Source organism: Oryx dammah, unplaced genomic scaffold (genome assembly GCF_014754425.2).
Source record: "Oryx dammah isolate SB20612 unplaced genomic scaffold, SCBI_Odam_1.1 HiC_scaffold_21, whole genome shotgun sequence".
NCBI classification, from domain to species: Eukaryota; Metazoa; Chordata; class Mammalia; order Artiodactyla; family Bovidae; genus Oryx; species Oryx dammah.
In genome coordinates this window covers 36326805-36448632 of record NW_024070205.1, presented here as the reverse complement: position 1 = coordinate 36448632, position 121828 = coordinate 36326805, and the positions used below count along the sequence as shown (strand labels likewise).

Genomic DNA, 121828 nt, shown 5'->3' with positions numbered 1-121828 from the left:
TTCAAATCCTGAAAGATGATGCTGTGAAAGTGCTACACTCAATATGCCAGCAAATTTGGAAAACTCAGCAGTGGCCACAGGACTGGAAAAGGTCAGTTTTCATTCCAATCCCAAAGAAAGGCAATGCCAAAGAATGCTCAAACTACCGCACAATCGCACTCATCTCACATGCTGGCAAAGTAATGCTCAAAATTCTCCAAGTCAGGCTTCAGCAATACATGAACCGTGAACTTCCAGATGTTCAAGCTGGTTTTAGAAAAGGCAGAGGTACCAGAGATCAAATTGCCAACATCCGCTGGATCATCAAAAAAGCAAGAGAGTCCCAGAAAAACATCTATTTCTGCTTTATTGACTATGCCAAAGCCTTTGACTTTGTGGATCACAATAAACTGTGGGAAATTCTGAAAGAGATGGGAATACCAGACCATCTGACCTGCCTCTTGAGAAACCTGTATGCAGGTCAGGAAGCAACAGTTAGAACTGGACATGGAACAACAGACTGGTTCCAAATAGGAAAAGGAGTACGTCAAGGCTGTATATTGTCACCCTGCTTATTTAACTTCTATGCAGAATACATCATGAGAAACACTGGGCTGGAAGGAGCACAAGCTGGAATCAAGATTGCCGGGAGAAATATCAATAACCTCAGATATGCAGATGACACTACCCTTATGGCAGAAAGTGAAGAGGAACTAAAAAGCCTCTTGATGAAAGTGAAAGAGGAGAGTGAAAAAGCTGGCTTAAAGCTCAACATTCAGAAAACTAATCATGGCACCTGGTCTCATCACTTCATGGGAAATAGATGGGGAAACAGTGGAAACAGTGTCAGACTTTATTTTTTGGGGCTCCAAAATCACTGCAGATGGTGACTGCAGCCATGAAATTAAAAGACATTTACTCCTTGGAAGAAAAGTTATGACCAACCTAGATAGCATATTCAAAAGCAGAGACATTACTTTGCCGACTAATGTCCGTCTAGTCAAGGCTATGGTTTTTCCAGTGGTCATGTATGGATGTGAGAGTTGGACTGTGAAGAAAGCTGAGCGCTGAAGAATTGATGCTTTTGAACTGTGTCTGAGAAGACTCTTGAGAGTCCCTTGGACTGCAAGGAGATCCAACCAGTCCATCCTTAATGATATGTTAACTCAGATGACCTGAGTGTTCATTGGAAGGACTGATGCTGAAGCTGAAACTCCAATACTTTGGCCACCTCATGCGAAGAGTTGACTCATTGGAAAAGACCCTGATGCTGGGAGGGATTGGGGGCAGGAGGAGAAGGGGACGACAGAGGATGAGATGGCTGGATGGCATCACCGACTCAATGGACATGAGTTTGGGTGATCTCCAGGAGTTGGTGATGGACAGGGAGGCCTGGCGTGCTGTGATTCATGGGGTTGCAAAGAGTCAGACACAACTGAGCGACTAAACGGAACTGAACTAAACTAAGGTTCAAGGTCTAATGAAAGTCAACTTGTCCACCACCTTGGGCCTATTTGGTACTAATCAGTTTATGTTTTGTCTTAGGCGATGTCATTCTTTTTAAAAATTTATTTATTAATATCTTATCTTTGGCTGTGCTGGGTCTTCATTGTTGCAGGCTTTTACTACTTGAGGTGAGTCAGGGCTAGTCTCTAGTTGCAGTGAGTGGGTTTCTCATTGCAGTGGCTTCTCTTGTTGCAGAATATGGGCTTTAGAGTGTGGACTCAGTACTTGTGGTGCATGGGTTTGTTGTTCCACTGCATGTGGCATCTTCCCAGAGCAAGGATCAAACCTATGTCCCCTGCATTGGCAGGTAGATTCTCAACCACTGGACCACCAGGGAGATCCTGTGCCATTCTTTTAAAGGTTGTGCCCTGCCCCCTTCCCTTCTGTTTCAGAACTACTAGGCCCCTGTTTGGCTTAACCCGGCTCGAGGTGAGATTCTGTCATTTGCAACTCAGAGTCTTATAATGATGTCATCTCCTGCTCATTGTTCTGAGGTTGGTTTCCTCAGGTGGGAGAGAAAGGGCTGGAGTCACAGCCACAGGGAGAGATGCACCGCCTGCCCACATGCTGCCTCATCCTTACTGCAGCCACTTCAGTACTTGTTGGGGGTGATCACGACAGATTGCACTATACTGCTTGGTCAGTTGACTCTGGAGCTTCTGTGATGACCAGAATGCTCCCCGCTCAGATGTCTCCACCCATCACTGGGAGGAAACAGAGAACACCCCTCCCCATCTCAGTCCTCCTGGACACCCTACTGCAGAGGAAGATCCTCTTTGCTGATGCTTTATTCCATGATGACCTGCAACCACAGACTCGGGCCTGAGGCATGGGGAAGAAAGCATGTGGTGGCTCGCTGGAAAATCTCACAGTTGCCCAGGTGATGACAGAAAAAGAGTAATGTGCCCAGATGCCAATGTCATCATCATCAGCACAGACATGGGCGGCAGGACTCCCTGCACCCCCAGGCAAGCTGGGGTCCACTGAGGTCCCCGGGGCTTCTGTCTCCATGTCCCTGAGCCACAGCTCTCCTTTTGGGATCAGGTGGGATGTCCTATAATATTAATAATAACTCCCTGGTAGCTCAGACGATGAAGAATCTGCCTGAAATGTGGGAGACCTGTGTCTGGGGAAGATCAATCCAGGTCAATCCCTGGGATGGGAAAGATCCCCTGCAGAAGGGAATGGCAACCCACTTCAGTATTCTTGCCTGGAGAATTCCATGGACAGAAGAGCCTGGCGGGTTACAGTCCATGGGGTTGTAAGAGTTGGGCATGACTGAGCGACTAACACTATGACTTTTCATTTTCCACTTGAATGATGAAACAAGTTCCATGAGGCTGTTACTCATGCAAAGCCTTGAGACTGAGAGGTGGGGCTGTAGGGCTTCTCTGGGCTTCACAGCCATAAGCAATATCCTCCTTCCCTCAGGATCCCAGTTCAGTTCAGTCGCTCAGTCGTGTCCGACTCTTTGCAACCCCATGGACTGCAGCATGCCAGGCTTCCCTGTCCATCACCAACCCCCAGAGCTTGCTCAAACTCAAGTCCATTGAGTCGGTGATGCTATCCAACCATCTCATCCTCTGTCATCCCCTTCTCTTTCTGTCTTCAATCTTTCCCAGCATCAGGGTGTTTTCCAATGAGTCGGCTCTTTGCATCAGGTGGCCAAAGTATTGGAGTTTCAGCTTCAGCATTGGTCCTTCCAATGAATATACAGGACTGATTTCCTTCAGGATGAACTGGCTGAATCTTCTTGCAGTCCTAGGAAAAGCCAATTCTGCCTCCAGGAGGCATCCTTCAGGGTGTGAAGATGTAGAGGGGTTAGGGTCTGAGCACCTGGACTGCTCTAATGCTTATCGTTGCCATGATAGAAACCCAGCTTTTGCTGGCTTCAGCAAAAAGAGTATTTATGGACTCATGTGCCTGACACGCCCTTGAGAGTGGCCTGGCCTGAGATGCCTCTGATGTGCAAATGATGGTGCAGAATCTAAGAGTTGCCGCATTTCTGTCTCTTGGCTCTGCATCCCCTGGTGCTAGCTCTGTCCTCAGCGATTCTGTCTGAGAAGGGCCAAGCTGGCTTTCATCCTCCCAGCTTCAGGTCCTCAGCAGGGAGAGAGCTTTCTTCCTGACAGAGCCTGCAGGAGCCCCAAGGGAGACATTGGTGGATTGGGTCTCATGCCGGGTAGGCACTTCCTCCCAAAGGGAAGTCAGGGTACCATAGAGACTTCTGGAAAGGGCAGTTGCAATGACCTCCAGCTTGGAGAGCTCAGTGGGCCAACCTGTCATCCACAGCAGTGAGGGCAAGGCGGGCAGATGAGGGGCTGGGCTCCTTCATCCTTAGCTCAAGGGTCCTTCCATCCAGAGATCTAGGGAGCAGGGGGTGGGCAGTCTGCCGAGGGCAGGGGGTGCAGACGGACAGGACTTCAACACCATAAACCCTGCTGAGGGATGGAGCTGCTTCTTCAAAATCGGTCCCTATGGCTCCAGAGCCCCTAGCTGCGCCCCACAAAGGCTCTAATGTGGGAAGAGAAGGCCGGCACTCCATCTGCCTCATCCTGGCTGTGTGATCTTGGGCTGGCCCTTTGCCCTCTGGGCCTCAATTTCCTTTGCTGTAAAAAGGTGGCCCACTCCCTTTGTTGAGAGAACCAAGTGGAACTTTGGACCAGAGAAGTTTGCCCAGGGCCTCAGCTGACAATGAGCACCCTGTCCCCATTGGAGCCGGAGTCCCATCTCCAGGCCTGTGATGGGCTGTCATGCTGCTCACGGGGCCTGTGTCTCTTGTCCCCTCTGTGTCCCTTCTGTTTACTCTGTGCCCAGCCAGGTGGGAGGCCCGTAGAGCCTGGGCTGATGGTCCTCTGTAGTCCCTGCTACCCCTGGCACCTTCATTGTGGGGAGGCTGAAGTGTGAGGGGCTGGGCAGACACAGCTCTGCTTTTTTCCAAGAGGGGCATGGAATAAACATATCTCTGCTGACCCAGTGCCAGGCAGTGAGTGACACGGGAAGCAGGGGACGGGGAGGCGGAGGGGCCAGGCGGCCTGGAATCAGAGCTGCCGTTGTTGCTGTTCAGTCACCCAGTCCTGTCTGACTCTTTGTGACCCCATGGATGGCAGCACTCCAGGCTTCCCTGTCTTTCACCATCTCAGGGAGTTTGCTCAAACTCAGGTCCATTGAATCGGTGATGCCATCCAACCATCTCATCCTCTGTTGCCCCCTTCTCCTGTCCTCAATCTTTCCCAGCATCAGGGTCTTTTCCAATGAGTTGGTTCTTCACATCAGGTGGACAAAGTATTGGAGCTTCAGCCTTTCTCCAAACCCAGACCCTGCCTCCTCCTAGCTGTGCATCTTGCTTTGGGCCAACCTCCCCCCCTGCCCCACTCCCTTCTGGGCCTCACTTTCCCTCTCTGTAAAATGATCACAGACATCTTGAAAGTGCTTCCGATGCTGAAGTAGAATGTTTGAGGGCCTTGCAAGGGTCGGGTGCCCAAGCCATAGGCTTCCAGGCTGGCTCATTGAACAGCCTGCCGTGGTTTGACTTTGCTCTAGTTGCTTGCCTCCCAGCTGTGCACTGTCAAACCGCTCCTTCCTGGCCCTTGACTCAGATTTTCAATCACTTTCAGTTTTACAAAGTGGCAGCCTGTGCACTCAGACTCTGATCTCTCCCTTTGCTCTTCGCCTCCTGCTTACCCAGCCTCAACGAGCTGGAAGCGTGAGAACCATCCGATGAGGTGGACGAGCAGCCAGTCTCCCCTTCTTTGTCCCTCCCTACAAGTTCCCCGGACCTGTCCTTCCATGCAGCTGGGGAAGGAAGATGCCTGGGGGTGGGGTGGCCTCCCAGTTAGGTGAGGGGACTCTGGCCCCAGTGGTTGGAGTCTGTCTGCATGACCAGAGGCCGGTGTGATTTGGGGCCACAGGAAGCATCTCACTCTCCCTTATAATGTGGTGTTACTACCAAATGCTCGGGCCAGAAGTCCCCTTGTTCTGTGCCCACTGTTGGTGTGAGGGGAGAGAGAAGGGGAGGAGGGAGAAAGCTCTCAGGAGTATGCATCTCTTTGCCGAAGGTCTTCAGGGCCACCTTGGTCTGACGGGGTCCAGGCAGAGAGGCCTGTCTGCAGCCAGAGGAACGAGGAAGGTGGTCCCTCCTCATTGTGGAGCTGCTCGGCATGCTCTGGGAAATCACCCACCAAACATTCTGGTCTAAAGATGTCATTTAGATCTGATACGTCGGGTCCAATAGATGCAGGAAAGACCCTCACACTCCCCTGGCTGCGGCTCTGGGGGTTGGGGGTGGCTCAGGTGCATGAAGCTCATGGCAAGGGCCCCTCCCATTTTACCTCTGACCCTCAGGTTCCCTACCTGGTGTGGATGCAGAGGAGGCGTTGGAGAAGCCAGTGAGCATGGGTGTGCTGAATCCCGTCTGGGGAAACCCTGGCTTCCAGGATGGAAGGTCTGAAGGGCGAGGTCTAATTCCTAGGTCCCCCATAATGGAAGCAGAAGCCCTACTCCATTCACAGGAAGAGTGCTCTGGGTGTGCCAGGCACTTGGACACATGTCCTTGGTGAATCCAGCCCACAGCTCTCTGAGGCCGGGGTCCATCCCAAAGCTTCTGCCTCGTGTTTATTTATTTGTTGTTTAGTCGCTAAGTTGTGTCTGACTCTCTGTGATGCCATGGACTGCAGCACACCAGACTTCCCTGTCCTTCACCATCTCCCAGAGATTGTTCAAATTCATGTTCATTGAGTCAATGATGCTATCTAACCATCTCATTCTATGCCACCCCCTTCTCATTTTGCCTTCAATCTTTCCCAGGGTCAGGGTCTTTTCCAATTTCTGACTCTGTGTGACCCCATGGACTGTAGCCCTCTGGGCACCTCTGTCCACGTGTTTCTCCAGGCAAGAATACTGGAGTGGGTAGCCATTCTCTTCTCCAAGGATCTTCCACCCAGGGGCAAACCTGGATGTCTTGCGTTGCAGGCGGATGCTTTACTGCCTGAGCCACCAGGGAAGCCACGTTTATTTATTTATTATTTTTGGCTGCACTGGATCCTGGTTGTGGTGTTCAGGTTTTCTCTAACTGTGGCAAGCAGGGGCTTCTCTTTAGCTGTGGCGCACAAGATTGCTATGGCTTTTCTTGCTGCAGAGCATGGGCCCTAGAGCACATGGGCTTCAGTGGTTGCCGTTCATGGACTCAGTTACTGTGCAGTATGTGGGATCTTCCTGGGCTAGAGACCGAGCCCGTGTTCCCCTGCATTGGCAGGCAGACTCCCAACCACTGGACCACCAGAGAAGTTCCTGCCTCTTAGTTCTGTGTAAATCTTTCTTCTGCTCACCCACTGACCCCCAGGGCTCCTCAAGTGCGAACCAGAGGCCCAAATAAAGACTCCACTGACCATGGAGGAGCTAGGTTTTCTGTGACAGAGACTCAGTCTGGCTAGGAAGAGAGGGAGGTGACACAGGCCTGCCTTGTCTAGATGATGAGGTTGTGGAGTGCACAAGGGTGCCTGGCCTGTGAGGACCATTGGCAGTGCAGACATAAACTGACCTGTATGAGACCATGTGGGCAAGTGTGAGAATCCAGGCCTGTGACTCTGGGGGCCCAGATGAGCCCTCCTTTATGAGGCCTCTACACTGGCCACCAGGGAACATTTTGCCCAAAGATGGGCACAATAAAGGACATAAACAGTAGAGACCTATAAACGCTGAAGAGATCAAGAAGAGATGGAAAGAATACACTGAAAAACCTCATGAAAAAAGATCCAAGTGAACTGGATGCCTACAATGGTGTGGCCAGTCACCCAGAGCCAGACATTCTGGACAGCGAAGTCAAGTGGGCCTTAGGAAGCACTGCTGTTAATAAAGCTAGTGGATGTGACAGAGTTCCAGAACGATGATGCCATCGAGGTGTTGCATTCAATATGTCAGCAAATCTGGAAGACCCAGCAGTGGCCACAGGCCTGGAAAATGTCAATCCCCATCCCAATTCCCAAGAAGGGTAGTACCAAAGAATGTGCTAATCATTGGACAGTTGCACTCATCTCCCATGCTAGTAAGATCATGCTTAAAATCTTGCATGCTAGGCTTCAGCATTATGTGAACCAAGAACTTCCAGAAGTCCAAGTTGGATTTAGAAAAGGAAGAGGAACCAGAGATCAAATTGCCAACATCGCTGGATCATAAAGAAAGCTAGGGAATTCCAGAAAAACACCTACCTCCGTTTCATTGACTGAGAAGGCGATGGCACCCCACTCCAGTACTCTTGCCTGGAAAATCTCATGGATGGAGGAGCCTGGTAGGCTGCAGTCCATGGGGTCGCTAGGAGTCGGACATGACTGAGCGACTTCACTTTCACTTTTCACTTTCATGTATTGGAGAAGGAAATGGGTACCCACTCCAGTGTTCTTGCCTGGAGAATCCTAGGGACGGGGGAGCCTGGTGGGCTGCCATCTATGGGGTCGCACAGAGTCGGACACAACTGAAGCGACTTAGCAGAATGCCTTTGACTGTGTGGATCATAACAAATTGTGGAAAGCTCTTAAAGAGATGGGAACACCAGACCATCTTACCTGTCTCCTCAGAAACCTGTGTGCGGGTCAAGAAGCAACAGTTAGAACCCTGTATGGAACAACTGATTGGTTCAAGATTGAGAAAGGAGTATGACAGGGCTGTCTGCATGTCACCCTGTTTGTTTAATTGATATGCTGAGCACATCATGAGAAATGCCAGGCTGGATGAGTTACAAGCTGGAATCAAGACAGGTGGGAGAAACATCAACAACCTCAGATATGTGGATGATACCACTCTAATGGGAGAAAGAGAAGAGAAACTAAAAATCCTCTTGATGAGGGTGAAGGAGGAGAGTGAATGAGCTGGCTTAAAACTAATACTAAAAAAAATAAGACCGTGGTATCTGGCCCATTACTTGATGGCAAATAAAAGGGGGAAATGTGGAAGGAGTGACAGCTTTTCTCTTCTTGGGCTCTAAAGTCACTGAGGATGGTAACCACAGCCATGAAACGTCTTGGTAGCCCCAAGATGTTTGCTTCTTGGCAGGAAAGCTGTGACAAACCTAGACAGTGTGTTGAAAAGCAGAGACATTACTCTGCTGACAAAGGTCCATATAGTCAAGGCTATGACTTTCCCACTGGTCACATACAAGTTGTGAGCTGGACCGTAAAGAAGGCAGAACACCAAAGAATTGATGCCTTCAAAATATGGTGCTGGAGAAGACTCCTGAGAGTCCCTTGGACTGCAAGGAGATTAAACCAGTCAATCTTAAGGAAAATCAACCCTGAATACTCATTGTAAGGACTGATGCTGAAGCTGAAACTTCAGTATTTTGGCCACCTGATGCGAATAGCTGACTCATTAGAAAAGTCCCTGATGCTGGGAAAGATTGAGGGTGGAAGGAGCAAGGGGTGTTAGAGGATGAGATGGCTGGACAACATCAATGATGCAATGGACATGAACTTGGGCAAACTTTGGGAAATGGTGTGGGACAGGGAGGCCTGGCGTGCCACAGCCCCTGAGGTCGCAAAGAGTTGGACATGACTGGGTGACTGAGCAACAACACTGGAGTGGACACCCACCCTGCACATTCTTACACACACACAACACACACACATGCAGCTGGGCCAGCCCCACTGAGCTTGGGGGTGTCCCCAAGGCCCCTCCACCTACCTGCTGCTCTCAAGGGTCGCTTAGGGCAGACCTCAGTCAGAGTTTGAGGAACAAGCAGAGACCAAATACGTGAACAAATGCCGGAAGGGACAGTGACATGTGGGACAAGTGATGACAAAGGAGCGGGGGAGTGGCTGAAAATTCTGACCTTGTACCGTGACTTTCATGCTGAGCAGAGCTCAGGACCCTGGCTGATTTCAGGGTCCCTGCTGGGTGGACCTTTCTCTCAGTTTAACACCAAGTGGTTCTGGGTTTGGGCCTGTAGCCTCTACCCGCCCAGACTCAGGTCCACTGACCTTGGGGTCCAAGGTTAAAACCCCCAGTGGCCACCTGGGTGTCTGTTACTCCGGTAGCCACCACAGCCGACAGAGAGGGGAGAGTCCCCGGGTCCCAGGGGGCCCCTCCAAGAGTGCCTGGCTGCCTTCCCCCCTCCCACAGGCAGTGGGGGCTTCTCAGCCCGCCAGGTGTGGGCCTGGGGTCTGGAGGCAGGGGCAGAGGCTGGCAGGGTGACGGGAACTGCGTCCCAGCCAACCCGCAGGGAGTCTGCTCAGCCCTCCCCAGGCTCCAGAGAGAGGCTGGAAGACAAAGCTATTTTTATTTATGACAGTGTCAGCGGGCTGGCCTCCGTCTAGACAGCTGGTGTTATCATTCGAGGCCATCCTGGAATGCGCAGCCCCATTTATTGAGAACAGAAGACAGTGTGCAGATTAAACAGCTCATAAAAATAAGCTGGGAACAGCTCTGGGCCAGGAAGACCAAGGTAACCCAGCGAGGTCAATGGTCCTTGTTTGTGTTGGACCTGGGGGTGCTTTCAGAGAAAACAAGGGGAAGCCCGCAGTTCTGCTGGTGCCCCTTAGCAGAGATCACCGTCGGCGGGGGGGAGGTGGGGGCTACAGAGTCTCTCCCTCGGGGGCAAGAGGGGACAGAGGACCACCACTGGGCTCAGGACCGGCCTCTGAAGCAGCTGCGGAAAACCTCGGCCTCCCCAGGGCTGCCAAGCACCCAGCTGCCATGTCCTGGGGCTCCTGCCCCCAGCACAGAGGCCACTGCTGGTCACCCCAGCTCTCTGGACTTGAAGAGTGATTGATTAAGGAGACACGTGTCCGGAGTTCACCTCACAGTCCATTCGTTCATTCACTGAATTAATTCACAAATACATTCTGAGCATTTCCAACACCCCAGGCAGCAATCCTGGGCTTTCCTGGCAACTCTGGGGTGAAGAATTCACCTGCCAGTGCAGGAGACATGGGTTTGATCCCCAGGTTGGGCTGATCCCCTGGAAAAGGAACTGGCAACCCACTCCAGTATTGTTGCCTGGGAAATCCCATGGACAGAGGGGCCTGGTGGGCTACAGTCCATGGGGTTGCAAACGAGCTGGAGATGACTGATTGACTAAACTACAGCAAGGCAGTAACTCTGGTCTTGTCTTCAAGATGCTTCCGAGGGACATGATCCAAAACAGATGTGAAAACACAGGTGAGTGTCCTGGAGCAAACTGCTGGAGGCCCCGTGGAAATTCATTGGAAGGGCTGACATTGAAGCCGAAGCTCCAATACTTTCGCCACATGATTCGAAGAGCTGACTCATTTGGAAAAGACCCTGATGCTGGGAAAGATTGAGGGCAAGAGGAGAAGGGGGCGACAGATGATGAGATGGTTGGATGGCATCACCGACTCAATGGACATGGGTTTGAGCCAATTCTGGGAGATGGTGAAGGATAAGGAAGCCTGGCGTGCTGCAGTCCATGGAGTTGCAGAGTTAGACACGACTTAGGGAATGAACAACAACAAGCCCAGTGATCTGACCTTACCACTTCCTTAGTGGCAAAGCTACCTGGCACCCATGAGCGAGAGGTGGGCACCCCGCCCAATCTTCCTCACCACCAACCTCATCTCTCCCCAGTTCCCTGCCCTCTGGCTGTCCACACCCTTCAGCCCTAGCTGGTGCCCCGCCCTCCCCAGGACCCCCTTCTCCTTTTTTGGAACCACTCACAGGCTGCTCACTCTGTTCTGGATGGTGTTTCCCCAGGTCCCACCTGAGGCACCCATCTCAGTCATGCCCACCTCAGACACCAGCAGCCCCCACCCCAGGCAAGAGTCCTCCATGTCCCCTTTACCCCTGAGGTCCTGGGAGTAGAGGGTGGGAGCTGAGCACATGTGCATGGGAGCCCGACTGATCCTGCCAGCCCTGTGTGGGCAGTGTGGCCAGCCACTCTGTGCCTCAGTGTCCTCATCTGTAAAATGGGGGTGAGCTCAGACCCTGCACCTCAGGGAGAGGACTGCATGGTAAGAGAGCGCTGGCATGACACAAAGGCGTTCCGATGTTCATGCGTGCTATTGCTCTGTGCTGTCCCTTAATGCTTTTTCTACGTCCCCAGCCTACCCCAAGCCTGTTACAGCGAGCCTGCTCATTAGACACACGGTACAGAGCTGGGGGCCCCAACTGGGCAGGAGGGAGCTTCCGTGGAGTGAAGCGAGGCAGGACCCTGCTCTGCCCCCAGCAGACCATCCCAGCTCCCTTCTGAGCCTTGGCTTCGGAGGGATATGGATGCGAGTGACTCCCTTGCAAGCCTGCCGGGGACAGACAGCCCAGGGCTTATGGAGCACAGGACGCTGTGTGAACTGCCTGGGTCCCGGCCTCCCCTATGAACAGAAGGCCAGGGTGTGACAGGGCACAACAGATAAACCCTTGAGCAGATGGGGCCCAGGGGTCTGCTTGGCTGGGAGAAAGGAATTCGACCTCTCCTGATGTTTCCTGTTGCCCCAGTAATGTCTGGCCCTCCCACCCAGACCCCCACCCAGTGTCAGCTGAATGGACAAGTTCCCTCTTCCTCTTCTTTTTAAAAGTTATTTGGTTGCTTTAGGTCTTTGTTGCAGCATTCACAGTCTTCCATCTTCCTCGTGGCGTGCGGGATCTTCAGTGTGCACTCTCAGTTGCAGCCTGTAGGACTTAATTTCCTGATCAGGGATAGAAACCGGGGCCCCTTGCATTGGGAGCATGGATTCTTAGCCACTGGACCACCAGGAAAGTCCCAAGTTCCCTTCATTGCCTTAAATGCTGCCTTGACCTCTCGATGTCAAGTCCTCATCTTAACATGGCCCCCTGCCTGGTCCCCAGGCAGAAAAGACTTGGCTGCCTCTCTTTCACCTACAGAAAGAGCCTGAGGGTTTCTCCTGCTGGCCCTCTAAATCATGAGCTGAGCCCATCATCCTAACCTCTTTTCTTGTTCACCCCATGTGCATTTGCTGAAATGTACCATGTGCTAAGATCAAGTAGCAAGCCAAACAGACACAATGCCCAGTCTCTCATCTCTGTGGCAGGAAGAGTCCACTCTGTGCCCAGGAACCACACTTAGGGCCCGACACAGCATCCAGCACGGTGTCTTTGCTGGACACATGCTGAATGAATGGAGTGTGGCTGCAGGGTGGCAGAAAGCTCTCGGCTGCCCGAGGAAGGTGGCACAGCCTGAGGTCAAGAGTCCAGGGTTTGGTGCCAGGGAGGTCTGGTTTTGAATTCTGCCCTCACCACTTCAGCTGTGTGACCTTGGGTAATTGAATGAGCTTCTCTGAGCATCCAGGATCGTGGCAACACTGCCACAGAGGGCTGTTGGTAGGACTACATGCTTTAATGTGTGCAAAGAGCACCTACTGGTGCACAGTGAGTTCCTGGGATTGTGTTTTTGGTCACTTGCAGACATTGTGATCAGGCTTCCCAGGTGGCGCTAATGGTAATGAAGGAGACTTAGGAGATGTGAGTTTGATCCCTGGGTCTGGAAGATCCCCTAGAGAAGGAAATGGCAACCCACTCCAGTATTCTTGCTGGAGGATCCCATGGACAGAGGAGCCTAGTAGGCCACAGTCCACAGGGTCACAGAGTTGTACATGGTTGAAGCAACTTAGTACACACTCAGTCTTTAAATGGCACTCTGTTTGTGCCCAGACACTATACTTTAAAAAGAGCCTGTTCCCTGTACCTTTAAAATAGCCACTCAACAAGGCAGGTCCTATCACCATCCCTATGTTACAGAGGAACCTAAACAAATAGACTCACTTTTCTTCCCTCTGGAAAACTCCTATTCATCCTTCAAAACCCTGCTAGGGCGTCCATGGCCTGATCCCCTGGTAAAGTCTGTCGCTCCTCAATCTGTATCACTTGGATGCAGAGCCCCATCTCCCACTTGTGCTAGTCTGTGTCTTCCCACTGAACTTCCTGTTCAGAAGACTGGTGTTCTGAGTCTGAGTCCCTGGGGTCCCCACCTGTCTGACACAGGCAAGGGATCAAGATGTGCTTGCCTAAAGGGACAACAGGAGCTGTGTGCCTCTTTTCCAATTTCCCACGGGGTCTCCTGCAGGGAGAGGTTGCTGTCTCCCTCCTAGGTGGCCAGGACGACCTCTAGGGCCTGTCCTCCAGAGGTGAGTCTGGACGGGCTGCTACTTCAGCTCATCCCCCGCTCACCCTTCTAGGAAACTGGGGGTGGGGGATACTCAGAGGGGATCCCCAACTTCCAGGGATGGCTCCTGGCTGCATAAGGAGGAGCCATAGTACCTGAAGGACAGGTGCTTTCTGGGAGCAGCAGGCTTCTGTCAGATGCTTGTCTTTCTCACTTTCTCACAAACAGATATGATAAAAAGATCTTGGGCAAGCTCGGGCTTTGCAACTTCTTAAGGCTTTGCCCATGCTGAGGCCTTATTTGATCTTTGCAACACCATGAACTTGGCCAGATGTTGTTCAGTTGTTAAGTCATGTCTGATTCTTTGCAACCCTGTGGACTGCAGCACGCCAGGCTTCCCTGTCCTTCACCATCTCCTGGAATTTGCTCAAACTCATGTTCATTTAGTCCATGATGCCATCTAACTATCTCATCCTCTGTTGTCCCCTTTTCCTCCTGCCTTCAATCTTTGTGGCCAAAGTATTGGAACTTCAACTTCAGCATCAGTTCTTCCAATGAATATTCAAGGTTGCTTTCCATTAGGATTGACTGGTTTAATCTTCTTGCAGTCCAAGGCACTCTCAAGAGTCTTCTCCAACGCCACAGTTCAAAAGCATCAATTCTTCGGCACTCAGCCATCTTTTTTGGTCCAACGCTCACATCCATACATGACTACTGGAAAAACAATAGCTTTGACTATATGGACTTTTATCGACAAAGTAATGTCTCTGCTTTTTAATATGCTGTCTAGGTTGGTCATAGCTTTTCTTCCAAAGAGCAAGCATCTTCTAATTTCATGGCTGCAGTCACTGTCCACAGTGATTTTGGAGCCCAAGAAAATCTGGAATCAATCAATATTGCTGGAAGAAATATCAACAACCTCGGATATGCAGATGACACCACCCTTATAGCAGGAAATGAAGAAGAACTAAAGAGCCTCTTGATGAAAGTGAAAGAGGAAAGTGAAAAGCTGACTTAAAACTCAACATTCAAAAAACTAAGATCATGGGATCTGGTCCTATCACTTCATTGCAAATAGATGGGGAAACAATGGAAGCAGTAACAGACTTTATTTTCTTGGTAATTGATATTCTAAATCTAAGCCCCAAATTCCAGCCTTTGCACCACCTTGCCTGGGTCTCTTTGAGCTTCTTTCGACTGTTGTGGGCCTCATCCTGCAGGGGGTGGGCCTGGGGGCTTCCTAAATTCCGCCACAGGGAACCTGGGCTCTTGGAGAGAAGGTGCCCTGGTTGCCATCTCTCTTTCAAGTTCTCTGGAAGAGTCAGAAGTTAAAAGCAAGCAGGGCTGGGAAAGAGTGGTTTGGAGGTGGGTCCCTGAGGACTGCTAGAACAGGCAGTCTGGGCAGCCTCCCCTTGTTCGGGGCTGGGGGCGCGGGGCGGAAGGCAGGCCCCTCCCAGGGCCCGGTGAGTGCCCCCAGCTCCGCCCCACCCAGCTCCTCCCAGCGCAGCCCCCAGAGGCATTTCATTTAAGGGAGAGCTGGATGTGGGTGCTAGCCGTGGATGTTCTCTTGCTCAGTGGACAAAACATTGCTGGCACTTTCAGGAGTGGACTGAACACTGTGTCCACTTTGGCGGCCTTCGGGATTCCTGGACGGACACAAGTGTGCTTTCATATGCAACAAGATTAATTGCACAACCTCCCTCCCTCCCAGCTCCTCAGCACCCCACCCCTTGTCTCCACTCTTTCCCCTGGTTGCCTGCTCTGCCCCAGAGCAAGCTTCTGAGCAGTCATTCCAAGTGGCCTCAGGAAGTGTACACTTGAGTCATGTGACTCTCCCCACAGGCCTCCTTGGAGCGGAGAGGGGCTGAGAAGCAATACCCCAAGCCCGAGTTCTGTGGACCCCAATAGTCTCGCACTGGGACACCTTGGCCCACTTGACAACGTTGGCTTCTGACCTGACAAGGTGGCCTCAATCCAAAGATTGGTCTTACTGGTGCCTCCCTGGAACTTCCCTGGTTCACTGGAATTTCCAGAGGTTTGGGAACCTTCCAGAGCCACCCCCCACCCCCAAATGAACTGTAGTCTCAGCTCTGGGCCCCTGTGGTTTTCCATGTTCCATTTGAAGAGGCTGGTATCAAGTGGCCAAAGTGGGACCAGGATGGAAGAGCTGGGAAGAAAGGGTGAGGTCTGGGTCCACACCTCCCGGGGACAGCCCTGGCAGGCAAGGCCTGCTCCAAGGGGCGTTCATTGCAGAGCTGTCCATAGGGTCTCAAGGTTGGTTTTAGACCCTGCCTATCACTGAAAGGACTGATGCTGAAGCTGAAGCCCCAATACTCTGGCCACCTGATGTGAAGAGCCAACTTGCTGAAAAAGACTCTGATGCTGGGAAAGACTGAAGGCAAAAGGAGAAAGGGGTGACAGAGGATGAGATGATTAGATAGAATCACCGACTCAATGGACATGAATTTGAGCAAACTCCAGGATACAAGGGAGGATGTAAATGCCTGGTATGCTGTGGTCCATGGCGTCTTGCAGATTCGGACACAACTTAGTGACTGAACAGCATCCCAGGGGAACATTCCACAAACTTCCGGTGCTTTCGAGACACCTTGAAGTCAGGGCCATGCTGCCACCCCAGCCAGGTTGGATGCTCTGGGAATCAGGCTCCCAGCCTGGCTCCACTCAAGGCAGAGCAGGCCTGGGTTGCGCGGGAGGGAGCGGCAAGGCCGCTGAAAAAAGGCCCATCGTGGGCTGGTGCCAGGGCCCCAAACCCGCTGGGGCAAGATGAACTCCGGCGGGAGGCAGGCTGCTAACCAGTAAGCAACTTGTAAAAACCCAACTCAGACACAACATCTGGCAGCTGCTTCAAATAGTTCTGTGTCTGAAGTTGGAGCTGCTCGCGGCCCTCCCGTAAATCAAGCCATGTGCAAAGAGGAGCCCCAGGCTGACCTGAGGCTCCCTGCCTGGCCGGGTCCCAGCCGCGCCCCCGGCTCTCCTGCTCTTTAAATAGCCCAGGGTTCGCATTCCATTTCCTTGTGTGGCTGCAGAGGCTGCAGGGTGGGAGTGCCTCCCTCTGTCCCAGAGAAAGATGGGGAGGTGGGCAGTGACAGTCCACAGGGCATGGGGCAATGGGGCTTCCTGCCCCTGGCCCGGCCTCAGTTTCTGATGACACCTAAACAAAGCCCATAACTTTCCAGACCACACCACCGACTCACTGGAGCTGATCAGAGGGAAACCGAGGGAGAAGGGGCCACATCCTCTGTCCATGGTCAAATTCCGAGTTCCCTCCACATCCTGGCCTGAACCTGGCCTCAGGGCTTCCATGCTCAGCCTAGGTGTCCACCATCTATCAGTTCCATAATCAACCTTCTTTTATGGGATAGGCCATCAGAGCTGGGGCAGGAGGGCCGTGGGGCTGTAGCTGATAACTCTGGGAATTCTCACCTTGTGGCAGCACCCACCACACCTAGCCCAGTCTGGCACTGGGCTATGATTTCCACTGTTATTGTTTGTTTCATAAATCCTTCTGGGCATCCTATGAGTGTGTATCTTATGAACTCCATTCTAGGGATGTGTGTAGAGGGTTGAATGATGGTCCTTAGAAAGACAGGTCTTTCTTCCAACCCTGGAAACTGTCAGTGTAACCTTACTTGGAAAAAGGGTCTTAGGTGCCATTGCATTAAGGATCCTGGATAATTCAGTGACAATTGTCCTTATAATACAGATATGGAGACACAGGGGGAGAAGGCCACTTGATGATGGGAGCAGGGGTTGGAGGGATGTGGCTATCAGCCAGGAAAGGCTGGAGCCTCCAGAAGCTGGAAGAGGCAGAAAGGATTTCCCTCCACGAGAGCCTCCAGAGGGAGCAGGACTCTGTCCACACCTGGAGTTTGGACTTCTGACTTCCTGAACTGTAAGACAACAAACTCGTGCTGTTTGAACCACCCAGGGTCTGGTAGCTCACTACAGCAGAAACCAGAAACGAAAACAGTGTGGAGACTGGGGGTCAGACAGACTGAGCCGGGCCATGCTGCCCTTAACTGCTGGGTACTCTGCTGCCCTGACAATGAGACTGATTTTTAGAAAAGTGACCTCATTTCCATCCAGAAGGAAAGAAGCTCCCAGGCCCAGCTGACTGCCTTGCCCAATGCCCTCCCGGGAAAGTCTCGTTCATCTTGTCTGTGCCACTGGAGCCCAGACAACAGGAGTCCTGTGCAACAGGAGCCCATCCTGTTCACTCCTTGGGGCACCCCTGGCAGTGTGCGAATAATCACATCGGCGGCTTCTATTGATCACTTACTGTGCGCTGGGCAGTGCTTTAGGTTTTTACAAACCTACTTTAAAAAAATCATTTATTTATTTATTTTGGCAGTGATGGGTCCTCGTTGCTGCCTGGGTTTTTCCCTAGTTGCAGCGAGCAGGGGCTACTGTCTAGTTGTGGTGCACAAGCTTCTCATTGCAGTGGTTTCTCTTACTGCAGAACAGGTTCTAAGCATATGGGCTTCAGCAGTCGTGGCCCGGGCTCTAGAGCACAGGTTCAATAGCTGTGGGGCATGGGCTTGAATATTCATTGGAAGGACTGACACTGAAGCTGAATCTCCAATACTTTGGCCACCTGATGCAAACAGCTGACTCATTAGAAAAGATCCTGATACTGGGAAAGATTAAAGACAGGAGGAGAAGGGGATGACAGAGGATGAAATGGTTGGATGGCATCACCAACTCGATGGACATGAGTTTGAGCAAGCTCTGGGAGATGGCGAAAGACATGGAAGCCTGGCATGCTGCAGTCCACAGGGTCAAAAAGAGTTGGACACGACTGAGCGATTGAACAACAACAACAGGCTTAGTTGCTCTGAGGCATGTGGGTCTTCCCAGACCAGGCATTGAACCTGTGTCCCCTACATTGACAGGTGGATTCCTAACCACTGGACTTCCAGAGAAGTCCTCAGCTTAATTTTTAAAAAGAGCCAGTTGGAAAGTGGTGAGGCAGGAATGCCTGGTACCGGCTACCCTCATGTACCCTGCCCTAAGCACACAGTGTCTCAGTGGGCCTCCTCAGCAGGAAAGTATGGCTCTTACTTCATAGATGGAGGTAGCAAGGCTCCTGGGGCTCTTGTTCCCCTACAGGCAGTGAGGAGGGGAGCTGGGCATCAATCCTGGTCTGTCCTGGCTCTGGAGTCCAGACCCTTCCCCTGTCAACACATGGACCAGTAGGAAGGTGAGGTTCTCTACTTGGAGCCTGAAGTTGGCTCTACCTGAAGCTATCAGCAGCCTGATGGCCGCTTTGCTTAACAGAAATCCTTAGGAAGATACTTCATAAATGGGCTTGGGTTGAAAATCTTTCAACAGGTGGGGCCTCGTGGTGCAGGTGTGGGGGGAGAGGAACGCCTGCTCCTTATGGCGTGAAGAGATGGGGGTACGTGGTCCTGGGTGGGCACCGAGGTTGTGGGAAGTAGCTGAGAGCATCTATGGAGTGACAGGCCCTGATGGGGGGTGCTTGGGTCATGGCGCCTGTCAGCTCCTGGTTCAGATTTCACAGTACTGGTTTCTCAGGTGAAGCCAAAGTTCAGGCCTGAGGTTTCCCCCTGGACCCATCCTGATCACTCCTCCAAGACAAGCACCTCTGTGCCGGAACAGGATGCTGGCTTCGTAGCCCCAGCTCTCTGGGGCTGTTGCTTGCACTTCAGAGTGGGTGGAGCTGATTCCCATGGAACCTTCCATTCCAGTGCTCACCAAGCTCCTCTGGATCACAGCTCCTTGCAGGTCTCTGAAGGAAAAGAGGACCAGAGGGGAGTCTGCATGGGTCTCAGAGGACAATGTCTCCCAATCAGCTACGGGTGTTTCAAGAGGCAGATTCCAGATCCCACCTGTGGCATCAACATTTCTGAGATTTTGCTTTTTCCTTGAGGTCACCAGATGATTCAGAAGCAGGAGGTATTTGAACTTCAAGTTAAGGGCCCTAGACTAGATCCTGTTATTCCTGTGCTTCTATAAGACACATTCTTAGGGATGGCTGTGAGGTCCACCTCAGAAGAGTCAGGGAAGGGATTCATGGGGCCTTTGCCTTTTGTACCTACAAAGTAGTCATAGAGGAGGCTGCTGCTGAGCTGGGTGAGAAGACAGACCCCAGGGCAAGGTCAGTGCCACCTTCCAAGCAGCCAGCTACCCTTGGCCTAGGTTTTCCTAGTGGGAACATCCCTTCGGCCCAGTAATAGCATTATCAGAACAGCAGCTGTTCTCCAGACTAGAAAGAAAGGTTCCAGGGAGGTGTCAGCTTTCTCTTTTCTTGAAAGAAAGAAAAAGTCAGAGCAGAACCCCATGAATGGCAGAGAGGGCTGAAGCTGGGACAGGAATCCACTGAGTCCACCAGGAGTACACTCGAGCAGTCCTGCCCGTCGGCAGCTGAACCCCGAGAAGCCCTCAGAGAGCCCTGAGCGGCTTCCTCCGGTCTTGCTCAGCCAGGACATCATTTGTTGATTCTAGAGTCCAATCCCTAGCTCATGATTTCCTCCCTGGTTGCCATGGCCCCGCACAGAAAACACAGCAAACTCCTGGCCCCAGGCAGCTCATTTATTTCAAATATTCCTTGCAGCTGGCCTCCAACCATGTTTGGGTGTCTGGACTGGAGCATGAACTAATTGCTCTGTCTTCGGCCCCCTCCCCAGCTCCCCCGGCATACTTTATGGTTCAGTAAATCCACATTCCTCATCTCGCCGCCCGAGGAGGAGCAGGATGGAGGGCGGGTGGGAGTCATGTGCAGGAGATGGACGGTGGAGGGAGGAGGGGGCTCTTCCCATCTACGGCCAAGCCCGAGAGCCTGCTACCTGCTTGAAGGCAGGGTATTAATTACAACCACATGGGCCAGTCTGCACCATGGTTTTATTAAGACCGTTCCCTTCAACACGAAAGCCTGCTCCCCAGAAGTCTCCCGGTAACACAAAGGCCCTTATTTTCCCTCTATGTCTGCCACCCACCCCCATCCCCTCTCCACCTCCTGACCCTTCTCCTACTGCCATCTCCTTCTAAGCAAGTTGGAGTGGCAACCCAGACATGAACTCCAACCTAAAAATAAGTTCAACCCACCCCTTTCCTCCAATTGCATCTGCAGAAGGCATCTAGGGGTCCCTTCTCCCAACACCCACCTTGATCTTTGAAGACTTTACCTGGGAAGAAAGCATATCTCTCAGGAAGATGGGTGAGAAACGTTTGGTCCATTCTCAGAGACCAATTCCAATCTGGGAACTGTCATTTTCCAGAGGTGCAAGAGCTATGAAAGCATGTGTTTATACACACTTGCTGATATGTCTGGCTCTGTTCTAGAGCCTTATGTCATAGGACTTCCCTGGTGGTACAGTGGTTAGGAATCTGCCTGCGGATGCAAGGGACACAAGTTCAATTCCTGGTCCAGGAAGATTCCACATGCTGTAGGGCAGCAAAGCCCATGCTCCACAACCACTGAGCCCACGTGAAACAACTGCTGAAGCCCTTGGGCCTAGAGCCCATGCTCTGCAACGAGAGAAGCCATTGCAACGAGAAGCCTGTGCATCACAACTAGAGTAGCCCCCGATCACTGCTGCTAGAGAAAGCCCCTACACGGCAACAAAGACCCAGTGCAAACAAAAATAAATAATTTAAAATATATATATATATTTTTAAATTAATGACTTCTGTCACTCTTGCTACCCTCCTCAGAGATGGGGACCATGGTGACACAACTTTGCAGAGGCTCACCAGGATCACACAGCTCATGAGGGTCAGAGAAACACTGGAACCCAGGTCTGACTTAGGAGGCCACGTGCTCCTTGCTGGTCCAATCCAGCCACACACCGAAAAGATTTCCCTTTACTCTGCAACTTTTTTAGGAGTAGGGTTGACCTAGTCACCACCAGTGGTCTCCAAACTCTCACAGAAGGTTACCTGGGGAGGTGGAGGGAGTCACACATCCCTGGACCTGGTCCCAGAAATGTGCATTCTGTCCATCTTAGGCAGCATCCAGAGATGAGCATCTTAACTAACATTCCTCAGCTGGGTCTGATGCAAGTGATCTCAGGAAAGCTGGCCAGGAGGTTCTCAGAGAAAGCGACAGGAGCCCTTGATCCCAAGGGTCTTGGGCCTCAGATCAGGGCAATTTGCCCAGCACCAGCAGATCCCAACATGCCTTTAGAATGAAAAGTACCCACAGGGAGCTGAGGGCTTCTCAGGTGGCTCAGTGGTAAAGAATCCACCTGCCAGTGCAGGAGACACAGGAGACAGGAGTTCGATCCCTGGGTCAGGAAGACCCCCTGGAGGAGAAATGGCAACCCACTCCAGTATTCTTGCCTGGGAATTCCCATGGACAGGGGAGCCTGGGGGGCTACATACAGTCCATGGGGTCACCAAGAATTGGACACGATTGAGTGAGGGAGCACACAGGCACACACGCAGGGAGTGGAATGCACTCTTGTTAATTCTTTGGAAACTAGTCATGATGTGTGGTCATATCTAGTAAACTTCTTGACTCTTCACTTTATCAGTCACCAGTCCTCTAAGCCAGAACTTCCTGTCTTCTCCACTGGGGTGCAGAGTGGGGAGTAGCTAGCAGAATGGGCTCATTCAGCCTTCCTGTGCGCTTGGCACTGGGGATGCAAAGATGGGTGAAGGACCAGTTCCTTTAGCTGAGTGCCCAGTGCTTGGACTCTGAAAAGCCAACAGTCAACTCAACAATGAGCCAAGCGTCCTTGCTGATGTGCAGAATCCTTTCTACTAGCTCAGCGAGTCCCTAACTCTGAGCTACAGGCTCAAGAACTTCAGAAAATGATGGGGATGTTCTAGGATCGTCCCTCTGGGATTCTCATCCTCCATCTGGGACCCCTGTTGACACTCCACCCTCCACCAAGGGCTCTGGGGGGTCACCCCATTATTTGTTGTTGAAAACCATGGACCTGGTTTGTCATGCCCTTTCCCTTCCCCTAAAGATCAAAGTTTGGGAAGATCCCCTGGAGGAGGGCATGGAAACCCACTCCAGTATTCTTACCTGGAGAATCCCATGGACAGAGGAGCCTGGCAGGCTACAGTCCATGGGGTCGCAAAGGGTCGGACATGACTGAGCGACTAAGCACAGCACAGCACAGAGCTCAAAGAGGGACTCCAAAGCGCCTTTGTATTTTAATAAACTTTCCTTTATTAGGTTACTGACTATTATCAACCATCATAAAATAGAACAGGAGTTTCAAAACTGTACAGGCCACAAGGCTCTGGGCTGAGAGGAAAGACAGATGGGGCTGAGGTTCGGGGAGCTGGGGTATCAGGGGTGCAGAGAGACAACAAGGAGCCCAGGGGTTTGTCCAGCGTCTATGGGTGACGACTGGGTCAAGGCGATAAGGCTGGGATCTGTCTGAGACCCTCTCATGTGTAACATTCATCAGAACATGGCCCACCCTGAAACAGGAGTGAGGACAGTCTAAACGTCTCAGGTTCGGTTCCTCCCACCCACTGGGGGAAAAACAAACCTCCCAATAGCAAGGGGAAATTTACATTCCTCACCCAGTCTTGGCACCAATTTTGTGCTTTAAAAAATATACTCCACTGGAAGACTTTTTTTTTTTTTAAAGGTACCCTACAGCAGCTGTTTAAAACATAATTTTTACGGACAAATATATATGCATATATATTAAACATTTTAAACAAATAAAGTCATCTATTGTACCTGTACAGAAATGAACAGAAGGCAGATTCTAAGAGGGTGGACTTCAAGACATAAGAAAAGGTGACTTGGTGGCAGGTGCTGGGGTCTGCTACGTGGGGGAGTTGTGCAAGGGAGGGTGCTTCCCCCCCGCTGCAGGCTGCCCGCCCCACCCCACCCTGCCCCACCCCACGGCTCTGGGGCACCGTGATGAACTGAGGCTGCTCCACTTCAGCCCAGAGCCCGGACAGGGGCACCAAGCGGAGACAGGCACTGGCTTCGAGGACACACAACTCTGCTCTGGTCTCCCCCATCCTGCCCTGCCCCTGGCCTCTCAGACCCACTCATCCCCCTGTCTTGTTTCGGCAGGTCCTCGACAGGGGAAGCCAGAGCTTCCGAGTATTCACGTGGCAAATCTCAGGTAGGAAAGCGAAAATGAAACCAAACCCACACCAAAAAACCCCACAGAAGACTAAAAAAATAAAACCCACGTGCAAAAATGGATGAGCCTGAGTGACAAGTGGCTGTCTGGGGGGATGCAGGGAGCTGCCACCGCCCTTGCAGACAGGTCCCTAAGACACTCATTATTGCACGTGAGGTGCCCTTTCAGGGGCCCGCTTGGGCACTCAGGAGCAGAGCCCCTTGGAAACTGTAGATCAAGGGGCCCACACAGAGGTCCCCTGTGCCCACGTGGGGACACATCACAAACATGACCCAGCGCAAGGGCCGGGTGAGGCACACACATCCCAGGAAGGGGCAGGTGGAAGAAAAGCAACAGAACACTCCAGAGAGAAGTGACCCAAACAAAGTGTCCTTTCTAAATGGAATAAATAAATGGCTTTTGTTACTGTTAAAAGAATAAATACAGGGTATGGAGGCACCGGCAGCCAGGATGCTGGGTGCTCATGCGCCTAGGGAAGGTCCCATTTTGGTTTCTGCCTCGGTGGCCATGGTGAGCTTCTGACATCCTGAGCTTCGTCCGCTGTGGCTGCCCTGCTGGGCCAGCGCTGGCCCTCATCTAAGCACCTCTTCGCACCCCTTGGATCTGTTCTCGGCACCTGGGGGTCCCAGCAGGTGTGGGGAGTACCCAGGCCACCCCAAGAGCTGATCAGAGCTCAGGGCAGCAATTTATCCTCTGTGTTTTTTCCAAGGAGGGGCTGTGATATGGCATGCGGGGGACTTCTGCCAAGGTCCAGGAGGAGAGCAGAAGGGCCCGTATCCAAAGTCGTCTGTGTCCGGCTGGGCAGCCAGGGAGGATGAAAAGGAAGTTGGGACTTCCTCCCACGCCTCGGACGCCCGTCCAAGGCTCGTGGCGCTGTGGTGGCTCAGTGAGTTGGCACCAGGGGGGGTGGTTGTGCTGGCGGTCCCAGGTGGAGCATCACTGGTAGAGGAGGTAGGCCTTGAGGGAGGCGGGCAGTGGCAGCGCGTGGATCTCACCCAGGCGCCCCTTCCCCAGGGCCAGGCGCACTGAGCGACGGCAGAGATCCATGAGCGGTAAGGGCTCCGCTGCGGATATGAGGAGAGAGAGGACGCCTGTTAGTATAGCTCCGGGCAGTTTGAGAGCAAACATCAACAACAGCAGCAATAGCATCACTGACTGATACTAGACGTTTTTTAAAAAAAAGTTTATTGATCTATTTATTTGGCTGCACAGGGTCTTGGTTGATCAAACTCAGGCCCTACTGCATTGGGAACTTGGACTCTGCCACTGGACCACCATGGAAGTTTTGATACTAGTTTTAATACCCAGATGACTACAAATTAACTCCTTTTACTTTTTTTTTCTGGCCATGCAGAGTGGCCTATGGGATCTTAGTTCTCCGACCATGGGATGGAACCTGGACCCTCGGTAGTGAAAGCGTGGGGTCCTAACCTCTGGACCACCAAAGGTTCCCCTCATTTTACCTTTTTTTAAAAAAATTTATTTATTTTTGATTGATTATTGCTTTACAATATTGGTTTGATTTCTGTCTCATTTTACCTTTTAAATGAGTTATTAATTGCTAACACAGAAAGGAGAAGGCGATGGCACCCCACTCCAGTACTCTTGCCTGGAAAATCCCATGGATGGAGGAGCCTGGTGGGCTGCAGTCCATGGGGTCGTGAAGAGTCGGACACGATTGAGAGACTTCACTTTCACTTTTCACTTTCATGCATGGAGAAGGAAATGGCAACCCACTCCAGCGTTCTTGCCTAGAGAATCCCAGGGACGGGGGAAGCCTGGTGGGCTGCTGTCTACAGGGTCGCACAGAGTGGGACACAACTGAAGCGACTTAGCAGCAGCAGCAGCAACACAGAAAACTCACTGGGCCAGGCCCCCTTGTAAGCCCTCGTTTAATCCCCATGATGGTCTGTTATGAATGATTTAATAAGCACAGGGAGATACACACCATGATCATCATCCCCATTTTACTGATGAGGAAACTGAGGGATGCTGCTGCTGCTAAGTCGCTTCAGACATGTCCGACTCTGTGTGACCCCACAGACGGCAGCCCACCAGGTTCCCCCGTCCCTGGGATTCCCCAGGCGAGAACACTGGAGTGGGTAAACTGAGGGATAGAGTCCGAATAACTTTCCCAGGGCCACACCACTGGCAGGACAAGGAGCAAGGGTTAGGATCAGGGTTAGCTCTAAGCCACTAACTTGAGGCCCTCTTCATGGACTCTCCCCTGCATATATCCAGTCTCAGACCCTACTCGGTCTTTCAGGAGGAGAATCATTCTGTGTTAACCCGACTGCTCAAAGGGACGGTTCTCCTCTCCATTTTACAGCTGAGGGCACTCAGGTGCAGAGGGGACCGAAGCGCCAGGATTACAGGCTGGGATCCAAACCCCTGCAGTCGGGGCCCGGTTCATGGTAGAGCTTCGTCAGGAACCTGAATCCCAAGGGGCTTCTGGCAGCAGCCTGCAAGGGCACCTCTGCCCTAGTGTCCCTGGGAGGGCCTAAGACCTAGCTTCCTGCAAGAGAGGCTCCACACAGCCTGCATCTCAGATAAACCCTCTGCTCCAGAAGGAACCAGAAAGTCATGCCCTCCAAGGCCCCAGAGGCTGCTGAGTTGTCACGGGTTCTGCTCATCTCCCCTCCCCCCATGCCTGGATGACTCCTCCTTGCTCTCACCCATGAAGCCAGGTACAGGTGAGCACACATGAACGGCTGGCGGCGGGGGGGGGGTGTCTCTCCCCCCCAGGGGGTCCTGGACGCACAAAGAGCTGAAGTAAGTGGATCTGTGACCTCGTCCACAGTCTCTCCAAACCTCCTTGTGAACAAAATAAAAGGTCAAACCAAAAAACTGAGAAAACCCCCAGCATTTTCCCTTGAGATCCCATTCCACCAATTAAAAAGTGGATGAAAGTTCTTTAATATTCACCAGTGTGTCTCAGAATATTGAAAAGAATATTTAAAAATTCAGTCATTGGGAATTCCCTGGTGGTCCAGTTCAATTCCTGGGCTAGGAAGATCTGCTGGAGAAGGGATAGGCTACCCACTTCAGTATTCTTGGGCTTCCCTTGTGGCTCAGCTGGTAAAGAATCCACCTGCAGTGCAGGAGATCTGGGTTTGATCCCCAGGTTGGGAAGATCCCCTGGAGAAGGGAAAGGCTACCCACTCCAGTATGCTGGCCTGGAGAATTCCATGGACTATATAATCCATGGGGTCACAAAGAGTTGGACACGGCTGTGACTTTCACATACATCACATACTAGTGGTTAAGACTTGGTGCTTATGCTGCCGAGGGCTTGGGATCAATCCCTGGTCAGGGAACTAAGATCTGGCAAACCGTGCACTGTGTGGCCCAAGATATAAATAAATAAATAAAAATTCAGCGATTGAAGACCAAATCCTAAGGCTGGTGGTTTTTGGGGAAACAGGGAATGACTGAGTAGGGGTTCCTTTTGGTGATAATGAAAGTGTTCTAAGATGAACCACACCAGTGGCTACAGAGCTGTTAGTAGCTAGAGGTCACCGCATGGTGCAATTTAATGGGTGAATTGCATGGCATGTGAATTACATCACAGTGAAGCTGTTATTTAAAAAAAGAATACATCTTAGGGTTGACTGGGCATTTATGAAATTCCAGGCTTTAAGGGAAGATAAACAATGGCTCTTTATCTCCCCTAGGCAGTTCCAGGAGACAGGATGGTGGTAGTAGTGTCAGTTGCTCAGTCATGTCTGACTCTTTGAGACCCTGTGCAGCCACTCTGCCAGGCTCCTCCGTCCGTGGAATTCTCCAGGCAAGAATACTGGGGTGGGTAGCCATGCCCTTCTCCAGGGGATCTTCCCAACTCAGGAAGTGAACCCAGGTCTCCCACATTGTAGGCAGATTCTTTACTGTCTGAGCCACCAGGGAAGCCCAGGAGACAGGATGGAAGCGGTAGATGTTTTTCAAGGAAAGCTTTGAATCAGGGCCTTTCCTGGAGGAAGGATTAACTAAATGATGTTCCATCTGTTCGGGTCAAGGATCCCACAGACTCCTGGTGGGTCAGGATGGAGTCATCCCACCTGCTGGTCTGCAGAGACCTGATCTCCTTCACTGGACCTGCCTCGGTGACCCCAGACCTGGCCCCTCAGCTTCACCTGCATAGCAGCCTGACCTCAAGCAAATGGCTCCCTTCCCCCAGGCCTCAGCTTCCCCAGATGCAAGACGAGGGGTCTGGACCAGACGCTCCCCAGAGTCCCATTGAGCTGAGCTCCTGAAGGCCAGCAATGCCAGGATGAGGAGCGAGTGGTCCTCTGAGCCTTTGAGTGGGGAATTGGGCGCCTCTTCTCCACTCAGAGGGCGTCCCAGGAGGCGCAGTGGTAAAGAATCCGCCTGCCAATGCCGGAGATGTTGGAAATACAGCTTCAATCTCAGGGTCAGGAAGGTCACCTGGAGAAGGAAATGGCGACCCTCTCCAGTATTCTGGCCTGGAGAATCCCAAGGTCAGAGGAGCCTGGTGGGCTACAGTTCATGGGGTTGCAAAGAATCAGACATGACTAAGCAACTAAGCACGCATGCTGCCACTCAGAAACTCTCCTCCATCCTCCTCCAGCACTGCCTCCTTCAAGGATGTGGCTCAGCCCGAGGGGCTTCCCCTCATGTCTGAAGGCACTTGAGAAAGCTTCAAAAGACACTGACTATGATGGAGAGCCTGCTGGGCCGTGGGAAGGGCTGAGAAGGAGTTCCCATCCCTACCTCTTGGCTAAATGGGTATCAAGTCAGCTCATAAACACCCTCAGGAAGAAATGTTTCTAAACAGCAGGTCATCCTCACCCCCACCCCACCCACTGCTGACTTTGCAGAAGGCAAGACGATGATGCCCGGGGTCCTGGTCTGATTGCAGAAACCAAACACAAAGCTCCAGAGATGGACGTGGACATCATGCCAGGAAAACATCTGTCCCACAGATTCTGCTTGGTCACTACCAGGACCCAGAAGGTCTTCCCGACCTCAGTCCTTTTGCCCAGGGTAGGGAGTGCCAGGCTGTAGGGTCTGAATCTGGCTCCATCTGCACGGAGTATGGCTCAGGAATCAGGAAGTGAAGCCGGTGCTATTTACGGGGGCAGAAGGACAAGGAACTGGTCAAGGCCACGTGCCCACATCCACATCTCCAGGACGAGCAACCACCTGGTGGCCGATTTAAACACGCATGGCCAGGGTCACCTCCTAGTTCTCCAAGAGATGCCCACCCGCAGCCCCAGAGCCTGGTTCTGTGTCCAGTCCATGGGTAGTGAATGGACTTTGGGTCTGTGAGGTCAAGGATGTACGTCTCAAGTCAGGAAGTGCCCAGTTCAGAGACGTTTCCACCCGCCACCTTCACGGCTCCCAGGTCCTGGGAACCAAAAAAAGGAGAATTTGAAAATGCTGAACTGCAAGGAAATGCTTCCTTAATGGGAGGTGCCATTAAAAGTTGGAGGGAGAGGTGCAGGAGGATTCCCCTTTGAGTGACAGCTGGTCTGCTGCTTGAAAATAGGCCTTTCCTAGGACTTCTCTGTGGTCCACTGGCTAAGACTTCATGCTCCCAATGCAGGGGGCCCAGGTTCAATTCCTAGTCAGGGAGCTAGATCCCACAGGCCACAGCTAAGACCTGGTGCAGCCAAACAAATAAATATTAAAAAAAAAAAAAATAGGCCTGGGGTAAGTGGTGAAGAATCCACCTGCCAGCGCAGGAGACACGGGTTTGATCCCTAATCCAGGAAGATCCCACATCCTGCAGAGAAACTAAGCCTGTGCAGCATAACTATTGAGCCTGTGCTCTAGAGTCTCAACTCCTGAAGCCCACCGTGCCCTAGAACCCATGTTCTGCAACAAGAGAAACCATCACAATGAAAAGCCCAAGCACCAAGGCTAGACAGTAGCCCCTGCTCACTGCAACTGGAGAAAGCCCTCACAGCAACGAGGACAGCACAGCTGAAAAAAAAAAAATAGGCCTTTCCTTCCGAATCTCCAGGGTGTGGGGTGGGCAGGCCTAGGAGCCAAGCTGGGCCCTATCTCCCCCCCTTCAGTGGCCATTGCTGCCCCTTCTTCCCAGAAAAGAGCAAGATGACACAGCAGCCCCTCTGGTTGCAGCTTCAGCCCCAGAGACCTTGAGCCCCAAGGAAGAGTCAGAACAAGTGGTCTGTGATCAGAGGTGGTTGGACAGTGGTGGAGGTCATGCAAGGACACACAGCCTTTGCTCTGGCCCTGTCCAGGCCAGCTCAGCCCAGGGTCCCGGCACTGGGGCAGGGACTCTTCCAGGGAGGGTCCACCTGGCGTTCGGGGGAAGGCAGACTAGGAGGACAAAATGCCCACTGCAGCACCCAGGGTGGGGTGAGGCGGGGGAGGGGGTGCACAGGACTCTGACAACTCTGGCTGACCCGCTCTGCAAACAGCTGCTCCCTGCTGAGGTCAGCACCGGGCAGCCGGTGAAGTGGGACTGGGTGGAGAGGGAGGGAGTGGACTTTCCAGACGACCCAGGGAGCAGTAAGACTGCTTGAAGACTGTAGAGCCCAGAGTCACCTCGAAGACTGCAGAGCCCAGTCCAGGCCTGACACCAAGAAGATGTATCTGGTCAGACTTGGCCAGGGCTTCTGCCTGTCGCACCTTGTTCCCTGGGTGGACTCCGACATCCCTTCTTCCTCAGCTGCCTTGGGGAGTAAAGCAAACCCTCCTGGGCAGGGGACTTGGGTGCCCTTTGACCTCACCTGACAGATATCCACCTCTGGGCTCTGTCTCTTACTGCCTCATCTTCCCCCGAAGGCAGCAGCCCAGAGAGGGGAAGGAAATGTGGGTAGGACAGCACCCCTCCCACCAAATTCAAGTCCATCTGAAAACCTCAGAATGTGACCCTATTGGAAACAGGGTCTTTGGAGATTTAACTGGTTAACATGAGATCACATTGGAGTAAGGCTTCCCTGGTGGCTCAGCGGTAAAGAATCCACCTGCAATTCAGGAGCCACAGGAGACCCGGGTTCTATCCCTAAGTCGGAAAGATCCCCTGGAGGAGGGCATGGCAACCCACCCCAGTATTCTTGCTTGGAAAATCCCATGGACAGAGGAGCCTGGTGGGCTACTACGGTCCATAAAGTCACAAATAGTCGGACACGACTGAGTGAGCACTCACACATCCTGGAGTCGGATGAACCCTGTCCTTATAAGAAGAGGTCATAGCCAGAGGCCACATGACCGCGGAGGCAGAGACTGGGTGATGTGTCCACAGACCAAGGCGTGCTGGGACAGGACAGACTCTCAGCCCTAAGAAGGAGCTGACCCTGCCCACACCTTGGTTTCAGATACCTGGCCTCCTGAACTGAGATGAAACACCATTTCTGTTACTTTAAGCCTCCCAGTTGGCAGTCATTTGTTCTGGTGGCCCCAGGAAATAACCACACCACCCTCCTCTCCACACCAGCCCCTTCCTCAGGCTTTTGAACCCACCCTATCCAGATGACCCTTGTCAGGGTCACCAGCGATCGCCTCACCGCCAAAGCTGATGGACAAGTCTTGAGTGTACTTGACTTGGCTGAGTGTACTTGACTTGGCTGAGTGTACTTGACTTGGCATGACTTTGTCCTTTTTTTCATTTGGTGTCCAGAACACTCCTCCTCCCCCCAGCCCCTCAGCTACTCCACTTTTCCTTCCTCATCATCCACCCTAAACAATGACTCGCCCCAGGGCTGAGCCTCAGCCCTCTCCTCCTTCCTTTCCTTGGTGACCTCATCCAGGGTTAGAGCTTTCAGCTCCATCTCCACTGACCACTGTCCTGTCTCCAGACCTGCAGAATCACTGTGACATGCTGAATGAGCATCACAAATGTCACTTCCCCATGTCCACAGTGCCCACCCTAGCCCTCGTCCCCACCCCCACCTTTCCTCTGGACAACCATCAGGGCTCCTCCTTGGCCTCCTGGTGGCCCCTCCTGTCCCACCGTCCATTTCTACACAGCAGCCAAAGTGACCCTTCTAGGACGTAAGATCAAACACCCTGCAGCGGCTGGGGTTGCTGCCTTACCCTCACAGGTTTCCCATCTGGATCCTCCTAAGCCAGCCAGCAGTGCAGAATGGGGCCCATTCATGTCTGATTAGGAGAGTAGAAGGCAAGAAGCCAACGGGGCCCTGGCACTGCCTGGCGTTATGGTGGGGACAGAGAAGCATCCTCATCAGACACCAAGAGTGTGGAGGGGGCTCAAGCCTCTGGGCACTTCCAGTCTCCCTCCTCCACCCGGGGTCCAGCTCAGGGGTGGGCTTCTCATAACATGCCCATGCTATTCCCCTCCGCCTCCACCCCTTTAATTTTCCCAAACAAGAAAAAATGCAAAGACATCTGATCTCCCATCTAATGCAGAGCTGACAGGGCATTGACCGATCACACCCATCTGGGCCTCCAGGACTGCTTTGGCAGAACCACCGCCGAGCCTTGTCCTGGCTCGGCAGGGGAACAGTTCTGTTCGTGCATGCCCTGATTCACCATGGGGGAACAGGCCCCTCCCGGCCGCTCTGAGGTCTGCGTTCTGTCCCGGAGCTGGGCATGTGAGCAGTGAAGCCGTGTACTCCTGGCATCGGCACCGATAGACCTGTTTCCAGAGGGGCCAGGGCTTCCCTGTTCTTGGAGAGACCAAGTCTCAGAAGCCTGGACCCAACAGTTCACTCATCTGTCTGCACAGAGCAGGCATTAAAAGACTTCCCTGTGGTCCAGTGGCTAAGACCCTGAGCTCCTAATGCTTGGAGGCAGGGTTCAATGCCTGGTCAGGGAACTAGATCCCACATGCTGCAACTACAGATTCCACATGCTGCAACGAAGACTGAAGACGCCACATGCCACAACTAAGACCCAGTGCAGCCAAATAAATAAATATCACAAAAAAAGGGGGGATGGCATTGAACTCCCTGGGGCTGTGGCCACTCTCTACTAGGAAGAGATCAGCAGGACTACAGGCCAGGGTCCCCTGAGACCCTGGGTCCTGGGCTCCCAATCCCTGCCCATCCCTGCACAGGGTAGATGTGTCTGTGAACCTTCTAGCCTGACTCGTGGAGAGATAGACTCACAGAACTTGCCCTGCTGGTTCCCTAGACCAGGTCTGGGTGACTTCCTCAGGGAGGTTACCTGCTGGATGCACACCTGCCAGGAGTACCAGGAGGACTTATAGTGCTGGGCTACACAGGTGAGGTGGACACCCCACCTGGCTGTGGGCTCACTGCCCTCACCCTGTCAGAGCCTGCCAGGAGCAGCAAGGGAAAGACGGGCAGCGGAGGGCTCCAAAGAGAAACATGTGTACCCCATGGAGTACAGGGGGCATCTGCTGTCGAATGAATGAGAGGTCGCTGGCTTTCACTGTGGAGGCAGCCCTAGTACCCCCAGGACGCAAAGCCCAGCTCAATAATATGATGGTTACTGTGCTAGAAGGTGATCAACTGCAGATCAAACCTGGAGGCAGGTCAACCAGAAACAAACCGCATCTGTCAAAGTCCATCCACTGATCCTTTCATTCATTCAACCACCCACCCACCCACCCATCCACTCCTTTACTTATTCATCCATCCATCCATCCACCATCCAGCCATGAGGTGCTGCCATGTAATCTGCAGACTCTAGCTAGAAATCCCATCTAATCAGAGGCAAGGCAAGAGTCTGAGGATCTGAAAGTTCGGGTGTCTACTTAAAGACATTTAAATGCAACAACTGTAAATTTTCAGCTGGGCCCAGCCAAGACCAGCAGGGCACAGGGAGGCCAGGGACACCACCACCAAAAACAGAGCCAAGGACACTTACGGTCGAGTCCATTCAAGTAGCGCATGCGGATCTCACAGTGGCCCCAGACGGCACTCACTACAGGATACAGTTTTTTGCCCTTGAGTCCCCGAAAAGCTACTCCCATGTACTGTCCATCCACAATGAAGCTCAGGGTCCCGTCGTCCATATCCAGGGCCACCAGGAAGGAGTCGGGGACAATGAACGTCTCATCCGGCTCCAGAAAGGCCGGGTATGTCTTGCTCGGCTGGTTTTTGCCGTCGTGGTAGAGCCGGTTGCGCCCCAAGTCCCAGCCCCAGGACTCGTGGTTATTCCCCACGAGTGTTGTGTACCCCACGGAGTGCAGGGGGGCGTCTGCTGTTGCCACCCCCACCACAGCATGGGTGCCCCGCTGCCTCATGGCCCATGTGATCTGCCATACGTGCAGCCCGCGCGTGTACCCGACTTTGCCCCTGATGGCATCCGTACTCTGGGCCACTGGATGCCGGTGGAAGATGAGCTTATCGTCCTCCTTCACGAAGACGTTGAGTGAACGGTCATTGTTGTTCCAGGAGTGGAGCAGCTGGACGTCGTAGGACACGGGAGGCATGTCCAGCAGCAGGTCCAGGCGGGTGGGCTTGCAATAGTCCAGACCCTGGAGCTCCTGCTTCAAGGGCCGGTATGTGGGGTCCCTCATGTCCACCGTCTTGATCCCTCCGGTGACCTTCTGCCCCATGTTGGCCTCCCGTTTCACCTGGTCACCGATGCCCAAGACAAACTCATCAATGGTGGGGCCGCTTCTCCAGTTTCCAATCAGGCCAGGATGGCACTCCTAAAGGAGGCGCTAGGTGATGCGGAGCATCCAGTACTGCCTAGGGGATGGAAGGAGAAACAGGAGGTGAGCTGAGGGTGCAGAGAGAAGGGGAGAAACCCACTAGGTTCATATATCTACAGGCATGTCCCTCCCATCACATCTGATTCCAGGCAGACCGGAGCTCCTGCACTGAGTGACATTCCCTCTGTCCTGCAGCTAGGTTAGCATAAAGGAGGGGGCCGTGCACCTGGAAGTCTGTGTGGAGAGGTGGGCTTGGGGGCAGATGTTATGCCCAACTGTGTCAGGTGTCCAGCCTGAGGCTCGCCAACTCATCACTGTTTCTCAGGGCAGAAAGTCAAGTTGGCCTGATCCCAAGGTCAGCTCAGGGCAGTGGGCGTCTCCTCTCTGGTCAAAGCAATGGGAGGCTTACTCCCAGCACCTGCTGTTTGGAGGGCAGGTGAATCCCTGCGTGGCAGCAGAAACCATTTGAGACGCTGATTCCCAGTCCCTCCTCTCTCTTCCAGCACAGCCACCTCCGAGGATGTACCACCAGTTCACACTAGGAAAGGGAACCCCAGGGCGGGCATAAAACTCCTGACTCAGAGGCTCCAGTGGCTCCAGCAATGCCCCCACCTAGCTGGCCCAGAATCAGGTGGGCACAGGGCCCTCACCACCACCCCTGGGTGGTTCTGGACCCACCTTTAGACAGCCATCCTCTCCCACCCACATTCTTCAACCGATGTCTAGTGTTTGGCTCCTCCAGTCCCCACAGCCCATCTGGGAAAGAGGTCCGAATCCAAGCCGAGTCATTTCTGCCCAGGCTACACCATCCCTGTGTCCTTTAAGGGAGATCAGAGCAGGCTGGAGGGGAGAGTCTGCTGTCTGTCCTCTCCATCGGCAGCACTGGGAGGAGGGGCTGAAATGTGGGACAGATAGGACTCTGGTCACCACCCCCACTCCAGTCTCCATGTCCACCTTGAGGAAGGGGAAATCACGAGCTATTTTGGTTTCCTGAGCCTCACTCAAGAGAGAGGGTGCTTCCTGCCATCATAACCCCTACCTCCCACTCCCCTGGTCCATGGGAAGACTCTTGGCTGCCTAGTTTGGGGGATACGCTCCGAGGACTGGCTTCCCAGGTGACTCAGTGGTAAAGAATCCACCTGGCAGTGCAGGAGATGCAAGAGACGTGGGTTCGATCCATGGGTGGGGAAGATCTCCTGGAGGAAGACATGGAAACCCACGCCAGTGTTCTTGCCTGGAGAATCCCATGGATGGAGGAGCCTGGTGGGCTACAGTCGATGGGGTCACAAAGAGTCGGACATGGCTGAGCGTGCACGCTCTCACGCTCTCCCAGGACTGACCAGACAAGGGAGCAGGCAGACGCCTGGCTACATAAACAGGACTAAACGAGGACACAGAGGAGCTGGGCAAGAGGCCATGGGTGCCTGGCTGCTGGAGAAGCATCACAGGGTCACTTGTTCCCAGGAGCACGATGGTGCCTGGGACAAGGACAACACAAGGGAACCCAGTGTGGGGCTGCAGTTGGCATGTTATTTTGCCTCTGAGGTGCAAGATGAAGCGTCTGCCAGGGGACGAGGGCAGGGACTGGCTGCAGGAGATCTGGCGACCTGGGACCACTGGCCTCCCCACCGGGCACCCAGGGACCCACAGGACCAGGAGGACGGGAGGGATCTGCAGTGAGACTGGCTTCTGATCTGGTCTCTGGCTGCCCTGGAGCTGTCTTCCTCTCATCAGCTGGGAGAAGATCCCTAGAGCTGCCCCATCCTCAAGGCGGCCAGGGGTCCTGGGAGGCAGGCTCTCGGGAAATGCCCATGTGGGAATGCTTGGACCCGCTTATCTCAGCAAGCAGGTTACTCTTCTCACCCTCCAGCCTATCACCCTCTTGTCAGCTGGCTCAAGCCTCATAGCAGGAAGGGCCTCTCTCCCTGAATCTCATGGGGTCAAAGATCCCACCCCACCCCACCCATGAGAGCAGGTGGAGAGAATGAGGAGGAGGCTAGGGATGGGGTTGGGGGAGAGGAGACCTGGGCGGGTGGGAAAGAAGGGTGGTGGTGGGAAAGTCCTTCCAACACATTAATTTAAAATACTTGCGGAGAAATGAGTGGGAATGGAAAAGGACCACAGCAAGGAGGTTGAGGTCAAGTCAGAGGTGGAAAGAGGGAAGGGTTGATAGGGTGGTCGGGGGAGAGGGGGAGAGAGGGACAGAGGGAGCTCGTGGGCTAGTACATCTGGACCTGTGCACACATGTAACCCCTACTGTAGCTGGATCAAACCAGTCAATCCTAAAGGAAATCAACCCTGAATATTCATTGGAAGGACGGATGTTGAAGCTGAAGCTCCAATACTCTGGCCACCTGATGCAAAGAGCTGAATGACTAGAAAAGACCTTGATGCTGGGAAAGATTGAGGACAGGAGGAGAAGGGGACAACAGAGGATGAGATGGTTGGATGGCATCACTGACTCGATGGACATGAGTTTGAGGAAGCTCGGGGAGATGGTGAAGGCCAGGGACGCCTGGAATGCTGCAGTCCATGGGGCCGCAAAGAGTTGGATATGACTGAGTGATTGAACAACATAGTGGACCAGGATCAGCAAACTCTCTGTCAAGGGAGAGCTGGTAAATGCTTTAGGCTTTGTGGGCCCAAGAGTCTCTGTGCAACGCCTCAGCTCTGCCTTGTCGCCTGAGAGCAGCCACAGACAACATATAAATAAAGAAGCCTGGCTGAGCTCCAATAAATCTTTATTTACAAGAGCAGACCAGGAGGTAGTCGGCCAACCCCACACACGGATCACGGCAGCAGGAAAGCACGAGATGTTTGCTGGGAGGAATCGTGTGGCAGCAAGTTCAGCCCAGCCCCAGAACGAGGGGTCAGAAAAGACAGCGTAACCTCTCAGCCGCTGGTCAGCTGTCTGTCCGAGTCAGCCACCTGCCTGCTCTCCATCTCCTGTCTACCTTCAAATGTGGCTGCAGGGACCCACTAGCCCTCTTTTTTGGGGACTATGACCTGCCAGGGTGCTCCCTCCAGGCTCCTTCCCATCCTCGCCTCCAGACTCTGCATCATTCCTCTGCCAGCCGTGCTCCTGCGGCTTCTAATCTTCAGCCCTCTGCCTGAGACTCATCCGACGCTTTTCTGAGCCTCAGTTTGTTCTTCTGTAAGGTGGGTATCAAAGAGGAAAGCCTGTCCCCAGGATCAGAGCAGAGCACATGGTTGTGAAGGTTCCATCTCCTCTCATACCCTGGGGGGTATGGGGGTGGGTGTGGGGAAAGCAGGAGTGGTGGGCAGTCACAGTCACAGGCGGGGACACTGCGATTCACACACTGGCACTGCAGATGCACTCGCTTTCCCCTGAGGAGGGACACAGAGGACGCCACACCAAAAGCCTGGCAAGGCTTCATGGAGTCTGCATTTACTTTCAGGAGAGTGAATGAGATAAAAAGTTCTGAGATAGGGACTTCCCTGGTGGTCCAGTGGCTAGGATGCCACATTCCCTGTGCAGGGAGCTGGGGTTCGATCCCTGGTCAGGGAACTAAGATCCCACATGCCACAACTAAAGATCCCAAGTGCTGCAACAAAGACCCAACACAGCCAAATAAATAAATATTTTTTTAAATTAAAAATAAACATTAAAAAAAAAAAAAAGCTCTGGAACAGAGGGGCGGGACGTCTTCAAAGCCTTGTGGTTGACTTTTATGGACATTTTCCACCTACCGTGAACACGCCCCTCCCACCTGATGCTACACCCATCATCCTTGCTGGGATAAAAGTCAGCTTATGGTTCACTGTGAAAGGGGATGTGTCTCGGACAGTCTAATGGGCAAAAGCCTTCCACATAGTATCTTTCCTGGGACGGGGTAGCCCGGGACTCTAAGAACCCACCAGAGCTGCCCATTCACAATGGAATTCCAGGTAGACCCCCAGCGCTAAGTGGATGAACCCCTCCCACTGTCACCACCAGCAGCCAATTACGTGCTCTTGGCTTAGAGTCTGGGGAACAGCACTCTTATCCCAAAGCCTGGCTTTGGAGAGGATTTGCTGGGAGCCACAGCTCTCCACCAAGAGGAAGACCAAAGGCTCACACAGCACCTTCCCTCCAGCTTCTTGGGCTCCTCCAGGTGGGCTCTCAGCTCTCAGAGGGCAGGGGAACTAGATCCAGAATTGGAGGACGTGCCAGGAAGGAAGCCCAGAGCTGGACAGTGACTCCCAGTGAGTGGGGAGGAGTCAGAAGCATCTCTGAAGCCCACTGTCTGGGAATCCAAGACCTGGGCCGAGGGAAGGGTACCCAGCCTTTACTGATCTAAGGCAGCAATCCTCTCTGAAGTGGGAGGGAAGGGCACACTGATATCTGTCTCCTGGGCACACATGGTTGAGAACACCTGTTGGATACACCTACGGTTTTCACTATACAAGAGGAAAGTAACGCTAACAGGCTTCTATTGGTGACAGAGGGACCAGCGAGCCTTGTGGGATGCACAAGGAACAGGATAAGATGTGGGGAAAAGGCTGTTTGCGTACAGGTGTGGGCATGTATCCCAGACAGACAGACTCCACCTGGGACATGCTTCTTGGCATATAGGTGCCACGTAACAGTCTCCAGTCAGGTGTAAAACATGCTGCAATCACCCACTGACCCCTCTTCCAGGGGTCTTGTTTGTAAAACGCTACAGGCCTGTGTCCCCACAGGGACATGTGGGCAAAGATGCCCATTGCACCATGAACTCCAGCGGCCGTGGAGAGAAGGAGGTGGCGCCTCAGATGTGCTGACTTAACGTAACATGTAACATGACACTGTTATATTTTAAAAAACAAATTGGAGAAAAACATGCAAAGCACGAACTGGTGTTTCTAAGAACAGAATTTTTAATGCTATCTCTGCACGTTTGTCTGTAGGCATAGAGAAAGGTCTAGAAGAATAAACACCAAAACTGTCACAACAGTTAATCCTGGAATGTGGGGGTGGGATGCATTAACTTTAAGGACTCTTTGAATTGAAAAAAAATTTAATACATGTATTCTGTTTTGCAATGAAAAGGATGTTTAAGCACACAAAAAAGAATAAAAAGGTGGACAAATACTGATTTAACACACTGCATTCACAAGAGCAAGTTGTTCCCAAAGCAACTCCTAAAGTCTTTCCATGTGTGTCACTTCTTATAAAGCAAGCACAGGATAAATGCTTAATTTACCCAGGAAGATATACATGAAGGAGACAGCAGGGCATTTAAAATACAGAACAAGAATTCCCAGTTGCAGCTCTGGAGCCATACCCCCAAAAGAGGACAGTGTTTCTACACTAAGTTTTTCCCAAGACTTCTAATTGCACTGCTTTTACATCTCGAATTTTATTTTTTCCCAGAAAAACTGGGGTAGCTATATGTTAATCCTAAAGGAAATAAACTCTGAATATTCATTGGAAGGACTGATGCTGAAGCTGAAGCTTCAATACTTTGACCACCTGATGCGAAGAGCTGACTCATTGGAAAAGACCTTGAAGCTGGGAAAGATTGAAGGCAGGAGGAGAAGGGGCAACAGAAAATGAGACGGTTGGAAGGCATCACTGACTCAACGGACATGAGTTTGAATAAACTCCGGGAGATACTGAAGGACAGGGAAGCCTGGCATGCTGCAGTCCACGGGGTTGCAAAGAGTCAGACATGACCAAGCGGCTGAAAAACAAGAATCTGTCTCCGTGGGCTCCAAACAAGAAAAGACCTGCGCCATCCTCAGATGGGAGACCCAGCCATGGTGGCTATACGGGGTTCTGTGCTCTGCCAAGGCCAGGCTGGGGGATGAGGAAGGAGGACCTCCAGGAGGCAGAGGCTGGAAAGGGGCAAGGCCACCAACCTTGACTCGGCTGGGACAGTGCCCTCAGCACCTGCGAACGCGACACTGTCCCTTCAATTAAATCAGCAGCTCTGCAGTTCCGCCTTCCAAAAAAGCACTTTCGGATCAATTGGAACTGCTAAAAATTACCCTTTTGTTTCGTTGTTAAAGACAAAAAATGTTTGTTGAACGAGCAATACCCTCTGTTGGAGACACGTCCAAGGTGATAGGTGACAAATGGATGGGACAGGGTGGGGAGGCAGGGGACACACAGAGGCGGTCACTGTGGCATGGCAGGCGAACACCCAACCCCGCTTTCAGCTCAGTTCCCCCTCAGTGCGTCCGACTGCCCCCAGAACAGTAAAACCATTGTTTCAACACGTGATGGGGAAAGAATAAAATTCAGGATGTGGAACAAGGTGACCTATTTATAAAGCCTCCTTTCACCTGCAGCTCAAATAAGCTCCCTCCCTCCGCCTCCCCGCCTCACACAGCACTGGTTGCAGCTGAGGATTTTGCAAGAGAAGGAGGCCTGAGCAATGGGCTATTAGATCAGGACACAGCTTCTGCAGCCAGGCTGAGTGGCTGCCACGCTCTGTCTGCTAACTGGGGTTTGTGCTTCGTGAGTAAGGGCTCAAGAACACGCTTCAGTGGTGGGAGCACCCAGGGAGGGTGTGCTCCATGCAAGCCTGACCACAGAGCCTGGGCCAAGGTGCCACCAAACCCAGGACAAAAGCCATGTTATGTTATGTTATGTGGCCATTACCACCTCTACTCCTTGCACCTATAGCCTTGAGGAGAGACACCCAGGAAAATCCAGGAAAGCTGTCTTCTTGCTCAAGCAGGGCTAGAAAAGTCAGCACCTGCCCCCAGAATCAACGAAAAGGATTGGACCTTTCTGGAAAGTTCTGATGAGTGGTTCTGGAGAGAAAAATCCCACACGGGCTGGAGCTCTAGCCTCTGACCTCAAAAGACCAAAAGATGCACCTGCCGTAAACACCTACGGAAGGACCCAGATTACTCATGGCACTTTCAGAAAGGGCTCGAATCAGTTGAGCCTGGCCTCTGGGAAACAGCACTCACATTCATTCAGAGACCAAACATCATGAAAAAAAAAAAGTCACGGCTGCAGCCGAGTCGAGGTTATGATGACGACGGCTCCGTTCACATGAGCAGCTCTGCTCCTGGGAGGGAGCTGAGTGACTATGACACGCGGTAACCTTCCAGAAAGATTTCTGAGACAGCAGCAGATGCCAAGTGGGGAGGAAGTCTGGATGGTGGGCTCCCCACGCCACTCAGGCTGGGCGGTCCGTCACACTGGGTCTGCCCGGGCCATGCAGGAACTGGATGGGGGAGGGGTGTCCGTGGGAAGGGGGCAGGAAGGGAGCGTGGAGGACAGTGTCACAGCCACTTCCCAGGGGAGAGCCCATGGGTGCCCAAGGGGGAAGGTTAAGGGACACAGGTCCCTCCTTGCCTCACCCTGGCTGGTGGCAGAAGCCCACAAACCCCAGTGGACTGCTGGTCCCAGGGAGTGTGCTCCAGCCTCAAGAGAAGTGGGGTTCACTTTTCCCCAGGTGAGCGCCGGGACAAGGCTCCCCAGGGAAACAAGGGTCCTCTCTGCACTGGCCGCCTGCAGCACACGCGCTCACCTGTTCACTCCAGCTCCGGGCGGCCTGTGAGGAGGCCTAGGACAACTCCACTCGCCTGCATCGGTAACCCCCAGAGTGAAGCCTGACCAAGTCCAGGCTTTAGGGCCTAGAGACCTGAGTGCAAGCAGGTGACACTCTGACCTCTTCCAATGGGACGTGCCAACTGGGAAAGGTCACCTCTGAGAGTGGCCCCATAGGTCACCCCATGTCGCTCCAGGAGGAATGAGCAGGAGGGAGGCCAAGGAGAGATGTGAAGCTGCGAGAGGAATCAGTTCCCAGAGAGATTGGAGAGGTTGGCTGCTGAGAGCTAGAGGGGCCTGTGCTTGCTTATCCCACCTGTAGGCTCAGGTGATGCTCTCAAACCACCTGGGGTGTAAAAGGAGGGGGAGAGTGGCATTCGGCGCAGCTAAAGCTCTTCACATAGCACTGGGGGTACACAGTAGGTGTTCAACCCGTGCCACTCCCTGCCTTCTCCCACCTCCATTTAAGAAGACTGTTCTTTAGTCGCTAAGTTGTGTCCGGCTCTTTTGTGACCCCATGGACTGTACCCGACCAGGCTCTTCTGTCCATGGAATTCTCTAGGCAAGAATACTGGATTGTGTTGCCATTCCCTTCTCTGGGGATCTTCCTGACCCAGGGAATGAACTCACATTTCCTTCACTGCAGGCAGACTCTGAGCCACCACGGAAGCCACAGGTTCGAAGGAGTGGTTCTCAAAGCAGGGTCCCTGGATCAATAGAGCAGTGTCATCCTTAGAGACAGCAAATGCTTGGGCCCCACCCTAATCTCCCCTCCAGTACTCTCGCCTGGAAAATCCCACAGACAGAGGAGCCTGGTAGGCTGCAGTCCATGGGGTCGCTAAGAGTCGGACAGGACTGAGCGACTTCACTTTCACTTTTCACTTTCATGCATTGGAGGAGGAAATGGCAACCCACTCCAGTGTTCTTGCCTGGAGAATCCCAGGGACAGAGGAGCCTGGCGGGCTGCCATCTATGGGGTCGCACAGAGTCGGACACGACTGAAGTGACTTAGCAGTAGCAGCAGCACCCTAATCTCCCGAATCAGGCATGCTGGGGGTGGGGTCGGCATTCTAATGAGCCCTCCAGAGATTAGGACACTGATAGTTTAAAGGAATTACAGCTCAAGATTTTGGAATCTCAAATCCACATTGAGAACTGACAAGCTTGGACTGATGACTACCATTCTTAAAAATTTCTTGTTCTGTCCTGATTTGAAATATTTCAAATGTTATATATGCTCTTTTTTTTTTTGAAAGTAGCTCAGTCATGTCAGACTCGTTGTAATCCCATGGACTGTAGCCTGCCAGGCTCCTCTGTCCATGGAATTCTCCAGGCCAGAATCCTGGAGTGGGTAGTCATTCCTTCTCCAAGGGATCTTCCCAACCCAAGGATCAAACCCAGGTCTCCCACATTGGAGGCAGATTCTTTACCATCTGAGCCACCAGAGAAGCCCAAGAATTCTGGAGTGGGTAGCCTATCCCTTCTCCAGGGCATCTTCCTGTCCCAGGAATTGAACCAGGGTGTCCTGCATCGCAGGCAGATTCTTTACTAGTTGAGCTACCAGGGAAGTCCACGCTTGTAAGAAATCACAGAGAAATAAAATATCACCCTCTTACTCTAGCACAGATACAGGGACTGTCCACTCACAGCAAAGGATCACACCACACACACTACACCCCAGTTGCTTTTTCTAAGTCATAATATATTAGCTCCAGCCTACATCAACTTTACGCTTTAGTAGCTATGTAATATTCCATTATCACAATTTTGGTAACTTTTTTTTAGCTGTGTCACATGACTGTGGGATCTGAGTTCCCTAACCAAGGATCAAATTCATGCTCCCTGCAAAGGAAGCATTGGAAAGAGTCCTAATTACTGGACTGCCAGGGAATTCCTGTGTGTCTTCCCATTTAGTTCACGGCCACCTCTCCTCTCATTGCCCTCAAAATCTTGGACCTCAGAACCTCCCACCCCACTGTCTATTTTTAGAAGAAGAAAATCCAATGTGAAAGTAACCTACCATCAGGCTTCCTGCTGTTGGAACTGTGGGGTCTGAAGGTGCTCACAAGTTTCTGCATTCACTGGGCTGAAGGTTTGTCCAGTGGACCTTGAATGGACCATAGCCAATGAACTTGGGCAAGATTCTATAAGGAATGGGGCAGTGCATCTCCTAGTGCAACCTAATCATGGTTCCCTGGATGAGATTTCACGGAACTCAACAGGATGCCAAGGAAGAAGCAAATCCCTGGGCCTCACAGGCCAGTTGGTGAAAAAAAGGGACTTAAATATCCTTTAAAGATACAATGGCCTGCAGAAACTTCCTCTTGTAAGCTATTGGTCTTCCTCCTCCAATCTTGTCAGCCTGGAAAGTCCTGAACACCTGAGCTGATAATTCAACAAGGGAGACCACAGCAGACCCACAGGTGGCGAATACATTCATCCTGAACTTCCAGGCAAGCACAAGGGTCTGGGCACCAGATTCCCATGGTGCCAGCTGGTCACATGAGGGATGAGGTGAGGAGGCAGGAAGGGGTCTCCCCAGCTGGCACATCTATGGAGATGGACACAGCTGTCCAAGATGCTAGCTGAAAGGATCACTGTATGAGGGGCAAGGGAAAAGGTCTGCTATCTTAAGTGACTGCAGCCACGAAACTAAATGATACTTGCTCCTTGGGACAAAAGTCATGACCAACCTAGACAGTGTATTAAAAAGCAGAGGCATCACTTTGCCAACAAAGGTCCATGTAGTCAAAGCTATGGTTTTTCTGGTAGTCATGTACGGATGAGAGAGTTGGACCATAAAGAAGGCTGAGCATTGAAGAATTGATGCTTTTGAATTGTGGTGCTGGAGAAGACTCTTGAGAGTCCCTTGGACAGTAAGGAGATCAAGCCAGTCAATCCTAAAGGAAATCAACCCTGAATATTCATTGGAAGGACTGATGCTGAAGTTGAAGCTCCAATAATTTGGCCACCTGATGCAAAGACCCGACTCATTGGAAAAGACCCTGATGCTGGGAAGATTGAGGGCAAGAGGAGAAGGAGGTGACAGAGGATAAGATGGTTGGATGGCATCGCCCACTGACTCAATGGACAAGAGTTTGAGCAAACTCAGAGAGAAGGACAGGGAAGCCTGGCATGCTGCAGTCCATGGGGTCACAGAGAGTTGGACACGACTTAGTGAATGAACAACAATCTTAAGTGGAAGGAAGGACACAACTGTATCTGCCCTGCCAGTAAAGTCTAGAAAAAAGTATACAGGCACATGTGTGAACAGAGAGGAAAATAAGCAGCAAAAATTGTTTCTATGTTTCGAGTGATGAGTTTATGAGCTTCCCTTTCCTTCAGAGTTCCTTACTGTTGTCCTATTGTTGTTGCAAAACCATAAGTGGATGAATCCAAATGTCCATCAATGCATGATGGCATAAACAAACGGAAAATATATATAATGGACTATCAGCCATAAACAGGAAAAAAGGACTGACATATGACACCTGTCATAGCATGGGTGGACCTCAAATCCTTCATGCTGGGAAAGAAGGCAGATCCAAAAGGTCACATAGTGATGCTCCCGTCTATGGGACAGCCGGCATAGGTAAACCCATAGAGACAGAAAGCAGGCTGGTGGTTGGCAGGGGCCAGGGGAAGGGGAATGGGGAGTGAAGGCTAAGGGGTCAGAGTCTCTTTTTTGGGGGGTGGGTGAAACATTTTACAATTGGACAGAGGTGGTGGCTGCACAGCATTGTGAAGGTACTAGATGCCACAGAACCGTCCTCTTGAAAACGGTTACGTGAATGTCACAACAAATGAAAAAAACACAAATGGATGAAAACTACACACTTCTCCAAAATTCACATGGCAGGAGGTAGGTGTGGGAAGGGCCGCAGAGCAGAGAGGAACCCAGAGCTTGGGGAGACCCGGCGGGCAGAACCAGGCCTCTCAGCCAGGGTTACACAGGGAGACAGGGCTAAAGAGCCTCATAGTAAGGAGCAAAGAGCCTTCTAGAGCTGAGTTCTCCACTCCCCACCCTAACCCCCTTCCTTTCCTAGGAAAGAAACAGCTCAGAGCTGTGGTTTGGCAGCCCCGCTGCTTTGAGACGGCACCTGTGGATGGAGTTTTTCTGGGAGAATCCAAAATGCATGCCTGCATCCTTGTGCCTGCACCCGTGATGTGGTGCGGGGAAGAGACAAATCGACACGTACACACATGTGCCACTGGTTGGAGGAGGAGGATGTATGAGAACCGAGGTCACCAGACCCTGCATCCACACATCCTCCACTCCGGGAAGGAGGCAGGTTGAGGAGAGACAACACCCGGAGTTCCAGGTTCTGGCTTGTTTACGGAGCAGCTCAACACCCTGAGGCCACTCCAAACTGGCAAAGGCTACTGTGTGTTACAAGGGCCCTCAGCGCCCGCTCACTCCCCATCGATGACATCGGCACCCACCTGCCAGCCATGGAGATGCCACAGTGCAGGGTGCTGGTCCAGGCCAGGCAGGCCCCAGGCTAATGCACAGTGTGACTGGACCTGCTGCTGCATGCAAACCCGCTCTCGTGGGTGGAGTTTCTGTGTTCCCGTGTGTCTATGTTCCTGATCATAGCTCAGACTTGGAGAGACCTCAGTTCCTCATGCCAGGTGCTACCTTCTCCCACAAACTCCTTTTGGCCAGACTCACTCCTGGTAAACACGGAAAAATGGGCCCCAAAGGGCCACGCTCTAGGCCTATATACGTATATACTTGATTGATTCGGTCACTAAGTCATGTCCGACGCTTTGCGACCGCATGGACTGTAGCCAGCCATGCTCCTCTGTCCATGGTGTTCTCCAGGCAGGAATACTAGAGTGGGTTGCTATTTTCTTCTCCAGGGGATCTTCCCAGACCAGGGATCGAACCCATGTCTCTGGCATTGGCAGGCAGTTTCTTTATCACCGAGCCACCAGAGGAGCCATACATGTATACAGTAGGTGCTCATAAATACCTGAGTTGCTTTCTCACCCATCCCACAAGCACCTGCTAATCCCCATAGGGAAGAGTGGGCTTCCTGAGACCCTTTCTTTGTTCCGTAGTCTCCGAGAACCTCAATAAAGTGGATGATTCAAAACTGGGAACTGGTGCCTGGGAAAGCTAGAGAATGTTCCAGCTACTCTGCCAGAAAGCATCTTCCCCAGGTGGAAGCTGGCAAAACTTGACGAAACCTATAAGACAGACAACTGCAGAAGTGATCCAACCTGAGGGGTGGCCTGCAAATGTTCAGCTAATGAGCATTTGGGAAAGCCAAGTCCAAATTAGGTGCTTTAGGGCTGGAATTCATTCCCTAAATACTTGTTAGACACCTACTATATACATTATACATATGCATACTATAGGGCTTCCCTGATGGCTCAGTGGTAAAGAATCCCCCTGCCAGTGCAGGAGACGCAGGCTCAATCCCTGGACTGGGAACAGCCCCTGGAGAAGGAAATGGCAACCCACTCCAATATTCCTGCCTAGAAATCCCATGGACGGAGAAGCCTGGAGGGCTACAGTCTAGGGGGCTGCAAAAGAGTTAGACATGACTTAGCAACTGAACAACATACATACTATAGAAGTAGAAATCACTGCCCTCAAGAAGCTTACAGTCTGATGAGGGAGACATATAGCCATTGTAACAATCTTCTGAGCAATCAATGTGAGCTTCAGGACACAGATTTTTATCTGTGTTCAAGATGGGAGGCCCCATGCCTAGAACGTTGCCTGAAACAAAGCAGGTGCTAAACAAACAAGCCTTGACTGAATGAATATCTAACACTGTTGTAGTTGTTCAGTCACCAAGTCGTGTCCAACTCACTGCAACCCCATGGACAGCAGCTCACCACGCCTCCCTGTCCCTCACCATCTCCCGGAGTTTGCCCAAGTTCATATCTAACATGGGGCCAGGTAATAAGTATCAAAGAAAAATGAAGCAGACTAGCAAGGACAGAGAAAGAGATGGGAGAAGGTGGTGAGGAAAGACTTCTCTGATACAGTGATACATGGACAGAATACCTGGAGAAAGCAAAGGAGAAAAGCATGTGAGTATTCAAAGGGAAGGGTGTCCTGGGCAGAAGGAACAGGATGTGCAAAGGCCCTGAGGTCTGAGCATGTGTGGCAGGTCAGGTGAACAAACAGGAGGAGGAAGAGGCCGTGGAGGGAGGTGGGGCAAGGTGTGCAGAGGACAGGCATACCAGGCCTTGAGGGTCACAAGGAAGAACTTCAGATTTTATCTTCAGTGTCATGAGAAACAAGCAGAGGGCTTTGTGCATGCAGAGAACACAACCTGACTTCCTTTCTAACAGAATCTCTCTTGGCTGCTGTTTTGAGAAGAGGCTGTTGGTAGCCAGAGACCAGCTAGGAACTCAATGCAAGGATGCAGCTTGGATGGGGGAGTGGTGGAAGCGGTAGGATCCAGAGTGTAACCTGAACTAGATATAACCCCATGTGAGTGCATGCACACTAAGTCACTTCAGTCATGTCTGACTCTTTGTGACCCTATGGACCGTAGCCCACCAGGCTCCTCTGTCCATGGGATTCTCCAGGCAAGAATACTGGAGTGGCTCTGACATAAATCACAGCAAGATTCTCTATGACCCAACTCCCAGAGTAATGGAAGTAAAAGCAAAAAATAAACAAATGGGACCTAATTAAACTTAAAAGCTTTTGCACAATGAAGGAAACTATGAGCAAGGTGAAAAGACAGCCTTCAGAATGGGAGAAAATAATAGCGAATGAAGCAACTGACAAATAATTAATCTCAAAAATATACAAGCAGCTCATGTAGCTTAATACCAGAAAAATAAATGACCCAATCGAAAAATGGGCCAAAGAACTAAACAGACATTTCTCCAGAGAAGACATACAGATGGCTAACAAACATATGAAAAGATGCTCAACATCACTCATTATCAGAGAAATGTAAATCAAAACCACAATGAGGTACCAGGTCAGAATGACTGCTATCAAAAAGTCTACAAACAATAAATGCTGGAGAAGGTGCAGAGTAAAGGGAACCCTCTTACACTGTTGGTGGGTCAGAATGACTGCTATCAAAAAGTCTACAAACAAATGCTGGAGAAGGTGCAGAGTAAAGGGAACCCTCTTACACTGTTGGTGGGAATGCAAACTAGTACAGCCATTATGGAGAACAGTGTGGAGATTCCTTAAAATACTGGGACTAGAACTGCCATATGACCCAGCAATCCCATTGCTAGGCATACACCCCAAGGAAACCAGAATTGAAAGAGACACGTGTACCCCAATGTTCATCACGGCACCGTTTACAATAGCGAGGACATGGAAGCAACCTAGATGTCCATCGGCAGATGAATGAATAAGAAAGCTGTGGTACATGTACACAATGGAATATTACTCAGCTATTAAAAAGAACGCATTTGAATCAATTCTAATGAGGTGGATGAAACTGGAGCCTATTATTCAGAGTGAAGTAAGTTAGAAAGAAAAACACCAATATGGTATATTAACATATGTATATGGAATTTAGAAAGATAGTAATGATGACCCTATATGCGAGACAGCAAAAGAGACACAGCTATAAAGAGCAGACTTTTGGACTCTGTGGAAGAAGGCAAGGGTGGGATGATTTGAGAGAATAGCACTGAAACATGTATATTACCATATGTGAAATAGATCACCAGTCCAAGTTCGATGCATGAAACAGGGCACTCAAAGCCGGCACACTGGGACAACCCTGAGGGATGGGATGGGGAGGTAGGTGAGAGGGGGGTTCAGGATGGGGGACACATGTACACCCATGGCTGATTCATGTCCATGTATGGCAAAAAACCACCACTATATCATAAAGTAATTAGTCTCCAATTAAAATAAATAAATTAATTTTTTAAAAAAGAGTACTGGAGTGGGTTGCCATGCCCTCCTCCAGGGGATCTGCCTGACTCAGGGATCGAGACTGAATCTTTTATGTCTCCTATCTTAGCAGGTGATTCTTTACCACTAGGCTTCCCTGGTGGCCCAGCTGGTGAAGAATCTGCCTGCAATGCGGGAGACCTGGGTTCAGTCTCTGGGTTGGGAAGATCCCCTGGAGAAGAGAATGGCTACCTACTTCAGCATTTTGGCCTGGAGAATTCCATGGACTACAGTCCATGGAGTCGCAAAGAGTTGGACACAACTGAGCGACTTTCACTTCACTTTTTATCACTAGCACCACCAGGGAAACCCATAACCCCGCAGGAGACATCATATCATACCTTGTCTAAGCAAAGGGCTGCTTAAGCTTTAAAGGTGGCAGTGAGTGAAGACACAGATGCAGAGCCCAGTGGTCTAATCCAAGGCCCCATGACTCCAGCTCTTGTTTGGTCTACTCCTGGCCAGCAGGGATATCAGGCTACAAAACTTGAGGCACGAATCATGAGGGCCACTTGCCAGTTTCCCTGAGCTCTGGTTCGGTGCTTCCCATTTGCTCCTCTCAGAGGCAAACGCTAATGCTACCTGACTGGCCAGCCTCAGGTTTATACATCAGTCTCTTGTGAGTTTGGTAGGTATCTCTAAACTGTATCAGGGATTTCCCCAGTGATCCAGTGGCTGACTCCATGATTCCAATGCAGGGGGTCAGGGTTTGATTTCCGGTCAGGGAACTAGATCCCACATGCTGCAACTGAGAGTTTGCAACCTCATCTAAAGATCCTGCATGCCGCAACTAACACCTAGTGCAGACAAATAAATAAAGATATTCTTAAATAAATTAAAAAACGATATCAATATTAGATCTATTGTTCAAATTCAGTCACTAAATTGTGTCTGACTCTTTGTAGCACAGACTACAGTATGCCAGGCTCCCCTGTCCTCCACTATCTCCTGGAGCTTGCCCAAATTCAGGTCCATTGAGTTACTGATACTGGATATATTGGGGGGAAAATCCCGTTCTTGAACATGCAAAAGATAGGTGGGCCATAATGACCTGAATGTAGGTGGGCCCTGATGAACCCCAGTGTAGGCGGGCCGTGACGACTCCGATGAAGGTGGGCCGTAATGACCCCAATGCAGGTGGACTGTAATGACCCCAAAGGCCGGGCCCAGCACAGCCCTTTGGCATCCTCATCTGGGTAGCTCTGAGGCGTCTACTGAAGACTTCTTGGGACTAAAACAGGGTGGATCAAGGAAAAAGGGAGAAGACTACAGACAAAGATGGAGAAGGCTGCGATCTGAAACTGGGCTGCCTGGGTTTAACTTTTCAGCTCCACAAGCTGGGCAACCTTGGGCAAGTGCTCCAACCTCTCTGAGCCTCAAGTTCCTCATCTGTTGACAAGAGGATGATGACTGTTCAATCCTAGTGATTTGCTTTAGGGATTAAATGGGGATGCCACCACTTAAAAAAGCTCAGCACTTAATAAAGAGCCACAGTGGTCATGTATGTGTGGTTTAATGCCCTGAGGAGAAGGAGGGAGGCGGGGAGAGAGGGAGGGAGGCAGGGAGGGCTTCTTGAGGATGTGTCTCCTCCCCAGGGGTGGAATGCAGCCGTGCGAATCCTGACACCCACCCCCCACTGCAAACTCAGCACTCTCCCAGAGAACAGCTGCCCGGGGGTGTCCATGACCCAGCTCTGTGGCTGCCTCTCGCCAGTCAAGCTCACTGATGGCGACAGCGAGGTCTCCACTGGAAGCTCCCAGGTGATGCTGAAGCTGAGGCTGCTCAAAGCCAGCCATGGTTTTGTCTGCCTCTGCTGAAACCCCCAGTGCCCCCACCTCATCCCCCATGCCGCTCCCCCCACAATTTGCCGGCTCCGGCAGTGGGGGTGGGTCTGCCATGCCTCTGTGCTCTCTGGGGTGAGGGGGCCAGGACAGACACGTCCGGAGAAGTTTCTTGGGAAAGTAACTTCAATCTGGGGTGAATCTGGTCCGCTTGTCACATATGAAGATACAAAAGGAGGAAAGGGGAAATGGAAAAAAGGGAAATTGGTCCAATAACCATTTAATGGGCTGATCCAGGATGGCAATTGGGGCAGAGGAGGAAGAAACCAGATGGAGGCACTGGCTTTGCCCAGCAAGCTTGTCAGCCATACTTCAGAATCAAGTGAGCCCAGGATGGGCCAGTGAAGCTGGATCAGGGCCTCGGTACCTAGCAGGAGTGAGGGCTGCACACGCGCGTTTCATGCGCTCGCCTCTGCAGGGCTGCACTGCAACTCCAGACAGAACACGCTCAGAAAGCTATTTCCTCTGCAAGCTGGACCTTCCATAAAATCACAGCAGCAGCATGTCACCTTCACAGGTGACATGGGGAGTAGGGGACATTCCCCCACACCTCAGTGTCAAGGAAGGCAGCCTCGTCACAGCTATGGGGGCACAAGACCACAGACCCAGGCGTGGGGACCCCTCCCTGGTGCCCAGCTGGGGCAGCCAGCCCCGGGGCAGCGCCGTCCTGTAACCAGAGGAGGACCATGGTCCCCCCCCACCCAACACACTGCGTGTTTCTAAGGCTGTCCCAAGTTTCCGTTCCCATATCAAAAGCACCTTTTCTGCTGAGGCGGCAAGACCTGCCAACAAAACAAGCCTCTGGGACCCACATTTCTGTAACACGCCTTCCCTTGAAAAGCACTTCAATGAATCACTGAGGTTAAGTAGTATCGGCAGCTGGGTTGGTGGAAGAAATCCTTGTGAAAGTCAGACAGAGGTGCTTGGGCAGGGGTCCCCCTGTGCCCTGCCCACCTCCCAGGTACCCCGATCTTGACAGACAGCACCTCCTCTCCAGGCCCCCAAACGGAAAACCAGACATGCCTGAGATCCTGCACACAGAGCCGGATGATTCCTTCCTTGGGAAGTGATCTTTTTAGCAGCGAGGGAGCCAGTCACCCCAAGTGCCCTGCATCTGGTCACGCCCCCCACCCCCCGACCCCACCCAGGGAGCCCATGGGTCTGCCGCTGAGGCATTGCCTGGGAGCCAGTTGGAAACGCAGAGTCTTGGGCCTGGCCCCAGCCGACTGCCTCTGAGCAGCCCTATCACAGGTGATCTGTGTGCCCAGGTGGGTGGGGGCTGTGGCCTGGGTCCTCAAGGCAGAGGTTGGCAGGAAACACATCAGAAAGAAAGAAAACGGAGGCTCGTCCAGCCCATTCCAGGAAGCCAGTCCTGAAACATAACGGACTCCCAAGAAAACAAATCTAGAAGCCGACAAGTTTAACAGAAGTCACAGGCAGAGCCTGGCAGGGCCCCATCCTCGCCAGACCCACAAGGGTGAGAGGCGCATGGAACAGGCTATGGATTCCTTGGCCCCAGACGTTCTAGAAGCCCTTGGTCATTTGGGGTCTTGGGAAGCCCAAGGCGGAGGCAACACCTCTTCCAGGCCCTCCTCTGCACCCCAGCTCTCTCTGCTCCTCCAGATAGCCCCGATTCCCCGACTAGCCAAGCCAGCCCGCAGCTTTCAGGAGCCTCGTGTTTTCTTGCAGCCACACCTGCAGCCCTTGCTTTCACTTCAAACAACCCCACCCGACCAGAATCCGGGCCATCCGAGATCAATCCTGGCCCTCTTGGCCACAGAGCTGTCCCTGGCTGGCCTCCACGACCTGGGCTGTTTCACAGCAGGTCTCCGTCTCCCTGCAAAAATCTCCCCCAAAACTAGCTCAGGACCCTGGATCCTGCCGGAATCTAGAATGAAGGTCATCCCTGGCCCCTAGCAGCACCCTGGCCCACGTCCACAACCCTGGCCATGACCCACTCCCACACGGCCCGCCCGCAAGTATTGGCCTCATGGTCTCCCGGACACCTACCGGAGGATTGGCGGAGTTCTGGAATGTTTCCGGCCAGTGCCCAGAGATGGGGGAGCTCCAGGAGGGAAGCCCTCGATCCCCAGGCCAGGGGAGACGGAAGTGGAGTGCAGGCAGCTTGCTGGTGCCCCAGGAGCAGGGCGCCTCCCTGCCAGTGGCCGGGCCCTGCGGGTCCCCAGGCCTCCCTCGCCTGGCTGGATCAGCCCTGGCCGGAGTGAGCTCCACCGTCACCAAGGGGAAGCAGCCCTTGGTTACCGCTGGCTGGGAGAACACAGAAGGCAAAACAAACACTGGACTGGCTCCTCACTGCTGGGAACAATTACAAGGTAATCGGCCAGTTTTTAAAAGCCCTCCAGAAGGGAGGCTGCTGGCCCAAGGGGAGGCTGGTTTGTAAGCCATTCCCTCCCTCCTGCTGCTGCTGCGTCCTCCTCAAGACCCAGGGACCCTCTCTCCACCCCGCGCAGGAACCCCCAGCAGAGCAAGGCTGGAGTCTCAGAGGAAGCAGGGCACACAGTCCCAGGTGGGCAGCGTGCCACTTCAGTGCCCAAAGCACGTTCCAGAATCCTGGCCAGCCTGCAGGGGCAGACTCACCTCATCCCCCTTCCTAGATCCCTTCTAGAAAGCAACCACCAGCTCTCTTGTCCCCAAGCAACTTGTCATGAAACTAACAGAAACTCACCAGCGAAGAGTAAAGAGCTCATTTGCCAGGCTCCAGCCGGGGCTGGTGAACTATCTGCCAGGATGGTGCCCAGACCATGGCCACCCCGCAAGGACTGTCCCCAGGGAAGGGGGGTGCTTCAGGTACAGCCCAGGCACTGATCCCCAACTGTTGCCTTTCAGCAGACCTGGGACCCTCAGCCAGTCACATACCTCCTCTGAGAAGACATCCCAGAGTTTGGGGTTTTGGTTGTGACCCCAGACCCATAAGCAGAAACCATGGGGAGCCCCCAGTGGAGAGGGGGAGGGCTGAGTGACACCCAGCCCCATCTCCAGGTCCCCCCCAGGAGGGGCACGTGCAGGAAGAGGTTTCTTCCGCCCCCACCGCGGATCCTCCATGTCCTCCAGGCACTGGTTTCAAGCCTCCCTCTCCCCCTGCTCCCTCACGGGGAAGGTGCAGCACCTTTCTGGGGTCAGATGGCTGACCTCAGATGGGGAACGTGGTGGCAGGTCCAAACCTCAGACAAACACGGCCTGTCTCACCCTCTTGAATTCCCCTACCCCACCCTGCAGAGGACACTGGTCAGTTCTCCCATCCTGTAGAAGCCATGCTGGCCTTGGCTTCATGGACCTCCTAGGGGACAGAGATTTGGAGAGACAGAGAGAAAGAGAGAAGCAAAAAGAGAGACAGAAACACACAGAGACAGAGAGAGAAACAGAGAGACAAGGACAGAGACAGAGAGAAAAATCAGAGGTGGAGACACAGACAAACAGAGACTCAGAGAGCAGAGAAAGAGAGAGACACAGAGACTCAGAGAGACAGAGAGAAAGCGGAGAAAGAGACAGAGAGACAAACAGAGAAAGAAGCTGGAAAGGAAGCAGAGGAATGGGAAGCAGGAGGGTGGAGGCCCCACAGCCTCAGCAGACTTGTGTTGGCCCAGGGTCCCCATCAGGAGGGCGGGGCTCAGGCTCTGAGTGGGAGCTGCACCCCCCTCCCCCGTGGTACTCAGTGGGGAACCCTTCCCCAGTAAGGCACTCAGAGGAGCGGGGCAGGGTGAGAGGTTGGGGTGCACCTCTGCCCACCTCCAGCCTCACCCTGCCCCCTCCCAAAGAGAGTTTGCTGTCTCCAAACCAGGGAGGTCTTGAAGCTAAAGCAAGTCAGCAACCTCACTGACCAGTTCAGCCAGTGGCCCCAGGGAGGGAGCCTGGGCTATGCTTTGGAAGCGGCAGCGGCAGCTTCACCAGACAGGCTGAGCACCTTGAGGAGTCCCCGCTTTTTAAAAAATCAAATCAGCACATTTGGAGGTAAAGACCTGGCTCACCTGAGTACCTGGTCACCCTGCTGCCCGGCCTAGTCTCTCTCTGCTTGTCTCAGAGGGACCCAGAGGCCAGTCCCCGCCCTCACCTGCCCCAGAGGCATAGAGCTGTTCTTCAGGGGGTGCTGAGTGGTGGGAGTTAACACTGTGGTTAGAGTCTCAGACGTGGCTCTGAGATGCTGAGAACTGAAATGGAGCATTTCTGGCACAACTGGACAGAAACTCTCAGAAAGACCCCTCCACCTCTCACTTGAGTTGATGGAGAAGTTTCTTCCAGACATCCAGGTTTGACTTTGATCCTAGACAGGGAAGAGAAGGGGCCAAGCATCCCTGGGCTAAGATACCAGACCCCCACTTGGCATCCCCACCTCAACACATTCCTGCCTCCCTTTGAGGACCTGGGCATGGCAAACATGGCTGCTGTACCCACCAGGAGTCTGGTTGGCTAGGGACGAGGCCACTCAGTGCCACTTTCTGTTTAAATATCCACAAACTGGCATTCTCCTGTAGTCTTTCTCCTCACATGGTGAAGGAAAATTTAAGCCATCAGGAAAAAGTAAAGAGCTTCTTAACACAGCCCTGCTCTTCTCTTACCACTAACAATCCATTTGGTAAATTTGATGGTCTGTCCCACAAAGCAGAACCTGGTGGGAGTGGTGGGGAGGAGACAGGCCAGCAAACTGCCTGGTACTCACTGCTTCCCAGCAGAGATGATGTCTTCAAAGAGCTACAGTAGAAGCAGGATGCTCGACCTCGGGGGTTGCTGAGATAGGTGGGGGTGGAGGTGGGGTGGGACTCTCGGGGACATCCCCTTTGAGAGGTTCTGACCAAGGCTGGGATTTTAATAGCAAGGGTGAGCTGAGGGAGGAAGCAGACAGACACCACCCTTGCTGTGAGAGAACCCTTCCCCCATCACAAACAGAAGTGAGGAGGTGTATTTGGGACCCAAAGGGTGGTCAGGAGATTAGAATGGCATTTGGGAATTTTGAGCAGTAACTGGAGAGAGGGAGACAGAGGGGCGGGGAACATAGTCTGGATGACAAAGACCTTGAATGTCATGACGAGATGTCTGGACTCAGGCACAGGCGCCAGATAGGGAGGCAACGGATCAGAAAGCCTGCTCCCAGGACCTCCCTGGTGGTCCAGTGGTTGAGAAGATCCCCTGGAGAAGGGATAGGCTACCCATTCCAGTATTCTTGGCCTTCCCTGGTGGCTCAGACAGTAAAGAATCCTCCTGCAATGCGGGATACCTGGGTTCCATCTGTGGGTTGGGAAGATCCCCTTGAGGAGGGCATGGCAACCCACTCCAGTCTTCTTGCCTGGAGAATCCCATGGACAGAGGAGCCTGGTGGACTACAGTCCATGGGGTCGCAATGAGTCGGACATGACTGAGCGAGTAAGCACACACCAGTGGTTAAGAATCTGCCTGCCAATGCAGGGGCATGGGTTTGATCCCTGGTCCAGGAAGATCCCACATGCCTTGGAGTAACTAAGTCCGTGTGGCACAACTATTGAGCCTGTGCTTTAGAGCCCGGGAGCTCATGGGCCACAACTACTGAAGTCCTTGTACCAGGAGAGTCCATGCTTTGCAACAAAATAAGTCACTGCAGTAAGACTGAGCACTGCAACTGGAGAACAGCCCCCGGTCGCTGCAACTAGAGAAAACCCACAAAGCACAAAGACCAGCACAGACAAAAATAAATAAATACAATGAAGTTTTAAAAAGAAAGCCTGCTCCTAAGTTCAGCCAGTACTCCACTGGATTTCCGGATAGAACCAGAAAACACTGGGAATGGAGAAGTGACATCCCCTCTTTCCATAGAGCAGCTACCCTTGCACAGCTTAACGAAAAGAGCTGTGGGTGCAGATGTTCCATAAGTACTTCAGGGGAGGTAGGTGAAGAACCAGGAAGAAACAATTAGAACATTTCTTTTACATAAACAGAAAGCTTGATATGTGTTTACATTCTGAGAAATATCACTTTAAATCAACACCATGAGAAAGCAACTATAATTTTTCACCTGAAAAAATGAGATGATAAATACCTAATCTGCAAAGAGGATAATGAATATACCTGAAGAGGCCAAAAAGTTCCCAGAACATAGGCTGAGCACCTGCTCAGATAATACCTGACGTGTACATGGCCTTCACTGTGTGGGGTGCATTTGGGCACCTTGCCTTTCACGTGTATTCAGGGTTTCGGTGGTGGCTATAATTATTACTGTTGTTGTTCAGCCACTCAGTCATGTCCGGCTCTTTGCGACCCCATGGACTGCAGCACACCAGGCTTCCCTGTCCTTCACCATCTCCTGGAGTTTGCTCAAACTCATGTCCATTGAGTCGGTGATGTCATCCAACCATCTCATCCTCTGTCATCCCCTTCTCCTCCTGCATCCCAGCATCAGGGTATTATTGCTACATGACATTTGGGTAAGCAGATCTTAACTCTGACGACCATCTTCGAGCCACTGACCGCAGAACCAGAGAACCATAACCTTCTTTTAAAGCGCAAAAGGGGGACTTCCCTGGTGGTGCAGTGGTCAAGAATCCCACTTTGCAATGCAGGGGATGCGAGTCTGATCCCTGGACAGGAAACTAAGATCCCACAAACCTCGAGGGGTGGCCAAGAAAAGGAAGGAAGGAAATTTTGGTACACACTGTAAAGTAGACGCACCTTGATGACATGATACGAAGTGAAAAAAGCCAATTACAAAAAAAGACAAATACTGTGTGATTCCACTTATACGAGGTATCAAGAGTAGTCAAATTCACAGAAGGAGGAAAGGTGGGAGACACGGGGAAAGGAAATGGGGTGTTAATATTTAATGGGGACATAGTTGCCCATTACATGAAGATGAAAAAGTTCCAAAGGTGGATGATGGTGATGGTTGTACAACAATGCACTGAATGCCACCATCAAGGGGTGTGCTCTTAAAAATGGATAAAATGGAGTAGTGTGGAAGCATGGTGATGGTTTAGTTGCTAAGTTGTGTCCGACTCTTGTGACCCCAGGAGCCTGCCAGGCTCCTCTGTCCATGGGATTCTCTAGGAAGAATACTGGAGTGGGTTGCCATTTGCTTCTCCGGGGGATCTTCCCAACCCAGGGACTGAAGCGGGTCTCCTGCACTGCAGGCAGATTCTTTACCCACTGAGCTATGAGGGAAGCATAGAAGCATATACCCTACCATATATAAAATAGATAGCCAATGGAAACTTGCCATATGACTCAGGGAACTCAAACAGGGGCTCTCTAACAACCTAGAGGGGTGGGAAAGGGTGAGAGGTGAGAAGGAGGGTCGAAAGGGAGGGGACATATATATACCTATGGCTGATTCATGTTGATGTATGGCAGAAATCAAACCAAGATTGTAAAGCAATCATCCTTCAATTTAAAAAAATCTACAAACAAACAAAAAAATCTAAAAATGGTTAAAATGGTAAATTTTATGTACACTCTACCACAATTTAAAAAGTGCTTCATTTTATATGAAAATAAGGAAGGAAAAAAAATATGAGATACAAAAAGTGATGGAAAGGGGAGTGGGTCCCTCTATTCTGACACTACAGGAACAAATGCTGGACAAAGCTACGGTGTTTGACCACCACCCCTGGATCCACCTCATCAGCATTTCTAAGCCAACCGCCGGCCAAAGCTGTCCACACATAGACCTGCTGTCCCAGAAGTCATGCTGCAAAGTTGGCAGAGACAGAATGTCATCGTTTACTTGGCTAATGGGTTCCTTAGAACACCCTGGCCAATCTCTCTTATTTTGCATTTGGAATAAGAAGGACTTGAATACCCGTGGGGGGTGTTCATATGCTGCTTCTCACTGCAGGTGCGTCACAAACCTCATCAGGAGGCAGCGCTGGCAGGAAACAGAGGTGGACTTAAAAAGGAAAGGCCAGGCCTCAAACGGCTAAGAAGCTGGGACAGGTTGCTATCCAGGAAATGACTCATGTCTCCCTTGGTCCCTTGAGGCTGCTCGGGAACAGACACTGAACAGCACACACGGAGATACTCAAGATTCTCAAGAGGAAGGCAGCTTCTGCTGGACTCCCCCGAGGACCCTGGGACACCTGGGGTGGCAGGTGCCCAGCACAGCCCCCAGGGGCGGCTCATCCACGCTCACGGGTGAAGCACCACTGAAACCAAACCAGAATGGCACAGAGCTCAGTGCCAGGGCTCTTTTCCTGCAGCCGCCCATACTTCCTGTGACCTCGGTCACCCTCTGTGCACTCAGGCTGCAGAAACCAGCAAGCTGACTTCAGGCCCCAGACACTTCAGGGAATGCGCTCCTCCACACTAGGACCTCCTGATCAATACATTGAATGACCTGAAAAAGCATCTACCTTGCAACTGCATTTGAAAACCCTGACTGTGACCTTGACCTTGAAATATTCGTTTCTGTGACAGTGTGCTCCCTGTTCTGCAAGGCTCCCACCCAGCTCCTTTGCCAGTTTTTCCTCCTCTCTTTAATCACAGATGTTCCTCTCTCCATGGGCTCCTCTGCTCTCACAGCTCCAGGGAGCATCTCCCCTTGAAATTGACACATCACCCTTATGGCAACCGCATTATTGAACAGCAACCTTATGGCAACCCTGCCCTGCATCCCACACAGCTCCCTGCCAGACTCAAACATGGCCCCCTCCCAGCCTCTACATCTCTGCCAAGTTCTGTCCTCCTTCTCCTGGTTAGTCACCCAGATTCAAACCCCTCATCTTCCTAGATTCCTCCTCGTCTTGGCTTTCCGCATTATCATCAAATGGTAGAAATCCCACCCCCAGAGTTGCCCAAATCTGTCCCTCACTCTCACGGTTCAAGTCATCATCACCTGCAAAGTTAGTGTAGGAGTCTCCAAAATTGGTCTCCCTGCCCACAACACTTCTCTGACCCCGTCGGATCTTCCTAAAAGACTCATTTAGATATTAGTCTTTTTCTTTTTAAATTTTGAAAATATGTAACTCAAACATGTACAAAAGAGACACATATTTTCAGCAACTAAAATGAACCACTGTCAACAGCTTGTCACATTTGCTTCTGGTCCTTTTACTGCATAATGGTCAAATGGCCAGAGGACCTGATGAAGCAACTCGGGAACAAAAATTAAATGCAAGTGATAAGCTTATACCCAAAAACACCTGACCTGTCTGGTAAACAGGGAAACAAAAAATTAAGTACTAATAAGTGACCCATCACCTTGCACCCCCTGCCCCAGATTTCTACACAGTCAGTAGAGAGATGGCACCTCCTACTGATGGGCAGGGGAGGAAGTTGTGCACCAATGTGGCTCGTGGACTTTGAACCTCGCAGCTTTGGGGAAATGAACTGAGGGCTTAGCCAGCAATGCTGCTCCTGGAGCGTGGGCCACAAGAATAAAAGCACTTGGACAGGGGATATCTACACCAGTGCTTATTACAGAGGCACTGCCATTTTCTGCCAGTCCAAATGACTGACCAGGTGGCAGGTGGCCAACTCTCTCACATCTGTACCATGAACCATTCATCACACAGCAATCAAAAGAACAAGGTAGAACCACACTGAAGCCTGGGGGCATCTCCACATGCATTCAGTGGGAACAACAGGGTAGACTATGAAAGGAAAGCCCATTTTAATCAGTGGTGTCCCCTGATTTTCTGATGGTCTGGTGGCTAAGACTCCATGCTCCCAATGCAGGGAGCCTGAGTTTGATACCTGGTCAGGGAACTAGATCCCACATGCTGCAACTAAGCATTTGCATGCTACAACTAAAGATCCCGTTCGCCCTAAGAACTGGTGTAGCCAAATATTTTTTAAAAACGCAAATAATGGTGTCCCCAAAGACACATACATATATGCCTAGGCAGGAAGGAAGGTATGCAGTTACTCAGGGTGTCTTACCCTTCCATAAAAGGTTTAGGTTAAAAGGTTTAAGTTAAATGAATTAGAAAAGAACAGATGTTGGCAAGGATGTGGAGAAATTGGAACCCTTGTGTACTACTGGTGGGGACGTAAAGCGTACAGGCACTATGGAAAACAGTATGGAGGTTCTAAAAACATTTCATTTCTGGGTATAGACCCAAAAGAATTGAAAGCAAGGTCTCAAACAGATATTGTACACCTAGATATTCACAGCAGCATTATTCACAATAGGCAAAAGGTGGAAGCAACACAAGTGTCCATCAACTGGTGACTGGATAAACGAAACGTGTAGATCCATCTGACCTTCAAAAGGGAGGAATTCCTATCACAGGCTACAACATGGATGAACCTTGAGAACATCATGATAAGTGAAATAAGCTAGTCACCAAAAGGCATATACTGCGTGATTCCACTTGCATGAGGTAACAAGAATACCTCAAATTCATAGAGACAGGAAGTAGGATGGCAGATGACAAAGGCTGGGGGAGCGGGGCATAGGGAGTTGTTTGTTTCTCTAATGGAGACAGTTTCAATTTTGCAAGATGAAAAGAGTTAGGGAGCTGGATGCTGGTGATAACTGCCCAACACTGTGAATGTACTTAACACTACTGACCTAGACACACAAAAATGGTTCAGATGCTGTCACGCTAGAGCACGACTTGAAAAGACACATGCAACCCAGTGTTCACAGCAGTATTATTCACAATAGGTATGACAAGGAAACAAATGTCCATTGACAGAGGAATGGATGAAGAAAATGCGGTACGTAAATACAGTGGAACATTACTCAGCCATCGAAAGAATGAAAAACAATGCCATTTGTAGCAACATGGATGAGCCTAGAGATTATACTAAGTCAAGTGAGTCAGACCAAGACAAATATCATATGATATCACTTATATGTGGGATCTTAAAAAACGGTACCAGTGACCTTATTTACAAAACAGAAACTGATTCACGGACATAGAAAACAAATTTATGTTTACCAAGAGTTGGGGGAAAATGAGGAGTTTGGATCAACAGATACACACTACTATGCGAAATATATAAACAAAGACCTATTTATAGCACAGGGAACTATACTCAACACCTTGTAGTGACTTATAGTGGAAAAGAATTCAAGAAAGAAAGAATTGTGTGTGTGTGTCTGTGTGCTCAGTCGTGCCCAACTCTTTGGGATCCCATGGACTGTAGCCTGCCAGGCTCCTCTGTCCACAGAATTTTCCAGGTAAGAATACTGTAGTGGGTTGCCATTTTCTACTCCAGGGGACCTTCCCCACCCAGGGATCAAAGCTGCATTTCCTGTATTGGCAGGCAGATTCTTTACCACTAGCAACACCTAAGAAGTCCTAAGAAAGAATAGACGTGTTCTTTCAGATATAGGGCTATATCTGAGTCACTTTGTTCTACACCTCAAAAGTAACACCACATTGTAAATCAGCTATACTTCAATTTAAATTAAAAAGGAATAAAGAAGACAAAAAAAGATGTTATGGACTGGATGTGTCCCCCCAAAACTCATATGTAGAAACCCTAACCCCTAAAGTGATGGTTTTAGGAGTTGGTTCTCTGAGAGGTGATTAGATCATGAGGGTGGAGCCCTTGTGAATATAATTAGTGCCTCTATGAAAGAAACAGGAGAGGGATGATCTTCTCTGCCACATGAGCACACAACAAGACAGCTGTCTGCAAACCAGGAAGACGGCTGGCACCAGACACCAGCGCTACCAGCTCCCTGACCTGGGGCTTCTCAGCCTCCAGAAGTGTCTGCTGTTTGAGTCACCTTGTCTCTAGCATTCTGCTTAGACCACACATGATCACAAGGACAGACATCTGAGACGGGCACCAAAGGCTGCTCCCACACTGACCTCAGCCCACTTTGCCACAGAACTGCCTCCTCTAGGAACATTCCCTCCTTCCTCCAGCTGCTCCCTTCCCCCAGTTTGGCTCACACACATCTCCATGCTACTCCACACCGTCCACTCACCTGGAAGGCTGTCACCAATGAACCAGGCAGACCCTCCAGAGCCCTCTGCACATTCTCCATCACCTTAAACCCCTGCGTCCATGGGCACAGTCCCTTTCCTTTCCATAATCATTAGACCTTTTTTTTTTAATCTGGCTGCACCAGGTCTTAGTCGTGGCATGTGGGCTCTAGCTCCGTGACCAGGAATCGAATGCAGGCCCTCTGCATTGGGAGGGCAGAGTTTTAGCTACTGGACCACCAGGGAAGTCCGTCCTGTTAGGCTTTGAAACAAGCCCTCCCTGTGCGACTGGTGCCCTAAAGCAGATACCCAGGAGCTGATTAAAACCTTTACTGAGAGAGGATACCTTGTGTACCCCAAACGGTAGTTCAAGACCCACTCAGCCTGTCAGGTTTCTCCTTTCTGCACACCTGTTCCCAGACTATTCTGAACCACCTGTCCATCATCTGGGTCAATTTTCCTCCCTGGACTCTAAGGCATCAGGCCCAGAAAAAACTCTAAAAGCTTCAGAACATCAAAGTTTCGAGAATAAAGTCTGTAGGTGATACTACCCACAGAATGTTCTCCACACACCTTCCATCACACACATTTGCACCCAAGCCCATTGTCCTCCAAGGCCAAGGTCTGAGAGGTCTCTTGGACTCCAGCTGACTTCCGACTGGCTGTCAGGCTCACCTCCTGGAACAATCTCCAGCCCACTGTCCTTTGCACCCCCTCATCTGTCCCCTCCACCAGCCTCATCACCTTTCCAGAATACTCGCTGCATGCAGGGTCGTTCCCCTCTAGCACTGCGGTGAAGTCCTCTGACCATAGGGCACGCACCCTCCATCCATTTGGGATCTCACCTTCGTCTTCACCTGACCCTAATACAGAACTGAACCACCTCTTGTTCCCTCATCTTGCTTTACACACTCAGGACTCTTCCAGCAACTTGCCTGGGACACTTCCCCCCCCGCCCCCTCCGCCCCCCCCCCCCCACCCCAGCCCTGAGAACTCTCCTGCACTCCCACAGATCTTTCTACCATTTATCAACAACTCCAGCAAATGTAGGCTCCACACATGTTGGCTCAGTGCATCTTAACCAGAGTGGTTTTACCCCCAGGGGATATTTGGCCAGGTCTGGGGACATTTTTCGTGGTCACAGCTGGGGTGACATCTCATGGGTGGAGGCCTGTTACAAAATGAATCTGCCCATAAAGTCAACAGTGCAAGATTAAGAAACCCAGAGACAGAGCAGGCTTCGGATGGAAGAATATAGTGCATTCTTGGGACAAAGTCATCTTCTTGTGGCCAGAAGCACAACCTGGGACACCCATACCTGTGACTTCAGGTCAGGGCAAGGCCACGCCGGGAAGAAGGTGGCTGAGTATGAAGCCAGCACCCATTCCAACACTGTCACCAGCCTCCTGTGTCACCTTGAGCAAGACATTCAGCCTCTCTGGACATTAGGTTTCCGTTAGGTCTATAAAACAGAAGGTTGAAGGAAAGCAGCTCTTCCCCAGTGATCTGGACAGATCCTGAAAAATTGTTTCTAAGTCTGGGGAAATATATTCCCTCCAAGAGAGTCAGAGAACCCATCAGCATCTTCAAGGCTCTGAGAAGTCCTGCAGGCGAAGTCCAGCTTGGCAGGTTTCAACTCTAGTGGTTCCCACCCTGGAAGAGAAGGGGATGTTCTTTCCACACTTTTCCCCTCCACATCCCTAAGGACTCCAGCTTGGCGGGCCTCCAAATCTCTCTTGGCTCTGCTACGTCTCAATTCTAGGATGAGCAGGGCTCTGCCTCCTCCCAAGGCCACACTTCTCTGGCTCTAAAGAAGGTGTGAAAGCGTGCTGCCAGCTGAGTGCTCTCCAGTGGGATGTTAGGGGCTGCTTACTGCTCCACTGACTCTCTTCTGGGCCACACCCTGCCCCCAAGTCTCCTGAGGGTGGGCCCAGTGGAGCAAGGTCAGAGGCGTGCTTTTTGGTGGGTAATCTTGGCTGGTTCTGAGCCTCCATTGCGTCTCTCCTCTTAATCTAGACCAGGGTTTGACAATGACTCCGTGGGCCAATCTGGCCCAGTGCCTGGTTTTGTAAATAAAGTTTTATTGGCAGGCAGCCACTCCCTTTGGTTTACACATTGCCTCGGGCATTCCCGCTCACCTGCTGTAACAGCACAAGCAAGTAGTTCTAACAGGCCTAAATATTTACACTCTGGCCCTTAAGAGTTTGGGAACCCTTGATCTAGAACTTAAGAAGTGGTGTCCACCGGGACTTCCCTGGTGGTCCAGTGGCTAAGATGCTGCTCCCCCAGTGCACGGGGTCTGGGTTCAATCCCTGGTCAAGGACTAGATCCTGCACACCACAACTTAGATCCCATGTACCGCAATGAAAATTGAAGATCCCGCATGCTGCAAATAATACCTGGGACAGCCAAGTTAATTAGTAACTTTAACAAATAATTAAAAAATAAAAGAAATGGTGTCTATCATGGTGTCTACAGGAGCCAAACTTCTCCCACAAACTCCTCCAAGAGCCTGTTGTAGCAGGTCCAGGCCTCCATGCGTACCTGAATGACACACAGTGACCGGAAAACAGGAAGGAGCCAAGATCCTGCAGTCTGCCCACCCCACGGCCACACCCTCTGTCCCCCACACCCGCACGTGCCTCACCACAGCCCTCCCTGGGCCCCAGTGATGCCCCCTCCCTTCACAAACCAGAGCTCATTGAATGTATCAGCCTTTTTTTGGTTATGCACCCCGTTTACTAGCTTTAAAGCAGATATCTCCCCAAAGACATATACTGGGCACATATTAAACTCACATACTTCTGTATCAATAGATGACGTACATTATGAAACACACACCAAAAACCCAGATATTCAACCAGAGATGATAAAAGTAAAAACAAAGTTACTAATTTCTACCTATAACCCTGCAGACCATCTTAGAAACAGCCACTCTGCAGGCAGCTAGCTCATGGAACCCCAGGTACCTTCTACATGTTCAGCATGTGGACAAAGGGGACTGCTTTCTCTGTTTTTGCTGTTTCTCTTTTTTATTTTTGGCCATGCAGGGATCTTAGTTCCCCGACTGGGGCTTGAACCCAGGCGCTCGGCAGTGAGAGTGCAGAGTCCAAACCACTGGTCTGCCAGGGAGTTCCCAACAAAGGGGGCTGGGCTGGTCCACAGCCAGCAACATCGATAAGGATGGGGAGTCATCCTGACACCCAGCCCTGAGTGTCTGCCCCAGAAGATGCATGGAGGTGGGAGGAGGGGAGGTGGAGGCCTGGGATCTAAGGACCCAGGAGTCTCGCCCACCTGGCTGTGGCAGGAAGGGAAGGATTAGGGACCCCCCCAGAGATGGCGCCAGCAGCTCCCAAGGCGGCGAACACCACAGCGCATCCAAGGGGATTTTTATGTTTTGACTCAGAGGCAACAAGTCTTTCAAATTAAACCAACGCAGACTAAACTGCAGTAAAGAGGAAAGCCCCTTCCGAACAGCCAGCCGGGGGTTACCACCGCCAGGCGAGTGGGAGGGAAGACGGCTGGCTGCGGGGCTGGGGAGGTGGGGGCGGGTGGAGCAAAGGGTGACCTTGCCCTGTGGCCCCTTTCTGGAAGGTGGGCACCGCAGTTGCAGGAGAGCCCATGGGCATGGCAGCTTTGGGGTCCTCAGACTCAACCCCTAGTTCCAGGGCTGGGCCTCCCAGCCCTCATTCCCATCCTCCCAGGCCAGCCCGCCCAGCAGGAAACACTGGGCCAGAGGCAGGCAGCGACCACAGGGGAGCAACGTGGCATCTCACCTTCTTAGCCACTGCTCAGGGGGCCATTTGGGCCCCACCCACTGACTTTCTTACAGGCACTTTGGGTGACTGAGCGGTGATGCTTCATTAGCCAAGAAATCTCATGAGCACCAAAGACCCAACCAACCAAAGTCAGGGCAGAGCAAATCCAGCCCCATGGAGAGCATTCCACCAGATGGCTCCAAAGCTGCTTTTGGCCCAGCCACACTCGTGGGAACAGGCAGGGTGCAGGGTGGAGTGGGTGGGTTACTCTGACCTCACAGACCCCAGGCCCCCTGAAGCATCATCTCTGCTCCTGGGATGAGTCAGGGCGGATGAGGGGACCTGAATGTATCTTCCCTTGATTTTTATGGAGCAAAAAAAATTCAACCACAGGGAGTTTTATGCCAGCCCAGGAAGCCGGGCCACCCAAGTGAAAAGGCGGCCTCACCGGGCAGCCGGCTGCTTTTAGAAACACACCCTGCTCATCCGCCACAAACATTAGCCGGCAGCTAAAAGAGGGAAGTGAACAAAACAGCTCTCCGGATAAGAAGAGGGCTGAGAGGATGCTGGGGGCAAAGCTAATGATAGGATCCAGCTCCGCCACCCTAACTTGTCCAGACGGCCGCATATGGAGAGGGGCGTGGGGGCCAGCATGACAGGCTGCCCCAGGAGGAAGCGGGAGTGGGAGGGGGCTCCCCACCCCAGCCCTGGGGGTCGGGGGGTGGGGGGGCCAGGCTCTGTCTTGAGTCTGCCCAAGGCCCTGGCTGCACTCCCCCTCCCAACCAGCCTCCAGCTCGGCCCAGGCTCTGCCTTCTCAAATGCTTATTTGATTGTGCGGCTTCCCAGATTAAAACCACCTGGGGGGCATCCACTAGACACACAGGTCACCTCGGCAAGGTTCCCAAGTGCCCACTATGTACCGGGCACAGAGCCCTCTCAAGGAAAAGCTCAAACTCTCGCGTGCATTGTTGTTCAGTCGTCCAGTCACGTCTGACTTTTTGTGACCCCATGGACTGCAGCACACCAGGCTTCCCTGTCCTTCACTTTCTTAAAGAGGGTCAGGCATCCATATGTCTGCCCTCGACCTGTTCTGGAATCTCCCCACAACTGATGTGCAGACCCCTCATTTCTTGAGAACTCAGTTCCCAAATGCCCCAACAGCCCACTCCTACACAGCCCAAACCATCCTCAGTGTGCCCGGCCGACTGGTACCCAGAGACATGGCAGCCTGGACCACTTCTCTCCTGCACTGGCTGCTCTTTCCTGGAAATCCCAGGAGCAGCAGCAGCAGTTCGGCCACATACTCCACCCTGAGCCCTGGGGCCCCAGCGTCAAGTGTCTACACAAGCCCTCTATTCAGGGGGCAGCAGCCAGTGAGGGGCAGGGGAGGAGCTGGCTTCCAGACGGGGCTCCCGCGGCCCCCTGCTGCCCACTGGCACAGACTGGCTCACAAGGTGCCTCCTATCATAGTCCTGTCCTGGCAGCCCCCGACCGACTCGGTTTTCCAAGAAAGAATGTGTCTGGTCTGGTCCCAACAAGGCTGGCCTACAGACACGGAGAACAGACTCGTTGTCCCCAGCACAGGGACTGTCTGGACATCGTCGGGCCCAATGTCGGCTCTAAGAGGTCAAGGGTCACAGGAGTTATCATCGCAGCGACTTGTGGCTCCGAGGCGGTCACACCCATTCCCAGGGAGCGTCTGGGCGCCGGGAGATGCCGGCTGCCTCCGCCGCAGGGAGCCACACACAAAGTTCCCTTTATGGGAATGAGGTGGGCCGGGCACTGGCAGTTTCGGCCGCAGGGAAACCCAGGTTTGGGTTTTCTCCGAGGGCACAACTGGGCCTTTGTCTTGACTTTGCCCATCCCCAGCCGGGCTGGCCTCCTTGCTGGGTACACAGTGTCCAGGATCCAAGCCCTTCCAAGCCGACCCTTCCAAGACCAGGCACCTAGACACACCACAGAAGACAGCAAGGGCCGTTTCCCACTGAAACCTCCTGGAGGACCACCTGAGCCACAGAATCGCAGTGGAACCTGGCATAAAGGAGGCTGGCAAATGTGATGAAGCTAATCAGGCCACAGTTCACCAATTCCAGGAACTGGAAAGAGCCCCACAGTATGCTGGTGCCGTGTGTGCAGGGGGTCCATGGCACAGCACGGTCCATCTGGAGCCCGTTCCAGCTGCATCAGATGTGCCAACTAGCTCGGAAAAGCATGAACATGTGATTACCCAGCAGGGATCCAGTCCCCTGCTTTGGCACACAAAAATCACACGGCCTAAAAAACCTAGGAAAAAACCTAGGGACTGTGATAGAACGGAGCAACTCGGCTACCCCGAGGAGGGATTCAGGTGGCCAAGGGGAGATGGTACATCAAGCCTGCACATCATCCCCTCCTTGGGTCTGTATCCTGATTCTTCCTTCCTGCAGGAAAGAAATTCCTGAATTTCCCACTGGCTTCAGGGAGGAAGGATCCGAGAGGAGGAATGATCTGAGAGGAGGGAGAGAAGAGGCCCCAAACCAGCCCCCTGGTTTTGAGACCCTGTGGTTCTGAGACCTGACAGTCTACCCCTGAGGTGTGCGAGCATTGCAGCAGACAGGTCCTGCTTGTCACCAGGAGGCCCCAGTATCAGGGTGTCAATGGTGTGGACAGCATCCACTGTCTCACTGAGGCCCAGGAGACCTTAAGGATCGGCAGAGGCCACTTTCCAGGAATCTGGTGCCAGCGATCCAGGGCAGCCAGGTGTGAGAAGGACACAGCCTCCTTGGAGGGTAATGAACCTGGTGTTCTCCTGTCTCTGCGATGAGCACAGCATCTGGGTTCCATGAAGCCGAAAAATTAAGCCCAAATTAAGGCCTCTGTGGCAGACAGGGTTCCAGGCCCAGGTGAAGGGAAGTGCTGTCCAGTACTGACTCCAGACACTGGTCAATGTCGAAGTGCAGATCTTTGGGGTCAACTTTGTGCCCAGGGCCACACAGCAAGCTCATCTGAGACCCACCACGATCTCTGAGGGACGGTTCCCCAGGCCAGCCAGGGGGAGAGACGGAAAAACCCCAGCGACTCTGCAGAACGTACATGCGTGCACGACCCAGGCAGAGGGGCTGGGGGCTGAGGAGGGGCCCAGTGGAGCCGCCAGCCCCCTCGGCTCCGGTTCAGCAGGCATCCAGTCAAAGCTGCCGGTCCAGCCAGGGCTCTTCATGGAGCGGAAAAGGTCGGATGCTCAGACAGAGGGTCGGGAGTGTTGGATTTCCCCTGTCCGATATGACCAAGGGAAAGAGGGCCACTGGCTGGCGCATCCGGCAGGCGCATCCGGCGGGCGCTGGTCCTGGGCGGCAAAGTCCTCGACCGCTGGAGAAGGGAGAGGCGGCCGCCCTGCCCCGACTCATTCACTGCCCCTCCACAGACAGCATCAAAGAGTGACGGCCAGACACTGTCACCACGGGGAAGGTCACATGTGGGTCAGCGCCGGCGGCACGGGAAGGGAGTGACCTATTTCCAAGGCCCATTCAGGAACCTCCCTGCAAACCCAGACGTCTGACGCGGCCAGACAACAAAGGACAGGGGGCTGGGGGAGGGCTGGAGGTGTCTGAAGGTCCAGCGTGGCGCTCCCCTCCCCTCCACACGGGGGCCTCCCCCTGACCACCAGCATGGCTGGACCAGATGGCCGGACCCTGGCCACATTGGCTCTCTTGACCCTCTGAATGACTCTGCCCATGTTCACCCTCAGGGGAACCAGAGGCAGTCCTGGCCTCTCTAGAATTCGGCCCAGGAGCCCATAAGTACCTCTCTCACCAGGAATCATTCCACTTCTCACGAAGTTCTGAGAAACACCTGCCACCCTGGGTCTTACTCACGGATGCCCCTTCTCACTCAGTCATCACGTCAGGGCTTTGACATCCCGCTTGCCAAAAGGTCAAGGCATGATACAAACTGGGAAAAAATAACAAATGAGCACAGGCTGACAACTTGTGAAAGTGAGAGACAGGCAGGGACTTGGGAGTTGCCAACCCAGATTTCAAATCCCATCTCTGGCCTGAGACTTTCTGGACCTCAGTTTCCCCAGCTGCAAAAGGAGGACAATAACTCTCTGTCTCACCAGGATGGCTCGAGAGGCAGATGATGCACACGCACCCCAGTGCCTGGAACATACGGAGCGCTCCCTCAAGACGAGCTACAGGGATGGGTCCAGGACAAACAAGCAGGAGCCTAGGCACCAGGGTCTAAGCCCCAGAGGTTCGGGTCTTTAACAAAGAGCCACTCGGGGGTTGCTTGTTGCTGTTCAGTCGCTCAGTTGTGGCTGACTCTTTGCAACCCCAAGGACTGCAGCACACTAGGCTTCTTTGTCCTTAACTACCTCCCGGAGACCATAAAGAAGGCTGAGCACCAGAGAATTGACGCTTTCGAACTGTGATGCTGGAAAAGACTCTCCAGAGTCCCTTGGACAGCAAGGATACCAAACCAGTCAATCCTGAAGGAAACCAACCCTGAATATTCACTGGAAGGAATGATGCTGAAGCTCCAATACTTTGGCTACCTGATGTGAAGAGCTGACTCATTGGAAAAGACCCTGATGCTGGGAAAGACTGAAGGCAAAAGAAGGGGGTGGCAGAAGATGAGATGGTTGGATGGTATTCCTGACTCAATGTACATAAATCTGAGCAGACTTGGGGAGATAGTGAAGGATGTGGGCCTGTGTGCTGTCCTCAACGGGTGGAGAGGAATAAATAGGGAGATTGAGATTGACATATACACAACACTGTATATAAAATAGATAACTAATGATAACCTACTGTATAGCACAGAGAGCTCTACTCAACACTCTGTAATTATCTTAAAAAGAGTGGATATATGTATATGTATAACTGATTCAATTTTCTCTACAGCAGAAACTAATACAACATTGTAAATCAACTATACTCGAATAGAAATTAATTTTTAAAATGATCAGTGATATTTAATCTGGAAAAAATCCAGACTATTTAAAAAAAAAAGAAAGAGAGAGGGACTTCCCTGGTCCAGGGGAGCCTGAGTTGGATCCTTGGTCAGGGAACTAGACCTCACATGCCACAGCTAAAAGTTAGTAGGCTGCAATTAAGACCCAGCACAGCCAAATAAATAAATATTTTTTAAGAATGAAAAAGGACCCTCACGGGATGGGAGCTCAGGGAGAGTGGGTACTGAAATCCCCTGCCCGATGCTATTCCCAGGTGTGAGTTACTGGGCCCACCTTTGCCACTTGTACAACAGACTTATTGCGGCTGCTCCCCCTGAAGTTAAGAGGCTACAGTGAATAAATGAACAGTGAGGGCCCAGAACAGGGCCACATGTTGGTCAGCGGTGTCCACTGGTATTGATCTCACTGCTGCTGCTGTATTTCTAGCTTTACTCTGCCCAGAAACTGCCCCCACCCCGAGGTGCCTGCTGTAGCTGAATGAACCTCTCCATGAACTCAGTGATGCCCTTGGCTAGGCCAGTGCCCCCATCCTGTCACGCCTTCCCCATCACGACTCAGTGTGATCCACATCTTGGCATCACTGAAATCGGGCTGGTTCTGGAGCTGACAGTTCGTTACAGTGACAATGGGCAGCTCATGACAGAACGGTAAACTTTCCTCTGCATGCGCCATACATGTGATGAAACACAGCATCAGCTAGCTGCCCATGTCTGTCTCCCGCCCCGGTTCATGAGCTTCTCCGACAGCCCTCTTATCCATTTTTGGCTAAACAGTAATTGTTCACTAAAAGTCTGAGAACCAAACTGTTGAAACACCTCTCTTGAGGATACCAAGGGGATGGCTGACAGGTCAGGCCTGCTCTCCCCTGAGAAAGGGCCCTGGTACTTGAAGGCCACTCTGCGCCATCCAGAATATTTGGAATTCCACCACACACACACACACACACACACACGCTTTCTTTGTCAAGACTTCTGGCTTTACCCTCCACGTACCAGTAACCCAGAAACTCAACACTCCAGAGAATCGGCTAAGCCCAAGGAATGCAAATGTTTAAGGCCTACCGTCTGCAAGGCCTCAGCAGACTAAACTGAGGAGGTTTAAGAGCTTTTTATCAGCTCTGTGTGTGCGTGTGTGTGTGTGTGTGTGTGTGTGTGTGTGTAGAAGGAGAAGGTTCAAAGGGAAATAGGACCTTATCCAGTACCTGTAACCACACTGCTGCCAGGCCCACTGCCTTGGCCTGGGGAGGGGCAGAGACCCAGGAATTGAGACGATGGAGGAGAAGCAAGAGGCCTATTTTTAAAGGAGTGGAGGGATTTCCACCAAAGCCTGAGGGGTGACTCCTTCTGGTCACACCAGTCTTTTACCACCATAGCTTCCTATAATTCCGTTCCCTGAAAACCAGCCACGATGGGAGATGGGGCTTCAGAAACACCAGTGTCGTAATGAAAAGTCCTCACAAGGGAACAATAGACACGGGGCCCACCCTCTAGGCTACGTTGAAAGGAAGGACATGATCAGCGGGAGCGGGCGGCAGCCAATCGGGGGGTGCCTACAGCACCCCCTACAGCCCAGATAAAGTGATGGCTAAAAAGAATTGGCTGAACAAGCCCCACCGTGTTCCAGGCACTGTCTTAAGTACCTTGGCTGCCGAACTAGTTAGATGGAGCCCCCACCTTTGTGGAGACAAGAGTCCACAAACAACCATGGAATATGAGCGGACTGGATCAAAGATGCTAACTTTCCCATAGTCAGTGAAGAGGCTGGCTAGCTCATTCATTCACTCATTCCTCCAAGTTCTTCCCACTAGCCCGGACCTGGTCCTAGCCAGTGTGCTAGGCAGACATCAGGACCCGACCAGAGAGAACCAAGATCTCGCCCTGGAGGAGGTTTCAGCGACTCCCACCACATCCCCAGGACTTCCACAGCACCTCCTGGATTCCTCACAAGCCTCTCAGGCCAGGTACTGAGCACAGGGGCCAGCCCCAGTTCTGTATCGCCAGTTCCCAGGGTGACATGAAATGAACCCACCTAGCTGGGGGTGGCGGGGGGGAGGAGGTGTTGCCAGTGGACCCTGAAGATAGAAACGCACCCAAAACACAGAGGGTGGTCCTGGCCTGACAGACAGCAATGGTTAATTATCACCCTCCAATCTATCCTGTTCCTGCTATAACCTCCCTGCCTAGAACAATGGTCATGACATAGTGGGTGCTCAGTAAATATTTATAGAAGGAGGTAACTGCTATGTAAATTTAAGAGGGAGGCAAAGACAAACTAAAGGAGGGAGGAGGGTACCCAGAAACAGTGAGACACAGACACCAACCTGGACATCCGGAGGGCTTGGCAGAGAACTCTGACCCTGTCCATGCAAGTGGCCCCACTGCCACAATAGAAGTCACTTGACCCAATGGGTTTGAAGCGTGAATCCCCCTCTGCCCTTCTGAGAAGGAGAGTCCAACCTCTGACTCCAGAACTGGGCAGGCAGGTGGCCAGGTCAAGGCCAGGTCCAGCCAGGGTCCTCCCACGAGATCCAGGAGACGGGAGAAGTGGGGAGGCAGAAGCTGGGGCAGCCACAGGACCAGTGGGTGTGGACTCAGGAGCTCATGTCAAGGGGGCTATCCTGTCTCCAGGACAAGACTCCAGGCTAGATGGTGCTTTGAAACCCCGCCCTTGGAGAGGTGGCCCTACCAACATCACCCCCCACCAAAAACCACACCGGACACGCCTGTGTGGGAGAAGCCTGAACATCAAAGCCACAGAAAATCCATCACCTGTTTCCAGTGCAATTCAGTTTCACTCTGTCCCTTCCCCCCCGCCTCTGATCTGAGGGGACAGCTGGGACTGCTCCACGGTTAGGTCTTCTCCCCACTCACCATCAGCTGCACAGGCCAAGATTTCCCCAAGTGCCTAACCTCAGACATCCCCCATCTCTTCCTAAACTCCAGAGGGGACCAGCCTCCACCTGGGGTCCCAAGCAGGGAGTGGAGCAACAGGGCCCAGCACTGCTTCCGTCCCTGCAGACAGCCTCTCCTCCTGCTCCTGCATTTCAAGGCTCCAGAAGAGGAACAGCCACCGGGGTGTGCCCTGAGGTGGGTGGGGCTTGTCCCACAGTCAAGGTCAATAGCATGTGGCTGGGGTGGCCCCGTCTGCCTCTGTCGAAGCCTGCCATGTCCACACTCAGCCTGCAGCCTACAAGGTGCTTCTGCTTGTTGCCCTCTCCGCACCAGGCCCTCGGCTCCCACCTCCCAGCCCCCACCTGCTCTCTAGGACTCAACTACAGCAACACCCAGCAAGGTGGGCTTCCTGGGCTAGGGGGCCCTCCTCGGAGCTGTGCACCACACCACTCACACTGTTCTGTCTACAGCTCACACGACTGTCCCCACCACGGACAGAGAATCCTCGGGGGTCCCCACTGTGTCCAGAGCCCTGCTGAGGCACTGACCTGGGCGAGCCGCCTGAACTGCTAGATGACAGAAGAGCAGTTCTCCGAGGCACCATGTAGTTCAGTCCTTTGTTTAGTCCTTGCGGTGATCCTCACACCCACTTTATAGACGTGGAAACTGAGACTCAAAGAGGCTAAGTCATCTACCCAGGATCCAGTTCGAAAAGTCAGAATCAAAACTCACGGTCCTGAGACTTCCCTGCGGGTCCAGTGCCTAAGACTCCACACCCCCAGTACAGGGAGTCCAGGGTTCGATCCCTGGTCAGGGAACCTAAGATCCCACATGCCGCAAATAAAGATCCCGTGTGCTGCAACTAAGACCCAGTGCAGCTAGATAAATAAATAATCAATAAATATTAAAAACAAAACCTCCCAGTCTTCCCAGCCTGATGAAAGCCTGAGACTAGAGGCGGTGGGGGGTCTCGGGGACAAAGAGGGACATCGTGTTCTGCCTCCTGTACCATCGATGCCTGAAGATGCTGCACTTCAGGCAAGGGCCCACACTGCAGGCGAGGAAGTGTGAAAAGGAGGCAGGGGCCAGGGAGGATGGGCAGCCTAGGTGGTACAGACCTGGAGGGACCAGACCAGGGGAGGCATGAGCGGCCATCTCCCAGGCCAAGGGCCAGGGGCATCATGGGACTCTTGGTGCTCATATCTATCTTCACCCCTCACCCTGCACCCCCAGCAGGCCACAGGAAGCGCCAGCCCTCCCCACGCAGCATCAGCCCAGAACAATCTGCCCGGAAAGGGAGAGGAAGGTGGCGGCTTCCTCTGGTCCCCACCTGGCTGTCAGAGGCACGGTTCCCCTGGCTCCCAGGGGAAGCTTGGTCAGACCCTCACGCCTGTCCGGGAGCTCCAGGGAAGGCCCAGGGCTCAGGGAAGTTCCAGAAGAACCTGGGCACAAAAACCCAACCAAGATTGGGACTCCCCTCAGGTCTTCACCTGGGTCCCCGTTTCCTGTCTGTGTGGCTAGGGCAGGCCAGAGCCAGCACACGGATCGAGGCCAGAAGGTCAACAGAGAATAAAAAGCATCCACCCAAGAAGCCCGCGGAACTGCGGGGGCTCAAAAAGATCAGCCCCCTTGCCACAGGAAATCAGCTGCGCACGACTTCAAAACTGTCTTCTCCCACCTGGTGGTCTGACACTCTCCAGCCCGTGCAGGCGCACACGTGCACGCAAGCACACACACACACTTTACCCCTTGGCCCTGGAAGCCAAGGCAATGAGTTTAAATTTTGCCTTCCAACCTGGATCCTGGACAAATGACTTGGCTTCTTTGAGCGTCAATTCCCACATCTATAAAAACATCTTTGAAAACCCTGGAGTCCTGCCGATTTTGATGATGGTATTTATTAAGCATGTATTACACACTGGGGACCATCTGAGCTCCTAAGCATATGCACATTCCCTCCGACCAGTGAAAGATTGCTTCCCTTCTTCTCTTCCTCCTCGCTCTCCAATTCCTACATATCCTAAGGGCTAGCTTCAGTGTCACCTCCTCCAGGAAGCCTTCCTGGATTCACCTGCTAAACCTCATCAAAATCCTCCAGAACTCTACTTGCCCCTCACTGCATTTATTACCCTCTGTCTAACATGATATTATTTCGTAGTTATCAGTATATTTGCCCTTCTTCCCTTCTAAGCAAGCTCTCAAAGGCCAGGATTAAGGACTATAAATTCCAAGGCATGTTCCCTCCTCAGAGAAGGAAGGTGTATGAGCAGTAAGGCCCCGCCCCACCCCAGGCCTTAGACTTCAGTTACAACAAGGACAGTACCTGGCAGCTCATCCATGTCAACTTATTCCATCCACAGGGTCCTCTGACACCCCCATTTGATGGATGGAAACTGAGGCCCACGTCAGAGGTAAGAAGTACTACAGCAGGACTCTGGCCACCTCCATCTGACTCCGAGGCCAGGTTCATAACTGCTCCAGCCCCCAAAGCCAGGCTAGATGCACAGCATCCTCCAGAGATGAAACCCTGGGCCAGAGATGCCACCCAGCAGAGCGCCTACACTTGCACCAAGGCAACACGTGGGCTCTGAGATCTCCATACACCCCCAGACCTGTTGATAAATAGCGACTTCCCTGAGCCCCTGGAGGCCCTCTCCATCAATCAGCCCCTTGGCTACAAGCCATGCCCCCTCATCATCCAGCAACTGAAGTGGTCACCCCCGGCATGGCAGGACCCTCAGGGCCCAACATCAAGGTTAAGTCTGCTCGGCTTGGCCAGTGCCCATGCCAAACCAGCATGCAGACATCACCTGCTGGAGCCTGTGGGGGCAGACAGACACATACACGTACTCCCTTGCCTATGGGAGGGACTCATTCCTTCCCCAACAAAATCTACTGTTCCCCGGGCACACCACCATCTCCAACTCACCTGAAGCAGGTGGCCTGGCCAGCTGGGCAGTGTTTCTTTCCCAGGCCCAGTCCCTTGGGAGGTGCAGCCAGCCCCATGGCAAGCAAAACTGGCTATCTCACTCACTTGGCACCTTCCCTGGGTCCCCTGCCCCCGCCCTGGGGGACAGGGCTGACCGGGGAGGAGCACAGGGCCCCCGTTCCCTCTGCAGGACCCAGTGGCCGCTGCACCTCCCCAACCTCCCGCACCTGGCCCCCGCGGGTAATGACTAAGCGATTCCCACCTCGGAGCTCGCCTGGCAAGGGGCCCCGCTGGCTGCCGACCGGCACCATGATGCCCGGAGCCGCACGCAGTAAACCCATAATTGGCGAGTCCTCTTCTTGGGAAAGAAAACCCCCTCCGTGTTTTGTTTTGTTTTGCCCTTAAATGAAACAAATCCACCCACGTAGTTACTGGAAACTCAAGCATGTGAAACCGAACCGTTTGCAAAGAGAATTAGTCAGCAACCTTGTGAGCCGAGGAGTGGTCCCTCCGTGGGTGGAGCCAACTGTGCTCTCGAGGTTCCCAACCAGGAGGGCAGCAGGGTGGCACCGACCTCCACACCAGGTTCCCCAAAGTCCAGCGGATTCCCTGGGGTGTGGGTCAGCTTGAGAACACATTGCCATCTGTGGGAGCATCCCCTGGCTCCAGGTGAAGGGTGAAATGTCCTTCTCACTGCTATACACAGGGGATGGTTACAAGCCAAGGCTCAGGGTCGGGCTCACGTTCAAATCCCCCCTCCGTGAAGTCAGCTGAACTTGCAGGTCTCAGTTTCCTCATCTGTAAAATGAGGACAACAGATCTCTGCCAGTGCCAGAGAGCCCCAGGGTCAATCTAAGGGAAGTTCTCTGTGCCTGGTGCCAGAGAGGCAGCCGTAAACGCACCTTTTGTAGGGGAGCAAAGGAGAGCAGGGATGTGATTGTCGTAAGGCTCTGTACCTCTTGGTGCAAGGGAATTTACTGAGCTGGTTCCCAGCCCTGCTGCTTTATCCAGGATGTAGCATGCCAGGTGGAAACTGGGCCAGGCCAGGCAGCAGCAGGTACAGGTCTCATCCCAGCGCCTTAAGCCCCAAGTTGTGTGACTCCACCAGGCTCCCTGGCCCTACCCTTCTCATCTGTACAGAAAAGGCACAGATATTCTATTCTGTGTTGTTTCTTAAAGAACAAACAAAAAACCTGGTAAGTTTTTTAAGTTTTTTGTCTACTTAAAAAAAAAATCCAGATTCCTGGCCTCCCTTAGGAGAGAAAGAAGTGGACGCTGCAGTTCCCTGGACTCCACATCTCCAGGTAAGAGAGCCACCCCCTCGTACGGGACACCCGCATGCCGCTTTGCCACAGTCCTCACCCTGCCCTATAGCCTTCCATGGGCTGCTTCATTTGTGCCTCCTTCCTGGCTCCTGGGGGCATCTGAGTTGGTGACCTAGTTTAAAAGTCTAATTTTACTTAGAAGCATGACCTTAGCCACTTGTCACTCGAAATAGCCACAGGAAGTGTCCTTCGAGAAGGTGATTAAAATCTGAGGCTTAAGGCTGATTTTTCTCGGAGGAAAACACAACAATGTAGGAAGACATTTGTGGCACTCTTGCTGAGGGAAACCCAGGCAGGGTCCTTTGTGGGGGGCGGGGGCGTGCCAGGATGGCTGCTCACAGGATGGGGAGCCCCAGCTATCCAAGCCGACAGGCTATTTTATTTAAGGGACAGGGGAGGTAGGAGTCAGCAGACACAGCTGGGCCTACTAACAGCTCAGCAGAGACGCTGAAACTGTCCAGTGGAGTCTGAGGACATTTTCAAGTTGTCTGGGTCCCTCCTGAAGGGAAAAAATTAAGACTCAGGATCTCTCGTTTCCTGGCCTCACCAATGACACTTGGCATGTTCAGCCTCCACTGCTAAGGGCTGAATGTGCTGACACAGCAAGGCCAGGTTGGACCCACCTCGATCCCACACTGCAGCATCACATGAACCCCTTCTCCCCTCCCCAGCTTGGCTCCCTCCTTTGCCTGGCTACGGTCTCCTCCAGCATCTTGCTTCCAGACCCACTCCCCACCTCCTCCAGATCATGTGCCTCCTCAGGCTCAGAGGCTGTGTGCAACAGTGATTCAGACCACAGGCTGGGTCTGTATCTAACGTGGCTGTGTGTGATCCCAGGCAAATGATTTGATTTTTCTATGCTTCAGTTTTCCCAACTGTGAAATGGGCACAATAACTGTCCCCCTCCCACACACACACACATTCAACAAGATTCCTGGGAGCAGGATAAGTTAATGCACAGGAAAGGGCTGAGCATGGTGCCCGGCATATAACAGGCGCTCAATAAACATTAAGCAAAGTGGCCTAAACCCAAAAGGAAAAGGTGATCCATATATGCAGGTCCGCCAGGAACACACACAGCCTCCAGCCCAACTGGTACAACTGGCACTTGCTGTTGCTGATCCTCTCACGTTTGCATCCTCCATAGCTCCAAACTCCACCTGGGTAGCCTTCAGTAGGTGCTTCCCGAAACTGTCCTGCTTCTATGAGAGGACAAGTGCTGAGATCACCCAGTCCTCAAAATTCAGCCCATGAGCTGCTCACCTAAGAAACCTCTACGATTGTACCCACCTGCATCTCTACCAGCACCTGGGAGACTCGGCAAACTTACGGAACTTGGCAAAACTGCAGTTCCCCTGCCCCAGTTTCCACCCTCAGAGAAGTGAATCCATTAGCCCCTCTGAGCCTCCCACTGCTACAGTATCCAGAAAGTTGGGTACCACCTGCTTTGTCTTACAAAAATTCAGGGAAAACAGGTAACCCAAGGCAAAACTTGGTCCTCAAGGAGTCCCCATGATGGAAAGAGGGGAAGCCAGCTCCATTTTTCTGCCTTGTCTAAACACAGCGACTTCACCTGACTAGGACTTAAGAGTGGTTCAACCCGAGGAGAAAAGTCCCCGTGGATGTTCCAAATGTATCTTCCTGGTGCATTTTGAAAAAAAAAAATTTTTTTTTATTGTGGTAAAAGTTTCCCTGGTGGCTCAGTGGTAGAGAATCCGCCTACAATACAGGAGATGCGGGTTCAATCTCTGGGTCGGGAAGATCCCCTTGAGAAGGAAACGGCAACCCACTCCAGTATTCTTGCCTGGGAAATCCCATGGACAGAGGAGGCTGGTGGGTTATAGTCCATGGGGTTGCAAAGAGTCGGACTAAACAACCAACCAACCAAAAGTCACATGATATAAAAATACTATTTTAACCATATTTAACTGTACAGTTCAGTGGCACTAAGTATACTCACATTGTTATGCAATTCTCACCATCATCATCTCCCGAATTTTTCCTTCCGAAACTGAAACTCTGTCCCCATCAAACACTAACTCCCCAACCCCCACCCCCTTGCCTCTGGCATCGACCATTGTACTTTCTGACTCTATGAATTTGACTATTCTAGGTACCTTGTGTAAGTGGAATCAAACTGTATTTGTCTGCATCTACTGTATCTGAAATGCATTTTTAAGGTGAACTTAATATATGTCCTACAAACAGATTGTACTTTCTGTTTTTTTAATCCCTCTTCCTGTGGCTAAAATCACACCTTGCACCAAATACCAGAGAACTCAGTATCTCAGGCAGAACCATATTGGGTGCTGCAACTTACCTTGGTCCTCACCTTTATCTAGTCCTAAGAATTTACTGAAGTATGTTAGGGGGGATGGCAGGGGCAGGAGAGGGTGGAGAAGATCACCCCTAATCTGCCTCTAAGAGAGGAGCCCCCAAAATTATTTCCAGCAGCTCCAATAATTTTCCCCTAAGTTAAGCCTTGTACAAAACCCCACCCTGCTCAAGAAAAAGGTTGAAGTGCTCTGTTCAAATGGCCTGTCTTCCTGCTGCTCTGTGTGGCATCCCTGAGGCTCGGCAGGAAATCAGGGGCCAAGGAGATGGGGTCCACACAGCCCCGCCCAGCCTTCCTTAGCAGATGGTCATGGGACACCCATGAGATGCCCAGTGTCCCTTCTCAGAAACCTCAGTGTCCCCTTCTCAGAAACCTAGGAAACAAGAACACAGTTTCAACTCTCCAAAGCACAAGAGCCCCACCTGACCCTCCTGGAACTTCACTGGCATCCCTTAGTACGAGCTGCCTAGAAAGGAAGCTGTCCACTGTATGCGGTTGAGCCCAGTGATTGGCTGGTGACTGCTCCCCCACACCAGCCTCTGCTCTGGCTTGTGTTCACATTTTTCCATTTAAAAAATACATGTAAACACTGACTGCAAACCTCAATGGGATGAGACACCCTGGGGGTGGAGTGGAGCAGAGAGAAACCCCAGTCATGGCTCAGGGATGCGCCTCTTGGGTCGGAGCTGTGTGGGCAGCTCTCAGTGTGGGCCCCATGGCAGCTGAGACAGAGCGGGCATTCAGGGAACACTGGCTGGATGCTAAAGGATTAAACAAAAAAACCCTTTATCCTGAGCTGTCTAGACACCCCTGAGAGTGACACAATGGTGTGGAAGATATGCTCTCTGGGAACCTGGAGGGCCTGAGGCAAGGGATGGGGGGCAAAGAGACAAAACATACAAAACAGCTCAAAATTGGCCCCACAGGCTGGAACTGGAAGGAAGTGGGGAAAAGCCCTATCTTTTGAACATCAAAGTTTTCCAAAGATGAAGACGATTTTTTAAAGGGACCCTGACATTTATATATAATTTATACATAATGAGAACAACTCACATTGGTGTTGCCCTTAAGATGATCCTGCCCAGCTTCACAAAGGCAAGGCAACGGTCTCATTAGAGCTTCTTAAAAGCTCCAAACTGAGAGACCCTCAGACAAGCAAGAACCCTCCCTCCCCCAGAAATCCACTGAAGTGCCCCCAACCCCAGCACTTGGCAGGGCCCCGCACCCTCCACAAAAACTGCCTCCCTCTGAGTCCTGCATTTAATATCAGGGTTGTGTGAGGCTTCCTGGGATCAACCCAACAGGCAGGTCCAACAACATGACCCATTGCCTGTGTGGCCCTCCCATGGCAGGTACAGGAGCTCTAGGGGTCTCCCCCAGGAGCCCCTACACCCGAGGGAAGGTGCAGGGCCATAGAGCAGAGGCACCACCCCAGCCAGAAACCCCAGTGTCCGTCAGCCCTGCAGCCAGATCGCCAAGCAGACAGTTAATGATCTGCTCGCCGAATGTCTAGCACATCCAGGCAAAAGGACTGGGGTGCTGAAGCGATGCTTCCAAGATGTACTGGTCAGAGTGCTGACCACAGAGCAAACGGGGACAAGATGTCTAGTTTATGCGGGCATCACAGGAACAATGTTTGGGGTAAATGGGGGGAGGGTGCAGGGTCACCCTCCTGACAACTCGAGTCCGGTGCTCAGGGCTGCTCCCTGCCACAGGGCAGCTGGCCCGTGATCCTCCTCGTGACAGCCTGCCCCTCCTCAGGGTCACTCTACTGCAGCCCACCATGAATACCCCCCAGTCTAGAGCAAGCCCCCCAGACAGTCACAGGAGCCCCCTACCAGGCCCATTAGCATACCTGGCAGCTAGCTAGTGTCTCTAGCACACGTCTCTCGTCTCCACCTGCTCGACCCCAGACTCTCGAGGGCCCAGAGCTGCTTCCCACCCTTCTAGCATGATGTCTGGGAAACAGTGCCCAGTAAATGATGCAGTGTGCTCAGCAGTCACAGCAGAAAGAACACAGCTGTTGATCAGGCCAACCCTCTATCACCCAAAGAGCCATGTCACCTCTGTGGTTCAGAAGACATCTCTGATGCTCACTTTTCTCCTCTGTGAACAGGGAGGTCATGCCTGACTCACAGGCTGTGAAATCCATCTATGGTGGCAGGCATGGTGCCTGGCACACGGGGGTGTTTAATGCAAGCTAAGACCATTTCCAGCAGAGTCGTACACAGAGCAGACAGGCAACAAGACACCCTCAAGGAGGTATTGGTCCAAGAATGGGAGGAAAAGGCAGGGAAATGTTGTCACAGGGCTCCTATGACTACCAGGCCAGCGTGCCCTCGGGTGACATCTCAAGGTCCCTCCCAGGCCACCGTTCCCACTTCTGTGCCTGTCAACACATCGTCTCCCTGCCCACAGTCATGGCACCAGGGCCGCTGACTGAGTCAAGGGTGGACACAGAGCAGATGACCCGCTGCCCGTGGACACTGGTCAGGGCATCACCGGCCCAGAGCAGAGCAGGAAGCTCTCAGTCACACCGCAGATGAGACAGTCAGGTCTCAGAAAACTGGGAGGAAAGGGGAAGAGAAAGTACCTGGCTGAAGCTAAAGCCCTGCTCCCAGACGGGTCAACAGGATTCGAAAGTGGCACCAAACTGCAACGCTATCAGAGACCAATCCTGGAAAAAGTTCCCACCCTGGGAAACCACCACCCCCAGCCTCCGAGCTGGTCCACAAAAGATACAGGTGACACTGCTGCTTGAGAGGGAAGGAGGGGGCAGGAGGGGCTCACAAACTGAGACCGAGACCAGGTCATGCCCTGAGGGCTGTGTCACGACTCTGGAAACTCACCCTACGAGTGACAGTGGCTGTTGAAGGGCTTTAAGAAGGGAGCTGAGATTTCAGGTGCTCACTTTTAAAAGATCACTGGAAAAAAATTAAGAACAACGAAGAAGTCTGCTGACTGCAAGAGGACAGTGTCTGGGTCTTTGGTGGCGATGGAAAAGGAGCCAAAGGCAGGTGTCTGCTGTTTCCTGCCTTTTCCAGGTGGATGTTTTAGACAAGCTCTTGTTTCTACCTTCGAGTGACCCCCAAGCGAGTCAGGAGGGGAAATCCAACTTCCTTCTAGGAAACACTTCAATCCACTGTGCCCCACGTAATTAGCCAGAAGCCGGACACAAAAGGCTCCAGAGTGGATGGTTCCATGTATAGGAAATATCCGGAATGGGCAAATCCATAGAGACAGGACACAGACTGTGCTTGCCAGGGGCTGGGGGAGGGACACGGGAAGGGACTGCTTAATGGGTACAAGCTTTCTCTTTGGAGGGAAAACGTTCTGGAACTAGACGAAGCTGGTTGCACAATACTGTGAATGTACTAATTGCTACTGAATTGCTCATTTTAAAAATGGGTAATCTGGAGGACTTCCCTGGTGGTCCAATGGTTAGGACTCCACATTTCCGTTGCTGGGGGTGCGGTTTTGATCCCTGGTTGAGGAACTAAGATTCCACGTTCCGTATGGTACGGCCAAAAGAAAAGAAACTTAAATGGTTAGTTTTATGTTTTATGGACCTCACCTCAATTAAAAAAGAAAACTATAATCGGCTAGTATCCCAGAGCATATGGAGACGTCCTGGAGTTAGAACTACCAACCCCATTTACATGTGTGTGTGTGCGGTGGGCATCATTTCCCCTCAAGCCTAGGGCCACTTCTGATTCTTGTCAGCCCCCACCAGTCAATGTACCAGGCCACAGGTGACATGTGACCCTCTAGCCTGTCTCTCAGCTCACTTGTTTCTGCTGCTCCCCTTCTCTGTGGCAGAGCATGGTATTTAAGTGTGTAGACCTGGGAGCCAAGGCTGCACAGTTCAGCTCCTAGCTCCCAGCAGCCCTGAACTGGTCTCAGTTTCCTCATCTGTAAAATGGGGTAACACCGACCTACAGGCCTCATTGACATTGTGACGGCTGAGCCACTTGGCCACACACAGCCCCGGGAGAGCATCCGGAGAAGCCAGCCTCCATTAGGCGGCTGTGGGTGGCCGTGCTGTGAGCCCAGCACTGTGCCTGTGTTTACGCTGCCCCCTCTCCTCCTGATCGCCTGTGTGTGGTTCTTCTTCCTACAATGGTGGCTCCATCACATCCAAACCGCCCAGCTTGGTGTTCAAGCACCCCCATGCCCAACCTGCCTGCCCACCCATGCCCACATCCCCACACTCCCTCCTGCATCTGGGCTGGAGGGTCAGAGGCATACCCCAGGAAAGTGGGTTCTCCCCTGCCTCACACACCAGTTCTATGGCGCCCAGAGGGCTCTCCACAGTCAAAGCTGCCTAGTGAAAATGTAATGAGCAAACTGGAGCAGGAAGCAGCATGTACCCCACCACGACGGAGGCCCAGGACCCAGCCACCCTGCTGTGGGGACTCATGGCCAAGAAGGTGGAGACAGCCAACAGAAGCCGTCATTGCCCTGAAACACTCAGTCACTGTCTTGAAGAGTCCGCACAAGAGCCCACCCTCCAGGTGCCTCCACTGGGTTCTGCCCCTCCCAGTGCGAGCAGCCCCCAAACTCCCCCCTCCCCATGGGAACACCCTCCAGTGTCCTCCCCTCCCCAGGGGAGTAGCCCTCGGTGTCCTCCCCCGCCCTGTGGGAGTGTTTCCTAATATCCTGGCCCCTCTCCCCCACAGACTCATCTCCTGGTGTCCTCCATCCTCTCTGCCCTCATTCAGCCCCACTCCGGCCACACACTGGCCCACACTCACCTTCCACATCTGCCATCCTTCCACCTGAAAGGCCCACTTGCCTCCTGACGACCTTCTCTTTGTCAGTATCCCTCTACTCCGTCTGCGGGGTAAGGTCATCAGGGAGACAAGCCTACATCTCCCGCTCGACAGACAGGACCCGGAGAGCCAGGAACCCCCCTCAACTCCATCCTTTGTATTCTCAGGCCCAGCAGACTGGCCACACACGGCAGGGGCTCAATAAAAGTTTGGATGAAAGAATGAACACGAGTGGGTCAATAACAGCGCACGAGAAGAGGCTTGTTCTGGAGTTCCTGATGGTCCACGGAGCCATGGGGGAGATGCCGATCTGGGAATTGAAAACTTGGTGGTCAGGTCCTGTGACGAGAGTCCAAGGGGTGGGGGCAGTCAGCAGGGTTCAGATGCTGGTGATTGAAGCTAGGAGGGGGCGAGGGGGGCCGGCATGAGGAGGCGGGAGGCCCAAGAGAGATGTGAGGAGGGGTCGAGGGTGGGGGTGGGAGGGGTCTGTGGGGGAGACAAGGGCCAAGAGGCGGCAGCAGTGGTCTGGGTGGAAGGGGGAGGGGGAGAGTGCTCTGTAGGTGGAGATGGGGCCATGGCACCAAAGCAGCAGGATGGTGAGTGGACATGCCTGGAGAGCCTGGGCAGTTAGCACGGGGACCTCCAGGAGCTGCTGGAAAGACCTGTGTGCCAGGGGAGTGAGGGAGTGGAAATCAGGTGTGTGTTGCCCTGGGAACGAGAGGCTGGATGGGGCTGGAGGAGCCTCTTCTTCCGCCCTAACAGCAGGTCTGGGAGCTCTCGGCCAAGTGAAGCCTGAGTCCTGGGGCCCCTCCCCTCTGGCTATGACCCTGGCTCCCAGGTCCCTGCATGACCCCATGAGCAGCCTCATCTACTTCTGACCAGCTGGAGGGCACAGCAAGCTGTGAGGCTGGGCCAGTCACATCGGGGAGGGGCAGGAGCCGCAAAGCCCACCATCAGAGCCCCCTTCCTCTGCATGCCCACAGGGACTCCTAAGGTCCACAATGAGGGCTCCTTTCTGGGAGCCTATAACTCTCAGGGAGAGCAATGAAAAAGCAGAGACCAAGCGTCCAGCCTCATATGAATGGATAAGCAAGATGTGGTCCATGCATACAATGGAATGTTATTCAGCCCTAAAAGGAAGGGGATTCTGACACGTGCTACAGCACAGATGAGCCCTGAAGACATCATGCTAGGAAAAGGAAGCTGGTCACAGCAGGACAATCCCATGTGATCCCAGGTATCTGATGGGCCTGGGGTGGTCTAGTTCACAGAGACAGAAGGTAGAATGGTGGTTGCCAGGGGCTGGAGAGGGGAGGTGGGGAGCTAGTGCTTAATGGGGATAGAGCTTTAGTTTCACAAGATGAAAAGAGTTCTGGAGATGGAGGGTGTGACGGTGGCAGAACAAAGGGAAATACTTACTGCCACTGAACTGTGCACATACAAATGGTTAAGACGTGGCCTTCCCCGGTGATACGGTGGATGGGAGTTCACCTGCCGACGCAGGGGATACAAGTTCGATCCCTGGTCCCGGAGGATTCCACATGCCACAGAGCAACTATGCCCGTGTGCCACAACTACTGGGCCCACGTGCTACAGCTATCGAAGCCTGTGCACCTGGAGCCTGTGCTCTAGCAGAGAAGCCAGGGCAATGAGACGCCCCCTGCACCGCAACCAGAGAGCAGCCCCGCTAGCCGCAATGAGAGAAGGCCCTCGGGCAGCAACAAAGACCCCGAGCAGCCAAAAATCAAATAAATAATTTTGTAAAGGTGGTTAAAACATAATTTTGATGTTATGTACATTTTACCATGATTAAGAAAAGAAAGAGAAAAATCAAACCCTTAAGCCAAGAGAAGTCTTTCCAGACTTCTGGCCTTTGGGCACCCAGGTGCCAATCGTGGAGACCCCAGCACATACCCTCTTTGTTGGGGTGGACTTTCCCAGGACACACAGGCCAGGCAGGAACACTAGGCTGAGGGTGTTAGTGCCAGGGTCTCTTCCCCAGTTCTAGCTGAAATGCTGGGAATGAGGGTTCCATGCCCCAGGCCTGCCTCACCTCATGCCAAACGCTCTCTTGTCGGATGGCACTAACCTGCTTTAAAAGAAGGTTCCAAAGTTTCTGTCTCCAGCCCAGACCTCTCTCTTGAGCCCTAGGCCTACTTGCCATCTGGACATATCTGCGAGACCATCTCCACCTGGGACAGGTTCAAGGCACACCCATGTCTCCTTAGCCCCCAGCCCTCCCTAAAGGGTCACCATCCACTCTGACCTCTCAACAGACACCTGCAACTCTTCCCACTTCTTCATGCCCTACGCCCAACAAGTCACCAAACCTGCCACTTTCACCCTGAAAATGTGGTCACTGCCATCCGCCCGGCAGGAAACAGACGTGACGGAACCCAAGGCAATGTTTTGAACAACCAGAGGCCCTGAGGGCAGAGCCGGCAGCTGTGTGTGACCACAAGCAGCTTGTCCCGCGAGGGCTGTTCACAGCTGGGGCACCTGTCAAGACGGTGTCACCAGGTTGACCCTAGATTCCTACTCAGCGTGGCACTGACATCCCACACGCCCCCAGCCTGGAGACCGCATGACCCACCACCTCGTTCACTCCTCCAGAGGTACCCCCAGGGCGGCCGAGGCTCCCACGCCCACCATCATCCCCAGCGGGAGTTCAAGACAGTTAAGCTCAGGCTTAGGTCTGGACAGCGCTTGCGGATCAACCACTTCCACATTCCGCTGTCCAGCCCTGCCTGAAAGCCCAGGCCTGCCTTGTCCAGGCCCAGCCTTGGTGGGGGGGCACAGCCAGGGTTGTGCCTTGGCAGCTCCTCCGAGGGAGGCCCAGGGAGCCTGTGTGCTGTCTCCCAACCAGCAGACGCATTTCTTCATTATGTTGGGCAAGGAACAGAACTTTTAAAACACAAAACAGCAGGAAGCTTCCCAAACGTTTTAGGGGTTGTGGAGTTGGGGGTGCGTGGCAACAGGACAGATCCCTCTCTAGGAGCCACCCTCCCCTTGGCCCAGCCAGGAAGGACCCTCAGCTCCAAGTCTGGAAAAGCACCTTTACCCCAGCTCACCTTCCAAAGTCCACATCTCAGACATTTACGTGCATGAAGTCACTTCAGTCATGTCTGACTCTGTGACTCTGTGGACAGTTGCCTGCCATGCTCCTCTGTCCATGGGATCGTCCAGGCAAGAATACTGGAGTGTGTTGCCATGCCCTGCTCCAGGGGATCTTCCCAACCCACAGATTGAACTCATGTCTCTTATGTCTTCTGCACTGGCAGGTGGATTCTTTACCACTAGCGCCACCTGGGAAGCCCCTTGGACACTTAATGCTTCCTCTAACAGCTTCTTAGGAAGAACTTACAGGTGACCTGACATTACGTCTAAGATTTGCTTCCCAACAAGCCAGGAAAGGGCTTCCCAGGTAGCACGGTGGTAAAGAATTTGCTGCCAGTGCAGAAGATGCAAGAGATATCGGTTCAAACCCTTGGTCAGGAAGATCCCCTGAAGGAGAAAATGGCAACCCACTCCAGGATTCTTGCCTGAAGAATCCCATGGACAGAGGAGCCTGGTGGGTTACTGTCCATGGGGTTCCAAAGAGTCAGACACGACTAAGCATCCGAGCCATACACAAGCCAGGAACAGTATGTGTGTGTGACGTGTGCTCATGTGTGGGTGGGGGCGGGCGTGCATACACACATATACATTCATGTGTGTGCATGCTGACACTTGAAGCTGGTAAGGGAACCTTATATTTCTCTCAATTTTGGTATATGTTTGAAATTTTCCATAATCATAACAATTTTTTACTTAAAAACTAACACAGGCTTCCTTAAGAAAAGGCTAAGATGATGGAGGTGGGAGGCTGTACTGATTAAGGGCTTAGGTGCCAAAACCCCTAACCTTGGCCAAGCCATGTGGACGGCGGAAGAACCCACTTGCTGCCCTGGGTTCTTAGGAAAAAGACAAGGGTTAATGTGTCAAGGACTCAGATCAGAGCCTAGCAGCAGTGCTATAACATTATTTCTCTTTATTATTCTTATTCTTACCATCATCAGCATCAGACAAGATCTCACCCATAAAGCACTTAGCAGCACAGTGCCTGGCACCTACTGGAGCAGAATTTTTACTCTTAGATTGGCAGGGGGCGGGGCGGGGGGAGGGTGCGGGATGGTGGCTATCAGATAACTGAGATATAGGAGAGCACTCGGCTGAAAGTCCAAAATAAAGATCCTTTTAATCCTCTGAATTTCATCAGTCAGGCCTGTGGAGGAACGATGAGATTATGCATCCCAAGGTGGACCGAGGCACACCCTGTGCTTCTGTCCTGATTAAGATACTCATTCTCAAACTTTTCAGGAACAAAGATAAATCGATCATGAACAACAGCCAGAACCTAGCTCTTGGGAGGAATTGTTGCAAAATTCCCAGACGAAGCTCGTGAACACAGCTCGCAAACTGTATGAATCAGAGGTTTTACTAAATGTGAAAATACAAGGCAGGCAAGTCTCTGCTCACCCGGGAGGAGAGGGAAGGTGGGAGAAGGTACGGCCCTGAGGGAACATGCAGCCATCATTCTCAGCAAAGCAGCAGGCAGTGTGGGCCTCCACCAGCTGGACACCTACCCTTCTCCCCTGCTTCAAAGGAAGATGACTCCCTGGGGCATGTCAGAGTTTTACCAGGCAACCCAAGGGAGCCCACTGAAGGGTGGTTTCAGACTTACTGGAGCAGCCCAATGAAAGTAGCCTCTCCCAGCTCCAAAGTGACATCATCGGGGACCCCAGGCAGAACCACTCCTCCCTAATAAGCCCCAGAACCCACTGATTCTCCCTAAAGCCCCAACCTCTCTGACGCCAGGCCTGCCCTGCTCGTGACTGTCAGAGCCACTGCGGTCAATGTGCCTCTGTTTTTATTCTCTCTGCTTCCCTAGTGGGAGCCAGACTGGGAAAGGAAAGGAAGTTTGTAGAGTTATTATTGCATTAGGCCATGCCACCCCATCTCTCTCTCTCTCTCTCTCTCTCCATCTACTGGGTAAAGCACGCTCTGCAGAAGACAAAGCAGTAAGAGAACAAGAGAACTGAAATGATCCGATCCAGCCCATCACTTGACATCTGGGGAGACACGAAGTGCCTGGCCCAGGATCTCAGCACTAGCGACAGTAACCAATGACAGTAACCAACCAGTAACAGTTAGGGCTCCCGAGATTTGGTCCACAAGCTCTGGCTGTGCAGTCTGGGTAAGCCAGCCACCCTCTCTGGGCCTCTGCCAGGAAAGGAAGGGTCGGCCCAGATGAATGCCCCATAAGTATTAATAAGACACGGTTTCCCCAGCTCTGTGATTCCTCAGTAGGGGAGCCACTGGGGAGGGGGTGGTGTCAGGAACCCGTTCATCAGAAAGGGAAGGGACAGTCCCGCCCCCTCGCTTGCTTTCTGTCCCACACCCAAACCAGGATTCCAGGTCTGCCCCCCCTAAATGTTCTACCCAGGAGAGAATTCTTTCAAGGACACCAGGCTTTAGTCACCAGAGATGCTTTTTTACCATCAACACCTGTTAAAACTCAACTCATGACCAGTTTCTGATGCTACTGGCTGGAGTATTTAATTAAATATTACTCACTCAGGAAGCGGCCCCTGCCAACTCACCCCCGAACTGTTCAGTTCATTTTCAGAGAAAAAGAGAGAGGGAGGGAGGAGCCTGCACCCTCCTCAGCTGGTACCAGGCACCCTGCCCTCCTCCCCGTACCCTGGTTCAGGGCAACCGTGTTTTGAGAACCAAGCAGGGAAAGGCAAGTTAAGCGGATCCAGGAGCCAGCAGTCCCCACTGCCAGGTTACCATGGATGGCACACACACATACACACACTCACGCCACACAGACACACATGCACTCAGAGGTGCAGACACACAGACACATGCACACACATTCACAGACACACTCACCACACACACACTCAGAGGTGCACACTAACTGGCACAAAGACACACACTCAGAGACACACACAAACACATCACACATACACATTCATACACTTATTCACGCACACACGCAGACGGGCTCACAAAGACACACTCTCACACAGACACATACTCAGCACACACCATACTCATACACACAATTCGCCGTCCGTCCCCCGGCATACCAAGCCATCGCCCCGCGGGGCCGTTAGCATTGCTGGGAGCCTCTGCCTTGAACTTGAACAGGACAGCTACCACCGACTGACCCAGGCTGCTCTGGATTTTCTGTTTTAATCGATTTCCCGACAGAACTCTCGGCTCTCCCCTGGTTGCCCGAGCAGCCGCCGCGGCTCCGGGGCGGCGGGGAGGGCGGCGCCGCCTGGGGTGTCGCCCGGCGGGCTCCCCGGGGGAGGCGCCGCCGGCGGAGCTGGCGACCCCGGAGGGTGCTAGTTGGGCCGCGCTGCGGATCCCTGTCCCCGCTGGCGGGAAAAGCGAAAGTAACTCCGTGGAGCCGGGTCGCGCTGCCCCTGAGCGGAAGGGGCAGGTCGGCGCCCCCGCCTCCCCCGCAGGGATGGTCCTGAGGCCACCCCCCGGCGTCCGGCCACCTAGAAGTCGCCGGGGGCCGCCGTGCGTCCCGGGCTCCTTCTTAGGTCTGCAGCCGCCAAGGCTCAATCCCGGGTCCGACGGTCTCCGGGGCCTCCTGGACTCCCGCCCCGTCTCGTCCCCGCAGGTGGGGCCCGGGGCCGTGCGACCTGCCCGCGCCTGCACGGGCAGCACCCGCAGCAGCGCTGGGCGGCGCCCCTCGCCCATCTCCTGGGACTCATGCCTAGAGAATGGCTCCCCAAGCACCGGTACCGGGTCTCCAGGAGGGACGCCACCCCAGCCCCGCGCCCGGGTGCCCACTCGGTCCCCAGGTGCTGCGATTCTAGCGCGCGCCCGGCCGGGACCCCCACCCACCCATTCCCCGTGCCCGGCCCTGCCTACCGCTCCGGGGAGGCTGCCGCCGCCGCCCGCTCTCCGGGACCGAGGAGGCTTCCCGCCGCAGGGAGCGAAGTCGCCTCCTCCCCACGGCCCCGGCGCCAGCGCTGGAGCCTGGTGCCTTCTGCGAGCGCGCTGGATGCCCAAGCGCGACTTCTGTGCAAAGAAGAAAATGCAACCGAAGGCTTTAAAGTGAAAAAGGAACGCGCTAGGGGCGGGGCCAGCCCGCCCCTGTCCCGCCCCCCCCCTCCCCTCCTCTCCCCTCTCCTCCCCTTTTCTTCTTGCCTCGCCCCGCCCCCGGCTGGGGCTCAGGCGGCCGCGCGGGGGGCGCCGTGCGCCGCTGGGCCCGCGGCAGGGGCGCTGGGCGGGTGGTGTGTCACGTGCCCGGCGGTCGTTCCACCGCCTCTGCCGCCGCCCCCCTCCTCTGCCGGCTCCATCGCCCCACCCGGAGGCCATCGGGGCGCTCCGGGCGGCGCCGAGGCTGTGGTCCCTCCGGAGGCGTCTTTGGGAAACGCTGGCTAGCCTCCGCTGGGTAAGAGGCCTTGGTTGCAACACCCGGAGGGCTGCAGCGGTGCTGGCCCAGCGTGGGGGCGGGGTGCGGGGGCTTACTAATAATTTTTTTGGTCTCTTGGGAGGGTCAGGGTTATTTCAATAACCCTGGCAGCAAGGCTTTGCTTGTTGTTTAGTCGCTCAGTCCTATCCGGCTCTTTGCAACGCCCTGGGCTGTAGCCCACCAGGCTCCTGTGTCCATGGGATTTTCCAGGCAAGAATACTGGAGTGGGTCGTCATTTCCTTCTCCAGGATATCTTCCCACCCAGGGATCGAACCCACTTCTATTGCATTGCATGTGGATTCTTTTCTGCTGAGCCACCTAGGAAACTCTCATCTCAATTTATCCGAAACTAAAAGTTCTTTGGCCTGCAGATAATCCGAGGGCTGTCAGTCCTGCTGGAGCCCACCCCTCACTGAGGCATTTCCATCTAGGTGGGCCCAGGGAGGGTGTCTTGGGATTCCCAGACCCTGGGGGGCCAGTAACAGAGCATCACCAACTTCTTGATGGGCTTGAGCATACAGCTGGTGGTTCCCCATGAATGTTTGTTGAATGAATGAAAGAGTGCCAGGTGGGTACCCACCACCCCGACCCCACCAAGACTTGTCCGTGTAAAAGTGTCAGTTGGCTCCAAGCCACCGAAGGAGTTTTCTTCCACTCCCCTCAACAGAGCAGTCACTTGCACTCTAGAACTGGGAAGATTTTAAAGAAAGAACTTTTTAAAGACCAAATCTCTTTACATTCCTCCACCCACAGTAGTGTGTAGTGTTCACAAGGGCACGGAAGACTCACATTGGAGAAGCTGTTAAGAAGAATGTTGCTCTGTAGTAATTTCATCTTTACCATACTATAAGGGCAGAACTGTTACACTGACTATAGAGATCAGACAGTGAACCCTGTAGGGGTTCCTGGGCACAGGGAGCCTTTCCGTTCAGCCTCCAGCACCTCCCCTGAGTTCTAAAGGGCTGTTTCAAGCAGTTGCATATCCAGGAAGGGGGGTGATGCAGAGTCAAGGGAGGAACAACCAAGAAACAGCCTTGGGGTAGGGTCCTCATTCTGCCTCAAGGGACACACTTGAAAGTGAAGTGAAAGTGAAGTCGCTCAGTCGTGTCCAACTCTTTGCGACCCCGTGGACTGTAGCCTATCAGGCTCCTCCGTCCATGGGATTTTCCAGGCAAGAGTGCTGGAGTGGATTGCCATTTCCTTCTCCAGGAGATCTTCCCGACCCAGGAATCGAACCCTTTGCAGGTAGATGCTTTACCATCTGAGCCACCAGGGAAGCCCGAGGGACACACTTAATAGTATTTTAAAGCCCTTGATGGGGCATGAGTGGTAAAGAATCTGCCTGCCAATGCAGGAGACACAACAGACTCATGTTCCATCCCTGGGTGGGGAAGATCCGCTGGAGTAGGAAGTGGCAACTCACTCCAGTGTTTTGCCTTGAAAATTCCATGGACAGAGGAGCCTGGTGGGCTGCAGTCCATGAGGTCGTGAAGAGTCGGACACGACTGAGTACACTGAATACATAGAATTGAAACCCAACAAATGGAAGATGACAGCGTTCTCCATGCCTTGGGAGACCACCTGAGGCCAGACTGAAGAAGCCAAAGTTCATCAAAAAGATTACCTGGTGGACTTCCCCAGCAGTCCAGTGGTTAAGACTCCTCTGTTTCATTGTAGGGGACTTGGGTCCATTCCTTGGTGGGGAAACTAAGATCCCACATGCCTGACTGTGTGGCCAAAAAATTTAAAAATAAAGATCATCTGAGACCAGATCAAAGGACTGCAGGCCCTGCACACAGCCTAGTCTTACCAGCAACCCCACCATTGTACTATTGTTATAAAACTCCTCATCAAATCCTCCAGTGTTGAGACACAGAGTTTTCAAAGACAGGAGCCCACAGAGGCCTCCTTTGCCTGGCAAAGCAATAAGGGTATTCTTTTCTATGTCACCCAAAACTCTGTTTCAGAGGCTCAGTTCAGCACTACTGCCCAGAGGCCAAGATTCCGGCATCAGCAGGAGTAACTGGTGAAAGGCCTCGTCGTAGCAGAGCTTGGAGTTCAACTTTATTGTTGTTATTGTTCAGTCATCAAGTCATGTCCAACTCTGCGACCCCATGGACTGCAGCACACCAGGCTTCCCTGTCCTTCACCATCTCCCAGAGTTTGCTCAAATTCATGTCCACTGAGTCAGTGATGCCATCCAACCATCTCATCCTCTGTTGCCCTCAGTCTTTTCCAATGAGTGGGCTCTCCGCATCAGGTGGGCAAAGTATTAGAGCTTCAGCTTCACCATCATCCCTTTCAATGAATATCCAGGGTTGATTTCCTTTAGGAAATTTAGACTGAGGCAGACCAAGGTATAATTCAAGTGGCAGTCCATCCATCTGGGACCTGAGACCCCACCTTTGATGTGAGGACCCTGAAACACACCCTTACACTTTCAGGGTAAGACAGCCTCAGCACTCCCACATATCAGCTCTGATCCAGTTGGGTAATGAGATCGCACTGACCTAAATTTCCCAGAGGAATCCCTAGGGAGTGAGGCTTCCTCTCCTCCAGACCGTGGGCAGGTAGGCCGACCAATGCTTGGAAGCTGGTCATCCCGCAGTGACCTGGAACAGTGTTGAGCAATAGTGGAGTCCAGATTGTATGAAAGGGGTATATACTCATCCTATCAGCACGAACAGTAGTGTTTTGTTAAAAAGATACAGGTTGTTGTTCAGTCCCTAAGTCGTGTCCAACTCTTTGTGAGCCCCCTGGTCTGCACCACACCAGGCTTCCCTCTCCCAGAACTTGCTCAAATTCATGTCCATTGAGTCGGTGATGCCATCTAACCATCTCATCTTCTCCCGCCCCATTCTGTCTTGGCCTTCAGTCTTTCCCAGTATCAGGGTTGTTACATATTGTGACATCAGCAGATAACCATCCAGGAATTTGAAGACTGACTCAAGTCTTAAACCACTTATCTGTCGTTCCATGGGGCTGAGTAGGGAGGGGGCATGATTCCGGGCTTCTGGTGGTGTCATCTCCTCCCGCAATTGCACCTCCACCTCCACTTACATTTCACCACTTGCATAAGCACAGTCTGCTCCCTTCTCTAATCTGTTTCAGGAAAATTATGGGGAGAAATTGTTAGATAACAAATTAGCTGTCAGCTGCTTTTTTTTTTTTTCTTTTTTTTTCTCTTGTGGCCACACCACACAGCATGCTGGATCTTAGTTCCCTGACCAGGGATCGAACCCATGCCCCTTGCAGTGGAAGCTTGGAGTCTTAACCACTGGACCACCAAAGAAGTCTCTCAGCTGCTGACTGTGATGATAAAAGGTCTGTCCAGAGCTATCCCAGACACACTGCAAGCCTTTAGAGCAGACTTCTGCTACCTTCACAAGCTCCCGCCTCTTCGGGGCTCCCATTGTCTCTGAGTCCCTTTTGCTGTTTGAAGGGAATGGACAAGAGATTTGGTATTAGACAAGTAATGCAAACCCCAGCTGCCATTCACCAGCTATGTAGTCTTGATTGATGTTTTTTAGTAGCTAAGTCACGTCCGACTCTTTGCAACCCCATGGACTGCAACTCACCAGGCTTCTCTGTCCTTCACTATCTACCAGAACTTGCTCAAACTCATGTCCGTTGAGTTGGTGATGCTATCTAACCACGTCATCCTCTGATACCCTCTTCTCCTCCTGCTGTCAATCTTTCCCAGCATTGGTCTTTTCCATTGAGTCGACTCTTCCTATTAGGTGACCAAAGTGTTGGAGCTTCAACTTCAGCATCAGTCCTTCCAATGAATACTCAGGGTTGATTTCCTTTAGGATTGACTGGTTTCATCTCCTTGTAGTCTCAAGAATCTTCCAGTAGTTTACAGAAAAAAAAAAAAAAAAGAATCTTCCAGCAGGCACTGTCATTCACCAGCTGTGTAACCTTGGGCAACTTACCTAATCTTTTTAGGACCCAGTTTCCTCCTCTGTTGAACCGCTCTACATGTTTCCCAGAATTTGGTGGTGGGGGACTGGTACCAGTCATGCCACAAATATTTTGAGCACAACATGTGCAAGGTATTGTGTTAAAATGAAATGCAGAAAGTTTTGAGGAATGTCAAGATAATAGACACATTCTAGATATTATTACTTTATTATTGGAGTATAATTGTTTTTCAGTGTTGTGTTACTTGATGCTGTACAACAAAGTGAGTCAGAGATACTATTATTAACAATTAAAAAAAAGTTTTCTAGAAAAGCATAGGATCCGTAACACAAAAGTGTGACAAGATCCACCAGAACAAAAAGAACTGAAACGTATTTTTCAGATTTAGACCCATTCTGCACCCTTAATACGAGATGTCATGAAGTGAAACTGAAGTAGAGTAGCCCTTACCTTTCAGAACTTTGATCTTAGAGCATTCATGAGTTAATGCGTGTGTGCACAGTCAGTCAGGTCCAGCCCTCTGTGACCCCATGAAATGTAGCCTGCCCTGCTCTGCTCATGGCATTTCCTGGGTAAGAATACAGGAGTGGGTTGCCATTTCCTACTCTAGGGGATCTTCCTGATCAGAAATCGAACCCGAATCTCCCGTGTCTCCTGCATTGGCAAGTGGATTCTTTATGTCTCCTGGTCAACATATTCTCTCTTTAACTCTTCTGGGGTTCACTCTGGATCACGTAATTAGCAGACAGTGACACCTGCTGGCAGAGTGTAATATTGCAGTGTAGCTCTATCAGACACTGCTGGTCATCAGAACAAAGGGGTGATGTTGAGCAAAGTTTCCGGGGTTAATTTTTTTTTTTTAATTTTTTAGCTGCATCATGTGGCATGTGGGATATTAGTTCTCCGACCAGAAATCAAACCTGTGCCCCCTGCATTGGAAGCATGGAGTCTTAACCACTGGACCACCAGAGAAGTCCTCAGCTACTTTAAATGAGATATTGGGTAGCAACCAGGCTTGAGGAGAGTTCCTATGACCTTGAGAAGAAATGAGTGATGACCTTGGATTTGTCACAATAATTATTGTAAAGTTCTTCAAAAACACTTTTAGTGCCTAGAAGTGAGCTGGCTGAGACCTTGATGCCTATCTTGACTCTCCACTGGACATTTTCAATAGTCTTTCAATGTATTTTTCCCCCATGGGAACATCTTCAATATTATAGTCAAATGCCAATACAAGTGAAGCACCTCTCCAAGTATTTATTCTTTTACTAAATATTGAAGAACTGAATGAATAAGTATTGAGCAGCACTATTCTGCAGGCTGGAGAGAGAGGAGTAAACAAAAGGGACCAGGCTCCTTACCTCAGAGAATTTCCATGGGAGGGGGAGAGACAGAAAATAAACAGTAAATGAGATCACGTCAGAGAGGAACAAGTGGTAAGAAAGAGTCATTTTATAGAAATTTGCTCTGTTTGTTCTTTAGGAACAAACGTATGCAAGTGGACTCAGTTCGACCATTAAGACTCTATATATGGGACTTCCCTGGTGGTCCTGTGGCTAAGACTCCGTGCTCCCAATTCAGGGGGCTCAGGTTTGATCCCTGGTCAGGAAACTAGATCCCAGATGATGCAACTAAGAGTTCGCATGCCGCAGTTAAGAGCTCACATGCTCCAACTAAGACCTGGTCCAAACAAATAAACAAATATATACATTTTAAAATCTCTATGAAAAGGTTCTAGAAAGGTCACCTGTCGTCGCAAATGACAGAGCAGAGGCCTTTGATAGTCAGGGACTCATATTTCCTTCCTGTTCCCCCACAGCAGTTTGCCATGTTTGGTCGATCCCTTGAAAATGAGTCCGGACTCAGCTTTGACCTCTCTATTCCATGCTCATCTCTGGATACCCAGTCTTCCAGCTAGAGGCTCTACTACCACACTCATTAAGCAAGCATTTTAGTGGGAGTGAGCTCCCATCCTGTGCTGCAAGCTTTTAAGGTTTAGCATTGATCCCACAAGAGACCAGTTTGGAGAATGAGATGAATCAGCTCCCGTTCTGCCTCACTGTTGGCAAAATGCCTCCAAGAGCTTACAGCATCAGTCCTTTCACTTTTCTGCACAAAGCCTGGCACTTTCTGGCTGGGAATTGGTGATGCTGGTTCTATATGCTCACTGGCAATGTCCTGAATATGTCTCTCCAGGAGAGAGCAGGTTGGAAGAAGAAAGAATTAAGGTATCCAGGGGCTTCCCTGGTAGCTCAGTGGTGAAGAATCTCCCTCACAGTGCAGGAGGCACAGGTTTAATCCCTTGCCTGGGAGGATGCCCACATGCCATGGAGCACCTGAAACTGCATGCAAACCAAAACCACTGAAGCCTGCATGCCCGAGAGCCCGTGCTCCACAACAAGAGGGTAGACCCCGATCACCACAACTGGAGAAAATGCCTGGGCAGCAACCGAGACCCAGCACAACCCAAAGTAAACAAATAAACTTTTAAAGAGAGAAAGAGTGAAGGTATCCAAACCTATAGTGGAGGAGGATTCCGTGAGTAGAGAAGGCTGCCCAGCCGAAGTTCCAGGCTGAGCAGGGAAGCTTCAGTCTGCCTCCTGCCTGACCCTGGGAACAGGGTCTGAGAGGTGACTTCCAGACATGGGAACACGCCGTCTGTCATTGAGAGGAGAAGGGGGAAAGCAGGGCACTGCTGGGTGTGGCCGGCAGGGCAGCACGATCTCTCGGGCAGTGCACCCAGGGCTGACCACTGGCCGGCTGTGGTCTGTGGGCTGTGGGGCATCTACAGGGTCGGTGTAATGAAAGGAGAAATCACTACAGCAATTAGGAAAGTGAGGAGAGAGTCCACCCCCAGGATTTCCCTCTGCGGCCATGATGAAATTGGATGGACAACTCTATGCTCTTCCATGGGATCTTAATGTTGACCTTTGCATTAAATCTCCCAGACACTTTCCTGAAGGCCAGCACTGGGCCTGTCAAACTTGCAAAGCATGCAGGACCCTCCTGGAATTCTGCATCTGTTTATTCTCATACTCTTGATCTTGCTCAAGCAAATGCTGATTGAAAACTGCTGGCGAGAAATATTTATTGTCCTCTACCCCAGCCAATGGAGATGGTCGCCCCCCCTCCACCCCTGTGACCTGGAACTCAGACTTGTTTAGACCAATGGGATGTGAGCAGTGTGTGATACAAACAGAGACTGAAATGAGCCTGTACCACTGGGCTCTACTTCTTGGCACCTCTGTGACCACCAGGAGAAGAGCTTCTCAAGGGTCTCTACTACCCCTTCTTCCTTAGGATGAACGCATAGAACAGAGCTCTGAGCCACATCAGGGAGCCCTAGATTCCAAAGCAAAGTCACCCAGTCAAGCCTGGTGGGAGCAACTGGCCCCCAGCCATGCTGCAGAAATGTGAGTGAGAAGAAATGATTTGTGGCTGGAAGCTACTGTGTTTTAGGGTGGTTTGTTATGCAGCAACAGCCGACTGAGGCAAGAGCCTACAGTGCACTGAGTTCAGAGTAAAGTAAGAGTGAAAATAACTCCTGCAACAAGTCTACAGAGGAAGGGGTACATGGGACAGCGTGCAATGGGAAGACAGAATCGGGTCAGATAGGATGAGAGCTGAGAGCTGGAGAAGAGGCAGAGGATGACTAGCTGGCAAGGAAGGAAAATCCAGGCAGAGAGGCCCTGGGACAATGCTTCATGCAGGTGGGAGCTTGACACTTGGAGGAGCTGCAGCAAGGAGTTGGAGGAGCCAGGAGAGATGGGGGAGGGGACATTCATGTGGGCTGAAGAGACAGGCAGAAGGCATACTGCCTAGAGCCTTGTGAGCACGTTTATTCCGATACACATTTTGCATATATCACTTCCACTGCTGAGTGGGAATCAGATTGGAGGAAAACAATCAAGCAAGGCAAAATAATCATAGTTTAGCCATCAAACAAAGCCAGGGACCTTTAGTTGCTCCTCAAAGACTATAGATAATATGCTTAGCCATGTCCTTTGACATCAAAAAAGCAAAAGAGTTCCAGACAAACATCTGCTTTATTGACTATGCCAAAGCCTCTGACTGTGTGGATCACAATAAACTGTGGAAAATTCTTAGAGATGGGAATACCAGACCACCTGACCTACCTCCTGAGAAATCATATGGAGGCCAAGAAGCAACTGTTAGAAGTGGACGTGAAACAACAGACCATTTCCAAATCAGGAAAGGATTACGTCAATGCTGTATATTGTCATCCTGTTTAACTTCTATGCAGAGTACATCATGAGAAATGCTGGACTGAATGAAGCACAAGCTGGAATCAAGATTGCCGAGAGAAATATCAGTAACCTCAGATATGCAGATGACACTACCTTTAAGGCAGAAAGTGAAGAACTGAAGAGCCTCTTGATGAAAGTGAAATAGGAGAGTGAAAGGGTTGGCTTAAAACTCAACATTCAGAAAACTAAGATTATGGCATCTGGTCCCATCACTTCATGGCAAATAGATGGGGAAACAGTGACAGACTTTATTTTGGGGGACTCCAAAATCACTGCAGATGGTGACTGCAGCCATGAAATTAATTGCTTGCTCCTTGGAAGAAAAGTTATGACCAACCTAGACAGCATATTAAAAAGTAGAGACATTACTTTGCCAACCAAGGTCCATCTAGTCAAAGCTATTGTTTTTCCAGTAGTCATGTATGGATGTTAAGAGTTGGACTATTATGAAAGCTGAGCATTGAAGAATTGATGCTTTTGAACTGTGGTTCAGTTGCACAGAATGGAGAAGACTCTTGAAGGTCCCTTGGACTGCATGGAGATCCAACCAGTCCAACTTAAAGGAAATCAGTCCTGAATATTCACTGGAAGGACTGATGCTGAAGCTGAAACTCCAATACTTTGGCCACCTGATGCAAATAACTGACTCATTTGAAAAGACCTTGATGCTGGGAAACATTGAAGGCGGGAAGAGAAGGGGACGACAGAGGATGAGATGGTTGGATGGCATCACCAACTCAATGGACGTGAGTTTGAGTAAACTCCAGGAGTTGGTGATGGACAGGGAGGCCTGGTGTGCTGCAGTCCATGGGGTCACAAAAAGTCGGACATGACTGAGCAACTGAACTGAACTGAGCTGAACCTTTGAGCTATTTTGCAGATACTGAAACCCCCACCATGACCTTCCCTGATGGAGAGTGAAAGTCACTCAGTCATGTCCAACTCTTTGTGACCCCATGGACTGTAGCCCGCCAGGCTCCTCTGTCCATGGAATTCTCCAGGCAAGAATACTGGAGTGGGAAGCCATTCTTTCTCCAGGGGATCTTCCTAACACAGGGATCAAACCCAGGTCTCCTGCATTGCAGGCAAATTCTTTACCATCCGAGACACCAGGGAAGCCCTCCTGCAATGCAGGAGATCCAGAAGACTCAGCTTCAATCCCTGGGCTAGGAAGATTCCCTGGTGGAGGAAATGGCAACCCATTCCTGTATTCTTGCCTGAAAAATGCCATGGACAGAGGAGCCTGGCGGGCTACAGTCCTAAGGGTGGCAAAGAGTTGGACAGGACTGAGTAACTAAGCACACGCAAAACCCACAGCAGGTGGAAGATAACTATATACTGCCCATATGCATGCAGACCCCAGGCTGGTTGGAACCAGAAGGTTAATGATGCTGACTGCCACTTACCTCACCACTCACCAATCACAACCAATCAGAAGAATGTCCACAAACTGATCACAACCCCCCTCCCCTCCCCTATCTTTTTCTGGGTCTTCGTTGCTTTGCTCTGGCTTTCTCTAGTTGTGGCAAGTGGGAGCTACTCTTCACCACAGTGCACAGGCTTCTCATCGCCATGGCTTCTCTCGTGGTGGAGCACAGGCTCTAGGGTGGGCAGCTTAGTTGCTCCGAGGCATGTGTAATCTTTCCGGACCAGGGACCAAACTCATGACCCCTTCATTGGCAGACAGATTCTCATCCACTGTGCCACCAAAGAAGTCTCACCCTGTCTTTTTTTTAAAAAAAAAAAACCTTTCCCTGAAAGCTTTTGGGGAGTTCAGGCCTTTTATGCACCAGCTGCCTAGACTCCTTGCTTGGTGCCTGCAGTAAACACTGAACTGTCCTTCACCACAACCCGGGGGCAGTAGACTGGCTTTACTGTGAGTGGGTGAGTGAACTCAAGCTTGGTTTGGTAACAGTGGCAACCCTGCTTCTTTCACCAGCTCCCAGGGCACTGGCGACCAAGCTTTTCGTCCAAAGACAAGAAACCAGAGGGATCTTTGGGGGAAAAACTAAACCATCCAAGAGCAAAGACCTATAGATTCTCACAGTTGAGGGCCCTCAACAAACAAGTGCACTCCCGCCGTGGATAAGCAACACTCTCGCTCTCCCGTCCCCCTACTCAGGCTTCTCATTCAGTGGTGGCTTCTCTTGTTATGTTGTGGCATTCGGGCTCTAGAGCAGGGGCTCAGTAGTTGTGGAGAAAGGGCTTAGTTGCCCCAAGGCATGTGGAATCTCCCTGGACTGGGGTCGAACCCATGTCCCCTGCATGGGCAGGCGGATCCTCAACCTCTGGACTCTCAGGTTAAGGCCCTCCATCTGCTTTCTAAGCCTCACTTTCAAAGGTGAAGGGGAGCCAAAGATGGCAGATATTTGAACAGAGCCTCCAAGCTGGTCAGGATAGGTGAGATTATGATGGTACCAGTTCCCCAGAGCTCAGAGTTTTGACTTACCACCCACACTCCAAGTTCATCTCACTATAGGGAAGCCCTGCCTTCTCTTCACTAAGGGACCCAAACTAGTAGCATCTCCATCATCTGTGGGCTGCTATAGCAAAGAGAAGGTACAACCACTTCCCTAACAACTCTCTACCTTTACTAATAATTTTGCTGTTGTTTTTCAGTGACATGAAACTCACAGGAAAGTTGCAAGAACAATGTAAAGAATTTTTTTTTTCTTGGACATCCCTGGTGGTACAGTGGATAAGACTCTGCCTGCCAATGAAGGGGACATGGGTTTAATCCCTGGTCCAGGAAGATTCCACTTGTTGCAGGGCAACAGTAGCATCCGCTGTAATCCCATGCGCTACGATTGAGCCCACATGCTGCGAGCACTGAAGCCTGTGCTCAGCAAGAGAAGCCACCGCAGCGAGAAGCCCATGCACCACAACTGGAGAGTAGCCCCCACTTGCTGCAACTAGAGAAAGCCCTCAGAGAGAAAGCAGTAGTGAAGACCCAGCCAAACAGCAATAATAAAACCAATAATCATTAAAAATTCTTGAATCACTTGAGAGTTCTGACATGATCCCTCAACGCCCCCCAGAACAAGGCTACTCCCCTACCTAAGCACAATGCATCCCTTCAAATCAGGAGCCTCACTCTGGGATGTGAAAATATCTAATCCTCAGGCCCTGCGAGTTCTGCCAGTCGTCACAATAAAGGCCTTCAGAGCAGAAAGACCCATTTCACAACTACCCTTAGTGCTCGTCCTTTCCTACACAGCGAGATGTTCCAGACTCATTTTATGCTTGCCCTGCTACAGCCATTTTCCCAAGGAGCCCTGGTTCCTTTGGCTGGAGAGGAAGATTTAGAAGCCAGGATCTGGGTGTTCATTCTCACGGCCCTTGCCCATGGTGGAGCCTCGCTCAGGGAGTAATCACGCAGAGTTGGAGCTGGAGGCCACAAGGCTCCAGAAGGAACTGGTGGATGCCTGTGTTGAGAGGGGAGTCACAGTTCTCTCGGGGACTTGATACAATATTAAAAGACAAGGCAATAATTAACTACAGGAAAACACAGCAAAACACACACCAGAAAAGAAATTTAATCATAGTATACTATGCGGCTCGGCTATAAGTGGTATTTAGGTGTATGTGTATGTATGTGTTTAGTCACTCAGTCACGTCAGGTTCTTTGCGACTCCACAGACTGTAGCCCACCAGGCTCCTCTGTCTTGGAGGAGGAACTCCGTCCACGGAATTCTCCAGGCAAGAACACTGGAGTGGGTTGCCATTTCCTTCTCTGGATCTTCCCAACCCAGGGGTCGAACTCTGGTCTCTTGCATTGCAGGCTCTTTACCATTGGAGCCACCAGATAAATACAATAAATACAATAAATGTTTATTTAATCAAAATGGTGGGGAGTCCCCCGTGATCCAATGGTTAAGAATCTACCTAGCAATGCAGAGGACTTGGGTTGGATCTCTGATCGGGGAACTAACATCCCACAAGACGCAGGGCAATGAAGCCTGTGTAACACGACTTCCAAGCCTGTGTGCTTGTGCTGCAAGCAGAGAAGCCCAAATGCCACAACTAGAGAGAAGCTCCCAAGTGCCGCAAATAAAGCCTGAGTGCTGCCGTCAAGACCCAGCACAGCCAAAAATTAAAACAAAAACAAAAACATAGTGATCTAACTATATCATGAAGTTGGAAGGAGAGAGTGTAGATTCTTATCTCTCATGAAAGATGATAATAATAAATGATGTTGACGGCCAACACTTATTGAGAGATTATTTCTGTCAGGCCCAAAGTACATGTGTAAATTATTAACGCCTTACATGAGCCCCATGGGGCAAGTATTACTATCCCACATTATAATAAGAAATCTGAGGCATGATGAGATAAATAACTTATTCATTCTTATTCTACTAGTAAGTGGCAGAGTCTAGATTTGAACCCAAGTAATCTGGCTCGAAAGTCAGCATCTTAGCCATTATTCGATATGGTTTCTTACATTTGGATGATGTCATAGTGAAAAAATAAACAAGCTGTTGAGAAATACAGCTGTGAATATCAGAAGAAACAGCTAAAAAATAATTGTAAGTAGCCACCTCTTGGGTATAGCAACTGGGCATAGGGAGGGGTGGGACAGGAAGTTGCTGGGGAATTTTGCTTTACTTGTTTTACTTTACTCTGAAATGTTAAAAACTATTTGCATGCACTATTTTGATTAAAACACAAATCGAGTCCAAAAAAGGAGCTTCAAATGGTACAAAGGGATCCCCCGTCTCCTTTCCCCAAGGCATCCCGCTGGCCAGCTTCCTGTGTTCACCCAGACCTATCTGTGCTCTGACCTGGGGGCCATACTCCTCCACATGTGGTTCTCCCTTCACTCCTCTCTTGGAGATGGTCCAGTCTGAGCACAAGCATCTCTCTGGAGTGTTCCATGGTGGCTCAGAATCAACACAGGTATCCTGTCTGGAGGCGGCCCTGGGACAGTTCTTCCCTGTGTGCTGAGGACCCACCTGAGCTGGCCACCGAGACATGGGAGCAGGGCTGTCGGGCCCAGGCAGAGCACAGAGCCCTGGGGTCTGAGCCAGAGGGAGAGCTCCTGCCTGGCTGCCAGGTGCCTGGAAGATCTGAAGGAGACCAGGTCAGTAAGCCAGGTGTCCCGGGGCATCAGGGGTCGTTTATGCCTTCATCCTGTGATTCCTAGGTCACAGAGATGCCCAGGGCCTCCAGACTTACGGTGCTTTGGACATTGGGTCTGTGACTTTCCCGATGGTTCAGTGGCTAAGACCCCACGCTCCCATTTCAGGCGGTGTGGGTTCCATCCTTGGTCAGGGAACTAGATCCCACATGACGCAACTCAGGGTTCGAATGCTGCAACGGAAGATACTGCATGCCGAAAGAAACTAAGACTTGGCGCAGGCAAATAATTTTTTTTTAAATGTCAGTCAGGCCCTCCCACCCTGCCCCAGGAATCTGCTCTCAGGAGTGGGCGAGTCCCTCCCTGTCCTCCACCCTGGCTTTGCTCCATCTCCCAGACCGCCATAGCTGCTCAGTGTCGGGGAAGCTGAGTCTGGGTGAGGTCTCCACGGTGCCCACTCACTACCCATAAGGAGGAGGACTGGGGTGGAGTGAGCTGAATTTCCTTTCTATTTAAAGAAAAAAACCCAAGTCAATATTTTTAGGTGCCCGCTAAGAAGCTGCTTCCTCTGAACAGGGTCTTCGTCTGCCGTGTGGCGGGGAGGTGGCTGACCCAGCCTGCAAGTTAGGATTGGAGGGGGGAGGAAGGGGGGAAAGTAGGGGAAGCCTGCTTCCTGGGCTGGTGCAGTTCAGTTCAGTCGCTCAGTCGTGTCCGACTCCATGGACTGCAGCACTCCAGGCTTCCTGGACAGATGCTAACATCTGGTTTCAAGTGAAGGGTCTGTTTTTTTCCTACTCAGCCAGTAGTTTTGCCTGAAGCTCCAGAAGGAACTTGCCGGAAATTGGTGGCAACTTGAACCCAGGCTGCTTCTGGCCTCTGGATTTCATTCTGATACCAGACCACCCAGGCAGCTGGTGTGTACCAAGAGCGGGATGAGCTCTCTCTGGAAGCCATATCTGAGAGGCTCCGCTGCTGATGCCTGAAGCCACATGTGGGATTGTCAACCTGCGCTGGTTTCTCTCTGCCCGACAGGGACAGTCACAAGAATGTTCCCCAATGACTCTGTATCTTGTGTGGAGTAAGTACGTGCTCCATCATGTCCGACTCTTTTCGACCCCATGGACTGTAACTTGCCAGGCTCCTCTGTCCATGTAATGTTCCAGGCAAGAACACTGGAGTGGGTTGGCGTTTGCTACTCCAGGGGAGAAGGGAATGGTTACCCACTCCAATATTCTTGCCTGGAGAATTCCACGCACAGAGGAGCCTGACAGGCTATGGTACTTTCACTTTCACTCCAGGGATCTTCCCGACCCAGGGATTGAACTGGTGTCTCCTCCTTTGGCAGGTGGATTCTTTACCGCTGAACCATCTGGGAAGCCCTGTGCCTGTGTGGAGGTCCCCTCTGTCCCCCAGGGCAGCTGGGAAGGACACAGGGACTACAGCTAAGACCCAAGAGAGAAGGTCCTTCTCCCTTTAGGGGCTTCGAGGCTCCGGGTGATCCCCAGGAGGTGGAGCTGAAGCTTGGGCACGTTGGCAAGTGCAGGAGGAAGGACTAACTGCTGGACGGACAGCTTTGCTGATAAATTGGCCTCCCCAGCCACACTCTCGAAGATTCTGCACTTCCAAGGGGCTTCCAGGTCATCAGTAGGCCCCTGGGGAGAGAGACCTGGGAGTCACACCCCGTCAGGGCTGCCAGGACCTGAGAGAGAACTGTGGTGCCCTATACCAAGGTCACAGGTGTGAAGCCCTGTACCAAGGTCACAGGATAAAAATCTCTGGGACTGACCAAGCTCCATAGCAACTCTCGCCGTGAGCCTCTGGATCTAAACCAGACAGTTCCCTGATCCCACATTAGGTAAAATACCCACCCTATAGCATCCTAACCAATTACCTAATGCCGAAGGCAATGGCACCCCACTCCAGTACTCTTGCCTGGAAAATCCCATGGACGGAAGAGCCTGGTAGGCTACAGTCCATGGGGTCGCTGAGGGTTGGACACGACTGAGTGACTTCACTTTCACTTTTCACTTTCATGCATTGGAGAAGGAAATGGCAACCTACTCCAGTGTTCTTCCCTGGAGAATCCCAGGGACGGGGGAGCCTGGTGGGCTGCCGTCTCTGGGGTCGCACAGAGTCGGACACGACTGACGCAACTTAACAGCAGCAGCAGCAGCAGCAGCAATGCCACCATTCCAGTAGGAACTTCTCTATCTTGAAGCTCTGAAAATTTGGCTACTAGCCTGTGAAAAGAATCGACTCTCCCTTGAGCGGGCCTGCTGTTCTAACAGCGTCTCCCACTCTAATAAACTCTGTTCGCCTCTCATTTTGTCTCATGTCTGGAAATTCTTTTCCAGACCGCGCACAGACCACAACAGGAACCATCCTCTGGGGTTCTGGCAGCTCCAGTGCCCTCGGCTCGTGGATCATGAAACCAAGGCCGGCACACGGTAGGGGCTGAGCTGAGGCCCACAGCAGCCTTTCCTGACCTCCACACCAGGCCAGGCTCTCCCATCGCCTGAGCCTTGTCTCTTCCACCACCAGATGGGAAGCCCTGAAGAAGGTTCCACCCCATCCGAGACCCGTCGCACAGTGCCTGGCACACAGTAGGTGCTCAGCAAACATGGGTGGGTGAGTGTGACACCAGCTGGCAGTGTTTCCTGAACACCTAATTTGAGGCTCCCCACTTGTGGAGTGTTTCCTGACACCCTGGCCTGCTCCCCAGAACCCCAGAACTGCTGCCTCTCGAGAACTGCTGCTGGTCCCAGCCCAGCTCAGCACTTGAGAGCCCGCTTTGTGTAAGACGAAGGCCCCGGCACCAAGCGACCCCTACTGTGTGATGAACGGGTGTGGTAGGTACACACTGCCTGCTCTCGCTGGAGCCTGTGCCTCTGGCCATGGGTCTCTCCTGAAGGGCCCAGGAAACCATGAAACCCAGGCTCGGGGCCTCCTCCCCTCAAAGCTGGGCTGACCCTCCCAGCCAGCAGAAGAGACCGAAGATCATAGTGGTGACACTGGGCTGCCACTCTGCCCCTGAGCATCAGGGCTGGGATCTGAACCCAGATGTTTCTGACTCCAGAGCCCAACCCTTAAGCCCATAGCGTGCCGTCTCCTCCCAGGGACCCTGGAGACGCTGAGGACAGTAGGATCTGCCTACTTGCTCCCAGCATACTACCGAGGGGTGGAAACCATACTACAGGCTACTGTTGCACACCCTTGCTGTTTGCACAGGCCTCAGGCCCTGAAGGAAATCACTCTTGGCAGGAGCGCCTCCCGAGGGGGAGCTGCCGTGTGGGCAGAGTCAGAGCTGGGACCTCTTGGAGCCAGTCCTCTCTGCTGATCCAAAACACAGGGCCACACAACCTCACGCAATGTCCTGAGGCAGTACTGACTCAGTCAACAAGCACTTACAGGCCGCCAACTGTTTACAAGGCCATGGAGATGAGTAGTTGACCCTTGCTGGGCTAGTGAGGAGGGTATGTGTGTGCGCGCTCAGTTGTGTTTGACTCTTTGTGACCCCATGGGCTGTAGCCTGCCAGACTCCTCTGTCCACAGGATTCTCCAAGCAAGAATACTGAAGTGGGTTGCCATTTCTTCCTCCAGAGTATCTTCCCCATCCAGGGATAGAACCCATGTCTCCTGCACTGGCAGGCAGATCCTTTACCACTGAGCCACCAGGGAAGCCCACTGGGGAGGGGGCATCACGGGACAGCTCACATGCTGCCTGCCTTGTTCACGTCTGGGTCCCCAGCATTCACCGCAGTGATGAGCTGTGTGTGGGATAAATGGACGGATGATGGATGGTGGATGGATGGCTGCAGGGCCAGGTGGTCTGGGTGATGCCTGTCTTGCTGAGCCTTCACACCACAGCCAGGCCCGGCTGGACCCCTCTCCAGTCAGCAGCCCCCTTGATGACCCCACTATCCCAGGAACTGATGCTCCAGGTTTCCTCCCACACCATCCTGACCACCATGAGATATCTCTGGAGTCTCGTGCTTTATATTGGGAAGGGATGGAATTTTACTTTCTGCTCTAGATTCGTTTTAGCATAAAAATATTTTCCTTCAACTTCTGGAGCACAGATTTTGTTCTAGGAGGTTCAAGTTCTCCTGTGGTTCACTCTGTGTAGTGACGTTTTCGAGAAATCTGAAAAGCTGAGATCGACCTGGGGTCATGTCCACATTCCTTGGCTGGCCTTCAAGGCCCAAAGGTCTGGCCTCTGTCGCCTCTGCTGCCCACAATGGCAACTTGGACTGTCACCCTCGGCAGCTCAGGACACTGTGTGACCCCCCAAACCCAATTCAGGTTGTTTCACCTGCACTTGTACTAACCCTCAGGACTCAATTCAGCACCTCCTCCTCCAGGAAGCCCTCCTGGCTTTGCCAAGGCCTCCATCATGCCTCTCATCAGACTTCCAATGTAGCGTTAGAATAATCTGTCCACTATACAATGCAGCAGCTGACAAAAATCCAATCCATATTATCTTAAGTTGGAAAAAGAGGTGGGATGGATTGGTTCACAACACTGGGAAGACACGTGTGGAGCAAGCCTGGGGGTGACAGGGATGGTTGGAACTCTGTGCCTCTTGTCTAAGTGGCTTCTTTCTCTGGGACAGGAGGCCTGGCTGCCTGCTCCCCAGGCAAACACACAAACAGCTCTGAGTCACAGGAAAAACACTCTTTTCCACCAGCTCCAGGTAGAAAATTCCAGGGAAAGTGTATCAGTCCAGGCACCAGCCCAGCCCAAGCTCACAAAATTAAGACTAATTTGAGGAGAGCTGCAAAGGGGGCTCTTTACAGACGCCTGGGTCTATGAGGGGGGCAATACTGCTTTCGGACCTGGAGGAGGGCTGACTCCATCCCTAGGCCTGAAGGGCTGGTGCCAGGGAACAAGCGCTAGAACCTCAAGGGGGAGAGATACTTGGGGAATCTGGCCGCACAAGCGCTGTGACCTTCCTTTAAGGACACGGCCAGCCCAGGGGACCCTTCACAGCTGGGGTAATAAATTTCTCTGCCGCTCCTGTTCCACTGATGGATCCAACTGGAGCCGGGGGGCCTAGGGAGCTAAAGATGCAGTCCATGCAACCTCCTGGGGCCCAGACCAGAGTTGGGGTAGGGCAGGATGCAGAGGTGGGCAAACAGAAGACCCTTCATGTATCACCTCCTCTCCCTGGACCTCTCTGGGGTGGGGGAGGGGGCCTGGCCTCCTCATGGTGGGGGGTGGGAGGGGAAGAAAGGGAGAGGGAGGGTGAACCCCATAGTGTTAAGCCCGCTCAGCACCCCAGGCCTCAGGCCAGGGCCTGCCATGGGCCTCCTCTCTCCAGGGCTCAACACTGAAAACTAAATGTTGAAACAGATGAAAGAGGATGTTGCAAAGCCCGGTGCCCACGCATGCTGGGCTGTGTTCAGCCACCTCCTAGGCAGTGAACGAGGCCCCAGGTCCCAGCCTGGAATGCACGTGAAGCAGGCAGAGGGGCATCCCTATGGGGAGCTGCTGGGTGGATTCCGGGGGGCTGAAGAGGAAGGCGGCAAGGAGGACTAGAGACTGTGGAGGAGAGAAGAGACAGGCTACAAGAGTCCCTTTTTAGGAAAAATGGAGCCTATTTGTGAGTCACCAGGCCATCCCAGGGCAGAGCCTGTGACACGGGCAGACCATGCAGACACGACCCTCAAAGGGGAGGCTGCAGTGGGCCCTGGGCCCCACACGGCCTCCAGGTCGCCTGAGGTCCAGCACAAGGAACGTCCCGCCGAAGGTGACTAGCGTATGGCACCTGCAGCCACTCACCGCTCATCTGTTCAGTTCGACCGGCTTGGACGGCAGCTCAGATTCAAGAGCTGGCCTGAATCTATAAGCTGATTGCATGTGTCTCCTCTCTCTAACCTGACTGTCACATATAGGAACCAGGATCAGGTCTTCTTTGACTTTTGTCCACTTCACGTAGCACAGAGCTGCACATACTGGTGCTCAACAAATGACTGATTAAGAACTTGTGCATGTTCTCTTTGGATAACGAAAACTGCTTAGAAATAGTAAAGAAAGTTAAAGAGAGACCATAAGCTCTGCTCTAATGCAGGATATTTTCTTTCTGTAGCACTTACCTAAGAGCGGTTACAACTCATACATTATCAGAGATTGTCTTCAATTTAAAACAATAAATGTGTCTTTTAATAATAAAAAATAAAATTCAAGAGCTGGGCAACTGCACCTCTGCTGTCTCTGGTGTCTACCCCGCCTTTTAGGATTTTGTGAAAACCTTCCATGGCAGCCCATGAAGTCATAATATTTGCAAGGAATCAAACCACGGCTAAGACTGGGGAGGCTGTGGTGGCCCTGGAATTTTTGAGGCACTAGGAGTAATTTTAGCGTTTGCTGTGGGGGGTGGGGGGCAAGTAGAGCACTCTGGTCAGGGTTATTTTCAGGAGCGAGGGGACACCCGTGGACACGCCCTCTCGCCTCACCTTCTAACTTTGCTCCTGAACGCAGGTGGGCGGCGGAGCGGATGGCCTGCAAAACTGGTTGTAAACACAACCCTCGGCTTGGGTTTCTTGGGGGATGACTTGCTTCTGAAATAGCTTGATGATTAGAAAAACTTTTGGGTGGATGTTCCCTCTCCAGAACACAGAATAACAACTGCTAAAGTGCTTATTTCTGTTCACTAGACGGCCCTGATTTCTAAGGCCTGGGAAGCACCAGGTGAAAAGTTTGAAGCTCTCCAATGTGCTTTCAGCTCGAGTGGTAGGTCCACGTGTGTCTGGGTGCAGCTGCTTCTCCTTTTGGGAAAGATCCTCGTGCTGATTGCAACACCCCAGGGATAGACATCTGCCCCCCACCACCTACCCAACCTCATCCAGGTATCAGTCCAGAGCTGGGGGCTCCCTGAATTCCCATGAGGGGCTTTGGGACAGGAATTTGATTAGACAGGGGAGCACAGGATTTGATGGTCAGTGGTTAAGGGGGCTTCCTCAGTGGCTCAGCAGTCAAGAATCTGTCTACGAATGCAAGAGATATAGGTTTGATCCCGGGGTCAGGAAGATACCCTGGAGAAGGAAATGGCAGCCCACTCCAGTATTCTGGCCTGGGAAATCCCACAGGCTAAAGTCCACGGGGTTGCAAAAGAGTTGAACACGACTTAGCGACTAAACAACAACCACCACCACAACCAGGGTTAAGAATCTGCCTGCCCAAGCAGGGGACACAGATTCAATCCCTGATCCAGGAATACTCCACGTGCCACAAAGCAACTAAGTCCGTGAGACATAACTACCGACTCCGCATGCTCTACGGCCTGTGCTCTGCAACAAAAGAAGCCACTGGAATGAGAAGCCCGTGCACCGCTAGAGTAGCCCTCGCTTGCTGCAACTAAAGAACAGCTCTAACGCAGCCACAAAGATCAGTGCAGCCACACACACACACACAAATTACCAAAAAGGGGCGTGTAGTCCTTGCCTTGAGGCTACATTGATTGCACAGCACTTGACAAACATCGAGAAAACTGCAACTGTTCATATCCAAGAATCTATGGGGTGCTCCGATGAGGGGGAGGGATGTGAGTGGGCCCTCCAGGCACCTCCTCGTGCTGACACCACAGTGACCCTTGCTGGACCCAATAAAGTCCTCCCTAGGGTGTCCCAGGCAGAGCCATGAGCCCTAGGTTCTCTCTCCCCTGGGCATCCCAGGTCATTGAGATGCTGTGAGCTGTTGGCAGCCACGATCCCTCACAGGAAAGGTATGTATCGAGGCAGGAATGAGGCCACCATGCACAGTAGAGTTGCCAGATGAAACACAGGACACTCTGGGAAATTTGTGTTTCCTGTGTGCACGTGTGTTTAGTTGCTAAGTCATGTTTGACTCTTTGGGACCCCATGGACTGTGGCCTGCCAGGCTCCTCTGTCCATGGGATTTCCCACAAGAATACACGAATGGATTCCCATTTCCTTCTCTAAGGGATCTTCCCGACCCAAGGATCACACCCATATCTCCTGCACTGGCAGGTGGATTCTTTACCACTGAGCCACCTGCATTTCAAGTGAACAACAAATAATGTCTTAGTCTAAGTCCATCCCAAATGTTTCCTGGGACATACTGCTACTAAAATGACACTTGGGGGCCTCCCTGGTGGTCCAGGGGCCCAACTTTGTGCTCCAATGCAAGAGGCCTGGGTTTGATTACGGGTCAAGGAACTAGATTCTGCATGTCACAACTAAGACTCAATGCAGCCAAATAAATATTAAAAAAAAAATCTTTAACAGTCAACTAGCAATTAAAAACATTTTTAAAAATAAAATGGTTATTTGTTCTTTACCTGAAACACAGACTTCACTGGGTGTCCTGTGGATCTATTTGCTAAATCTGGCAGCCCCAATGAAGGAGGAGCCTAGCAGCTTACTGGTGACATTGGCTGACTTCCCTGACTTCAGTCCCACTGAATCTGCCCCACCCTGGCCCTTCCAAAGAGCGGAGCCAGGACGTTCTTCTTTCAGATCTAGTTTGAGTTGGGTTTCTGTCACTTGCAACCGAAGGAGTCTGGGTTAAAATAGCAAGTGATGGCCACCATTCAGGAAAAAAGTAGCCGGCAGCCTGGGAATCAGGGGGCTTGGAAACCCAAAGTGTGGAGCCTGGACTCAAGAACTCCTTTTTTTTTTTATTCGTCTGTGCCAGGCTTTAGTCGCAGTAGGCAGGATCTTTTAGTTGAGACACGTGGGATCTAGTTCCCCGACCATGGATCAAATCCAGGCCTCCTGCATTGGGAATCTTAGCCACTGGGCCCATCACCCTGGCCTGCAGCCTCTTCTCACTTCTCTTTCAGGATTGTGCTGGGGATACAGCCTGTGATCATACTGACCCCGTGGTTCCCTCCTCTTCTGCCCTAGAGGCTTCCAGCTTCCTTTTGCATCTCCTTTCCTTCCTCAGTTCAGTTTAGTTCAGTTGCTCAGTTGTGTCCGACTCTTTGCGACCCCATGAATCGCACCACGCCAGGCCTCCCTGTTCATCACTAACTCCTGGAGTTCACTCAGACTCACGTCCATCGAGTCAGGGATGCCATCCAGCCATCTCATCCTCTGTTGTCCCCTTCTCCTCCTGCCCCCAATCCCTCCCAGCATCAGAGTCTTTTCCAGTGAGTCAACTCTTCACATGAGGTGGCCAAAGTACTGGAGTTTCAGCTTTAGCATCACTCCTTCCAAAGAAATCCCAGGGCTGATCTCCTTCAGAATGGACTGGTTGAATCCCCTTGCAGTCCAAGGGACTCTCAAGAGTCTTCTCCAACACCACAGTTCAAAAGCATCAATTCTTCAGTGCTCTGCCTTCTTCAGAGTCCAACTCTCACATCTATACATGACTACAGGAAAAACCATAGCCTTGACTAGATGGACCTTAGTCGGCAAAGTAACCCTACGTCCAAGGAGCGGTGGCTGCATGGGCGCAGGAGGGCCTAGAGGAGCTATCCCACATTGAAGGTCAGGAAGGGCAGCAGTGAGGAGATACCCTTCATCCAAGGTAAGGAACAGTGGCTGTGCTTTGCTGGAGCAGCCATGAAGAGATACCCCATGCCCAAGGTAAGAGAAACCCAAATAAGATGGTAGGTGTTGCAAGAGGGCATCAGAGGGTAGACACACTGAAACCATACTCACAGAAAACTAGTAAATCTAATCACACTAGGACCACAGCCTTGTCTAACTCAATGAAACTAAGCCATGCCCACGGGGCAACCCAAGACGGGTGGGTCATGGTGGAGAGGTCTGACAGAATGTGGTCCACTGGAGAAGGGAATGGCAAACCACTTCAGTATTCTTGCCTTGAGAACCCCATGAACAGTATGAAAAGGCAAAATGATAGGATACCAAAAGAGGAACTCCCCAGGTCAGTAGGTGCCCAATATGCTACTGGAGATCAGTGGAGAAATAACTCCAGAAAGAATGAAGGGATGGAGCCAAAGCAAAAACAATACCCATCTGTGCATGTGACAGGTGATAGAAGCAAGGTCTGATGCTGTAAAGAGCAATATTGCATAGGAACCTGGAATGTCAGGTCCATGAATCAAGGCAAATTGGAAGTGGTCAAACAAGAGATGGCAAGGTGAACGTCGACATTCTAGGAATCAGTGAACTAAAATGGACTGGAATGGGTGAATTTAACTCAGATGACCATTATATCTACTACTGCGGGCAGGAATCCCTCAGAAGAAATGGAGTAGCCATCATGGTCAACAAAAGAGTCCGAAATGCAGTACTTGGGATGCAATCTCGAAAACGACAGAATGATCTCTGTTCGTTTCCAAGGCAACCCATTCAATATTACAGTAACCCAAGTCTATGCCCCAACCAGTAACGCTGAAGAAGCTGAAGTTGAATGGTTCTACGAAGACCTTTCCTTCCTAGGCCATTGCTTATTATTGTGGTTATAATTATTGTCACATCAGGGTTTATTTCTTGATTACAAAGCAGTTCACAAGCACTGGGTCATTTTAAACCTCACTGCAGCCCACCAGGCTCCTCAGTCTATGGGATTCTCCAGGCAAGAATACTGGAGCGGGTGGCCACTTCCTCCTCCAGGGGATCTTCCTGACCCAGGGACCAAACCCGTCTCTTACCCCTCCTGCACTGGCAGGTGGGTTTTTTGCCACTAGCGCCATGTGATGAATGCTAGAAATAACTTAAATGTTCAACAGCAGAGGAGGGGACATGCTTCCAGGATGCTTCCTGTCAGTGGATTTCACACTTGTGTGGAAACCAAGTATGAAGACCACGGGGACGCGTGGAGAAGGCTCACAATGAAATAAACATAAAAAATAAAGGCTACAAAACCATGTGACACAGAGATAGAGCATCTCCTGAGGGAGGGAGGGAGGTTGCTGAACATGAAAAAATTACTAGGTGGGGTGGCAGGCACTGCAGACAACTTTGTTTTTAATTTTTTTAACTTTTTTGGCCATGCTGTGCAACATGCAGGATCTTAGTTCTCTGACTAGGGATGGAACTTGTGCTCCTTGCAGTGGGAAGCAAGGAAGGAGTCTTAACCCCTGGACCAACTGCAAAGTCCCTTCATGGTGTCTTTTTTATACATAAATGAAAATCCAAATGAGAAAATTCAGTTTTTCCAAACTGCCTCCCCTCTTGACTGGAAGTGAGAATGGGGAAAGACCTCAGCTTTGGGGGCCCCCCAGTAGTGACAATCACAAAGAGAATCAAGGAAGACAAGGAGTCAGCAGTGAAAGCCAGGTGCCCCGACCCCGGCCAGCGCTTTGCTCTCAGGATCGGCAGACTCTGTCCTGGGCCCCAGATTTGGTGGTAGCCGACAGGTCTTGACGACAGTTACCTCTTGACCGTCAGTGAAATGAGGTCTCCTGTCTGGGCTGTGTTGGCCCCTGCAGTGCGTGGCGGCCACCTTGAGGTGTGGCTGTGTCCAGTGGATCAGAGGTGACCTCAGAGACCACTTCTAACAGAATGTGGGGCTAGAAGTGACTGGAAGGCCACTGAGTAATCTGCTAGTGAAGAGGACGTGGAGGAGAAAGAGGAATTTGAAGAGGGGTGGATGGTGGACCTCCCAAATAAAGGGCAGATGGAAGGGTCAAGAACATGAGCAGAGGCTCAGTGAGGATGTGAGCTTTGGGTCACCTCTGCTAATATTGCTCTGCTAACATTTCTGCAGTGGAGGAGACTGGACTGCAGTGATTTAACATTCATTTGTGTGCCTTTGGCAATGTATGAATTCACTTATAATGAGTATGAGTTATTCTACCAAAATACTGATGCTTCCAAAGGTGCCCCAACTGACACCCACCTCAGACATCACGGTGAATGCCCTCCAGGCGAGGCCTGCTGCATGAGTGATCCGCCAGGTAGACTGACGGGGAGACGACGTCCCTCAGGCTGCTTGTAAACTTGAGAAACCCAGTCATCTTGCCCCCCACTGTCTCTCCCAGGAGCCCAAGGGACCCTCAAGCAAGTGGGGACCGGCTGGTTGCTCAGATCCACCTGTAATAGGTGCGGGGTAACTGGGTCTGCCTCGCCACACCCTCTCAGAGCACACACACAGGCCATCACACTCGGTCTCCCAGGAAAAATAAAGAGCAGGGATTTGGGGGAAACAATTTTATTGTTTAAAAAATAGATGGTACATTTGACATACAAAAAAGGCATTTTAAAAACTCTGATCTGAATATGTCTCACTGTCAGAGGCATCATTAAAAGTGTCCAGTGTTTCGTATAAGCCAGAAGCAGTTGCTCTTTCTGCAGAAAGGACTGGCATGTTCACGCCATTGGCCGGGTCATCAGTCTTCCACCACCCGGCGGAACAGACAGTCCCTCCGAGGTAACAGCTTGCCTGTCTCTCTTCCCTTCCGACAGAAATCCTGTTTGGATTTCTGTTTCCCCGCACGGGACAGAATGCATGGACACAACCCAGATTGCAACACACCATGATTTCAGAGCCCACACCCCCCATCCAGGGCTCCTTCTGGCAATAGCTGCTAAGCACAGCACCAAGAAGGCTGGAAACCTTCACTCTGGCTCGGGAAGCGGTGGCTCTTGGAGCAGGCAGAGGCCCCTTGATGTCTGCTCTCACCCCGTCCTTCCAAACCAAGGAGGGGTGGGGTAGACTGTACAGGTCATGCCTCAGAGACGCGCATTCAGCCTTGATTATCACCTTCTCCAGGGTCCTTTCCTCTTATACTCCAGTACCTCATACCATTTATAACCGACATTTCTAGACGACTGTGGGGTACAGCAAAGGACCCAAACTGATGAATATATGTAGTTCTGTTTGCACTTCTGTTTCTAAAGCTACCAGTCGCTCAACCATATTCCATGCGACTTTTAGTGAATGGAAATGTATCTATCCCTTCCCATGCCAGAGGGACAGAAAAGATGCAGAGATTTCCTTTAGAACACCTGACAGCAAGGGAAAGACCATCAAGGATAAAGAACCACCAGGAATAAAAGCAGCATACTTAATTGAGATCTCCACCCCTCCCCATCTACGCGTCCCATGCAGATACAGCACTGGTGTCTGCTTTACAAAAGAGATGGGCTTCTGAAAGTTGGCTGGAGAGGACAGTTCATCAAAGGGCTCATTCCTCCCAACTCCCCCAGCTTGCTGTGAGGCCAAAAGTGCCTCCTCTAGTCTCAGGCTACTTTTCTCCTGTGCTGACAGTGTTCGTGAGTGTGCACCTTGCTTTGCAATGAGCTGAGGAATCCTTAAGAGTTCCTCACTCCGGCCCCACCTGGAGTGCTGACAGCCAGAGGCCAGAAGCCTGAACCTCGGGAGAGGGGTCCCGGGGTGCTCTGGAAGACGCACATCTTCCAAGAGCACAGGCTGGTGTGGCCCCCGCTGGCTTCCTCTGGTGAAGATGCCTGGCACTGGGAAGGCCTCTAGAGCAGGAAGAGCAGGAAGCGGGATTTTCATCTCACGTGGAGGCAACACAGTGTGCAGCAAAGGACCACAGAGGACACGCTGGTGCCCAGCTCCAACCTCCAAGTGAGCAATGGAAGATGGACCCTGGACTGGTAGGTTGACGCCCGGCCCAATGCTGGCCCGTCAGTGGGGCACAGTGGGGGGGCAGGCGGGGTTCTTGGAGGAACGAATCCATGACCTCAGTTAAAACACTCAGGGCCTCCTTGAGAGCTGACCTCACTGCGGATCGCTCCCGATGCTGTCCCTGGGTGCAGACCAGCTGCCAAACAGGGATGAGGTTGGAGGACCCACCCTCTTCCTCGTGGGAACCTCGACTGCCACCTGCACAGCTGCAGCCTCGAGGGGAAGTGGGAGGTTCCCAGAGGGGAGGTGGAGGGCTGGGAGAGGGATGCTCTTCAGTTCAGCAAATTGATAAGGGGGGAGCGGATGGCCCCTACTGGGCCATGTAGGCAGCCACTGGGGGACACAGCCGCCTCTCAAGGCCTTGGCCCCACTGGAGTTTGTCTTTTGTGGGGCGGGCAGGCACCAAGCTCGGGGACCTGCCACCATGGCCCCCTCACCCTTCTGTCACCACTGGCCTTTCCTGTGACTTATTCATTCTCGGACACAGACACACTGCCCGGTGTGGACTGAGGTCCGTGGGTCCCCGTCTGCTTAAGATAAAAATAGAGCTGGTAAAGCTGATGCAGAGGCTGCTTCTGTATGACTGTGTGTATTTTTGTCGAGAAAAAAAAAAGTCTGTTTCTGAAAACTGACTTGTAGGAAACCGCCCCTTAAGTTTCTGCGGAAGCATCTCCCTCCCTTTCTCAGCCACACTGTCTGGTTCTCTACACAAACGGGGAGGAGGAAGGTCCCAGACCGGGGAGACCGACCCGTGAGCTCTGGAACAAGAGCCCCCAAGGGAGTGTTCTGAAATACCGCCTGCTGGCAGAGCCCGGGTTGTGCTGGTCCCCGGGAAGCCCAGGACTGGGAAGAAAGCACTGTCAGCAGAGGAACAAGAAGTGGGGCAGGAGGACAGGACTGTCCTAACTTGCAGTTGGCAGGAAACTTTGCTCCCGGAGCAACATCAGAATCTAGCTTATAGCAGCTGGGAAAGTCCCTAAATCTCTCCCTGCAGCAATTGGTAATAAACCTGCTTCAGAGAGGAGGATGTGAGCCGGCCTCCAAGAGGGGCCGGCCTCCTTTCACAGCCCTGCAGAGCCGCTCCAGCTGCCTGGGCTCTGTCTGGGAAACTCTGGGAGCTGCGCTGGGCTCCCTGGGAAGGAGGTGGTACCGCAGGATGGCTAGGAGCACATGTCTACAACCCTGCGGTCCATGTCCGGTTTAGAACTAGCCTGTTGTCATTAGACAACTCCAGTTTCAACTTCAAAATCATCGGTCAAT

The 121828-nt window shown here is 52.1% G+C and overlaps 1 protein-coding gene and 1 long non-coding RNA gene across 4 annotated transcripts; one reads left to right on the top strand and one right to left on the bottom strand.

Annotated features, from left to right (window-relative positions):
* Nucleotides 1-22685: 22685 nt before the first annotated feature.
* On the bottom strand, nt 22686-96547 carry SPSB1 (splA/ryanodine receptor domain and SOCS box containing 1). Of its 3 annotated transcripts, none has more exons than XM_040263362.1 (3): nt 96277-96547; nt 33436-34265; nt 22686-24719 (listed from the first exon to the last, which is right to left on the bottom strand). In XM_040263362.1, the coding sequence occupies exons 2-3, from the start codon at nt 34127-34129 to the stop codon at nt 24592-24594; spliced, it is 822 nt and encodes a 273-aa protein (XP_040119296.1). In that variant the 5' UTR covers nt 34130-34265; nt 96277-96547; the 3' UTR covers nt 22686-24591. The 3 variants fall into 3 exon arrangements, with proteins under 3 accessions (XP_040119296.1, XP_040119297.1, XP_040119298.1); XM_040263363.1 differs by lacking the exon at nt 96277-96547 and adding an exon at nt 53469-53587; XM_040263364.1 differs by lacking the exon at nt 96277-96547 and adding an exon at nt 34907-37576.
* Nucleotides 93507-106138, top strand: LOC120880182. Its single transcript, XR_005724972.1, has 2 exons — nt 93507-93745; nt 104578-106138. It is a non-coding gene; the product is annotated as an uncharacterized LOC120880182 (long non-coding RNA).
* The last annotated feature ends 15690 nt before the right edge of the window (nt 106139-121828 follow it).

Coding starts and splice junctions, on each gene's coding strand:
- SPSB1 (XM_040263362.1), bottom strand. CDS start 34,129: ATGGGGCAGAAGGTCACCGGAGGGATCAAGACGGTGGACATGAGGGAC. Junction 24,720..33,435: donor CTACTTGAATGGACTCGACC/GTAAGTGTCCTT, acceptor TCATATCCGCAG/CGGAGCCCTTACCGCTCATG.